The 132352-nt window shown below is 46.7% G+C and overlaps 7 protein-coding genes across 15 annotated transcripts; all 7 read left to right on the top strand.

The window, feature by feature from the left end:
• Window positions 1–2293: 2293 nt before the first annotated feature.
• LOC122749612 (60S ribosomal protein L39-like) lies at window positions 2294–2449 on the top strand. The gene has a single exon (XM_043996057.1). It carries the CDS (start codon window positions 2294–2296, stop codon window positions 2447–2449), a length of 156 nt encoding a protein of 51 aa, XP_043851992.1.
• A 27897-nt stretch (window positions 2450–30346) lies between these two features.
• LOC122749604 (zinc finger protein 606-like) lies at window positions 30347–46617 on the top strand. Of its 3 annotated transcripts, XM_043996049.1 has the most exons (5): window positions 30347–30912; window positions 32874–33043; window positions 33763–33851; window positions 44998–45124; window positions 46188–46617. In XM_043996049.1, exons 2-5 carry the CDS (start codon window positions 32908–32910, stop codon window positions 46466–46468), a joined length of 633 nt encoding a protein of 210 aa, XP_043851984.1. In that variant the 5' UTR covers window positions 30347–30912; window positions 32874–32907; the 3' UTR covers window positions 46469–46617. The 3 variants fall into 3 exon arrangements, with proteins under 3 accessions (XP_043851984.1, XP_043851983.1, XP_043851985.1); XM_043996048.1 differs by lacking the exons at window positions 30347–30912; window positions 32874–33043 and having other exon boundaries at window positions 33107–33851; XM_043996050.1 differs by lacking the exons at window positions 30347–30912; window positions 32874–33043 and having other exon boundaries at window positions 33107–33851; window positions 44998–45260; window positions 46188–46370.
• LOC122748466 (zinc finger protein 79-like) lies at window positions 46503–47218 on the top strand. The gene is made up of 2 exons (XM_043994096.1): window positions 46503–46506; window positions 46612–47218. Exons 1-2 carry the CDS (start codon window positions 46503–46505, stop codon window positions 47211–47213), a joined length of 606 nt encoding a protein of 201 aa, XP_043850031.1. The 3' UTR covers window positions 47214–47218.
• Window positions 47219–47467: 249 nt separating this feature from the next.
• Window positions 47468–48622, top strand: LOC122749606 (zinc finger protein 286A-like). The gene has a single exon (XM_043996052.1). The coding sequence runs from the start codon at window positions 47468–47470 to the stop codon at window positions 48050–48052; it is 585 nt and encodes a 194-aa protein (XP_043851987.1). The 3' UTR covers window positions 48053–48622.
• Window positions 48623–64276: 15654 nt separating this feature from the next.
• On the top strand, window positions 64277–75246 carry LOC122749587 (zinc finger protein 883-like). The gene is made up of 4 exons (XM_043996022.1): window positions 64277–65242; window positions 67036–67162; window positions 67810–67887; window positions 69094–75246. The coding sequence occupies exons 1-4, from the start codon at window positions 65210–65212 to the stop codon at window positions 70791–70793; spliced, it is 1938 nt and encodes a 645-aa protein (XP_043851957.1). The 5' UTR covers window positions 64277–65209; the 3' UTR covers window positions 70794–75246.
• Window positions 75247–78656: 3410 nt separating this feature from the next.
• Window positions 78657–98915, top strand: LOC122749600 (zinc finger CCCH domain-containing protein 8-like). 7 transcript variants are annotated; one of them, XR_006355688.1, is made up of 3 exons: window positions 79787–81346; window positions 85770–85810; window positions 98675–98915. XR_006355688.1 is itself a non-coding variant. In XM_043996039.1 (2 exons), the coding sequence occupies exon 2, from the start codon at window positions 79931–79933 to the stop codon at window positions 81041–81043; it is 1113 nt and encodes a 370-aa protein (XP_043851974.1). In that variant the 5' UTR covers window positions 78657–78715; window positions 79881–79930; the 3' UTR covers window positions 81044–84740. The 7 variants fall into 7 exon arrangements, 5 of the variants coding, with proteins under 5 accessions (XP_043851974.1, XP_043851977.1, XP_043851978.1 ...); XM_043996039.1 differs by lacking the exons at window positions 85770–85810; window positions 98675–98915 and adding an exon at window positions 78657–78715 and having other exon boundaries at window positions 79881–84740; XM_043996042.1 differs by lacking the exons at window positions 85770–85810; window positions 98675–98915 and adding an exon at window positions 78735–78888 and having other exon boundaries at window positions 79881–84740.
• A 1986-nt stretch (window positions 98916–100901) lies between these two features.
• LOC122749592 (zinc finger protein 420-like) lies at window positions 100902–119240 on the top strand. The gene is made up of 5 exons (XM_043996029.1): window positions 100902–100940; window positions 101876–101953; window positions 114147–114235; window positions 117362–117488; window positions 117607–119240. Exons 3-5 carry the CDS (start codon window positions 114203–114205, stop codon window positions 119130–119132), a joined length of 1686 nt encoding a protein of 561 aa, XP_043851964.1. The 5' UTR covers window positions 100902–100940; window positions 101876–101953; window positions 114147–114202; the 3' UTR covers window positions 119133–119240.
• Window positions 119241–132352: the final 13112 nt, after the last annotated feature.

Genomic DNA, 132352 nt, shown 5'->3' with positions numbered 1-132352 from the left:
TCTTAGAGAATTTTAAATTGCCAAGAAGAAATAGCTGTGGCGCATGTAGCCGGACACCAGGGTATGGATGCGTTCACGGTAGGGGAAATAGACTTGCCAATGAGGAAGCAAAAAAAGCTGGTCTCTGTGAAGAGAACCCAAGCCAATTAATGGTCTTGATAACATCTTACCAACTGTGGTAAGGGTCCCAATCTTCTCGGAGAAGAGAAGAAAAAACTCAGGGAGGTGGGGGCTCAATGTATGGATGAAGGGCGATAGGTACTACCTGATGGGAGGGAATGGTTAACAGAGCCATCATGAGAGAACTCATGGGCACTCTGCATCAGGGGAGCCATTGGGGAGCACAGACTATGTGTGATATCGTATTAAGAAGGTATGGGGGGGGCAGCTAGATGGCGCAGTGGTTAAAGCACCAGCCCTGGATTCAGCAGTACCTGAGTTCAAATCCGGCCTCAGACACTTGACACTTACTAGCTGTGTGAACCGTGGGCAAGTCACTTAAACCACCCATTGCCTAAAAAAAAAAAAAAAAAAAAAAGTATGGGGGCAGCTAGATGGCGCAGTAGATAGAGCACCGGCTCTGGAATCAGGAGTACCTGAGTTCAAATCCGGTCTCAGACACTTAACACTTACAAGCTGTGTGACCCTAGGCAAGTCACTTAACCCTAATTGCCTCACTAAAAAAAAAAAAAAAAAAGATGGTATGAATGGGGCAGCTAGGTGGCACAGTGGATAAAGCACCTGCCCTGGATTCAGGAGGACCTGAGTTCAAATTTGACCTCGGACACTTGACACTTACTAGCTGTGTGACCCTGGGTAAGTCACTTAACCCCAATTGCCTCCCAAAAAAAAAGGTATGGATGCATTGGGATCTATACTATTGCAAAGCAGATTAGTGAGGGCTATATAATTTGCCGAAAATAAGAAAGTAAAAAGTCAATGAATTTGGGGGGTTGGGCCCTGGGACTGAGACCATTCTAGAGTATGCAGGCAGATTTTACAGGGAAATTTAAATAGCTATTAGTCTTGGTGGATCACCTGACAGGATGGGTCGAGGCTTTCCCTACAGGAAAGGCTACTTCCCATGTGGTAGCTAAACTGAAATTAGAACAGATCATTCCTAGTTATGGACTGGTGGAGAATATAGACTCAGATACTGGGACCCACTTTACTGCTCAAACCCTGTAATCAATAATGAGGGCTTTAGAAATAAGATGGGATTTTCACACTCCTTGGCATCCTCCCTCCTCAGGGAAGGTAGAAAAAGTGAACCAAACATTTAAAAAGCAAATATCTAGCTTTTTCGCCCATCCAGCCATCGTGGTGGAAGCTCGGCTGTCATCTCATCATCATGTTGTATGATATGATTATGGATTGAGTCAGATTAAACTCTAAGGATGGGGTCTGGAAGGTACCCAGCCCTGCCCAGTATAGTTCGTTTAGGAAGTTTATTGCTTGTCAAATTCTCACTGTCTCCTTTAAGCTTATTGCCAATTAACAGTATTTTTACTTCTGCTCAGTCTCCCCACTTGTCAGCTACATATTAGTTTTGTCTGCAATCCATCATGTGTCAGAACCCCAGTCAGTGGGTCAGGGAGTTAGCCCACCAATTCAATACTGGGGACTCAAGAAGAAAGGACGGGGCTCAGCACAGGATGCAGCAATTAAGTTGAGACCAGATGTTAAGTGACATGTCTCTTTTTCTCAAAGCAGAATCCCCTTGACCCTAGGGTCCCAACAATGTGTTATTCTTTTATTCTTTATTCTATTTCTTTGACTTCCCAACATAGCCGAAGATAAATTTTAACCCTGTCATCCTTCTAGAATTAACACGACTACAGAACAATGCTGAAGCACCTGAGTGACTCTTCCTGTTATTCAAGTTGAATATCTTTAGAGATAGGGGCCGGGAGAGGGGAGTCAGTGGGAACTGTGAGATCTGAAACATCTGACTGTCACTCCCCTGTTTCCTCTTCCTTTGGTTTGACCTTGTTCCCCCTCCCCTTTTCCCCCTTGCTCCTGGAACACGTATGCATGTCTCCATACATTGATCGCGAGCTGAACACGCACCCTGGGTGAGACAGGATTGGATGTTAGATTGTGAGCTCGACCTAGTGTGCGTGGGGACTTCCCCTCTGACCAACATTCCTATATAAGGTCAAGGCATGTATTAGCTGGCGCAGCTCAGGTATTGAGCTTGCCCATTCCCATGGGAATGTAATAAATCTGTCTCTGCTTGACTTGGTGGTCTCCTCGAGTTATTTGGGTAAACTGAGGCAGTTTGCTCCATACAATGTCCTCTCATAAAACATTCAGAATCAAGAGGTTCCTGGTCAAGAAACAGAAGCAGAATCATCCCATTCCTCAATGGATTCAAATGAAAACTGGTAATAAGATCAGGTACAATTCAAAGAGGAGACACTGGAGGAGGACCGAACTCAGACTGTAAAGAATGGCCAGTACAGGGGCAGCTAGGTGGCGCAGTGGATAGAGAACCGGCCCTGGATTCAGGAGGACCTGAGTTCAAATCCGACCTCAGACACATGACACTTACTAGCTGTGTGACCCTGGGCAAGTCACTTAACCCTCATTGCCCTGCCGGGGAAAAAAAAAAATGAAAAAAAAAAAAAGAATGGCCAGTACAACGAAAGTCATTCCACATATTCACCATTCTACCACCCACCCCCTTTACCATGTCATCTATCCAGTCATTGATCCATCAGTCACCAGATCCATCAATAGCCTCATTGCACTAGATAAGAAGGAAATCCTATGACTGCCCTCCCCATAAGAAGGAAATAATAGAAAGCCTGCCCTCCCCATTTCGGACACTGTCTGCTAAGATGCAGACATCCAAAAGAAAAGACAACAAAATGTTAGGTTTGTCTTGCCCTTAATGTGTTTCATGGATTGCATTCATGCGTTCGGGTAATGTGTGTGTTGTGATATAGTTTAAATCACTGTTACCAGCATCTCTGTGTAGCATTTGTATGTTTGAGGTTATGCTTAAAAGGTAGAGATCATAATGAAACAAGTTAATCCTGTCAAGAAGAAGCAAGCTCAAGGCCTGCCTCAAAAAAGCCGTCACAATAACCTCTCTGTTGTGAGAATAAAATTGGATATTAGATCATAAATCTCCCCTACTTACCCTTTCCCTTAATTTATCTCCCAGACTAGTAAATGGAAGAAGCTTTTGGTTTTCTAGATAGAGCTTTTATTGTATGGTAGTCACAAGGTGATGTTGATTAGAAGGATAGGAAAGTAGAAACACAATACAAATCATCTTAAGTCTAAGCTTAGTCTATATTCCTTATAAAAACTCACCAAACCGAAAAGCCACCTTTGGAGAGAGACCATCTGTGCCGCGCCGTCAGGAGACCAGCCGAGCAGGAAAAGCCCCACTTCCGTTCTCTCCACCCCGGAAGTCGAGTGCGCCGCAGGGCAGTCTGACGTGCGCAGCAGGCGGACTGTTTGTCTCCTCCCCAAAAGGGTGGTCCTTCAAAAAACTGGCGTCTTTCAGTTATCCTAACCGACTGTTAAAAACTTTCATATTTTTTACCACACTGTGTTTTGTTTTGTTTTCTAAGGAGTTTTAAGAGAGCACCTACCTCACAGGGTTGTTGTGGGGATCTAAGATTTGCACACCTTCAGTGTAAGCCTCCAGTGCTGCTAATCCTGAGCTGTCTCAGCCAGATTATGCGGAGCTGACTGTGCTCATTTATCAAACTCACAGTCAGAGAAGTAGCCTGTTGACCCCTGCTTATTCACACAATAAGCTGTCTTAGTTCCTTGTTGGGAGGTAGTAATTAAGTGCTGGCAACCTAAAAGTAGTTGGTTCTTTGTGTGTTCCGGGAAGGCCCAACCTTTGTTAGGCACTAGACCTGGTCCAGGTGAATGGTTTCACATTTTTCTGAAGATGCAATTCTGCTAATAAAGGGCTTCTACCAAAAAAAAAAAAAAGCAAATATCTAAACTAATGCTTGAAACCAAGCTTCCCTGGACTAAATGTCTCCATTAGCCCTAATTGGGATAAGAACCACCCCTAGGAAGGATGTAAAAATATCCCCATATGAGATGTTATATTGGGTATCCTTACTTGGGAAGGGAAACAGAGTTCCCAAGAATAGAATTGAAAGACATGTTTCTCAGAGAATATATTTCTGGCCTCTCTGCCTCTGTTTCTTCACTCTGACAGAAGGGACTTCTGGCCCAGACTCCTCCTCTTGAGTTTTCAGCTCACCATTGAAGCCTGGAGACTGGGTATTGATAAGAGCCTGGAAGAGCAACAAGTTGACCTGATTGGGAAGGGCCGTTTCCTGTGTTACTTTCACCAACACTGCAGTGAGGACTGAGGAGCTAAATTGGACTCACTATTCTCAAGTAAAAGGGGCACCTTTCCAGACAAACCAGAGCCAAAGCATGAGCAGTGGACTGTGAATAAAGAATCTTATGGACCAAGGGTGAAGTTTAAAAAGACTGTAATGTACAATAAACCAAGCCTCATACAAAAAGGGGGAAGGGAGGTAACATTTTGGGGGTTGTGGGAGGTGCTCAGGCAAACAAGTAATGGAGGAGCAAAGAGGATGGGTATTATGGGGGTGGGGGGAGAGAAGGAGGAATGAAGACTCATTCCTGGCCTGCTGGAAGGCACATGCACTCCTTTTTATATTAACTATGGGACCAGAATGGTGAACGGGTACTATTATGCCCTTGAATCCATTCCAGTGCACTGCATCACTACAAAAAGGAATGTGTCAGTCTAGTCAGTAGAATTTGATACTTGTAAGGTTGCCCTGTGTAACCATGATCTTGGGGTACAGCAGAGGATTAGAGATTATGAGAGATACATGTGCCCAGAACCAACTTATAACACTAAAGGAAGTATCCAGGGAGATGAGTATAAAAAAGAACAATGCAGGGGGCAGCTAGGTGTCGCAGTGGATAAAGCACCGACGCTTCAGTCTACCTAGATGGCATAGGAGTCCCATGGGGCATGCCAGAATCTTTCCTATGGTGGGGTAACCATAACTAAAACTGTGTATTGGAACCAGCAGAGGTTCATCAATTACAGTAGGGATGCGGTACAGGGTATTTCTGAACAACTGGCTACAACACGCAAAATGGCTTGGGAGAACAGAATAGCCCTTGATATGATGTTAGCAGAAAAAGGGGGAGCATGTGTCATGCTGGGCGGCCAATGCTGCACCTTTATCCCAAATAATACTGCCTCTGATGGTTCAATAACTAGAGCCTTGAAAGCTTAAGTACACTGGTTGAAGAATTAGCAGAAAATTCAGGGGTTGACACTGCCTGGACAGGATGGATGGAATCCTGGTTTGGGAAATGGAAAAGTTTCACTGCCTCAATCCTCCCCACTCTCATTATAGTGGCAGGAGTTTTATGCTGTCTCCTTCCCTTCCTTGGAGGGTTAAATCAGAGGCTAATAGAGACTTCTCTCACAAAGGTTACTCCATTTGGGAAAGGAAAGGCAAATACTCATGCTAATATTCACAGATTTAGACCAGGAAACAGAGGAGATATTCAATACATGGAATGAGAGGAGCCCAATAGTCAAAAATAAAGAGGAGGGATTGTGAGAAATGGATAGTTGTCTCCTCTCAATGGGGATATAAGTCAGTCACACTCCTCCTGGCCTGTTTGTAGGACAAAGGTCTCAGATCCCCTCCTCCCACTCTGGCTAACAAAATCACATGGTTCAAAGAGCCGTGGTCTCAATAAGGTCCACTCCAGAATTGTGTTCATATAAGGAAGAATAAGGTCCACTCCTGAGTTATGCCCATATAAGGAAGAACTGATTAGGGATGGGAATTCTGTGTTCAAGTTAGCTAGTTTTTACCTGTAGATTGTAACCCTTGAGTAATCAGACCAATGATGTAAAAGGGGAGGGTCCATTCGTGTTAAGGACTAGGGTTTAAAACAGGGCCTGCGAGCCCCCTTTCTTTGCACCCACTAGCTGCACACTAGGGTGCCTCCTCATGAGAAGGAAATAAAAGAGCCTTTGTCACATTGCTGCTGAGTTCCTGAGAATTATTGAGTTTTCCCTCACACATGATTACTATTGTCAAATTTTTCCCTCCATCCTATTCCCTTCCCCATGATATTTACTCTATTATCTATCTTCTTTCATCCTATCCCTCTTCAAAAAGGGATTTGCCTTCTGTCTGTCCCCTCCCCCAATCTGCCCTCCCTTCTTTTTTTTTTCTTTTTCCAATTTTTTTTTTTTTTTAGTGAGGCAATTGGGGTTAAGTGACTTGCCCAGGGTCACACAGCTAGTAAGTGTTAAGTGTCTGAGGCCGGATTTGAACTCAGGTATTCCTGACTCCAGGGCCGGTGCTCTATCCACTGTGCCATCTAGCTGCCCCTCCTTCTTTTGCTCCTCTCTCTTTATCCCCTTCCCCTCCTATTTTCGTGCAGGGTTAGAGAGATTACTCCACCCAATTGAGTGTGTGTTATTCCCTCCTTGAGCCAATTCTAATGAGATTGAGGTCTTCGAGCCAATTCTGATGAGTGTAAAATTCATTTACTGGCCTGCTCCTTCCCCATCTCTTCCCCCACTCCATAAGTCCTTTCCTTTCCTGTTTCTTTCATGTGGGATTTTACCCCATGCTACTTCTGCCCTTCCCCCTCACCCAGTGCATTCCCCTCACCTCTCAATTTAACCCTAAAGATGTCATCATCGGGCAGCTAGGTGACACAGTGGACCCAGGATCCACCCTGGACCCAGGGGGATCCCAGACAAAACCCGGCCTCAGACACAAGACAGTCATCCACCGCACAACCCCAGGTATGTTCCCAAATCCAATTTTTTATAGTTCTCTAGGGTCTTGTATTTGAAAGTCAAACTTGCCATTTAGTTCAGGTCTTTTCATCATGAATCCCTGAAAGTCCTCTTTTCTTTGATGTCCCATTTTTTTCCTCTGAAAGATTATATGCAGTTTTGCTGGGTAGGTGATTCTTGGTTGTAATCCCATTTCCTTTGCCCTTTGGAATATCATATTCCATGTCCTCTGGTCCTTTAATGTAGAAGCTGCTAGATCTTGTGCTATCCTGACTGGGGCTCCACAGTACTTGAATTCTTTCTTTTTGGCAGCTTGCAATATTTTCTCCTTGACCTGAGAGCTCTGGAATTTGGCTATAATATTCATAGGAGTTTTCTTTTCGGGATCTTTCTGGAGGTGATCAGTGGATTCTTTCAATTTCTATTTTAGCTTCTTCTAGAATTTCAGGGCAATTTTCCCTGAGAATATCTTGGAAGATGATGTCTAAGCTCTTTATTGAACATGGTTTTCAGGTAGACCAATAATTTTCAAATGATCTCTCCTGGACCTATTTTCCAGGTCAGCAGTTTTTCTAAGATATTTCACATTGCCCTCTATGTTTTTTATTCATTTGGATTTGCTTTATTGTGTCTTGGTTTCTCATAAAGTCACTAGCTTCCATTTGTTCAATCCTAATACTTAGGCAATTATTTTCATCAGAGAGCTTTTGTACCTCCTTTTCCATGTGGCCAATTTGGCTTTTCAATATGTTGAATTTTTTCTCATGTCTTTCCTGCATCACCCTCATTTCTCTTTCCATTTTTTCCTCTACCTCTCTAACTTATTTTTCTTATTTTTCTTGGAAGCTTTAGATATAGGGGCCCTGACGCTGACATCTTCCTCTGAGGGTACACCTCAAAGATTGTCACTAAAGAAACTTTCTATGATCCTCACCTTTCTTTGTCTGCTCATCTTGCCTTTCTTTTACTTGACTTTTAGCTCCTTAAAGTGGGGCAGGCTGCAGTATCCCAAGCTTCAGAAGTTCCCAGGTGGTATGATTTAAGGAGGATCAGGTTCTTCACTCACCCGGCCTGTTTCCTGGTCCTAGATGACCCCAGACCAACTTGCTAATCAACCAGCTTTGTGTGTTGTGGTTGTTAGCTCCGACAAGCCTGTGCCCTTCCCCCACCTGGGCCACTGCTCCTCGAGCCTACCTCCTGGTTCTCAGCAGGGGTGTAAAACCCAAGTTCTTCCTCAGCACCAGCAGAGACCCCTGTAGTCTTGCCCCTGCCCAGGGCTCAGCCCTCTCACCAGGCTGTGAGCTTCAGCTGATTCAGAGGCTCTGGGGGTCTCCTTCTCTGGTGAGGCCTTCCTGGGACTGGATCTGTGTCAGGGTGACTGTGGGGGTGGGCCGACTCCTGCCTCAGCACAGCAGCTCCTCCTCCTGACCTTCCAAGCCGTCCTTGGTTAGAAGATGATTCAGCACATTCTTCTGGGAGTTCTGCTGCTCCAGGCCTTGTCCTGTGGCCTTATTTCAATATCTATATAGTTCTTGCCATGTACCAAGCATTTGTTGAGTGCTTTGTCATCATTATGATCATTTTTATAATCCTTTCAACTGACCCTCATTACAATCTTTGGAGGTAGGTGCTATTGTTACCCCACATTTTACAGATGAGGAAACTGAGGCTAACACCCATTGAATAACTTTTCTAGGGTCATACAGCTAATGAGTGTCTGAAGCCAGATTTGAACTCAGGATTCGCACACTCTCCACAGGTAAAGAAATGTGCTCTTAAAAGGAAAAAAACCTTTAGATGCTGTGAGAATAAAATTGGATATTAGATCATAAATCTACCCTACTTAACCTTTCCCTTAATTTATCTCCCAGACTAGTAAATGGAAGAAGCTTCTGGTTTTCTAGATAGACCTTTTATTGTATGGTAGTCACAAGGTGATGTTGATTAGAAGGATAGGAAAGTAGAAATACAATACAAATCGTCTTAAGTCTAGGCTTAGTCTATATTCTGTATAAAACTCACCAAAACCCAAGGCCACCTTTGGGGAGAGAGACCAAGTCAAGTGCGTGCTGCTAACCGAGAGCCGGGCCGAGTCAAACTCCAGTCCGCGTCTGTCTGTGCAGCGCAGCCAGGAGACCAGCAGAGCAGGAAAAAAGGCCCCACTTCCGTTCTCTCCTTGCCTTTTAAGCTCGCACCCCAGAAGTCGAGTGCTCAGCAGGCAATCTGGCGTGCGTCCCAGGCGGACTGGTGTGCATAGCTCATGCTGTTGGTCTCCTCCCCAATAGGGTGGTCCTAAAAAAACCTGGCATCTCTCCATTATCTAACCAACTGTTAAAACTTTTTACCACATTCCCCCCTTTTGTTCCTCAAGAAACAAAATATTTCCTTGACGGAACAGTAAAAAGAATATAATAACTATTGCTAACTAATAATATGTGAACAACAATATAGAAAAGGAAGAGAGGAAAGTTCTGTCCAGAGGGGCGATTTTTTTTTGTCCTCATGAACCGACACTTTGACATTAGTCTTGCAAAGGGAGAGCCTCTGCAGAGAGTACATGTTACAGATAGTGTATATTATAACAGAAAGGAGATAGTAAAAACTAACAAAACATATAAAGTCTCTGAGTTCTCTTGTCTTCTTGAAGTAGTAAGATGTTATCAGGAGGAAACTGGATTCTGGACTCTGGTCTGGATTCCGGTCTGGAAAAACTGGATTCTCTTCTTTAACTGTTTGAATTGCTGTATTTTTACTAAACCTTAGCATAGCATTGTCAATGATCAAATTAATAAATTCCATTATATATCCTTTATATCCTTAGACTTCTAATAGAGGGTTGAGGTAGTTATGCAATCTGTAACACTTTTTACTGCCATGTGTCTGGATCAAAGCCAAATTTAGTATGTGTTCATGACACCTGAAAATGTTATGGAAAGGTTATCATACCATATCTCATGGTTCCGAGACAGCCAGTGATTGTGCTAGTCCACAGGTGAGTTCAACTGAGTGAGATAAAAAGATAAATAAGTTCAGTTAAATTAGGAGGGAGAGAGGATGAATACTGGACTGTGCCTAGTAATTGTGCTCTACATAGTCACCATCATAAACAAACCATGGACTTATGTATACCTGTCTCTCCTTTTGTTGCACATATATTCTCTCCAAGGCCTGCATCAGAGTTCACAGCATGTTAGTCTCTGAAATGATAAGTTTCCATACTTCCAAAATCTCATATTAATTTCACCAAAGACAGTATGATGGTAAAAATGCATGCTATGCTGCATAACTGAGAACATATTAGTGATATATACAATAATTCCAAACCATACCCAGAGTATAATGACATATAAATAATAAATGAATATAAATAGCTGATTATATTAGACATTGTTACATAATCTTCTTTTAGACATTATTACATAATCTTCTTTTAGCAAGTAGACCACATCATCTTATACATGAATTCTCTAGTATAACAGTAGCAGATACTTAAAGTGGTGATTAATTCATCGAAAAGAAATAAGACTTCAATTAGCAAGATTCAATATTCAATCTTGTCTATGTCTGAGATGATTTCTACAGTGACCTTCTAGCTGGTCTGCTAAAGCCCTAAAAAGGCAATTTCCATCTCCTGATACTTTATGAAGACTGATTCCCAAAGCATTTAACTGATCAGTGGGGTTATCAAATGGGAACTGCCTATTTCCTCTGGACTCTCTTTGCTCTTTAACAGTTGCTATCGTTAGGGTTTTTAGCTCTTTAGCGTCTACCTCAGGTATATCTGAAATCTCTTCACCTATGAATGGTGCAGGCTTTACATGAGAGCAATGAATCCATGAGTCTTTTTCACCAATTTTAATGGCAGTAGGAGTTGTCAATAATACCTGAAAAGGTCCTTCCCAGGCAGGTTGGGTTCCACTGGTTCTCTGAAAATTCTTTACATATATTTTATCTCCTGGGTTGAAGTTATGCAATGAAAAGTCTAATGGGCCTGCCTGGACCACAGCTCCTGCCTCATGGAGTTCACGTAGCCTGGTTTGTAATTCCTGTATATAGGAGGCAACAGAAGTATCACCTCCCACCAGTGATGTATAAACTGGGGGGAAAGTTTTAGCTTGGATAGGAGGGTGACCAAAAAGCATTTCATAAGGAGATATCTGAAGTTCTCCTCTTGGTCTACTGCATAGATAGAATAATGCCAATGGTCGAACATCAGGCCATTTCAAATGGGTTTCAGTATATAATTTGCCAATCATACTCTTAAGCTCTTTATTCATACGTTCAACTTGGCCTGAACTTTGTGGATGGTAGGGTGTGTGGAATTTTGGAGTCACTCCCAAGAAAGAGTAGATTTGGGATAAAATCGAATCAGTGAAATGTGTGCCTTTGTCAGAATCGATGCGGGCTGGTGGGTCAAAATGAGGTACTATCTCTTTAAGAAGAATTTTGGCAACAAAAGCAGCTGTGGCTCGGGGCCTGGGAAAGGCCTCCACCCACCGAGTGAGCTGATCAACTATAACAAGACAAAATTTATAATGTCCTGCTTTTGGCATAGTAATATAATCAATTTGTAAGTGCTCAAAAGGTATCTATGCTAGGGGACGCCCTCCATAAGCTTTGGCTTTAAAAGCATACTGATTGGGCGGCTAGGTGGCGCAGTGGATAAAGCACCAGCCCTGGATTCAGGAGTACCTGAGTTCAAATCTGGCCTCAGACACTTGACACTTACCAGCTGTGTGACCCTGGGCAAGTCAGTTAACCCCCATTGCCCCGTAAAAAAAAAAAAAAAAGCATACTGATTATAAGATTGGCATGTGGAGCAACCCGAGCAGATTTGAGAGGCTGTATTAGTCACACCTGGTGCTATCCAGGTTCTCTTAATAGAGTCTACAATGCTTTGTGTACCAAAATGGCCTTTTCTGTGAACAGAGAGGCATACCTGGTGGTAGAATTTCCGGGGAAGAAGTGGCTTACCTTCCGGAGACACCCAGATGCCATTGATCTGTTTCGCCTTGAATTTCTTTTTCCACTTTTCTACTTCAGAATCGTCATAGGTTAGGTTGGAAGGAATATCCTCAGAAGGTGAAAGGTTAAATACATGTTCAGGAGCTTCTAATGCAGCAAACTTGGCTGCAGAATCGGCTCGTGCATTTCCCTTTGAAACAGGATCACTATTCCCTGTGTGGGCAGGGCAATGTACAACAGCTAGGGAAGAAGGCAGTTTCAGGGCATCTAAGAGGTCCTTGATAAGGTCCCCATTGGCAATAGCCTTGCCCAAGGATGTTAGGAAGCCTTGTTGACGCCAAATCATACCAATAAAGTGGCATATGCCAAAGCCATATTTCGAGTCAGTAAAAATAGTGGCACTCTTACCTTTGGCTATATTACAGGCCTGTGTAAGAGCCACAAGTTCAGCAGCCTGTGCACTAAAATGGGAAGGCAGAGAAGCTGCCCAGAGGGTGTCATAATCAGGAACTACAGCAGCTCCAGTAAAACGGGTTCCCTCTCTCATAAATGAGGAACCATCTGTATAGAGGACGATCAGGGTTTTCTAAAGGTGTATCAAAAAGATCATCACGGGGTTTTTCAGCTATATCAACTAAAGAAGCACAGTCGTGCAATGGTTCCCCCGAGAATGGTAAGTTAGGGAGTAGCGTTGCTGGATTGAGAACTGTGCAGCGTTTTAAAGTGATATTCTCATTACCTAACAGGGTTATTTCATACTTAGCCAGCCTTTGATCTGAAAAGGCTTGTGTCCTGTGACGTAGTAAGAGAGCCCCTACTTCGTGAGGGCATTGCACCGTTAGAGGGTTACCTAGGACCAAATCAAAGGCTTTTTCTACCAAAAGGGCTGTGGCCACCACTGCCCTAAGACAAGGTGGCGCTCCAGCTGCTACAGGGTCCAGCTGAGTTGAATAGTAGGCTATAGGGCATTGGTTAGGCCCCAGTGATTGAGTCAGAACTCCAGAAGCCACCCCCCTTTGTTCATGCACAAAGAGAGTGAAAGGCTTACTATAATCTGGTAGTCCTAGGGCAGGTGCTGATAACAAGGCCTGTTTTAATTCCTTTATGGCTGAGAAATGCTGAGGATCCAATTGTAAAATGTCTGGGACAGAACTTTTTTTAGAGCTATGAGAGGTTTAGTAATTTCACCAAAAGAGGGTATCCATTGTCTACAGTACCCAGCTGCTCTCAGAATGTCTCTCAACTGCCTCTTAGTAGTGGGGGCAGAGAGTTGTTGAATGGCCTGGACTCACTTAGAAGAGACAGAGCGAGATCCAGCAGCCAAAATAAATCCTAAATATTCTACCTGGGGCAAACACCATTGTACCTTTGACTTGGAAACCTTGTGTCCTCTCTTGTGCAGCTCCAGCAGTAAGTGACGGCTATCTTCCTGACAAATTTCAGCATTAGGAGAGGCCAAAAGTAAGTCATCAACATATTGTACTAGTATGGAGCCCTTAAAGGTAATAGAGGCCAGATCCTGCTGTAAATTTTGGGAAAATAATGTGGGACTGTCTACAAATCCCTGTGGGAGTCTAGGCCAGGTCCACTGTCTATTCTTCCAGGTAAAAGCAAATAAATATTGGAAGTCCTCATGTACTGGTATGGAGAAAAAGGCAGAGCAGAGGTCTACCACTGTGAAACATGTAGATTCATAGGGAATGGAAGTTATTATGGTAGAAGGGGAAGCCACTATAGAATGTCTAGGAATAACATAATTATTAATCGCTCTAAGATCTTGCACAAAATGATAAACAGGTTTACCATCTGGCCCAGGCTTGGGTTTTTTAACTGGCAAAATGGGAGTATTGCATGGAGAGTGATGACATGGAATAATAATACCCTGGCTTTTCAAAGCCTCAATTATAGGGGTGATCCCTTCTATTGCTTCCCTAGACAATGGATACTGTGGAATGGAGGGGGGTGGTCCCCCCTTAACTTTAAAGGTAACAGGCATGGCAGACTTAAGGAGCCCCACCTCATTAGGGGATGAGGCCCATAAAGACTCAGGAATGTCAGAGGGGATTTTGGATACCTCCCCTGCTATTCCTTGAGCTTCTGTAAGTAAAATTGGTAATAAATGAACAGTATCCTCTGGCAATTGTAGGGAGACAGCCCCATCTGGAGCACAAGATATGGTTGCTCTAAGCTTGCAAAGGAGATCACGACCTAATAAATTTATAGGGGCATCAGGCATGAGTAAAAATGAATGTTCTACTGTTAAGGGCCCCATAGATACCATGCGAGGATTCAATTTTGCCACTCTCTGGCTCTTTCCTGAGACTCCCACTAAATTAAAAAATCCTACAGGTCTACACCCAGCATCTGGTTTGCTTACTAATACTGATTTAGAGGCTCCTGTGTCTAGCAGACAATCGTAATAAGTCTCCCCCACTTTTAGGGTGACATGTGGTTCTTTACTCTGGGGAGGTGAATGGACTGGTACAAGGGCATTCAAAAAATCCAGATCTGGGAATATATGGCTTTCATTATCTATGTTCCATTATTCCCCAAGACACCGTCATTCCTGTGTCCTCCTCTGAGGGGGACCTTGGTTACCATTATTCTGGTACTGCCTTTCTGTATTCCTCCGAAAAGATCTATTTCTATTTTGATTTAGCCTGTAATTAGAATTAGAATTTCTTCTCCAAGTCCTACATTCTCTCAATTCATGCCCCTCCTTACAACAGTAACAACACACCTTAGTGTCCTTGTTCCGGTGTTCACATGGCTGACTAGGAATCACCGGTGCCAGAATGCTCTGTTTAGGGTGATCTGAACCTTCCTCACGTGAGTCAAAGACATAATTTGCAAGTTCCTTAATCCTATCTACTGTGAGAATTCTCCAGTCTGGACATTGTTTCAGAAAGTATCTGTGTATTTCTGTCAGTGAATTATAAACAAATGTGTTGAGAACGATATAGGAATCTCTTAAATCTACTGGATCCAATCTGGTGTACTGTCTAGGGGCCTCACAAAGTCTATCATAAAATCTGTTTGGTCTTTCATTAGCCTCCTGAGGTAGGCTTAAAAATTTCTGCCAGTTTTCCGGTTTTCTAGAGCAAGATTCCATTCCCTTCAGAAGTGTTTCTCTAGCATCTTTTAATCTTTGGAAATCCCTATCATTATTATAATTCCACTCTGGATCCTTTAGAGGCCATTCCACATCGGCCTTACCCTTCGAAACAAGGGCATTTCCTGCTGAGATAATATCTGTAATCTCAGTTGGGGACAATAAAGTTTCCATAAGGCAAGTAACATCAGCCCAAGTGGGTTGATATATATTAAATATAGTCCTTAACTGTGAAATTACAGTGTTTGGATTTTTCTCAAAACTAGGGATGATTGATTTCCATGCGCTCAAGTCACTTGGTTTAAAGGGGCTATATTTTCTGTCTTGAATTGGTGCTCCTTTTTTGGTATGTTCTATAGTTTCCTGCAGGGGGAGCAGTTTCTGCTGATCTGATTCAAAACTTGGATCATCTCTAGTAGAAAGAGCCATCTTGACGACTCTCTCCATATGTGACAATTTCCCCCATATTATAACAATGATAATAGCAAAAATAAAATCCTTAGTTGTATGAACTATGGATGTGGTATTAAAAGGTATTTCAATTGCAGGCATAAAATTTCTACTTATATTAAACATATTTTCCCGAAGATTCACACTTAGACTATTATACAAAAAACTTTTTGCTGCCTGAATGAGGAAAAAACCAATAATGTTATGAAGGACCATTGAGAAAACTATTCCTCTAAGTCGGGACGTTATGCTGTCCCAATACATTCTGATGAGAAAAATCAAAGGGATAGTAGAATATTCGAGCATCTTGCCCTTTAAACTGGGCTGGCTTTTCTGAGATTAGGCAAATGAGGCAAAGTCAGTGGGGGTATTTAAGAGAAAGTCCACTAAATTAGGTGGCTCATGGCCAAACTAGGGAGGGTGGGAGGGTCCTTAAGATCCCTTCAGGGGTCGCCAAACTGTGAGAATAAAATTGGATATTAGATCATAAATCTACCCTACTTAACCTTTCCCTTAATTTATCTCCCAGACTAGTAAATGGAAGAAGCTTCTGGTTTTCTAGATAGACCTTTTATTGTATGGTAGTCACAAGGTGATGTTGATTAGAAGGATAGGAAAGTAGAAATACAATACAAATCGTCTTAAGTCTAGGCTTAGTCTATATTCTGTATAAAACTCACCAAAACCCAAGGCCACCTTTGGGGAGAGAGACCGAGTCAAGCACGTGCTGTTAACTGAGAGCCGGGCCGAGTCAAACTCCAGTCCGCGTCTGTCTGTGCAGCGCAGCCAGGAGACCAGCAGAGCAGGAAAAAAGCTCCCACTTCCGTTCTCTCCTTGCCTTTTAAGCTTGCACCCCGGAAGTCGAGTGCTCAGCAGGCAATCTGGCGTGCGTCCCAGGCGGACTGGTGTGCGTAGCTCATGCTGTTGGTCTCCTCCCCAAAAGGGTGGTCCTAAAAAAAACTGGCATCTCTCCATTATCTAACCGACTGTTAAAACTTTTTACCACAATGCTCCTCAAACTTTGATTTTTAAACAGCAGGAATATTGAATGAGCAGGTTTTCACCTGAACTGGGACAATGCACAGCCTCAGCAATCCGTATCTTTTTAGCAGGCCCAAAGGAAAGCCCAAGACTTGGTAAACTACAGAAGGAAGTGGAAGGATGTTTTAGACCTAACTGAGAGAAAAAGCAAATGAGAAAATGGCCAAGCCTAAAACATTGTGGGCTCGCTCCCTTTGGAGAGAAACATTTGTTTCTTCCTCTGGAAGTTAAAGATTGTTTTGACATTTCTCATGATTTCTAAGCTAAATTTGATAGATTTTGGTATTCTTGTGGCAATGGAAAAGTAGCTGGAGTCATGTAATACAAATTCAAATTGAGCAGTTAAGTGTGGCCTTGTAGTGGGTTTGATAAAATAACTGGGGAAAGTATTATTCAAGTATAGTTAAACTGAGCTTTGAATAATAACTGGAAAGACTTTGTATGTATATAGTAAGGAGGCTAAGGATAAATGCTTTTACTAGCAGTTATTTATGACTAGTTTTGCTGTTAATATGAGAACCAACCATAACCTGCTCTCAGGTATATGCTGTGGAACTTCGTATGAGAAGCAAAACCTATTGGGACTTTAACTTGATTTGTCCTGAGTATTGACTCCCATTTGAATTATTGTTAGCCAGTACTCTACCACTCAAGGGAAAGTGCCAAGAGCTGCCAACAGGGAATGCCATCTCCAAGTGCTGCAGGTAGATGAAGATGGCTGGAGAGGTTGGGAAGATGGTAAGAGATAATTGCAAGAGCCTCTTGACTCAATTTCCCCATTCTGCTAGTTATTTTCAAAATTGAAAATTTCCCTCCCTGGTAGATCATGAGCCTGACTAGAAGACTCTTTGCTAATGTGGAACTCTGTGGCGTGGTTGGCAGTTCCAAAAAGAGTTTATAACTTTTTCCTAAAATCAGAGTCGAGTTGTCCTTTTATACCTATGATAGGTCAGTCAAACCTTCAGGCTTGATAAAATGCTCCAGATACTGTCAGAGCCTTGTCATTCCTCCTCCTTTCATAGGTAGTTTCTCTGGCTGTGACAGGTGAACCTTAAAGATTTTATGCTGAGCCTCACTGTTACAATCATTTGGCAACAATCAGCCTCCTATGATGAATGTGCAGGGATAACAGAGCCTACTGCTGGTGTTTCTACTCTTCTGAATCGGTGGCCATGACTTTCCCCTTACGATTCCTTCTCAGATGTATTGGAGTGCAATTGATTGATTGGTGTTTGCTACTTAGTCTTTAAGAGAATGATTTGGTTTTGTATTATTTGTTACATATATACATACATATATATATATATGTATACACACACATTTGGGGGGGGGCAGGGCAGTAAGGGTTAAGTGACTTGCCCAGAGTCACACAGCTAGTAAGTGTCAAGTGTCTGAGGCCGGATTTGAACTCAGGTCTTCCTGAATCCAGGGCCGGTGCTCTATCCACTGTGCCACCTAGCTGCCCCCTACCCATATATTTTTGTTTCTATTTTCAGTGACCTATTTCTCTCCCTTAGATTGTGAGCTCCTTAAGGGGAGGTATTTTACCTTTTTACATTTCTTTGTATTCCTAGGTCTTAGAACAGTGCTTGGCACATTGTGGGTACTTAATAAATGCTTATTGACTGCTTTGCTGCTTTAATACGGTTATGGAGGAGGTGGATAAGTGTGTGTGCTGTGAGTTTGGGGAAAATAACTGCCCCTTAGAAAAGTAACCCCACCCCAGACCAGGGAAACAGGTCTCCAGGGCTGTGCAAATAGAGACAGATCTTGGAGCTGTATTTATTCCACAACAAGATCAGCGTGCCTGCCTGTCACTTAAAGAAGACCTCCACTACCTTAGGTATTTCATGCCAGTACAGAGAATTTGGATAAGATTAATTACAAATATGGTGTCACTGGAACTAATCTGATCTTTGGAAACTCCTAAGACCCCAAAGTCAACGTGTTCTTGCTCCAAGGTTAACATCTCCTCCCTATTTCTATTCTTCTGTGTATTCCAAGGAACCTAAAAAGGTCTAAAAACCCAGCCGCAGCCAGAGAATTTGAGGCAGTCTTCCTTCTTTTCTTTTCAGCGTGGCCTGCCATCTTGGATCTACAATTATTAGCACCTCAGTTTATGAACATGCCTCTCCCAAGAAGTTGAAAAAGTTTATTCCCCAACAGGGTCCAAAGTGGTAAAGATGGGGGAAGGCAGGGAAGGGAAGGAGGGAGGAGCTATTATTGGGCCCGCTTTATGGTTTTGTTTTGGTTTTGGTTTTTTTTGCTGGGCAATGGGGGGTTAAGTGACTTGCCCAAGGTCACACAGCTAGTAAGTCAAGTGTCTGAGGCCGGATTTGAACTCGGGTACTCCTGAATCCAAGGCCGGTGCTTTATCCACTGCGCCACCTAGCCGCCCCCCCCCCACTTTATGGTTAAGGAAACTAAAGCCAACTGAGATCATTTAAGGCAGCTCTTGTGCCAAAGTTTCCATCCTATCCATCAATTGATAATCCTCTATAAACATTCATGGGTGCTGGGCTCCAACTTGTTCTGAGAGACCACTACTGTGCCTAGCCCCTGTCAGGTAGCTGGGAGGCTTCTCAGGTTCAGGTACCCTTTAGTCTGGGCTCCCTGCCCCGGTCACTCAGCTGCAGGTCCCACCCTAGGTCCAGGGGCTGAATCTGATTCAAGGGTCCAAGCTACTCAGATGGAGTTCCTGCTCCTTGCCAAGCACATAGACCCAGGACTGTTCTGCACTGAATCTATATGCACCTGTTCCCTGTTCTGGGATCCTGCGGCAGGGCCCAGCCCAGGCCCCATTCTTGAAGGCTCTGCACTGGCCTTTCTGGCTGCATACTTCCTCTAGTGCCTACAGGTCTCTGGTTGTCTCCCTCTGCTAACCTGGGTGGCAAAAACAGCCCTTTGTGTTTCCTCCTGGGATTTCCCACTTACTCTTCAGTCTGATGCTCTTCCTTATGAGAAAGAATGGGCTGTCCTGCCTCTGTTATATTTACTGGGGTTCAGCTGAGGGTTTTTCAAGGAGGGGGGGAGGAAAGGGCATGTTTGTTGGTGGAAGGGGTGAAGTCGTCAAATGATAAGAGGAGAGTGGGTGGGATAGAGGGGGAAGTTTGCTGAAGGAGATCAAGGGAAAGTATAGAAGGGGCCCCCTCTTCATCTGAGACTCCATTGAAGGAGATGTTTTGGGAAGATGTGAGTGTTGTGAGATAAAAAAAGATAAAAGGAGAAACACCTCTTAGCAAATCAGCGATGTGGTGACGGTCTCAGCCATGAGATGCGTGAAGAAAGACGAGAATGTTTTCTGCAGCCCCTCTGAAAGGTGGGACTGGTATTCAATTTGGAACAGAATGTTTGCTTGGTGCAATTGCAGACTGGCTGAGATGATACAACATGAATTTGTAAAGGGCTCAGGCAGTGTTGTTTCATGGACTCCTGTCATTCTATTGAGCAGCACAAGGACAGGAGTGAAGAAGGTAGATGGTGGGGAGAAAAGGGGGGGTCATCAGGCTTGATTGAGATGGGGCTCAAATAGGGAGGGGAGAAAAGGGGGGGGGCAGGCCAAGAGTAAGAGCTGGAGAAGTTTCAAGGGAAAGGTCACACATTTTGCCTTCATTAGTCTTCTATAGGGCCAACCCTTCTGGGGAGGGTCCCTTTAATCCAGAGGCTCACGATGACCACATAATCAGCTAAAGGATCCCTTTGATCTCTGAGTAATTCCTATTCCCCATAACTGTCAAAAGACAATTTTTTTTTTTTTTGCGGGGCAACGGGGGTTAAGTGACTTGCCCAGGGTCATGCAGCTAGTAAGTGTCAAGTGTCTGAGGCCGGATTTGAACTCAGGTCCTCCTGAATCCAGGGCCGGTGCTCTATCCACTGTGCCATCTAGCTGCCCCACCTCGATCTTGAAGAAGACCAAAATGGCCTCACTGTGTTGGAGTCCAGGTAGAGTGTGTCCGACTGTGGCTGATCAGACGAATAGGAACGTTTGGAGGGGAGATGGCTCGCAGTTTGTGTACCCCATGTTTCTTTTGTACTACTACAATTCTGCTTTGCTCCTAAAGCATAGCACATCCTTGGATGCAGGCATGCCATGCTGGCCTGTCCTTTGCCAGTGTCTCCCATGTCTCCCCATCAATCCCAAAGTTCTTCAGAGAGACCTTGAGGGTGTCACGTCTAATCTCCACGTGAGTGCTTGTCCTAGGTGAGTTCTCAATAAAATTGTCTTTTAGGTTAATTTTAGGTACATTTAGCATTTGAACAACATGTCCAGCCCATTGGAGTTGTAACAGAGTCTGAATGCTTGCCAGTCTAGCTTGAGAAAGGACCTCAGTGTCCAGTACCCTGTATTGCCAGGGGATCTTCAGAATCTTCCTAAGACAATTCCAATGGAAGCAATTCCACTTCCTGGCACAGCGCTGCTAGACTGTCCAGGTTTCACAGGCAGACAATAGTGAGAAACCTCTCTGGGCAATCACATTTCGCCATGATCTTCCATAAGCCTTCATGACTGACAGTATCAAAGGTTGGTTAGATTGATGAACATTATACAGACCTCTGTTTGGTCCTGGCTTTTCCCCTGGAGTTATTGGGCAGCAAAAACCATTCCACACTGGCTTTCAGGTAGACAACCATCTTCTAGGTAAAGAATCAGCCTATTAAGGAGGACTCATCAAGAATCTTGCCAACAATGCCTAGTTGTGGTATATGAATACAATAGAATACTATTGTGCTGTAAGAAACGATGAGCAGGAGTTCAGAGAAACCTGGAGGGTCTTGCATGGGCTGATGATGAGTGAGATGAGCAGAACCAGAAGAACATTGTACATCATTGTATCATCAACATTGAGTGTTGATCTACTGTGATGGACTATATTCTTCTCACCCATGCAATGGCACAGAAGAGTTCCAGGGAACTCATGATAGAAGAGGATCTCCAAATCCAAAAAAAAAAAAGAACTGTGGAGTATAGAAGCTGAATGAAACATACTATTTCTTTTGGTTTTGGTGCTGTTGTTTTTTCTATTTTGAGGTTTTTCATCATTGCTCTGATTTTTTTCTCTTATAACATGACTAATGCAGAAATAGGATTAATGTTATTATATATATATATATAAAACCTATATCAGATTACCTGCTGTCTAGGGGAGGGGGGAGGGAGAAAAATCTGAAATTGGAAAGCTTGTATAAACAAAAGTTGAGAACTATCTTTACATGTAACGGAAAAATTAATTAATTAAATTTTTTAAAAAATCTTGCCAACAATGCCTAAGAGAAACTTCTCTGTGAGTGTCACAGGAGAATATAATTCTTTTTTACTTTTATAGAGATGGACAATGGAGGCATCCTTGAATTCCTGGAGAATAGCCTCCTCTTACCATAGAATCCACAAGATTTCAGTCAGCTTTTGTATGAGTGGTGGATTTGTGCTTAATCTTTGCCACACCCGCAATTTTCTTAGCGTCTCAGTACCACCAACCTTCTTCTAGCATTCCTCTCACTGTCTCGCTAGCTCTTTCTCCATCTCTGTCAGCCCCTCTCTTTACCGTCACAATGAACACCTCAAAAGCCTCTAACTCCATACTCCTGCGAACCCCCAGCGTCTCTCTCCTCCCTCTCTCTCTCTCTCTCTCTTAGCTCTTTACTGTCTTCTTAATCTTCCAACCTCTGCACGTCTGCCCCCCTCAGCATCTCCAGGGTCCCTTTTTATTAACCCTCTCTGCTGCCTCCAGGGCCGGCTGAGCCTGTGCTCCCGGGCCAAGCTGGGGAGTGGGTGAAACAAACCCTAGTGTCTCTGAGGGTTCTTGTGTGCCTCCCTGCTGTGCGCACCGGCAGCGCTGTGGCCTGGGGTTTTTCATCGGCACAGCCTGGCTCAGAGCCCCCCCCCCCCCCCCCCCCCCCCCCCCCCCCCCCCCGCAAGCTGAAGCGGAGCGGGAGGGGCCCTAGCTCCTCTTTCACAGAAAAAAACTCTGGGGGCCTAAGACTTTTTAATCTCAGCCCAAAGGCAGGGGCCCCAAATCAAAATAAATTTCCACAAAGGATGCACACTGATGTTTCCTGCAAGTGGCGATCTCATTGTCAGGAGCCTGTCCTTCACTCCTGTTGGGGAGGCACACAAGGCCTCAATCTGATTGGGAAACCTAACCCAACTTTGGGGTACTCCCCTTCACTGAGGTCACTCCAGAAAAACCTGGCCTTGTTTCACTCACGCTGCCGTTTAGTGGTGATATCCACTAGTTGTCTTACAGCAAGAGCTCTTTGTCTTTCAGGTCTCCTTGATGTCACATTGTCCCTAAGCATGCACACAGGAGTGGAGTATTTGCAAAAGATTTTGGACGTGTTTTTTTGTTTTGACCACAAGGCGGGATGCCTGCCTGCTACAGTAAGGAGGCCAGGGTTGGGTGAAGCAGATCATTTTCAGGGTACCTTGTCTAGCCCCTTCCTCACACCAGAAGGTGAGCAGTGCAGTCCTTAAAAAAGGCTGCTCAGTTACCCAGGGCTGTGACTGCAGCTCCCAGCATGTCTGCACCTGCTGCTTTGTTACTTGCCTGTCACCACAGAACTTTGAGATAGGTAAAAATGGTAACATGGTATAGGTGATGTCTTTGGACCCTTGAATAAATCGGATTTCAGTGAGGCAAAGTTGTTCAAATTATCTGCCTTACTCTCTTCCAGAATGATCAGTGTCCAGTGGCAAGACAAAAGTCAGGACAACTGTCAGTGGCTTGGGATGTGGTGGACGATCTTGGTGTCTTCAAAGAAGCTCTAAGCCCTCCACGGAGCCTGCTTTTGCCAGTCATGGCCGTTGGAACAAATTCTTCTCATCTGCCCATTCCACTAGGGAGAATTCGCACATACTTACAATTCACCAATGGATTTGCAGCTGGTCAGCTACCCTCACCCTGGTTTAAGCCATGTGCCAAAATAGTTTACCAGGGTGTGGTCACTGCACAAGCTGCAGCTTCTTAGAGCCATAGGTTCGAGCGCTAAGTGAATCAGGGGGACACCAAAGGAGGAAAGCCGTCCCCAAAGGGCTCTAAAGCCCTCACCCAGAGGTGCTGATCTTCTCCAATGACCCCTTCATCCCAAAGGGAGGAAAATGGAGAACCACTTGGGGTCACATTGTGCTGAGACTTCAGAGGTAGTAGAGGCTGCTCAGGCTGGGGAGCATTCCAGCTAAGGGGATTCCATGGTCCCTAACCAGGGCATCACCGTGTCATGAGCCCCATGTCCAGATTAACAATGGACAGTCCTCAGTCTCTGCTGTTTTCATGAGACCTTCGAGCTGCTTATTCAGTTCATCTGGGCTTGCGTGTTGTTTCTTTTCTTTTCTTTTCTTTTCTTTTTGGTGAGGACAATTGGGTTAAGTGACTTGCCCAGGGTCACACAGCTAGTAAGTGTCAAGTGTCTGAGGCTGGATTTGAACTCAGGTCCTCCCGACTCCAGGGTCAGTGCTCTATCCACTGCGCCACCTAGCTGCCCCCTTGCATGTTGTTTTCTATGGGACCTAACATGATCTACAGGCATGTGGTGGCAGGAATCAGCAGATGTCCTCCATTGGTTCTGAGCCAGGAGAGTTTGCAGTTTTCCATCATTGTTAAATCCAGCTCCCAAGACCACTCAGTAAAAAATCTTGTCTGCCCCATCTCTCCAAGCTTTCTCCTCTGCCAGTCATGTAGCTCTTAGCTCAAATCTCTGGGAGATTCTGCCATGCTCCCATCCCTCACGGTGCTCCCCCATTATTGGATTAATGGCTGCTGAGGTCCAGTTGAGTATATCTCGTAATGAGCCAACCCATCAGTGACCAACCAAAGCATCATTCCTTGTCATTCCATCATTACCGAGTCCTTATAGGGAGGATCCATTGAGTAACAAAGCGACCCAGCCCTTGGCAACATCACAAGCTGTTTGTGAAGGGCACTAACAATAAAGGAGGACACAAGCTCCAGATAAACCCGTCCATTCACGCCCAAATAATGCGGTAAAAATCAAAACCCAGAACAGCCTAATGCACATAAGAACAGAGTGAGACTGTTTCTCTGCAAAAGAGGGCGATTCTGATCACCTACTGATCAGGCTGAACAGCTTAGTGTGCGGTCCGGACCCAGCCAGGGACACTGCTTCCAGCGCATGTCAGTCTTCAGCACCAGCAGCTTCTGAGGCTCCGATCACGGACTGGTGAGGGGGTTCGGAGGTAGGCCGGGGTGAAGTGGAGGCAGTATCTGCTGGAGTTGGGGCAAAGCGCCCTGGGTCTGAACCAGTGGGCTGAATCGAGTGGTGGTGGCCCAGTGGGGGAGGGGTAAAAGCACGCCAAGCTTCCGACCATAGAGAATCAGAATTCAATCAGACTTCTGTTTCCGGGTCAAAGAGAAAGCGGCTGTGATTACTCACAAGCCAGGCAGGCTGAGAAGAAGCCCAATCGCCCCCTGGGCCACGCTGTAGCACGAACAGTGTGTCCGGGGAAGCAGCACTACACTTTAAGGAGTAAAAAGCCAAGAAACAGTAAGCCAGGATGAGTAGGCAGAGAAAGCAGAAGACCATCGAAAACTTCTCTGGGGGAAAGGTAGACCACAATACATACTCAGAAGATGAAGATAATAATAGGGTCAAAGCTCCCAACATCCAAAGCTTCCAAGAAAAATATGAACTGGTCTCAGGCCATGGAAGCTCTCAAAAGGGACTTTGAAGAGAAAGTAGGAGAGATAGAACGAAGATGTAGAGAAAGAGAGGAAGGAATGGAAAGAGAAATGAGAGCAATGCAGGAGAGTCATGAGAAAAAAGTCAACAGTTTGAAAAGCCAAATGGAAAAGGAGATTAAAAAACTGTCTGCTGAAAATAATTGCCTAAGAATTAAGGATTGAACAAATGGAAGCTAGTGAGCTTATGAGAAACCAAGACACAGTAAAGCAAATCCAATTGAATGAAAAAATAGAAGGCAATGTGAAATATCTCCTTGGAAAAACAGCTGACCTAGAAAATAAAATCTAGGAGAGATAATTTGAAAATCATTGGACTACCTGAAAACCATGACCAAACAAGAGTTTAGACACCATCCTCCAAGAGATTGTGAGGGAAAATTGCCCTGATATTCTTGAAGCAGGAGCTAAAATAGAAATTGAAAGAATCCACCGATCACCTCCTGAAAGAAATCCCCAAAGGAAAACCTCCAGGAATATTATAGCCAAATTCCAGAACTCCCAGGTCAAGGAGAAAATATTGCAAGCAGCTAGAAAAAAGGAATTTAAATACTATAGAGCTCCAATAAGGATAAAGCAAGATCTAGCAGCTTCTACATTAAAGGACCGGAGGGCATGGAATATGATATTCCAGAGGGCAAAGGAACTGGGACTACAGCCAAAAATCACGTGCCCAGCAAAACTAAGCATCCTCTTCAGAGGCAAACATGGAACTTCAAGGAGAAAGAAGACTTTCAGGCATTTGTTATGAAAAGACCTGAACTGAATAGAAAATTTGACTTTCAAATACAAGACCCTGGAGAAGCATAAAAAGATAAACAGGAAAAAGACTTCATGAGGATATTAAAAGATCAAACTGTTAACATTCCTATATGGGAAGATAATACAGAGGACACAGGTCTGAACTGAATACGAAGGGAAGTTATGTTTTGTTCTTTGTGGGGTCTCTTATGTATGGGGCCGGATTTGGGCTTGGGGCCTCCTGGGTCCAGGGCTGTGCATTGTCCACTGTGCCACCTAACTAACCCATAATGACGTCCTTAAAATAGGGGTTGAGGTGTAGGAGAAATAGACTGGGGGAGGGGGAAGGGAGAGATGGTCTGGGGAGAAGGTTGTTCATATGAAGGAAACAAGAAAAAAGCTTATGGAGGGGATGGGAAGAGGGGGAAGGAATTGGGGAGTGATTTGAACCTTAATATCATCAGAATTGACTCAAAGAAGGACTAACATACATACTCAAGTGGGGTATAATAATATATTTTGCCCCTGAGGGAGGGGAGGGAGATGAGGGGGGGAGGGGAAGGAGGGAAGGCAGATTCGGGGAGAGAGTAGTAAAAAGCAAAATACTTTCAAGGAAGGTGAAGACGTTCTGCATAACGGCACAAGTATGACATATTGAATTGCTTGATTTCATAGGGAGGGTTGAGGAGGAGAGGGAGGAAGAAAATTTGGAACATAGAATTAGCTCAAAGACCTTAAACTCATCAGAGTTGGCTCATGGAGGGAATAGATTCACACCCAGTTGGGAGGAGTAATCTATTTAACCCTACAGGAAGTATGAGGGGAAGAGGATAAGGAAGGAAGGGTGGGAAAAAAAAGGGAGTGCAGAGTAGGGGTAGGGGACAGTCAGAAGTAAAACACTTTTGAGGAGGAATAGTTTAAAAGAAGATGGAAAATAGAGGTAAATATCATGGTAAGGGAATAGGATGGAGGGAAATAGTTATGATGACTTTGCTGGGCTAATATGAGAAAAATTCTTTGTCAAGTTTAAGATACTTTATTTAGGTTATGATGACAGGATACTATTAAAAAACCTGGAAAGAACCTACATGAACTGAAGCAGAGTGAAATGCACTGTATACAAAATAACAGCAATATGTAAAATGATCTGCTGGGAAACATGTGGGTTAGTTTCAGCAAGGCAATGGTCCAAATATAACCCTGAAGGACTTATGAAAAGGCAACCCATCGACAGAGAAAGAAGTGATAGTATCTGAAATAGTTGGAGAACATTTTTTTTTCTTTTCTCTTTTTTTTTCTTTTTGGTGAGGCAATTGGGGTTGGGTGACTTGCCCGGGGTCATGTGGCTGGTGGGTGTTGGGTGTGTGGGGCTGGATTTGGGCTCGGGTGCTCCTGGTTCCAGGGCCGGTGCTCTGTCCGCTGCACCACCTAGCTGCCCCTGGAAACACATTTTTTAAAAAAATGTTTTTTCTCTTTGACAATTCCTCAGTCTGAAGTTTTGGGAGTTTTTTGACTGTTTTTTCCTCACAACCTAGCTAATGTGGGAATGTTTCCCATGACTACTCATGTATAATTTATTTTGAAATGCTTGAGTTCTAGTGGGTGGGGGTGGCAATAGAGGAGGAAGAGAAGTTGGAACAATTTTTTTTTTAATTGATGTTAAAATTTGTTTTTACATATATTTTGGAAAATAAAATTCTATTCTAAAAAAAAAACACAATCAAGGAGGTGGGAAAGTGGGTCAAGTGAGCGTGATTTTGGATGGACCATTTCCATCACAAGATGCAAGTCTCTTAGGCCCCATTCATCTCGATTTTATATCAACCAACTCATAAGGAACAACCTGATCGAGGCTTATGATCCCTGCCTCATCCACTCAGTAGCAACTAGAACTCACAATAGGAAGCAACTGTTCCCAAATGTATGGTCAGTGTCACTTTAAGAGGAGCTTATCAGTTAAGAAGCCTAATGGCCATTTATTCTGACCAATCTTTGTGCCTGCCAAAGGCCCTACTGAGTCCTGGTCCTTATGGGCAGAGACCTCCAGAGAATCCTAGAAACCCAAGGGGGAGCTTGCTGGGCAGCTTGCTTGAGATCTTCCAAGGCATAGCTGCCAGAGGACCCCTGCGCTCTCCACCCCTTGTCTGCAGGCCTCTGAGCTGAGGCTGAGGGTGCATCCTGGGAGGTGTGGGTTGGTTGGAATCTATAGGATCTCTCTTTCTGAGCCTGGACTGGAAGGGCAGGCTATGAGTGAGCTTGTGGGCATGGGGAGAGGAAAAAATATAGGCAGGGGTGGCCACCAAAGGAAGTGACTGTGGCAGTGATGCCCATAGCTAGCCAGTAGTTGGGACAGACGCTGTGTCCCTGACACAGTTATCAACGGTGTAATTCCCATTCTTTCTCTCCTTGGGCTCTCTAAGGAGTTTGAAGCCTCTGTCCTGGGCAAGGGGAAACTGTTTACCTTTCTTTGTTTTCTGGGCATGTTTCCTGGGCATGCATTCAGGTGGAGGAGATCGAGGGGGACCATCTCCAGAGCAGCCAGATGGCACAGTGGATTGAGCACTGGAGTCAGGAAGACCTGAGTTCAAACCTGGACTCAGACAAACACCCTGGGCAAGTCGCTTCACCCTGTTTGTTTCCTCATCTGGAAAATGAGCTGGCAAAGGAAATGGCCAAGCACTCCCAGATCTCTGCCAAGATAAACCCCAAATGGGGTCACAAAGAGGAGGTGCGACTGAAAAATGACTAAATAATAAACAACAACATGGGGAGAAGAGGGAAGGTTTTATGTTGTAGTGTTTAGCCAGGCATCTTTTCTTGGTGGGGGCTCAGACCTAAGATCAGTGGAGAGAAATATTGCTCTTTTACCTTGTCAAAGCAAAAGGCTGAGCATTTGATCTGCAAAACCCATCTAAGCAAAGTCACTATTAGGGTGGGGGGGTGGGAGGAATGAACAAATTAGCTCACCACGACCTCCCCCAATAAACCTCACAGGGCTCCTGCAGTCAGTCAGTCAGTCAGTCAAAAAGGCAGGTAAACTTCTCTGTTTGGCGTTTACAGCCTCCCCTACCTGGCTCTGACTGATCTCATACTCCTCTCCCTCAGGCAATCATCATTCAGAACAAGCATTTATGCCAATTATTAGGGAAAGACCCTGTCCTCTGAGCTGCAGCCAGTGATCCCATCCCGGGCCCCTCACTCCAGGCAACACCTCCTCCAAGATGTCTTTCCTGATTCCTCCAGTGCCCCCGCCCCCCAAGCCTGTTAATTCCAGTGCCACATGTCATGGGGAAAATGGGGTAGGGGGTTTGGGGGTCCTTAGGAATTCCTCTTTAAAGAATTACACCCGGGGCAGCTAGGTGGCGCAGTGGATAGAGCACCAGGCCTGGATTCAGGAGGACCTGAGTTCAAATCCACTTTAACTAGCTGTGTGACTTTGGGCAAGTCACTTAACCCCAATTGCCTCACTAAAAAAAAAAATATAATAATAATTACAACCCTTTTGCACACAAAAGCTTAGAATAAGGTGTGATTTATTTAGGGGCAAGGGAAGGGGAAGGGGAAGGGAAACCATGAAAGAAGTCCTTGGACTTCTCATGGCTCTGAGATACCAATCTCCTTGAGCAGGAGACAGGCAGGTACTTTTATTTTTTTATTTTTAGTGAGGCAATTGGGGTTAAGTGACTTTCCCAGGGTCACACAGCTAGTAAGTGTTAAGTGTCTGAGGCCGGATTTGAACTCAGGTCCTCCTGAATCCAGGGCCGGTGCTCTATCCACTGCGCCACCTAGCTGCCCCAGGCAGGTACTTTTATAGAGGACTGATAGGGGTGACCATCTGCCTGTGGAAAGTTCCTTTAGTGAGGGAGGACCATCCCCCACTGGTGGTGGCTGAAGAACTGGTGAGGGGTGGCTGCAGATCTCCCAACCCTCTCCTCAGGACACAAAGGAAGACAGCCACACCTAATCTTATCCTCCCCAGGGGTTTGAGGGAGACTAGAATTGAAGGGTGGGGGGCCCGGGGCTGGGCTCATCAGATCTGGTGCCACTTATCTCTTGAGGTGTGTCTGTCCTTTGTTTCTCAAGAGAAGGTTCTTTGATGTGCCCCAGAGAACTTCTGGGGTCCCTGGGCCTATAACACACAAATCCAGAGTTAGAAGGGACCCTGCCGTCACTAAAGAAGCTGCTATTGCCCAGAGGGGGAACCTGAGGCAGTCCAGAGTGACCCAGCACTGCCGGGCTCAGAGGCTGTTCTGCATGGACACCGAACCGAGGTGTCCAAGCATGGGACCCCACGGGAGCACACACAGAGGTGTTGGGGGTGGGGGGGAGGGGTCCATAGCCAAGCAAGGGGTGCCCAGGGGCACGGACCAAGCGGGTCCGAGGCATCTGGGTGTCTTCAGGGTTTGGTCCCGAGGCGGCATCCCAGGGAGCTCCTTCACTTGAGCACGAAGCAGCTCTTCAAAGCGCTTCATCAGAGCAGCGGGGGGCTTGGGGGGGTGGGGGGGGGGGGAGGGGGGGAGGCAGCCCTACAGGATCTCTCAGCACCTTCCCTGACTCCTCCTCTTCTTCCTTCTTCCCTCGTTGTCATGGAAACTTGAGTGCGACTTCCTGCTTCTGTCTCGCCCCCAGGCTGGTGCCCTTGGGATCCAGGTCCTTCTTCCCTATAGTTGCCATGGGGACCTAGGGCTCACCCTTCCCCAGTCGTTGTCATGGAAACCTCAAGCTAAGCCTAAGTCCCGACGCTTCCAGGGAGCAGAAAGGGGACTGTAGTCAACCCCCTTGATTCGCGGACTCCATTTCCCCAGAAAAACCCTGCGAGAGGGTTAAAGGCAGGCCAGAAGTTCCCGCCGCTAGACAGCGACAGCATGAGGCCCTGGACGCGGAGTTTCCGCTCTCTTCCTCTCGGGGCCCTGCCGCTGAGACAACTATGCGGAGCGTCACCCCCAAGCTCAAGGGCTCTAAGGCCTGGTCCTCCTTTTGATCAAAGAGGCTGGTGGGTGTGGTAGTCCACCTCAGAGATTCTGGGATTCGTAGTCTGGTGGCATCTCGAGGCACAGGCGCAGTACATCATCGCAAGGCTTGGCCCCAAGTGCTTTTGCCCCGCTCTGCCGGTGAGTCTGGCACCTAGGTGCGAGAGGGCGGAAGGACGTGGGGGGTAGAGGGTGATGGGGTGGGGGCCTTGGGCCTGGTCTCCATGGTAACGGTCTGGACTGGAAAACGGTTCCGTGTTTCCATGGAGATGGCCTGTTGGGCGGGGCTGCGATCCCTGTGGTGGGCGGGGCCTGGGAGGGGGAAGCTGTTAGAAATTCTCCCCCAAACCCCGCAGTTCCTGCACATAACAGGAGCCTACTACGTGCTGGTTGATTGAGAAGGGGCGGGGGATCCACATCCTCACGGTACTTAGAGATGCCCTCTAGCGCCTGCGCACAGTAGGCTCCTCAATGCTCCTTAACTGACTGGGGAGAAGCCAATCCTGGAAGGGGCTTAAAAGGGTCCCCACCCCTCCTTCTGTAAACAGCTGCGCCTGCTAAGTGCTGGCTTGACTTACAAGGTGGAGGAACAGTCAGAAGGTGTCCCAACATACAGGGTATTATTATTATTAATAGACTGCATGAGAATCCAGCTTTGTAAAGTGCTTAGAGATTCCCAGCCATAGGACTCGTTGCTGCCCCCCCCCGGGGGCCATGGCGGCGCTTTTGGCCGGAGTGGAGGGAGGTCTGGGCCAGGCAGACCCCCAGCAGACTATGGCAACAGGGCCAGCCATGAAGTGATGAGACTATGGTACCAGGGTGGGTGCCACGGGGCATATCTGGGAGATGCTGCACAGGGTGAAATTGAGCAGAGGTGCCCAAGGTGAAATCAACACTGAGATGACGCCTAGGTTGGGAGCCTGAGGGGACTGGGGCAGGGGGAGGGAGGGAAGGGTGTAGGGGAAAGAGAGAGTTTCTGGCGTTTAAGATGTCTACCAGACATCCAGCCGAGATGTCTGAAAGGCACAGTTTAGAAATGTGAGCCTGAAGGTTGGGGCAGGAAGAGAGCCCCTTCACAGAGAGCGGAGGAAGCTGACAGATCCCCAAGTAAAGTACCCTGGGGGGAGAAGAGGAGAGGGCCTAGGACAGAGCCCTGGGGAGGAGCTCCTGGGTGAAGAGTCCGTCTGATGGGTCCAGGAAGATCACAGAGGGGTCTTCCAAAGGCCTGCAGAGAGGAGAGTATCAGGGAGGAGTGGGCCATCTCAGCTGTACAGGGCTGCAAAGGCCCGGGCGACTGGTCCCTGAGAAGGGGCCCACGATGAGAAGCCCGATTGCAAGGGGCCAAGGGGAGAGTGAGAGGAGAGAAGGTGGACGCTGCACCGAGGCATCCAAGCATGATGGCAGACAGCCTTTTGCAGGAGTTTAGCCAGAACAGGGAGGAGAGACGGGATGAGAGCTGGTGAGAAGGGATGATGGGTCACATGAGTTTTTTCAGGATAGGGTTGGTAGAGTTAAATGGTAGAGACCTGGGCTGGGAGACTTGATACCTTGTAGTGCTCAGCCGGCATGTCCAGAAGCTTCCTTGTGTCACAGGACAATGGAATCCCCGCCCCCCCCCCCAATCTCATAGATGGGAAGCCAGGCCCAAAGAGGAACAGGGGGCTTAGTCAGAGACTCAGGAATTCAGCCTTTAGGGTGGGTCACAGGATTTAAATCTAGAAGATGCTTAGAGATATTTGAGGCCATTCTGCTCTTATTTTGGAGATGGGGAAACTGAGGCCTGTGAGATAAATGGTCTGAGGGCCCGCCGATCAGGTGCTTCCATGGGCACTCACCAGATCAGTGATGCAGACTCATCTGTAGAATCATCAGAGGGCCCGACGGGTCGGCTCCAGCAAGTTCCTGTGAACTACACAAACAGCATGGAAAAGTGGGATTTCCATAGAGCGGGAGGGAAAGGGGAGGGGGTAGTGTCCAAAGGAGGAACAGCCTCGATTCTGCAGGTGTTTGGAGGCCTGTGACCCCAGACAGGCCTGCCTGGAGCTGGGCCATACCTTGTACCAGGTGCTTGGGGAGGGGCCTGACAGCTGCCTTCTCCACAGGTACCGCCCTGTTTGCACACAGTCATTGCAGGAAATGTTGGGGGAAGGGGTCCTGGAGGCCCAGCTCCCCAAGGCCAAGGCTGGAGAGGCCAAGGAAGGCTACTGCCTTTGGGGGAGGCCACCTCAAGGAGAGGCTTTCGGCGACTGGCTACCCATGGAAGGCCTGCTGGGTGAGAGGGGCCCCAGGGAGGGAGGGAGGCAAGGGCTTCTGGGGCCTGGGCTAAGTGCCCTGCTCTCGGGGCATCCCTGCTCTGGGGATGGGGGGCGGTCAGTGGCCAGGATGGCAGGAGCTGTGGCCCCGCCTCATTGACAGAAAGGAAAGCGGAGGGAGCGGTCAGCCTGGCGTCCAGAGGAAGCGGGGTCAGTGGTGCCCAGAGGATCCCACAGGCTCACACTGCCTCCCCTTTTGCTGAGGAGGAAGGTGAAGGCCAGAGGGGTGATGGAGTCATGTCCTGGGAGACAGGCTGAAGGGGTGTTCAGCCCCCTCTGCAGAGGAGGGAGTGAGCCCAGGGCAGAGCCATCCTGCTGAGCCCCAGGGCACGAAGGAGGCAAGGGGGGCCAGGGCTGGGGCGTTCTACCCTGGAGCCCAGTCAGGTAGAGAAAGGAGAGGCCGGCCTTCACAACTTCTCTCTGGGCTGTAAAATGGGCCTCCCATCAGCTCAGAACCCCCCAAGCTTTGGGAGCAAGACAGGCGTGACCTCCAATTCTTGGAGCCACAGAGAGGTTGTTGTGTGCCAGAGCTCACACAGAGTGTCTAGAGGACACAGGCCAGAGCCTGGGGAGCAGTGTTGGAGTTCCGGTTTCTCCTGGGTCCCTGGTCCCTACCCTGGGTGGGGAGGGGGGTCCGCCCTGGCAGGCCTCTGCCTCACAACTTCTTTCTTTTCTGCAGCTCTGCCTTCTCAGGACTTGGCCTTGCCTGAAGCAGGCATCCCACAGGAGGTGGGAGAGGCCCTGGGGCGGCTGACAGCCACACCCCAGGTCAGTGGTCTTCCTCCCCTGGCCCTCTTGTGCCTCCCCATGAGCCTTGGCCAGTAGCCCAAGTTTATGCTGCTTTGCCCCCTTGGAGAGGATGGTCCCGTGTCTCCCAGGCCCCCCAGGCCGGGGGCAGGGCTGAGGTTTGGAGCCCTGCGAGATCCCCGGGTTTGAGCCCCTCATTCACAGAGTGACAAGAGGAGGCAGAGCAGCAGCCAGGCAGGAGAGGTGGGGGCTCAATGAGCTAGCTGAGGCCTGGCCCACAGTGTCGTCCTTGGGCTTTGAAGGGCACTCGTGTAGTGGAGACCAGGGCGCTGGGTGAAGCTGAGCCCCTGCCCAGCCAAGGTCTCTGAGGCAGGTGCTCTCCAGTTCAGGAGTGGGTGAGCGGTACCACTGGGCTCTCTCATTCTGAGGCGAGGGACGGCTCGCAGGGGCAGGGAGCGACCTCTTGGGAGGGAAGGTGAGGCAAGAAGGAAAGATGTCCAAGATGGCTCTTTTAAGAGTGCGAGCAGGGGCAGCTAGATGGCGCAGTGGATAGAGCACCGGCCCTGGATTCAGGAATACCTGAGTTCGAATCCGGCCTCAGACATTTAACACTAGCTGTGTGACCCTGGGCAAGTCACTTAACCCCAATTGCCTCACAAAAAAAAAAAAAAAAGAGTGCGAGCAGAGCCCAGGCAGTATGGGGGGGGGGGGCACTGCACGGAGGAGGAAGCAAGGCCCAAACACCAGCTGGATGGTGGGACTCTAAGGCTCATTCCCTGTAAAGCTTTGACCTGATCTTGTGTCCGTGTCTTATTCTGCACTCGCCCCGAGTCCTCCTCTCCTCAATCCTCCTCCTCTCCCCGAGTCCTCCTCCCCTCCCCAGTCCTCTTCCTCCTCTCCCTGAGTCCTCCTCCTCTCCTCAGTCCTCCTCCTCTCCCCGAGTCCTCCTCCCCTCCCCAGTCCTCCTCCTCTCCCCCGTCCTCCTCCTCTCCCTGAGTCCTCCTTCCCTCCCCAGTCCTCCTCCTCTCCTCAGTCCTCCTCCTCTCCTCAGTCCTCCTTCCCTCCTCAGTCCTCCTCCCCTCCCCAGTCCTCCTCCTCTCCCTGAGTCCTCCTTCTCCTCTCCCCCAGTCCTCCTCCTTTCCCTGAGTCCTCCTCCTCCTCTCCCCGAGTCCTCCTCCTCCTCTCCCCGAGTCCTCCTCCTCTCCCTGAGTCCTCCTTCCCTCCTCAGTCCTCCTCCCCTCCCCGAGTCCTCCTTCCCTCCCCAATCCTCCTCCTCTCCATGGGAGGGGGGGTGGGGTTCATCATGGCTCCTGCTCCGTCCTTCTGCGGCTCAGAGCTCCTGAGTCTTTCTGCACGTGGTCACCACACACCTTGTTTTCCTGGTCCTGCTCCCTCCATATCAGTCCAGGCCCGTCTTCCCAGGTTTCTCAGAAGCCATCCCCTTCATCCCTTCCCACCAGCCCAGTCGTCTTCCCTTCCATTTCTGTCCCGGAATGTGCTTAGCCAGTCCCCAGCTGATGGGAATCCTCTCGCTCCTATTCTGTCACCTCCAAAGGAACTATAAATATTTTTGTACATCCTTAGTTAGAGTTGTTTTTCCTTAACACAGACCCCTCAATTACCTTCCTCTTATCCCCCTTTCCCTTTTCCCTCCTCTTTTCCTGTTGAGGGAAATGTATTTTCATACCCAACTCTGTGTGCAAGCGTGTGTGTGTGTGTGTTTTCATGTATTCTTCCCTCCTTTGCCTGCTTCAGGTGAGACTGAGGTTCAGGGGTCAGCCTCCGCCCCCCAACTTCTGCTTGAACACCCCTATTCTGTGAGAATTTTCCCTAACCTTTCTTCAGGCCCCCCCCTTGCCCCCTCCCCAGCCCAGGGCATTGCTCTTCCCTCCCGTTCCATTCTTCTAAGGGGGAATGAAGGTGACCGAGATCTAACAGAAGCACTCCCGGCTTCCTGTCTAAATGGGGCGTCCCCTCTGACCCCTGGTGGTGGACATGGATCGCCTCCCGGTACCGGGTCCTTGTGCCACCCCCTACGAGTGTCCTTTGAGTGACCCTTTTTTTTCTCCAGTGCTTGCCTGTGCAGCTCTGTCTCTTCATCAGGAATGTTGGAGAGGCTTTATCTCTCATGAAGGTCCATTTCCCCTGTAGGGTGGTCCTCAGAGGTGCTGGGGGAACTTACCCTTGGTGTCATTCCCAGCTCCTCTGCAGACTGGCTGCATGCAGGGCTTGTCCTTTAGCCTGGAAGCTCTGGGTTTTGAGCTGCTGCTTCTGGTGTTTTCTGTAGGACTTTCTTTCCTAAAGTGGCTGGTGGGTTTCTTTCTGTTTCTCCTTTGCTCCCTGGTTCTAGAGGTTCTCAAAATGTGCGTCTAGGCTCTCTTTTGGTCATGGCTTGCAGGGAGGGCCAGATTCTTACATTTTTTCTCCTTACTTGTTTTCTTAGGGCAGTTTTTTTGTTTGTTTCTTATGAGATACTTTACATTTTCTTCTGGTTTTTCCCCCATCCTTTTGCCTCAGTTTTAATATTCCTTGTTGTCTCATAGAGTCCATAGTCTTCTGTTTGGTCCTTTCTCATCTCAGAGAGTCGGTTGCTTTGGTAAGGTTTGTATTTTTTGTGCTAAGGCTGTTCATTTCCTTTCTGATTCCTTTTCCCCATAGTTTTCATTTCTTTTCCAATTTTCTTCTCTAACATTCTCAATTCATTTATTTTTTAAAATTCTATTTAAAAAACAACACTTAAAGACTCTTGTTTTGTCTTTTTAAGTCTGTGCCCAGGCTTCACTTATCTTTGTGGCTTTGCTTGTAGATGTTGGGGAGTCCTTTATCTCCTCTGGCTTGAGCATCCTCGTCCCCATAGCTGCTCTTTAGAGTGAGGGGCTTTTTGCGTTGGCCCATTCTTCCAGCCTCTGTCCTGGGCCAAGCCCTTGGGAAGAGGGGGTCTGGGCTGACCCTATTGGTGTGTTGAGCCGTTCTATTCTGGTAACTCAGGGACAGCTCAGGCTTCAGCCTGTAAGCTTAAATCATCATCACCTCCACTTCATATCCATGAGGAATGTTATTGAGGTGGTTTTCCCTACTTTCTTCACATGACTTTGCCTTTTTGGTATATGGCAGAGAGCAGGTGGCTGGGCCCATGATCAGCCTTCTGCTACAAAGACCCAGAATTGCATCCTGAAGGAAGCCAGGGCTTCTGAGAGGCAGAGGAGGGGAGACACAATGCTCCAGGTCTCAGGAGGTGCCCAGTGCAAAGGCGTGAAGATGGCCCAACCATCGAGTTTGGGGAGGGGCGTGACAGGCAGCTTGGGACCCCATTGGGAATGACTTCAAATGCCAAAGAGAAGACTTCAGATCTGAGCCTCCAGGGAACAGGAGGCGGTGGAGGTCACTGAGCAGGGGGTGGCACAGTCAGAGCTGTGCTTCAGCTACCATAGGAGAGGAGTGGAGAGGGGGTCCAAGGAGGAGAGCTTCGCTGTGGTCCCTGGATGCCGTCCTCACACCCTCCATGCTCACCCCTTGCCTTCTCTCCCTAGCCGTCACGACTGCCTCTATTCTCTTTCCTTCCCTATGCCCTCACTCACCCCCGACCTGGTGAACCAGCCTAACTCCACGATATTTGATATGTTGTCTTCCCCACGACCCACCCCTCCGTGAGGGTAGGGACTGTATTTTTTGCCCCAGAACTGAGCACAGTGACTGGAACAGAGAAGGAGCTTAGCAAATGCTTCTTGAGCTTGACTTGACACTGTCGTCTACTCTCAATACCCTTCTCTTCTTATTTTGTGGTACTGATCATGCCTTACAAGACCCCAATTTTGTTTTGTTCCCACCACCCTCCTCCAGATCTCAGAAAAAGGGCAGGGACTTGCCTGATCTCTCCCAAATTCCCCTCCAAGGCCTTTGTGGCAACTGAACTGGTCTCAGCAGCTTCTGAAGCTCTGCCAACATATGGTAGGGGTGACTCAACTGGTCAGAAGGAGATTATGGGGTTCCTTTGCTGCCATTGGGTGCAGGACTCAGTTGCTTTGTCTCTACTTGATTTTGGGTCTCAGTCCCAAGTTGAGGAGAAGCACTAGCAAGAGTAAGAACCCTAGTCATGGTTCCAGGGCAGAAAAGAGTGCTTGTCTCCACTCACATACCAGGCTAGGAGAGCAGTGACCACAACTCTCTTAAGCTCAAACTCCTTGGAAGAACTGAAAACTTACAACTCCCCCCCCCCCCCAGCCCCCGAACTAACTCTGAAAAAGCCTGAAGTTTGGTACAGTGTCCCCCTCCATCCTGGGAGCAAAGCCCAACTTTAAAGTAAACCTAAAAATAAAAAAAAAACAGGCTGGAAACAGAGCAAACAACAAAAAAAGAACTTGACCATATAAAGTTACTGTAGTGATAAGAAAGATCAAAACACAAACTGAGAAGGAGACATCAAAGTAAAAACTGCTACATGTAAAGCCTCAAAGACAAGTGTGAATTGGTCTCAGGCCCAAAAAGAATTCCTGGAAAAAACCTCAAAAAAGGATTTGAAAATTCAAATAAGAAAGGTACAGGAAAAATTGGGGGGGGGGGAATGAAAATTATATAAGAAAATTTGTGAATAGCTTGAAAAAGACACAAAAAATAGTGAAGAAAATAACACCTTAAAAGACAGAATAGGCCCCATAGTAAAAGAGGCACAAAAATCCACTAAAGAGAAGAATTCCTTAAAAAGCAAAATTGTCCAAATGGAAAAGGGGTTACAAAAGATCACTGAATAAAATAATTCCTTAAAAATTAGAATTGGACAAGTGGAACCTAATAATTTCATGAGTCATCAAGAAACAATAAAACAGAATTAAAAGAATTAAAAAGAAGAAAATGTGAAATATTTCATAGGAAAAACAACTGACCTGGAAAATAGATCGAGGAGAGATAATTTAAGAATTACTGGACTACCTGAAAGCCATAAAAAAAAGTGTGGATATCATCTTTCAAGAAATTATCAAGGACAGGCACCAAGGTTCCCTGGCCATATTTCTATCTCCTAATAAATCTCTTTTTATTAAAAAAAATTATCAAGGAAAACTGCCTTGATAGTTTAGAACCAGAGAGCAAAATGGAAATTGAAAGAATTCACTCATCACCTCTTAAAAGATCCCAAAATGAAAATTCTCAGGAATATTCTAACCAAATTCCAGAGCTCCTAGTCAAGGAGAAAATATTTTAAGCAGTTAGAAACAGCCATGATTACACAAGATTTAGCAGCTTTTACATTAAAGAACTGGAGTGCTTGGAATGTGATATTCTAGAGGGCAAATGAGCTAGGATTACAAACAAGAATAATCTTGTAGCTAGGTGGTACAGTAGATAAAGCACTGGCCCTGGATTCAGTAGGACCTGAGTTCAAATTCAGCCTCAGGCACTTGAAACTTACTAGCTGTGTGACCCTGGCAAGTCACTTAATCCTCAGTGCCCCACCAAGATAAAAAAAAATAATCTACCCACCAAAACTGGAAATAATCCTTTGGTGGGGGGGGGGGCTGCTTTTAATGCAATAGAAGACTTTCAAATACAAGACTCAAGAGAAGCATAAAAAGGTAAACAAGAAAGAAAAATCATAAGGGATTCAATAAGGTTAAACTGTTTACATTCCTACATGGGAAGATGATGCTTGCAACTCCTTTTTTTTTCTTTTTCTTTTTTGTAACTTCTGAAAACTTTATCAGGCCCCTTAGAAGGAGTATACTTAGACAGAGGGCATGGGGTTGAGTTGACTATGATGGGATGATATTGGGGTGAGGAAGAGGGATGCACCAGGAAAAGGAGAAAGAGAAGTAGAATGAGTTGAATTATCTCACATGAAAGAGCCATGAAAGAACTTTCACAGTAGAGGGGAAGATGGTGGGGGTGGAAGAAGCACATGAATCTTACCCTCCTTGGAATTGGCTCAGAGAGGGAATAAGATACACACTCAGTTGGACATAAGAAATTTATCTTGTCCTACAGGAAAATAAGAGGGGAAGGGAACTAGAGAAGGGGGGTGGCTGATAGAAAGAAGGGTGGACAGACTGGAGGTAGTAGTCAGAAGCAAAACACTTTCGATGATGGACAGGGTGAATAGAGAATAGGATAAATGGGGAAATAGGATGGGGGAACATGCAATAGTAACAACATAATTTTAAAGTAAGTTTCTCTGATAAACTTATTTATCAAATATATAGAGAAGTGAATCATTTATAAAAATACAAGTCATTCCCTAATTGATAAATGGTCAAAGGATATGAATAGGCAGTTTTCAGAAGAAAAAAATGAAAGGTATCTATAGTCATGTGAAAAAAGTGCTCTAAATTCCTATTGGTTACAGAAATGCAAATTAAAACAATTCTATGGTACCACCCTATACCTATTAAATTGGATAATATGAGAGAAAAGGAAAATTGATAAATGTTGGACGGGATGTAGGAAAATTGAGACACTAATGCACTGTTGATAGAATTGTGAACTTATCTAACCATTCTGGAGAACAATTTGGAACTATGCCCATAGGGCTATAAAACTGTGCGTATCCTTTGACCCAATAATACCACTACAAGGTCTGTATCCCAAAGACATAAAAAAACAAAAAAGGAAAAGGACCTACATGTACAAAAATATAGCATCTCTTTTTTGTGGTGGCTAAGAATTGGAAATTATGGGGATATTCATCAATTGGGGAATGGATGAACAAATGGTATATTATTGTAAAGGCACACTATTGTACTGTAAGAAATGATGAGGAAGCTCTCATAAAAACCTGGAAAGACTGACATGAACTGGTGCAAAGTGAAATGAGGAGAATCAGGAGAACATTGTACACAGTAACAGCAACATTGTTTGATGAAGAACTGTGAATGACAGCTATTCTCAACACTACAATGATCCAGTAAGCCCAAAGATTTTCCAAAGAATTTATGGAGATAATTCCAAAGGATTTATGATAGAAAACGCTATCCATCTCCAGAGAAAGAACTGATGGAGTCTGAATGACTTTTAAAACCTTTTTCTTTTTTGGGGGGTGGAGTGGTGGTGTCTGTGTTTAGGAGGGAAAGGAGGGAGGGAGAAAATTTGGGATCCAAAAATTTTTTAAATGAATGTTAAGATTTGTTTTTACATGTAATTGGGGAAAATATTAAATAAAAAAGAACATCAACTTAAAATGTTTATTATTTTTAACATTTAAAAAAATGAGTTCCAAATTCTATCCCCTTTATCCTACCCATCCATTGAGAAGGTAAGCAATATATCAATTATACTAATGAAATCATGCAAAATATTTCCATATTAGGTTGTGAGGGGGAAGGCAAGAAAAAGAAAAAAATGTTTCAATCTGCACATAGAGTTCAACAGTACTCTCTCTCTCTCAAGGTAAATAGCTTTTTTCATCACAGGTCCTTTGGATTATTATCTCATTTTATTGGTCAGAAGTGCTGTCTTTCACAGTTGATCATCATTACAGCATTGCTCTTACTATTTACAATGTTCTCCTGGTTCTGCTCACTTCACTTTGCATCAGTTCATATAAGTCTTTTTAAAAATGTTTTTTCTGAAACCATCCTGCATGTTCATCATTTCTTACAATACAATAGTACTGGCAGCTAGGTGGCGCAGTGGATAGAGCACCTGCCCTGGAGTCAGGAGGACCTGAGTTCAAATCCTGTCTCAGACACTTAACACTTAATAGCTGTGTGACCCTGGGCAAATCATTTAACCCCAATTGCCTCACTAAAAAAAATACAATAGTACTCCATCACAATCATAGTCCACAACTTGTTCAGCCATTCCCCAATTGATGGGCATGCCCTCAATTTCTGATTCTTTGCCATCACAAAAATAACTAATAAGAATATTTTTGTACAAATATGTCCTTTACTTTTTCTTAGCTCTCTTTGGGATACAGATCTTGTAGTGGTATTTCTTTTGGTCAAATTGTTCTCCAGAATGGTTGGATCAATTCACAACTCCATCAATAATGCATTAGTGTATCTATTTTTCTACATCTCTTCCAGCATTTATAATTTTTCTTTTCTGTCATATTAGCTTATCTGATATATGTGAGGTGGTACTTTAGAGGTTTTTAAAAAAAATTTCATAATAAACATTTTTATTTAAAGTATGGAGTTCCAAATTCTATTCCCCCTTCCCTGAGGTAGTAACCAATTCAATGTAGCTCATACATGTGCAATTATGTAAAGTACCACAAGTGTTCTTTTGATTTGCATTTCTCTAATCCATAGTGAGGTAGAGCATTTTTTCATGATTATTGATAGTGTTAATTTCTTCTTTTGAAAACTTCTTGTTCCTTTTCCTTTATGTTGTTTCTCCTTTCACAACATGACTAATGTGGAAATATGTTTACTCGATTGCAAATGCATAACCTGTATCAGACTACTTGCCACTGTGGGGAGGGGAAACAAGAGGGAGAAAAAAATATGAAACCCAAAATCTTATTAAAAATGAATGTTGGGCAGCTAGGTGGTGCAGTGGATAGAGCACTGACCCTGGAGTCAGGAGTACCTGAGTTCAAATCTGGCCTCAGACACTTAACACTTACTAGCTGTGTGACCCTGGGCAAGTCACTTAACCCTAATTGCCTCACTAAAAAAAAAAAAAAAAAAAGAATGTTGAGGGCAGCTAGGTGGCACAGTGGATAAAGCACCAGCCTTGGATTCAGGAGGACCTGAATTCAAATCCAGCCTCAGACACTTGACACTTACTAGCTGTGTCACCCTGGGCAAGTCACTTAACCTCAATTGCCTCACACACACACACACACACACACACACACACACACCAATAAATAAATAAATAAAATGTTGAAAACTATTTTTTGAATGTAATTGGGAAAAATGCCATTTACAAAAAACAAACAAACAAAAACCCTGCCTGTTTGTATCCTTTGACCACTTAGCAATTGAGGAATGGCTCTTATTTTTATAAATTTGGCTCAGTTTTCTATGTATATTAAAAATGAGACCTTTATCAGAGAAACTTGAAAAATTTTTCACAAGTTTTCTGCTTTCCTTAGAATTTTGACTACATTAGTTTGGTTTGTGCAACCCCTTTTTAATATTATGAAATCACAATTATCCATTTTACTTCCTATAATCCTTTGATAGGTAAAACATTTCCATGCTCCTTTAATTTACTTATTATATCATGCTTTATATCCAAATCATGTCCCCCTTGTAACCTTATTATGGTATATGTTGTGAGATGACGGTCTACAACTTGTTGTTATTTAATTATTTCAGTCATGTCTGACTCTCTGTGACCCCATTTGGGGTTTTCTTGGTGAAAATACTTGAGTGGTTTAACCATTTCCTTCTCCAGCTCATTTTACAGATGAGGAAACTAAGACAAACAGGGTTAAGTGACTCGCCCAGGGTCACACAGCTAGGGCGTGGCCTATACGTACTTTCAACCAAACTGCTTTCCAGTTTTCCCAGCAATTTTTGTCAAATGGAAACTCCACTAGCTGAAAGGCCTTGGCCAGAGTTAGCATCTGTCTAAGGCAGGTTTTGAACACATGCAGATCTTTACATCCAGGTGCAAGGCTACAAGGTCCACAAGATCTGAGGATCTGGGTTGGGCTAGGATCTAATGGTGCCAGGTGATTGGAAGGTGTGCCCGATGTGCAGAATCTCCGATTCTCCATCATTGCTACTGCAGCATGGCCTGGGGCATCCCTTCCTTTTCTCTGTCTCTAGGGCTAATGACTGTCTCTGCACAGATGACTAACAGATCTGCATCACCAGGCTCCATAGAATTCAAACTGAGCATCTCCTAAGCATTTTAAACTCAACCCTGAAGCAGAATTCACTGTCTTCCCTGTCCCCACAGCCCCTGTGGGTTCCAAACTTTCCTATTTCTGTTGTGGGCACTTCCATCCTTCCCATCCCTGACTCTCGATCTTAATGTCATCCTGGACCCCCCCCCCTTTTCTGTCTCTCTCTCTCTCCCTCCCTCCCCTGGTCTTCCTCTCTCTGTCTCTCTCTTCCTCCTCCTCCTTTGTCTGTCTCTCCCTCCCCCCTTTTCTGTCTCTCCCTCCCTCCTCCTGTCTCTCTCTCCCTCCCTCTCTCTCTCTCTCCCTCCCTCCTCCTCTCTCTGTCTCTCCCTCCCTCCTCCTCCTCCTCTCCCTCCCTCCCTCCTCCTCCTCCTTTCTGTCTGTCTCTCCCCCTCCTCCTCCTCTTACCCCCCTCCTCCTCCTCTCCCTCCCTCCTCCTCTCTCTGTCTGTCTCTTCCTCCCTCCTCCTGTCTCTCTCTCCCTCCCTCCTCCTGTCTCTCTCTCCCTCCCTCCTCTCTCTCTCCCTCCTCCTCCTTTCTGTCTGTCTCTCCCTCCACCCTCTTCTGTCTCTCCCTCCATCCTCCTGTCTCTCTCTCTCTCCCTCCCTCCTCCTCTCTCTGTCTGTCTGTCTCTCCCTCCCTCCCTCCTCCTCCTCCTGTCTGTCTCTCCCCCTCCTCCTCCTCTTACCCCCCTCCTCCTCCTCTCCTTCCCTCCTCCTCTCTCTGTCTCTCCCCCCTCCTCCTCTCTCCCTCCCTCCTCCTCCTTTCTGTCTCTCCCCCCTCCTCCTCTCTCCCTCCCTCCCTCCTCCTCCTCTCACCCCCCTCCTCCTCTCTCCCTCCCTCCCTCCTCCTCCTCCTATCTCTCCCTCCCTCCCTCCTCCTCCTTTCTCTCTCTCTCTCCCTCCCTCCCTCCCTCCTCCTCCTTTCTCTCTCTCTCCCTCCCTCCTCCTCCTCCTCTCTCCTTCCTCCTCTCTCCCTCCCTCCTCCTCCTCCTTTCTGTCTCTCCCTCCCTCCCTCTTCCTCCTCTCACCCCCTCCTCCTCTCTCCCTCCCTCCCTCCTCCTCCTCTCACCCCCCCTCCTCCTCTCTCCCTCCCTCCCTCCTCCTCCTCTCCAGAGAAAGCTTGGGGCATGACCAAAGTCATAAAGAAGCTTTGAGCTGGGAGGGCCAGAGAGGGCAGCCCAGCCCACCCACGTCCCACCTGCTGGCACCAGACTGAATCTTCATTGGGAGGCTCAGGCCCTAACTTCCCCCACCGGCCCTGCTGTGGTCAGGCCCTCATTGTACAACTCCCCCCAGCCCCAGAGTGGGGTTTCACCGCTGGCAGACTGTCTGTCCCTGGTCAGGTCATACTTTCTGTGGATCCTTTATTTCAGGAGCCCGTGACCTTCAGGGACGTGGCCGTGGACTTCACCCCCGAGGAGTGGGGGCAGCTGGGCCTTGCTCAGAGGCAGCTGTACCGGGATGTGATGCTGGAGACCTACTGGAACCTGGTCTCCCTGGGTAAGACGGCCTCTGGGCCTCTCATCCTGTCTACCCTGCTGTTTGGGATCGTCCTGCTTCCTTTATTCTGTGTGGCTTCTGAGGTTGGCTCTGCCAGGCCTTTCCCCGCAGCATGTTGCCGGTTCAGCCCTGTGAGGTGTGTCTCCTCGTCATTGCTAGGAGCATAATGGGCTCCTGGCAGAGGCCTCGTTCCCCACCCTCTGGACTTCCACACAGGTCTTCTCTTTCCACCAGAATTAAGGGCAGGCTGAGAACGCAGCCAGGTCCCATTTCTTCCTCCAAATTCCAGGCTTCCTCTTTCCACACCGAAGGTGGTTTCCCAGCTGGAGTACAGTGACGAGCCCTCCCAGTCATCTCTTCATCCTCGGTTATCTTCCCGGCCAGGGCTGAGTTGTCCTGCTTTTGCCCTGGTTTTTTTAACCCTTTGTGGCAATCACACTACATAGGCACTCTCCTTTAATTTCCCTTCTTTCTCAGATTATTTTGAGAAAGTGACCTGCCGGTCATCCTTAGCACTCCTCGCCCTTCTTAGATTTAGTCTCTGGTGAGCTTCTGGGTATCTGTAGGGCCAACCTCCCTGCTGCCCCTTCCACACCTAGCTGGTGGATATGCAATGGCTGCTCTCTTCTTTCCCCATTGGATCTTTTCCATTTAATGCTCATGGCTCAAGGCAGTGCATTCTTACCTAGCCTTTGCACATCTCCCCTGCAGCAAGTCCTTGCCCTTGATCAGCAGTAGTGATGAAAATGCCACCTGTGTCCTCAAGGGCAAGTCTCTGAGATTCCTTGGGCATGATCATTGGCACCTTCACGAATCACTTGAAGAACACAGTGGGCTTGCTTTCTGCTGAGTCTTGGGAGGTTATGCCACCCTGCTTTTGCCTCCCTTCCAGCACCAAACGAAGAAGTCCAATTTCTCCTCCCCCTCCCTGGGCTCTGAAAGGCCGCCTCTCCTCTCCCATCTTTACCTTGCTGTCTGAGGGCTTTCAGACTTCCATCCCATTGTCAGTACTGTCATCTTCTTTCTTCTAACACAAGAAATGTGAAGTTTTCATTTCTTTCAGATCAGGAGTCAACTCCAAAGCAAGGCTTTGCTGAGGAAGAGGATGAGCAGGGGATAATCACGGATGGACCTTGGGTCCAAGCTGGGAAAACCTGGGAGGAATGTGAAGACATGTTGGAGAAGCATCATAAGAAACAAGGGAGAGACTTTCTGAGGAAAAGACTGTTGCCCTATGAAGGGAATGACCAAGAAGTTAAAAACTGGGGAGGAGCCTCAGTTTGGGATTACTTCTCATATGCAACCAAAAATTCTAAGGGGAAAGACTTCTCAAATATGGAATGAACGTGGGAAGAGATGCAAACAAAATACAGACCTAATGAGTCACTGAAATCTATTCAGGAAAGAAGTGTCATAAATGTCATTACTGTGGGAAAAACTTTGCCCGGATTTCACACTTTACTGAACATCAGAGAAATCATACTGAGAGAAACCCTATAAATGTAATGGCTGTGGGAAAGCCTTTGCCTGGATTTCTTGCCTTAACAGACATCAGAGAATTCATAATGGGGAGAAACCCTATAAATGTAATGACTGTGGGAAAGCCTTTTTCTATATATCACAACTCACTGGGCATCAGCGAATTCATACTGGAGAGAAACCCTACAGATGCAATGAATGTGGAAAAATGTTTGGCCATAGCAAATCCCTTACTGTACACCAGAGGATTCATACTGGAAAGAAACCCTATAAATGTAATGAATGTGGGAAAGCCTTCAGCCAGGGATCAACTCTTTCTTTACATCAGAGAACTCACAGTGGGGAGAAGCCCTATAAATGTAATAAATGTGGGAAAGTTTTCAGTCATCGATCATACCTTATTCGGCATCATGTAGTTCACACTGGAGAAAAACCCTATGAATGTAAAGAATGTTGGAAATCCTTCCGCCTCAGCTCATCCCTTTCACTTCATCAACGAATTCACACTAGAGAAAAACCTTATGAGTGTAATGCATGTGGGAAAACTTTCAGTCTGGGATCTTACTTTTGTTGCATCAGAAAACACTCATATTACAGAGAAGTCCTATAATGTGATGAATGTGGAAAAGCCTTCAGCAATACCTCTTCTCTTACTAAGCATAGAGGATTCATACTGGAGGAGAAAACCCTATAAGTGTCATGAATGTGAAAAGGCTTTCAGCGGAAAGTCCTCCTGCCTAAGCATCAGAGACTTCATCACAGTGGGGAGTTACCCTTTAAATGTGATGAATGTGGAAAGGCTTTATCTGGGTTTCACAACTTACTGAAACACCGGAGAGTTCATACAGGAGAGAAACCCTATAAATGCATGAATGTGGGAAGGCCTTCAACATTAGCACATCCCTGATTAAGCATAAGAAATGCCACACTGGAGAGAAGCCTTATATATGTAATGAATGTGAAAGAGCCTTTTTTGATAGCTCCACTCTTATTGTACATCAGAGGACCCACACTGGAGAAAAACCCTATAAGTGTGATGAATGTGGCAAAGCCTTCAGCCACAGCTCATCCCTTGGTCAACACCAGAGAATTCACAGGAGAGAAAAATTTTATCACTGTCGTGAGTGTGGGAAGGCCTTTACTCGCCTTTCAGGACTCAATATACATCAAAGAATTCATACTGGAGAAAAGCCATACAAATGTGAGGAATGTGGCAAAGCCTTCACTAATGGCTCCTCACTTAATCAACATAAGAAAATTCATACGGGAGAGAATTCCTATAAATGTAATGAATGTGGGAAGGCCTTCAGACAGAGTTCACGCCTTATACAGCACCAGAGAGTTCACACTGGAGAAAAACCCTACATGTGTACCAAATGTGGCAAAGCCTTCACCAGTGGTTCATCTCTTGCAAGACATCAGAGAATTCATATAGGAGCAAACCCTTGAAAATAGAGTGGAAGTGGGAGAAAGCATCCATCAGACTTGGCATCTTGTAACTTGGCATCATGGTGCGCCACTAGATGGGACATTCAGGACTAGCGCTCTTTTCTCTGTTTTCCTATGTCATTAAATAGTCCATAAACACTCATTAAGCACCTACTATGTTGGAGAAAGGGAAAAGATAGTTCCTGTCCTCAAGGAGCAAGGAAGTTGAAAGGAGAGGCTGAGAGGGATGTTCCTAACAGTCCAGAGCAGTCTAGCAGGGTAGGGAATTAAGAGATGGCTGACCTAGGCTCATTCCTCAAATGGGGGTTCTGGAAGAGATCTCTCCCTCACCCCCACCCCCAGTGCAGGATACTGGTAATGTGTGCATGTGCGAGTTCAGGGACTGAAGTGACCTTTCAGGATGAGGTTTCTAGGGTGTGATGGAAAAGTCCCCATAGGGCAAGCTTCTGCATTGAATACATGCAGGGATCCACTAAATGGGAATGGACTTGCTTGATTCTGAGGAGGAGGGGTGAGGTGGTGGGTCTACAAACTAAAAGAGCAGCTGTCTAATACTGCCCTTTCCAAAAACTGGTTATTAAATTTTTCATAAAAGTGAAACTTTAGTCATGACAAAAACAGTGAAATAAGTTTTCTTTTTCCAGCAAATAAGAGAATGCACCAGTGACATTTTTTCAACATTATATACTTATCACAATTACACTCTCTAACCCTGTGCTTGGATTTAGTCGAATAAGAACAAAACCAAAACCAAACCTTAAGTTCATCTCTCATTTCACAAACATTCAGAAGGTGGAAAGGGAACCTGTGAGATCAGGTAGTTCAATCCAGTTTTGGTTTCAAAACCTGAGCAATCCTTTCCGTGTCTTGTGTCCTCCCCTCCCCCACCATACACACACATTTCTCCCCCCATTCCATGGCCTCTTGAGGTAGAGAAGTGACAGACTAAATGAGGATTTATCTAAGTATCAGTGTCGTTGATCCTACATGGCTAAAATGTCCATAGACTTGGGTGCCAAACTCCTCTTTGCACCTGGACAGGACATTATAAAACATATCTAGATAAATTAATGATTCAATATTTGTAAATAATCCCATCCCCCTCTCCTTCCATCCCCCTTCCAAAGGTGGTTTTTTTTTGGTTTTTTTGGTTGGTTGGTTTTTTTGTTTGTTTGTTTTTTGGTGGGGGCAATGGGGGTTAAGTGACTTGCCCAGGGTCACACAGCTAATAAGTGTCAAGTGTCTGAGGCCAGATTTGAACTCAGGTCCTCCTGAATCCAGGGCCAGTGCTCTATCCACTGTGCACCTAGCTGCCCCCCAAAGGTGTTAAAGGCAGTAAGAGCCATCACCTACCTATCACCTACCACTCAGGGATAAGAAGTCCAAAATTACAGGACTGGGTAACCGAAGGATAGTGGTGCCCCCAAAAGAAATGGGGAAGTTGGGAGAGGGGTGGGTAGATAACAAACCCTGTTCTGGACTAGAGGGATTTAGGATTTTATCTGGGGAACAGAGTTGAAGATGTCCAGCAGGCTGTTGGTGTTACAGGCTGGACCTCAAGAAAAACACACAGACTTGGGAATCCTCTATACAGAGGTGTTCATTAAAACTACGTTGGGCTCATGAAGGCAACAAGTAAGAGGGTGGATAGAAAGAGAAGAGGAACCAAGTAAGAAATTCTGAACATCAAAGGATAGGAAAACTGTTGAATTAAAAAGTAAAACTAAGAGCTGGTTTTATGGGGGAAACAATAAAATAGATAAAGCTTTGGTTACTTTGACTTAAAAGCAAGAAGAAAACCAAATTACCAGGATCAAAATGAAAAGCGTTGGGCAGCTAGGTGGTACAGTGGATAGAAAACCAGCCCTAGATTCATGAGGACCTAAGTTCAAATCTGGCCTCAGGACACTTGACACTTACTAGCTGTGTGATTCCTGGGCAAGTCACTTAATCCTCATTGCCCAACCTAAAAAAAAAAATTCTAGAGATTTAACAAAAAATAAAGAAAATTATTTCACTAAAGTAAAAATGGAAAGGGTTGAATTCACCACCAGTGAAGAGGAAATTAGAGCAATAATTAGGAGCTATTTTGCCAACTGTATGACAATAAATTGGTAATTTAATGTAAATGGATGAATACTTACAGAAATATAAATTGTCCAGATCAAAAGAAGAGGAAACAAAATACTTGAATAAGCCCATTTTAGAAAAAAAAAATTGAATAAGCCATCAATGAACTAAGAAAAAAATCTCAAGGGCCAGATGGATTCACAAGTGGATTCTACAAATATTTAAAGAACAATTCCAATACTATGTAAATTATTTGGAAAAAAACAGGTGAAGGGTGAGTCCTACCAAATTCTTTTTATGAGACAAATATGGTGCTGAAACCTAACACGATAGAGCTAAAACATAGAAAGAAACTATAGACTAATTTCCCTAATGAATATTGATGCAAAAACTAAATAAAATATCAGCAAAGAGATTATAGTAATTATCACTATGATCAGGTGGGATTTATACCAGGAATGCAGGGCTGGTTCAATATTAGGAAAACTAACAAACATAGTTAGCTATATCAATAATAAAACTAACCAAAATCATATAATATCTCAATAGATGAAGAAAAAGCTTTTGACAAAATACAGCATCCATTCCTATTAAAAACACTAGAGGGGCAGCTAGGTGGCGCAGTGGATAGAGCACTGGCCTGGGATTCAGGAGGACCTGAGTTCAAATCTGGCCTCAGACACTTGACACTTACTAGCTGTGTGATCCTGGCAAGTCACTTAACCCCCATTGCCTCAAAAAATAAAAATAAAACACTAGAGAAACATAGGAATAAATGGAGTTTTCTTTAAAATGATAAGCAGTATCTATGTAAAACATTAGCAAGCACTATAGATAATGGGGATAAGTTCAAAGCATTCCAAATAGATTGGGATGAAACAAGGATGCCAACTATCAACCACTGTTATTCAATATTGTACTAGAAATGTCAGCTTGAACAATTAAGAAAAGAAACAAAAACTGCTGTGAAAATAGTACAGCAGAAACTAGGCAGAAATCAACAACACCTCACACCATACACCAAAATAAGGTCAAATGGGTATGTGATTTAGACATAAAGGCTGATGCCATAGGCAAATTAGGAAAGGAATAATTTACTTGTCGGAATTATGGAGAGGGGGAGAATTTATGACCAAACATGAGATAAAGACATTATGAAATGCAAAATGGATAATTTTGATTCCATTAAATTGAATCATTTATCTATCAGATTTATGGGAAGGGAAGAATTTAGGACAAAAGAAGATATAGAGAATAAAATTAAATGTAAAATAGATCATTTTGATTATGTAAAATTAAAAGCTTTTGCACAAATAAAACAAATGTAACCAGGATAGAAGGGAAGTAGAAAACCAGGAAAGAATTTTTGAAACAAATCAAGGCCTCATTTCTTAAATATATAGAGAACTGAGTCAAATTAAAAAAAATACAAGTCATTCCCCAATTGAGAAAATGGTCAAAGAATATGAACGGTAGTTGTCAAACAAAGAAATCAAAGCTATCTATAATCATATGGGAAAAAATGCTCTAGATCATTATTGATCAGAGAAATGCAAATTCAAACAACTCTGAAGGTAATACCTCACACCTATCAGAGTGGTAAATATAACAATAACAGAAAATATTGGATGTTGGAGGGGATGTGGGAAAGCTGGGACACTAATCCACTGTTGGTGGAGTTGTGAAAGATCCAACTCATTCTGGAGAACAATTTGGAACTATGCCTAAAGGGCTATAGAACTGTGATTTTGATCCAGCAATTCCATGCTAGGTTTATGTCCCAAAGACATCCCCAAAAAGATGAAAAGAACTATTTGTACAAAATATTTATAGAGCTCTTTTTGTGGTGGCTAAGAATTGGAAATCAAAGGAATGCCCATCGAGGAATGGCTAAACAAAATGGTATATAATGGTGATAGAATATTACTGTGTTATAAGAAATGAAAAGCAGGATGATTTCAGAAAGGCCTGGAAAGACATGTATGAAATGATGTATAGTGAAGTGAGCAGAACCAAAAGAACATTGTGCACAGAGGACAGGAGTATTGTTTGATGAAGAACTGTGAATGACAACTATTCTCAACAATACAATGATCCAAGATAATCCCAAAAAGACTACTGATGAAAATACTATCCACCTCCAAAGAAAAACTGATATGATGGAGCAGACTGAAGCATTCTATTTTTCATTTTTTCTTTTAATCAAGCTTTCTTGTACAAAATGAAAAATATGGTAACGTTTTACATAATCTTACATGTATAGCCATATCTGATTGTTTGCCACCTCAGGGTGGGGGAGTAAGGGGAGGAAAGGACAAAATTGGAATGCAAAACTATAAAAAATTTGAAGAAAAGCAAAAAGCTTAGAAACAATTTTTACTACCAGTGTTTCTGATAAAGGCCTCATTTCTCAAATATTTAGAGAGAATGAATCAAATTTATAGAATACCAAGTCATTCTCCAAATGATAAATGGTCAAAGGATGAACAGGCAGTTTTCAAATAAGAAATTAAAACATTATAGTCATATGAAACAATGTTCTCAATCACTATTAGAGAAATGCAAATTAAAACAACTCTGAGGTACCACCTCACACCTATCAGATTGGCATTAGCCAATGACAAAAAAGGAAAATGACAAATGTTGGAGATGTGGGAAAATTGAAACACTAGTGCATTTTTGGTGGAGCTGTGAACTGATCCAACCATTCCGGAGAGCAATTTGGAATTATGCCCAAAGGGCTATGGGATCGTGCATACCCTTGGACCCAGTAATACCACTACCAGGTTTGTATCCCAAAGAGACGATACAAACGGAAAAGGATCCACATGTACAAAAATATTTATAGGGGCAGCTAGATGGCGCAGTGGATAGAGCACCGGGCCTGGAGTCAGGAGTACCTGAGTTCAAATCCGGCCTCAGACACTTAACACTTACTAGCTGTGTGACCCTGGGCAAGTCACTTAACCCCCATTGCCCCGCAAAAAAAAAAAAAAAAAAAAAGGAAGAGAAGAAGGCCCAGAAGAGAGCCTTGGGGAACCAAAGGACATAACATTTCTTGGGGGCAGCTAGGTGCTCAATGGATAAGTGCCAGCCCTGGATTCAGGAGGACCTGAGTTCAAAAACAGCCTCAGACACTTGACACTTACTAGCTGTGTGGCCCTGGCAAGTCACTTAACCCTCACTGCCCCACCCAAAAAAAAAAATGTTTCCTGAAAGGAGACTGTGAGTCGTCACAGGTGTAAAGAGGAGCCTCAAAAAGACATGTCCTAGAAAGAAAGTGTTACGGTGAAGGAGAAATCTGTCTGTCAGTAAACATTTATTCAGCACCACTTTGTTCCAGGATTGTGTGAAGCATTGGTTAACTACTAATCAATGGCTGACTTTTTTTTTTTTTAGGAGAGAGTTTAAGTACAATGAGAAGTGGGGAAAGGACCTGGATTGGCAATAAAGAAATCACTGATGGGGCAGCTAGGTGGCACAGTGGATAGAGCACTGGCCCTGGAGTCAGGAGTACCTGAGTTCTAATCCAGCCTCAGACCTTAACACTTACTAGCTGTGTGATCCTGGGCAAGTCACTTAACCCCAATTGTCTCACTGAAAAAAAAAAAAGAAAGAAAGAAACCACTGATGGGGGCAGCTAGGTGGCACAGTGGATAAAGCACCAGCCCTGGATTCAGGAGAACCTGAGGTTCAAATCCAGCCTCAGACACTTGGAAGCATACTAGGTGTGTGACTTTGGGCAAGTCACTTAACCCTCATTGCCCTGCTAAACAAACAAACAAATAGTAAATAAATAAATAAATTTTAATATATTTAAAAGAAAAAAAGAAAATCACTGGTAACCTAGGAGGGAGCAGTTTCAGTCAAATGATGGGGTTGGAAGCTGCATTGCAAAAGGAGAAAAAGTGAGTAAGGAGAGAAATGAGACAATAGGCTATGGCGAGTAAAACTATATGTGGGTCACCTTATTTCTGTCCCAAGTTTAGGGAAAATTAGCTGGGGTTTCTAGTATAGTTGTTTCTTATAAATTAGAAACTTTAGCACCAGTTTGGGGGCATTAAGCATTTATTAAAACATATTAAATATTAGTAAAGAGGGCGCACATGTCTCTGAAAGTTCAGAAGGCCTATCTAGCCTAGAGGAGAGAGTAGAGCTCAGCCTGGCCCTGCTTCTTCCTCCAAATCCTCTGCCAACCGCGAGCACCTCAGAGAGCCTAATTTAGGAGTAACTCGTGTGGAAGCTTTTTCTGGGTCTGCAGGAGAAGCAGTCCTTCCACAGTTTCCAGCTAATTGGCTAGCACCAACCTAATCCATTGGTTCACTGAACTTGAGGGTGGTCCCGTGTTGAGGTCAGAGTTCACACTCTCTGAGAACACACCCCACCCCCCCTTAAGGGCCAGGCAGGTGTGGTTTAATTGAATTAACTTTAAGTGAGTTAATCAGTGAAGTCAGTCAATCCAATCAATGATCTTAATCCAATCAATCCCCTTGAGGGGGCCTTTGAGCATTCACAAAACCCTATGATGACTTTTTCTAGACTATGAAAGGGAGAAGAGGTTTTGGACTGAGTGATCAAGGAGGTGGTATGGTCATAGTGAGTGTGATGAAGGCCGGGCCTATTTGTGGGAGGCTCAGAAAACAACTGAGGATAAAAAAGAGGGGGAATGATGGAGGGAGCAAGCTCCCAGGAGTCGAGAAGATGGAGTACCCAAAGAGGGTTTGTATTTGACAAAAAGGAAGAGCACCTCATCGTTGGAGACTGGACCAAAGGACAGGAGAATGAGAGACTCCTAAAGAGGAGTTTTAGGAAGTCCTCAGTGCGGGGAGAACAGGGAGCTCCCCGCTGGATGGCCTCTCTTCCTTTAGTAAAGTGGGAGATGAGATTCTCTTGGGAGAGAAGGAAATGGTAGAGGTGCCCTGAGGAGAGAGGGAACATTTGAAATAGTCACTCCAGGAACTGTGGCAGAAAGACAAGATGAGAAGAACTTCTGCATAGCAACAAGGTCCTGGCTAAGATTAGCTATGTACTTTTGTGCTGGACCACTCTCCATCAGGGCCAGCAGCCGCAGTAGGTGTGGGAGAAGGCTGATGGTGGCCCAGGGCTGGGGGTCTGGCAGGTATGAACAATAAACATAGATGTTTGCTTGGGTTAGGGCTGTTGAAGTGAGAAAAGTAAGATTATGTAGGAGTAAGAAGTGAGGCCAGAGGTGGAAGGATAGGAGAAAGAGGATTACCTTTTTTTTTTTTTTTTTTTGGTGAGACAATTGGGGTTAAGTGACTTGCCCAGGGTCACACAGATATTTAAGTGTCAAGTGGCTGAGGCCAGATTTGAATTCAGGTCCGCCCAACTCCAGGACTGGTGCTCTATCCACTGCGCCAGCTAGCTGCCCCCTTTTTTTGTTTGTTTTGGTTTTTTGGGAGGGAAGAAGTACTTTCAAGGATGATGAGATTGAACACCTCACCTATCTGTGGGCAGAACCCAAGGAAGGAGGGAAGAAGCTGTCATGAGAGGTAAGGAGGCTCAAGAATGGTTGGTGTTTGAGAGGAGGCTAATGCATGTCTTGATTTCTCCAAGGATTGAGGTGGAGAGGAAGCTATGGGTCAGGCTCTGAACTCCTTAATGACCCAGACTTCAAGATCTGAAGCTGGTGATAAATGGATGGAATGAATAGTAAAGGAGAGTTTGGAGGTGACTGGAAAGAACAAGTCATCCTCCTCTGACTCCGGGGCAGGATGTCCCACTTCCAAAGGTGGCAGGTGAAATCTAGGATGCAGGTGCTGAATTTCAGGTAGAAAGGGAAAAGAGGAGGATCTGGGAGTTTGGGTCACCATAACCTATGTGTTTAGAGGGCCTGCCTTCCAGGGTCCTGTGATCAATAGACTAGAATGAGGAGAGACCTGAGGCAGGCAGATGCACCAGCTGCTACTGCAACAGTCCAGGTGTGAGGTGATGAGGGCCTGCACCAGGATGGAGGCAACATCAGAGGAGAGAAAGGGGCTTGAGACCAGCTGCAGAGGTGAAAGGGACCAGAGATGCTGCAGAGGTGAAATGGACCAGAGATGCTGCAGAGGTGAAATGGACCAAGAGATGCTCCAGAGGTGATATGAACAGGCCTTAGCAACATATTGGATATGGGGGGGGGAGGGGAGTGGGACGAGAAAGTGAGGAGCCTAGCATATTCCTAGGTTGGGAGTCTGAAGGACTAGGAAGATATTGTTGCCCTCCACAGTGGGTAGGGTGGGCTTAGGGGGCAAGATAAAGGAATCACTCTGTGAAAGCTCTCTGAGTGGGGCCGCCTTGGGGCAGGGTGGTGAGTCGCCCACTCAAGCTTTTTGTCAAAAGGTCTGAGCAGTCCTTCTTTTGGTGCCTGAGACTGGGGTCCCTTCCTGCCTTTGCATTTGGTGATTGTGATTTCTGATTTTATTGCTTCCCCCTACGCTTCCTGGTGGGTCATCCCTTCTTTTTAAGGGAAGAATAAAAGCAGAGCACAGAGACAATTCAGCAAAACCAGCACTATTCCATCCCCACAGGCCACCTCTGCAATGCCTGGAGCCAGTGCTTTTTCTCAGGGAGTTCAGACTGCAGAGCCTGTGGTTCAAGGCCTCTGCAGCCTGGTTCCATCCACAGGATGGTACTTCAGGGTTCAAATTCTGGTTCTGCTCAGTTTTCACTCTAACCTTCAGCAAGTTGAGCTTACTCAGTTTCCCCTTCCTTAAAAAGAGGGCAAGAGGGGTGGGGAAGTCTGATTCTCCATGGCTGACATGGCCGCTGGAGGCAGAATTTCTGATTTAACTCTTCCCTTTCCCGGGCCTGCTCTAGCCTCTACACATGCACAGGGGCAGGGACCTCTGTTAACATTTGCCCCCAGGCTTCTGCTGAGTATTCTTTATTCAGGACATGTGTCTGCAGACAATACAGGGAGCAAGCCCATTGCAAAGGGCCCTGATTGCCACCAACTAACAAGTATGCATGAAGTGTCTACTCCATGCTGGGCACTGTTACTAAGCAGTGGGGACACAAAGGAAAGCCTGTTCCCACTTATAGAGTCCAAGGGAAGCTGCGGCCATCCCAATCCCAAGCCTGGCCCATGCTCCTCCCACCCCGCTGCAGCTGTATAGCCAAGGCCCAGCCCCGCACCAAAGGTCTCCCGAAGGGATGCATGACTGGGGAGAGGCCCAAGGAGGGAGAAATGGAGAAACTCCTAAGGGATGAGAAGAGCATGCAGAGAAGTACACAGGCCATTCCCTGAGCCAGCGTCCCCCAGGACAATCTCCACCTGAGCTCAGGGCCCTGGGGAGGCCTTGGCCAAGGCCACTGAGTGCCCAGAGATGACCCCAGTGGGGCTCCCTGGCGAAGATCAGAGGGCGCGTGGGCATGTGCTAGCCTTGACATAGAGGACCTAGTGCCAGTCCTACATTCTCCACTGACTTTATCTTACCTTAAGTAAGCCCCTTCCCCAATCTGGCCTGTTTCCTCACCTGAAGAACCCTGATAGACTAGACTCGGGATCATCTCAAGGGTCTTGGAGAATTGGATAGACACTAGTGGGAGGTTAGGGCTCAAGGAAGGAAAAGCTGGGAACTGCTGAGGTGGGGCCCCGAGGCCACAATTCAGAACAAGGCCACAGCCAGAAAGCCAAGGCCACCCCAGGCTGCTGGACCTTTGGGAGTCTCACCTTGGGAGAACACTCCCAGAAATCAGAGCAGCATGCACAGAGAGGGAAGCAAGATGCCCCAAGTTGGCCTAACTCTCCTTCTCTATTCCCGCCCCCAAGGAAGGACTGGCCTACTGCATTTACAGGGTTTTCTTGTGCAAAGCTCACCAGATCACAGAAGCAACCTGACATCTGACAGTGATCCAATCCTTTCGAATTTCATCAACAGTCAAGTGGTCTGAAATCAAGGGACTGACCCAATGAGCTCCTGCCCACACTCCCTGGTGGTGTGAGCCCACTGACATGGCCAGACTCTAAGGTCAGGTTCTTTCCTACCCCAGGCCTCTTGCCTAAATCTGGGGCGCCAGTGCCCATCTTCCCCCATGTGGCCCCTCCTGGCCTGAGGGAGAACAGCGCCTCTGCTGTCTCTAGCTAGTGGAGGACTCTTCCTGGGTCACTCAGCAAGTGACAGAGAGGACACAAGGGGATGCCTCCAGGACACTGGGGGCTACAGAGGGCAGGACTAGGGCACTGAATCACACGGCCTTGATGCTGACATGGATTTGAGAGTCAAGAACTTTTACGTTACAAGGTCTTGGGACGGCCAGGGGGAAGATTAAAAACAAGGGTTTGGGGACAGCTAGGTGGCACAGTAGATAAAGCACCAGTCCTGGATTCAGGAGCACCTGAGTTCAAATCTGGCTTCAGACACTTGATACTAACTAGCTGTGTGACCCTGGGCAAATCATTTAATCCTCATTGCCCTGAAAAAACCAAACTAAAAACAAGGAGCCTCTCCTGTTTTCTCTGCTAACCCTCCAGAGAAGGAAGGAAAGGCCCTGGGATGGAGGGCCTGTGAGTTTGGCCACAGTCCTTCAAGGACTGCCGTGTCACTCCCTTTTCTTCAGGCTAAATGACATGCCCAGCTGCTGGCATCGTCCCTCCCAGGGCACAGTTCATGCCAGGACCTGAGGGAGCTCTCACTGTCCCTCCCAGCTCCATGACTGGGGCCTCCAGCTCTATGGGGAAGCTGCTCTGGCCCTCCACTGGCTGCCCATTCTGGGCCTGGCTTACAATGGACCCTAGATACACAGTGGGCCCCGCACCCTTCATTTCAGTAGGACCTCTCTAGCTCTCCACCCTCAGGGCTTCTATTTACCTTGCACTTTACCATTTGTAGAATATTTCCTCACAACAGCTCTGTGAGGTAGACAGGGCAAGTGTTACTACCATTTCAGGAGGACACTGAGGGTCGAAATGGCCACACAAACTAACGTCCCCAGCTGGGACCTGAGCCCAAACCCAGTACTTTCCAGTGCACAAAAACCATTGTCCCCCAACTTGATTTTGAGACTGGCAAGAATATCTCTCCTTCCTCCTTTGTGGCCACAGTAAATTCGATTACTCAGCCTTCCATGTCTTACCAGTGTTTTAATAAAGAAATGTAATTATTTATGGAAAGAAAAGTCCTCACTTAAATAGAAAAGCGGGACCTGCCAGGGCCCAGCTGAGCCTCCCCAGGGCCTCTTCCTTAGTCCAAGCTGTTTCTTTCCCATCAGACCAGTTCAGCTCCGGTACTTTGCATTCCCTGTTTTGGCTTGTAGCCCTCTACACAAATGTAATTCTACCAATTACAAGATTCAATTATCGGCAGCCACCTCCTCCCAGAAGAGTTTCTAAGATGCCCCATGGAGCCACACCACCTCCAGTGGGCCTGCACTCAAGCCCATTTACTCAGGGTGATGTCCCAGCCAATTCAATACTGCTCTAAGCGAAGGTGAATCAGACAATGTGGCTACACCAAAGACAAAGCATTTTTCCTAGCCCCTTCCAGTGCCTACTGAGGTGCCTGGCCCTTAATAAATGTCTGCTAGGTGCATGAATCACATTGCTATTTTCTCTCCACTTGGAACTGATTGAGGTTTCAACAGGGATTGAATTGTGGCTGAAGGTTTTGCCACAGTCATTAAGTGACATGGATTTTCCTCACTATGAATGCTCTGATGATGAGTAAGGAGAACAATCTGACTGTAGGCTTTCCACATTCATTACATATATAGGGTTTCTCTTCAGTGTGTGTTCTCTGGTGTCGAATAAGTGCTGAGGAGAAACTAAAGGCCTTCCACATTCATTACATTCATAGGGTTTTTCTCCGGTGTGAATTATATGATGTTGAATAAGGTATGAACGGTTACTAAATGACTTCCCACATCATTACATCTATATGGTTTCTCCCAGTGTGAGGTCCTCTGATGTAGAGTCAGGGATGAGCCCTGGCTGAAGGCATTCCCACATTCACTACATTATAGGGTTTTTCTCCAGTATGAATTTTCTGATGTTCAATAAGGGATGAGCCATGACTGAAAGTTGTCCCCACATTCAACACATTTATAAGGTTTCTCTCCAGTATGAATTAAATGATGTTGAATAAGGTGTGAACGATACTGAAGGCCTTCCCACATCATTACATTTATAAGGTTTCTCTCCAGTATGAATTCCTTTGATGCTGAATAAGGTGGGAAATCTGAGTGAAAGCCTTTCCACATTCATTGCATTTATAGGGTTTCTCTCCTGTATGAATTCTCTGATGTTCAATAAGGGATGAACTTTGACTGAAGGTTGTGCCACACCTTTACATTTATAGGGTTTCTCTCCTGTATGAATTCTTTGGTGTTGAGTAAGGTGTGAAATCTGGGTAAAGGCTTTCCCACATTCACCACATTTGTAGGGTTTCTCTTCTGTATGAATTCGCTGGTGTCTAATTAGTGCTGAAGAGAAACGAAAGGACTTCTCACATTCAGTACATTCATAGGGTTTCTCTCCAGTGTGAATTCTCTGATGTTCTATTAGAGATGAGCGATTCCTAAAGGACTTCCCACATTCATTGCATTATAGGGCTTCTCCCCAGTATGGGTCCTTTGATGCTGAGTAAGGTGTGAAAGTCTGATGAAGGCTTTCCCACATTCATTACATTTATAGGGTTTCTCTCCAGTGTGTGTTTTCCAATGTGAAATCAGATAGGAGCCCTGGCTGAAGGCTTTTCCACACTCATTACATTTATAGGGCTTCTCTCCGGTGTGGAATTCTCTGGTGTAGGGTAAGGTGTATGCTCTGGCTGAAGGCCTTCCCACATTCTTTACATGCATAGGGCTTCTCCCCAGTATGAACCCTCTGTGAAGAATGAAGGCTGAGCAGTAGCTTGAAGGCTTTCCCACATTCGTTACACTTCCAAGGCTTGTTCTCTTCGCACATTCCCTCTGGTCTGACTGAGTTTGGATTCTGTTTTAAACTTTTCCATGTGGATCAGGCTTCAGGGACCTCAGCTCCATAGGCTCTTTGACTCTTGGAACCCAGACTGACTTTGTCCTTATGAGGTTCTTGCTCTCATTGTGTTTGTGGCCACTGTCCTCAGCTGTGGTGTCAGGGGGCTTACATGGGTCTCTTGTTCTCTCTTTTCACTCCTGGCTTCTCCTCCTTTGGAGTCCAAGAAGACGTCCCTTGGAAGTCTTTCCATTATTGCTGTCTGAGAAGCTCCTTCTTCAGCAATGCCTTGCTTTCCAGCTTACTCTTTGGTTGCCCAGTCTGAAAGAAACCAAAAAAGCCATCTCTAGAAACGGCCAATTGAACATCATCGCCTTGCAGGAGAAGCCTGTTTTTCTAAAATTATTGCCACTACTGTACTTTATAAATTAATTGATTGCTATTTATAGATTAATGGCTAGTAAACCAGTTTCGGTAGTAAGCATTTATTATTAATTAATACCATACGTCAGTAAATTATCGATTGCATGTTTCCCTAACTTCTCATGGGCTCAGGCCTTCATATCTACATTGTCCTAAGAGGAAGAGTGCCCTTTTGATAGAGGCAGGTCATAATACATTGATCAAAGCTAATTGGTTACCACCATTTAATTCCATTGGTTGACATGACTTGAGGGTGGTCTAAATTAAAAGGAAATCTAAGAGTATACCAAAGTCCAGTACTTAAGTGTGGTTTGATCCCTTCAGTTCACTGAGCTAGACATTTCTTTGTTCCTTTGGGTTTGTCCAAGGCAACCATATGCTGAAGTTCCTTAAGAACTGGACTTTGGGGGGGAGGGGGCAGGAGAAGGGACCTGAAAACTGATCTCTTTCCCCCCCCCCCAAAGAAATCCATTATTAATAAGTATTTTCTCCAGCTCCATGAAGAAAGTCATCCCTATGCAGAGGCCTCCCAGGTCCTTCTGTGTGGCCTCAGTCCTCTCCCAAGCTTCCCAACCTCATCATCAAGTGTGGGGTGGCTAGAGACATTTCTTGCTGAGGCTCATTCTCTGCCTCCCCAGCCCCTTTCACACTCCCCTCTTCCTCTGACTTTCCCTCAGCTCCCTCCTCTCTAGACTACCTCCCTGCAGGTTTCTTCCTGAGTCTGTCAGGTCTTTGCATCATGCAGATTGGCCCGGGCTCTCCCCTACTGCACCCAGCTGTCCACAGGCCTCTGCCCTGACTGTGCCCCATAAAGTCTCTGCTGAGCCTGCAGGGCCGCCCCTCCCAGGACCCTCTTCCTAGGCTGGCCACTGAGCAGCTCGACAACCCGCCTGGCACTGCCCCTCCTGCTGAGAGGCAGCTGCTCTGCCAAGGTCACCCCTCCTTGGAAGCCCTGCCTTGTCGCTGCCCTACTCCACGGGTGACTGGTGCCCAGGGGAGCTCTTAGGCCTCCAGGAGTCACCCAGCCCGGGTGGGCCTCTGAGCAGGGGTGGGGAAGGGTGCCAGGAACAAAGGGGGGGGAGCTCGGGCCATGCCCCCCATCCCCACCCCCAGGCTGCCCCTGTGCTTGGCTCCTAAAGGCAGTGCCTGGCAGGCCCATACCCTCTGCTGGGTCACTGCCAGCCCCCCCCACCCCCCAGGGCCCAGGGCCCTTCCCTGCAGAACGGCAGGACGGGGTCCCTGGCCCAAAGATGCTCAGCAGTGGGTCACGGGCCCCAGAGAAAGCAGGGATCAAGCTGGGCCCCCTTCGCACCCCCACAGCTTAGAGGTGCCTAGGGATGACGCCGCCTGAGACTGGCATTCAAGGCCCTCCCCCGCCCGCCAGTCCTAGCCAGGATCCAGCCTCTCCCCCTCCTCTGCTCAGACGCCTCCCACGTCTCCCCAGAAGAGGGCCTTGAAGGCCAACGCTACAAGCATTTATCATGTGCCTACTGTATACGGGTCTGCATTCAGGAGCACTGGGCTCCAATCAGGTCTCAGGCCTCCTCCTTGGGCTTGGGCCCACTGCCTCGCCTCTCCCTGTGCCTCAGTTTCCCCACTAAGAACCTCCCCAAGTGGAGGCCTACGCCTCCACTTCAAAAGACGGAGGCTCCGCCTGCCCGCCCCCACCGTTACCATGGAAAACGCGAGCTTCGGCAACTGGCCCTCAGGTAAAGAGAGTCAGGGCCCGCCTCCTCCCTCTTCACTACAGGCCAGACCCCCGACCCCTCACCTCTCCCCGCCCAGTTTTTTGCCCAAGCGGCCGCCCCCAAACCCAACCCCCACCTCCACCACCTCCCCACCTGGACGAGGGGAGCGCGGAGCCAGACAAAGGCAGGACACGCAAGAGGCGGATTGCGCCTGCGTACACGGGAGGCGGCAGACAGTGGCAGACTACAGTTCCCACCAGCCCCCGGGCCTACGCCTACGCCTAGCAGCCTTTGGGCAGTCTTTTACTCACCCGCGGGTGCGCGTGCGCACTTGGGAACCGCGGAGGCCGCCACTTGTCGGGACTCAATTTCCCAGCGGCCCCTAGCGGCAGGGGCTCGACCTCCCGCAGGCTCCGCAGGAATCGAGGCTGGGTCCGGGCTGAGGCTTGAGAAGCGATTCCAGTTCGACCTGGACCTACCTGCCGTCTCTCTCGGATCGGAAGCAACGGACCCGCAGCGCTCCAGGCTCGACGCGGACCCCTTTGACCTTGGGCGAAGCCCTGCCTACAGTGCCCTGGGCCTCAGCGGCTGCAGTGCAACTAAAGCCGTCTACGGAGGTGCTGTGGAATTGTATGCTGTTGTTTTTGATGCGCAGGCGTTGTTCCGGTGCATTGTGGGAATCGTAGTCCTAGACCCACGGAGGGTGACCTTGCGCAGACGCAGTTTGGTGCAGGTCCGAGCGCGTCCTCGGCTTTGTCTGGCTCCGCGCACGCTGGTGGGGGGGTGGGGGGGTGGTGAGTGTGGCTCCACAGCGGCCCCTGCTGGGCGGGGAAGGGGGTGGGTCATGGGCTGCAGAGCTGCAAAGCGATTAGAGATCCTTCGGGTGTAATAACAGCTGAGATTATTTGGAGCCTTTACCAGTATTGTTCATTTTTACCCAGGAGCCCAAGAGCGGGGTTGCTATGGTCTCCATTTTACAGGGAGCAGAGGCGATGTGACTCGCCCAGGATCCTACAGATAGGAAGTCTCTGAGGCTACATTTGAACTCAGGTCTTCCTGACGCCTCGCCGGAGGCATATCTACAGCACCATCAGCTGCCCCTTGCGCTCAAGCGTAGAGATCCTGGAGTCGTGATGGCATAGACTAGAACTGAGGGCTTTCAGAGATCCTACAGTCATAAGATCTAGCATGAGCTCTAGAACCGGGGGTGCTTGAAATCCTTGAGACCCCTTGGCAGCACAAGCCTCTAGAGCGGAAGGAGAGTCCGCTGAGGTTGGGCAAAGAGGGTGTTTCAGGCCTCGTGAACAGTCTGAGCCAAAACTCAGAGGTGATAAATTGGGAAAGATGGGTGGCATCTGAGTTAGGGAGACCTTGAATGCCAAGTAAAGGAGTTTGCTGCTAAGGATGGGTGAATCAGTGCCCAGATTTGGTTTTGTACAACATTGCTCTAAATCAAAGGGAGCGGCATGTGTTTCTGAACTGCTGCAGAGCCCGGTGCTGGAGGCTGGTAAGGGCTCGGGTGAGGGCTCATCCATCCCCTGCCACGCCTCGCGTGGTGTCTGCCCTACGTTGAGTGGAGACCTTAAGGACAGTGTTTCCCTTCTCACCCTGTCTTCATCAACTTCCTTTGTGCAGAAGCGCTGATCTGTTGGCGCTTGTTTGGCTAAGAACCCTTCTGATCTCACTCTCCTCATCTTTCTGGTGTGAGCTTAGTGCTCTGGTCATTTCTACAGGGGCCCCAATGTGGTGGGAAATGCTTCTCTCAATGAATTTCTGCTCAGTTTCCCCGGGCAGTTCTGGTCAAAAAGGGAACCCCCTCCCTCAGAGATGACTTCATGTTCTGGTGACTCAAGTGCAGGGGGCAGGGGGAGGAGAAGAGACAAGGAAGAAGAGGTGGAGCCTGAGGGATGTGCGCCCCCTCCTCCCTCTCCCCCCTCCGCATAATGTGTGGGCACAGGCACGGCAGTGGGGCAGGACAGACTTGGATTTCCTCTCTGCTCTCCCACTTAGCACTCTCAGGATTCAGTCTGGCTCAGAAGGGAACTCGGCACAGGAGGGATGGCTTCAGGATTGCTGACCAACTGGTCCAAGGTGAGTCTGGGTTTCCTCTTGGCTTCTGGGCGCCCTGGCTCTTTCTCAGGGGGCAGTTGTGTTGACTTCTCTGTAGCCAGAGCTTCCCTGTCATTCCCAAGTTTACTCCCTGTCTCCCCTTCTGCCCCTGCCCCTCTCACCTCCTGCCTGCTGCCTAAGCCACAGGATTTGGTCTGGCCAGTCTCCGCAGCCATTACCCTGAGGGAGCTCAGCTTTCCCATGGGGATGGAGTGGGGTTGGGCTGTGGAGCTGGGTCACTAATTTGGGGGGGATGGCCCCACTCCCCAGGCAGAGTAGCTGTCTGCTGGCACCGTGGGCCCCTCCAAGAAGGTCCTCCCTATGAGGGGGAAGGTTGGGCTGCGGAGCAAGGTTACTAGCCTTGGACCCCCAGGCCCGGTGATTCTATCACCCCCCCCTTCCCCGCTCCCTGCAGGCGCTGATTCCTCTCTCTGTGTGAGGTTAGGGTCAAGGCACTTCCTCATAGCCACCACCCCCCCTGAATATAGGAAGAAGAGGTAGCCTAGAAGTGTCATGGCCATTTCACAGTGGAGGAAGCCGAGCTGGGAGGTGACCCCAGAGTCCAGCTGTGTGGGCAGTCCTCCTCACCTCCCCTGAGCCCATGAGTAACTCTGCAGTCTGGCCCCCAGTGGTCAGCACCACCCTCCCCTGCCTGTTACTTTGTATCTCTTGTATTTGCTTCTCTGTGGCCCTCTTCCCACCCCCCACCCCCAGAAGAGAAGCTCAGGGAAGGCAGGGACTGATCCAGGAGGTCACTTGACCTCTCTCTGTTCACTTGATCTGTTTGTTTGTTTGTTTTAACGGGGCAATGGGGGTTAAGTGACTTGCCCAGGGTCACACAGCTAGTAAGTGCCAAGTGTCTGAGGCCAGATTTGAACTCAGGTACTCCTGACTCCAGGGCCGGTGCTCCATCCACTGCACCACCTAGCCGCCCCTGTTCACTTGATCTGGTCTGTGATGATCCCTGAGTGTGCAGTTTGTCACCTCTGACACTCCCGCTGCTAGGAAGAATGAGGCCTTAGAGAAGGATTGGATCAAGGAGCCAAGAGATGGACCCTGCTTGGGAGGGAGGAAGATGCTGGAGGGGATCAGGCCCTGGGGGAGTGTGGGGGGGGGTGGGGGGGGACTTTAGAGGTCAGTGAGGTAGGTAGCCACCTCCTCCATCATTAGGAGATGTTGCAAGGAGCTTGGCATATATTATCTCATTGGGAAGTGGATCCTTTTATGATCTTCACTTTACAGTTGAGGAAACTGAAGTAGGCAGAGGTGAAATGACTCGCCCAGGGCCACCCATGTGTCTGAAGCTGGATTTGAACTCAGTTCTTCCTGATTTCAGGCCCACTGCTCCCCCCAAAAGAGGTCCAGGGTCATATAGAAAGTAATTGTCATGGTGGCATCGAACCCAAGGCTTCCAACTGTGCAGCCAAGACTTGGCAATCTGAACTTTCAGTCTTCGGGAAACATTTGTCAAAGGCCTCACTCCAGGAGTGGGCCTCAGAGTGGGCACGGGCAAGACCCCTGGGGCCCTCCAGAAGGGAGGGCCTGGTAGGAACTAAGGGCACAGAGCAAAAGGTACACGGCTTGGGAAGGTTCGAGGGAGAGAGGGAGCCCCAGAAGAGTCAGGACCCTCGCACCCAAGGCCCTGGCTCTCCCCTTTGCTCTCCCAATTCACACCAGCTGGGCCAGCTGTGGCCCCTGATGCACATGGTCCAAGCTGCCTGGCTCCTCTCCTGTTTGCACAATCCTTCCTGCCCCTGGGGCCCTCTGTGTTTTAGGAGTCCGTGACCTTCAGGGACGTAGCTGTGAACTTCACCCCTGAGGAGTGGGGGCGGCTGGGCCCCACCCAGAGGCAGCTGTACTGGGACGTGATGCTGGAGACCTACCAGAACCTGGTCTCCCTGGGTAAGGCAGAGCCACGAATCATCTTGATAGCAATGCCCTGCTGCATTGATTGCTAAGACCTCTGATACTACAGGATACTGGGGGATAGAGCTCAGAGGCCAGGGAACCCAGGCTTTGGAGAAGAAAACATGGCTGCCTTCTGCCATCGCCCAGGAGTTTCCTTGTTCCTCCATTATCCCTGTTGGCTAGGAGTGCTCACCCAGCCCCAAAGTGTCCCTACCAGGGCCAGGGGTGTTCCCACCTTGACCAGAGGTGTTCCCACCAGGAACGCGATGTTCCCACCTTGACCAGAGTTGTTCCCACCAGGGCCGGGGCTGGTTCTGCCTTGACTAGAGGTGTTCCCACTAGGGCTGTGGTGTTTCTCGCCCTGGCTGTGGGGTGTTCCCACTCTGGCTAGGGGTGTTCCTACATTGTCAGGGGTGAACAACAACTCCATGAACTAGTGATTAGACCAGGGACTGTGCAGGGCCCCAGGAGGAAGCTTTTCCTGATGGGAGGGGGCCTCTCGGGAAGGCAGTGGCTGTTTCCTCCTGGGGGGGGGGGGGGTTGGGGGAGGGGTGCTGCCCATTGTCCAGGGCCAGGCCTGAACTCAGGGAGGATTCAGCTTCCCAGCACAAGAGGCCATGGCCTGCCTTTCTCTCCCCAAGCAGGGATTCCAGTTCCTGACTATGATGCTCTCTGCCATTTGGAACAAGTGGACAGGCTATGGGTTGTGGAGGGAGCAGGTGAGTGAGGGCCACCACAGCAGGGTCCCTGGGAGGAGCCGGGGGGCCAGGGATATTTGAGGTCCATCCCCTCCAGCTCTGGCTGAGGATCCACCACCCCAGAGCTTTGGAGAGGTGTCTGGGGGAGCCTGGAGTCCCATCCACTCACTCTGAGCCTCCATTTCCTCCTCCTTCCCTCCTTCCCTCCCCTCTTCTCGCTGCTCCTCCCCTCCTGTCCTCATATTCCCCCCTCCTCCTCTTTCCCCTCCTCTCCTCCCCACTCTTCCTCTTCCCTCTTCTGTCCTTCCCCCCCACCCTCCCCTCTTCCTGTATTCTCATCCTGGTGCTCCCTGCTCTTCTCTATGGTCCCATTCCTCAGGGCTTGAGCCCTCCTGTTAGGCTGATAATGCTCCATGCTTGACCTCTGACCTCTGGCCTCCATCCCCTGCCCCCATTCCCACCCCCTGGCCAGTTCCTCTTGGACCTTTCACTTTCCCCTGCAGCTCATTGCTTACAGAACCTCCCCCTACCCTGGACCAAACCAAGTCCTCTCCAAGCCACCCTTCTCCTTCAGCCTGTGTCCCATGTCCCAACCTCTGCCCGTTTGTCCTTGGCAAGGTCTCCTAGAAACAGCCTGTTTCTCCCCAGTCCTGACCATCACCCCAGCCAGACCCTCCTAACTGCAGGCCTGGTATTTGCTGTAGTCTTTTAGATCTAGGCTCCCCTCCTGCTTACCCAGGGTCCGCTGCCAGGTGCACCATCCGAAAGCCAGGCTTTCCTCATGAGGAGCTGCCCTGTGCAGAAACATGGCCCTGTGACTGCTGCTGGGGATACAAAGGTGAAAACTCGGGGCCTTACCCATGTGTGCCTGGGCTAAAACACTGTCCACAATAAACATACCAGGTAGTGTGTGTGAGGGGTGAAGGAAGAGAGTCAGGGAGGTGTCCTGAGGGAGCTGGGGCCGGGCCTTCCAAGGGGAGATAGCTCAGGACCCCATACGGGTCTCCTCACCCTTCCACTGCCTGGTTGCACCCTCTCCACCCTGTAAACCCTATGACCTTTCTTCTTGCTCCTCTGCCCCGCCTCCTGATCCCAGCCTGGGCCATCTAACTTCCCCGTCCCATCCCTCCCTTTCCGGCCTGCCCTTTAAGCCAAGTTTCCAATTGGCAGTTTTCCTTCCATGATACAACAATCAGTACCTTTGAGGGTTTCATCCATTTCTTTCAGATGGGAAGACTAGTCCAGAGGCTTTAAGACCAAAGCAAGACACTGCCCAAAAAGCCTTCTTTCAGCGAGCAAGGATGGAGAAACCCTCAGGGGACACCAGGTTGAGAGAAGCCTGGGCCTGCATGGGCAGATCTGAGAGCAATCAGGAGAGGCAGGACAGACAGATGATGGAAGGGATCCTCTCCAAGAACACACCCACGAAGGATGGAGACAGTATGAACACCATACTCCCTGCCAGGGAAAGTCTTTCTGAGTGGGATGCTCATGGGAAAAGCTTCCCTCAAAGCGACATGGGGAAAGCCTTCACATATTACTCGGGTCTTCTTGGCTCACAAAACAGGATGGTCTTTGAACAGAAACTTTATCCGTGGAATAATGAATTTGAGAAACCTTTGGGAGACCACATAAGCCATATTCCACATGTGAAAACCTATGCTGAAGAGAAAGTTCATTCATGTAGTGTATGTGGGAAAGTTTTCCATCAGAACTCACATTTGGTTCAACACCAAAGAGTTCACACTAGAGCAAAACCGAGAGAAAACAGAAAATCTCTAAGTCACCACTCAGCCTGTGTTCAGTACCATATGAGTCCTGGAGAGAAACCCTATGAATGCAGTGAATGTGGAAAGACTTTTGGCCGGAGCATATACCTTACTGAACACCAGAGAATACACACAGGAGAAAAACCCTATGAATGCAATCAGTGTGGCAAGGCCTTCAGCCAGAGTGCACCCCTTGCCAAACATCAGAGGATTCACACTGGAGAAAAACCCTATGAGTGTGAAGAATGTGGGAGAGGGTTCAGTTGTCGTTCCACCCTTGTTCAACACCAGAGAATTCACACTGGAGAGAAACCTTATCCGTGTGATGAATGTGGGAAAGCCTTCAGCCAAAGGACACACCTTATTCAGCATAGAAGAATCCACACAGGAGAAAAGCCCTATGAGTGTATTGAATGTGGAAAAGCATTCACTGAAAGCTCAGCCCTTATTCAACACCAGAGAATTCACACTGGTGAGAAACCCTATGAGTGCAGTGAATGTGGGAAGGCCTTCAGACGGAGGACTCACTTCACTCAACACCAGAGAATTCACACTGGAGAGAAAATCTATGAGTGTAAGGAATGTGGAAAAGCCTTCAACCAGATTGCACAGCTCACTCGACACCAGAGAATTCACACTGGTGAGAAACCTTATGAATGCAGTGACTGTGGGAAAGCCTTTAGCCAGAGTTCATCCCTTACCAAACATCAAAGAATTCATACAGGAGAAAAACCCTATGAATGTCATGAATGTGGGAAAGCATTCAGTGACTCCTCAGTCCTTATTGTGCATCAGAGAATCCACACTGGAGAGAAACCCTACAAATGTCATGAATGTGGGAAGGCCTTCACTCAGAGCATATACCTGAATAAACATCAGATAATTCACTCTGGAGAGAAACCCTATGAATGCAGTGATTGTGGGAAAACTTTCAGCCAGAGCAAATACCTTTCTCAACATCAGAGAATTCACACTGGAGAAAAACCGTATGAATGCAATGCGTGTGGTAAAACCTTTAGTTACTGCTCAGCCCTCAGTCGACACCAGAGAATTCATGTTGGAAATAAACCCTATGGGTGTAATGAGTGTGGGAAAGGCTTCCAGGGATTGTCAGCCTTCCTCAGACATCGAGGACTTCACACTGTTGCCCAGCTCTGAGGTGGTGGAGGTGGTGAAAAGTCACTGTGTCACACATGGGAACACTAGGGTGAGCTCTGCATCTGTTGACCCTGTCCAGTATCTAGGACCCCAGGCAGAGAGAGTATTCCTAAATATGCATTGATGCAGTGATCCAGGAAAGGGATTAATGGAGGGCTGCTGTCTGTCACACCTATGTCCCTACCCTCAGACCGTCCTGACTAGTACTCTCTGGGAGGCCATGTTCCCGTAATGCCGTCATTGCACCCCCTGTGGAGTACCTAGGGTGTTACCCTCACCAGGGACCTTCTCCGAGAAGCTGGGTTGAGAGATTCCTGCCAAAGGCTGAGCTGAGACACATGGGACACAGGGGTAGGACCCCTTTCATCATTTTCTTTCCCCTGTATAAAAAATATCTGACCTGGGAAGAGATGCAGAGAAAGAGAGAGATGCTGGGGACTCTTCCCTGACTTAGCTTTTCTCATATGATTGGACAGGTTGCCTTGGATTGGGAGCCCGGAGATGTGGGCTACAGCCCCTGCTCTGCCAGGAACTTGTTGTACGGGACTCCAGACTCCACAGCTGCTGTACTCCCAGCCAGCCCCTCTCTGCCATCCTGTGAGTTCAATGCTTGGGCCACAGCCTCCTCTTCCTCTTCAATCCCTTCTGCTGCTTTAGGGTTCACATAGGTAGCTGTTCCTCAGACATCTTAGGGAGCAAGGAGTGCTTCTGGGATTACAGTCGCCATTTTACAGATGAAGAAACTGAGGCCCTGGGACGTGACTGTGGAAGCCCCTGGAAAATGGCACCACATTTTGATCCTTGGGTGCCTGAATGTACCTGAGAGCCCCTCAGTTGGGGGGACTCTCTCCAGGGCTACAGATGTGATGTGTCCATGCTTGCTTGCATCTCCTGTGCAGTCCTCCAGGGGGGCCTTCAGGAGACCACTCAGTCAGTTCTCTCTCACTTTCTTTCATTGTAAGAACAACCATTATTTCTGTCAAGGTCAGGGAGTGTTCTGGCCTCTTCTCCCTGAACAAGGCCAGCTCCATCTTCCCCTCCAGGCTACAGGGCTAACCCCGAGGGGCCGAGGGCAGCACTTTCTAATGCCATTACCACAAACCCTCATTCTGGCCCTGGTTAGCCACCAGTGACTGGTACCCAAACTTCATTGAACTGGGAAACATCAATTAGCTCTTTCCCTCAAAGATACAGCCAAGGCAGGAGTGTTCCTCCCCAGGACCTTGGGGGCAAACTCTCCAGGACCCCCTCAGTCTTTGGGGAGAGTGTTCCCAGCAAGTGCCCATCCAAATGTGGCATCTGTGCCAGGTGAGTTGGCTGCAGATCCTGTCCTTTCCCCACCCCTGCCAAGGCTGAGATTGAAGGCTTGTATTCACAGGCCACATGTCAGCCTTGGCTGGGGAGGACTACTTCCCCACATACACACACAGACTCAGCATTGCCTCTCTTCTCTCCCCAGAATGCCAAGAGGCAGGAGGAATTCAGGCCAAATGAGGGAACCCACCAAGAAGGGACTGGGCTGGTTGGCTTGCTGAGGCCTTTGGAATTGTCCAGCCGGGGCCTGACTCTTCAGCCAGTCAGGGAGCCCCCATCCCCACCCCCAGATGACCTAACCCACACGGCCCATCTGCATGTGCTCCAAGCTTCTCCACTGCACATGTTCTCAGAGTTCTCCCCCAAACCTCCCAGAGGCTCCCTAGCCAGTACCTTGCTCTCTGCTGGGCGCCCCCATTGGGAGGCCAAAGTGCTTTGGGAAGGGAAATAGGTGAGTTGGGGTCTTTCATAAAGGCCTCTCTGCTTCTGGCCACCACCCTCCCCACCAAGGGAGAGGCCGGCATGAGACCCAGGGCTAAAGGGGGCAGAGGGGCTTCCCAGGGCACTGAGCACCTGTGAGAGTCCGGCTCATACCACCACCATACTTTGCTCACAGCTATGCGGAGGTGGTAGGCTGGAGGATTCCTGTCCCCACCTTATAGGTTAGGGGTGCCCGAGGCTTAGAGACATTCTGCTACTTGCCTGAAGCTACATCACCAGGAAGCACCCAAAGGCCTCGGGTTCCTGTACTTTGAAGGCACAGGCTAGAGCTATCATTTATTATACCCAGCCAGGCAGTAGGCCAAAGCTAGTCGATGCCTCCGAGGCAGAAGTCACTGTTGTTTGGGCTGACTTTGCTTCTCTGAACCTCCTCTGACTTCTCCAGCTGGACGCTCCTCTCGATTTTGGCCTATACCTTGCACCAGAAAGCAGCTGAACCTAGCCAGATCCTCCGCTCTTCGGGGGCTGCCCCTGTGGCCTAGGCAGGGGAAGGCCCAGCGTTTCAGGGGCAGAAGAGGCCTGTGGCTCTTCCAGCCTAGCCCCAAGAAAGGATTCCTTCTCCAGCACACCCACCAAGCAGCTCCCACAGACCCCCAGGGAGGAAGGCTTCCTGACAGCCCTTCAGTTTCTCCCTTCCTGCTCCTGTCCTCCAGGCCAAACATTCCCAACTCCTTCTGTCAGTCCTTAGGCGAGGGGGTCGTGACCCTTCCCCATCCTGGCTCCCCATCTCTGCCCGTTCTCACGCTCATCCATGTCCTTGCTGAGCTGGCTCGCCAAGACTGTGCTGACTTCTCCAGATGTGTCTGGTGAGGAGAGAGCTCGGTGGGGCAGGTGGGTCCCAAGGCCGACTCCCCTTCACCTTGCAGCTCACTAAAGCCCCTGGCCTTTTGGAAAAGAACTTGTCTACCCCCACCCCAGCTCCTCGGTCTGGATACTTTGCAGGTCCAGGGGACTCTGCCAGCCCCCAGGGACAGCCTCACATTCATCCCACACACCCTGCTTCTTGTCCTAACATCTTAGGATTCTGTCCCACGTGAGAACTCTGGGGCTGGGCCTCCTCCAACAGCCCCAGCTGCTTTCTTGAGTGACCTAACAGCCCAGGACAGACCCTATGACTTCCTGCCTCTGAGAGCCAGTAGCCCGATTGCCTCCAAGATCAAATAGAGACTCCCCAGGCATTCAGAGCACCCCCCCCCCTCCACCATCCAGCTCCATTGGCCAGGCCCAGACTGCTTTCCTACCTCACAGTGTCTTCCCTTGGACTTCCCCCAAGCTGCCCAGGCTCCCGACCTTTCAGAATACTGGGCAGCAGGCTTTTGGCCTTGAGCGAGGCCTCAGTTTCCACTAAGTGCTCTTCAAAGTCCCTCAGAGTCTGTGAGCCTGTGATTGCCCGAGACTCCTGAGTTTCCTTAACCCTCTGTTTTCCCCCTCTGTAACAAGGGGAAAAAGAATGCACTCCCTAATGGATATTCTAAAGAGCACTGAATAGGAGGGTGTGGCTGTGCTGGGGGTGGGGCCTCAATGGCTGCAGATCACACAGCAGCAATAACCTAAGCCTCCTTTAAACCTTTAGTTTAAAGTTTAGTGCAGCAGCAGGAAGACCCTAACCCTCTCAGTGCTAATTCTCTAACTTTCTCATTCATGCTAGGGTTGGACCACAATCTTCCCTGTGACCCCTCTGGGCTTGTTTCCTCATCTGTCCAATGGAGAGAACAGTTGTGAGGATCAAGTTGGACATGGGACACAGAACCCAAAGTGCTAGAGAAGTAGAGGCAGAGGAACTGGGGGGGGGGGTGGGGGCCTGAGTTCAAATCCTGCCTCAGACCCTTCACCCCTGCCTGCTTCAACTTTCCCAGCTGCAAAACAGGGATAACAGCACCTAGTTCTCCCAGTGTTCTGAGGATTAAGTGACATTTATCAAAAGCAACTTATGCAGTGACCAGCACATAGTGGGTACTCACCTATGTGTAGTGACCGGCACATAGTGGGTGCTCACCTATGCATAGTGACCGGCACATAGTGGGTGCTCACCTATGTGTAGTGACTGGCACATAGTGGGTGCTCACATATTCCATTTTGGAAAAAGTCCCAATCCCATTTCAGACACCAAGTTCTATACCTGGGCAAATCCTGTTTCCCACATGGGAGCTTCAGTTCCTCAATTGTAAGATGAAGAATGGGACCAGGCAGCCTCTGCCGCCTCTTCCTCCTTCCCCTCCAGGATCCCAGACTTCCTCCTTCCCACAGGAAGTCTCTCCCCCTCCCTCCCAGGAAATGTCTTTGTGTAGGTTTTGTATTGAGTGTGCCCTGTATGGCAGGGGCCATATTGTAGTTTGTCACCTCACAGTACCTGGGACTGTTGGGTGCTTAATGGATGCCTACTAGGTGCCTGGCACTAGGTTAATCATTACAGACACAAAGAAAAACAAAAACAGCCCCTTGCCTTCAAGAAGCTTACAATCTAATAGTGAAATGACTGAAGTACAGTCTCTCTGTCTCGTATTCTGATTTTATGGAAATACTGTTCTATCTGTATATGTACAGGCACATACACACAGAGTAGATGAGAGGTAGTCTGGAAGGGGAAGCATTAGCAGCTCAAAAGACTGGGAAGCACCAAAAAAAAAAAAAAAGAAAGAAAAAAGGGGCAGCTAGATGGCGCAGTGGATAAAGCACCGGCCCTGGATTCAGGAGTGCCTGAGTTCAAATCCGGCCTCAGACACTTAACACTTACTAGCTGTGTGACCCTGTGCAAGTCACTTAACCCCAATTGCCTCACCCCCCCCCCAAAAAAAAAAAAGAGACTGGGAAAGACCTTTTGCAGAGGGTAGGATTTAAATTGAGTCTGAAAAAATGAAAAAAAAAAAAGAGTCTGAAAGAAGCAAAGAGGCCAAGAAGGGAAAGTGGCTAAATGGAATGACTAAAGAAGAGCAGTTCTTCACTTGAACCCCTTCCCTCTTTTCCCTCTGTCCATGGCCCAGTCGCCCAATTTATCTTCCTCTTACTGATGAAAGGGTACCTACTGCCCTCCACCTAAGGATCAACTCATAGTCTCTTTGGGTCCCCAGACCCAAACTGCCCACGAGGGGGTCAGCCTCCTCTAGTAGAATGTGAACTCCTTTGGTACATCTGATATTCCAGAGCTGAGGACAGAGCCAGGAACATATTTCCCTCCTCTTTTTCTTCCTCCCCCTTTTCTCCCTTTCTTCTTTCCTTCCTTCCTCCCATATTTCTTCCCTTCCCTCTCTCCCTCCCTCCTTCCTTCCCTCCCTCCCTGCTTTATTCCTTCCTTTCCTCAATTCTTCCCAATCAGTGGCCCTGCTGCCAGCTCACTCCTTAGTGCAAACTCTTTCCTAGCCTACTTGCCAGCTACTTAATCATTTTAAGTGATCCCTTACAAAATCAAACCCTTGTGGTCACATCAGCTTGTTTTATTTTTTTTTTAAGTGAGGCAATTGGGGTTAAATGACTTTCCCAGGGTCACACAGCTAGTAAGTGTTAAGTGTCTGAGGCCGGATTTGAACTCAGGTACTCCTGACTCCAGGGCCGGTGCTCCATCCACTGCACCACCTAGCTGCCCCTATATCAGCTTGTTTTACAGGGCCTTGGAGATACAAACCCAAGCTATGGTGGTATCTAATCAGTAAATGCACATTTACCCAGAACACAACAAGGCTTTTAAACAAAGACATCATCATATGCTTTCCTCTCTTGCCTCCTTGGCATTGGAGATTTCACTTTATCACTGTTGCAATTACTCTCTAGTGTGAAGCTTCTGTTGTTGGATGAAGTCTGAACCATACTTGAAGGCACTCTGATACATTTATAGGGCTTCTCTCCAGTGAGCAATATGAGTTCTGTGAGAAGGCTTTCCCACATTCACAGGAGGTTTCTCCAGTGTGAATTCTCTGGTATTGAATAAAGGCTGATTGAAGACTAAATGCATTACCACAACTCCCACACGTGTGGGGTCTTTCTCCATTATGGACTTTTTGATGCTGGGCTAAGTGTGCACACTCGCTGAAAGATTTGCCACATTGATCATATTCAAAGGCATTCTCTCCAGAGTGAATTCTGTTGTTCTGAGTCAGGTATAAGGGCTCAGTGAAGGCCTTCCCACATTCATGACATTGAGAGGGTCTCTCCCCTGTGTGAATCCTCTGGTGCTGAAGAAGACCAGAATGGCAACCAAAGGCTTTCCCACATTCATGACACTCATAGGGTTTCCCTCTGACATGGCTCCTCTGAAGTCTTGTAAGGCGAGCATTCTGGCTGAGGCTTTCCCACAGGAATGGCATTCATGGAATCTTTCTGCAGTGGGGCTCCTTTGGTGTTTGACAAGGGAGGAATTCTGTATTGTTATGCCAAATTTAACCATCTAGATACAAGTGAGATGGTTAATGAGTATCTAAAAATCACCTGGATTTGATGGAGCTGCTGAATTATCCAAGTGGATTCTATGAGACCCTGGATTAATAGGAGAAAAATGCCTTTTGACAAAGACTTCAAACCGAAGCCTGACAGTTTTTATTTACTTTCCTCAAGAGAAGAAACAAACTTAAATGCCACATTCACTATTTTCTTTTCCAAGAAAGTAAATAGATCTTATCATTCTCCTAATCTACTATCCAGACCTCCTGGTCTTTGATAAAAACCCTTCCGGTTTCCACATAATCTAATAATAGCGTCTACTTTAAGTTGAGCTGCTAAACTGATTTGTATTGTTTGATTTACAGTTGTGGTATTTGCTTTGAGTTGATTTGTAGCATGCATGCTAATGAAAGATGTTACCCTGTATCCAGTGAAAGAAAAAAAAGGGGGGGGTTTAAATACTGTCACAAAAAGGGAAAATCTTTGAGACCTTTCCTTTGAAAGATTCTCCATATGTCATACTTGCTTGTTATTGGGATGAAATAAATCGGTGCTTAGTTTTCCTACCAATTCTCTGATTTGGTTTCCTGTGAGGTTCTTACTTCTAGTAGGAGAGACAGAATTGACCTTCTCTGATCTATGTGAGTTCCTGGTTTTGTTTATCTTGTAGGAGGACAGGTATGAAAACTCTATGTAATTTTTGATAGTGCCAAGGCCTTTCCATAGTCCTTACATTCGTAGGGTTTTTCTCCAGTGTGAACTGTCTTGCGAAGGATAAGGGATGAACTTTTCCCACCATCACTGCGTGCGGGCTTCTCACCAGTATGAGTCCTCCCCGTAGGGTGCAGACTGACCTGTGTCTGAAAGCTTTGACCTCTGTCTAGCGTGTGTCCTGACGGACTACCAGGGCAGAAGGGACGCTGAAGGGTTTCTTCCCGGTGTATATTCCGGGGGTTGGTCAGGTCCCAGATCTACTTAAAGCCCTTCCCTCAGACTGGGCAGCTTCTGGTTCCCAGGACTCAGCCATTCCCGTGCTCCCTCCTCCGGGGGCTTTCCTTAGGGGTCCCTTTGGGACTCCCAACGAGGTGAAGAGAGGGCAGCGGTCACTCGCCCTGGGCGCCCAGCCCCAGGTTCATTCATCCAAGCCTAGTTAAGCGCCTGCTGTGTACCTGCAGGCCACAAAGTTTTCAGGCCCCCTCCTTAGGGAGCTTGCGGGCTGGGCTTGGGCGCTGAGCGGTGTCTGACATACAGCGGGCGCCCTATTAATGGTTCTTCCAGGCCCTTCTCCCCTTACCCCCGGCGGCCAGAGAGGAGGGGACGGACTCAGAGATTTGCAAGCTCCCCCCCACCCCTGGAGGTCAGGGATGGAGAAACAAGCCCCACAGCGGGCTCAAGGTTACCCAGCACCTCTATCTGGGTAGGAGAACTTTCAAAAGGACGTTTAAAGATCCCCGTTCCAGCGCCCGGCTCCAGAGCAAGGCTTGGGCGCCTATGGGCAGAAGCAGCAGGTGGGCGGGACGCCTAGTTTCTCCCCTCTTCGGATTGGCTACTATGCCTGTCTCTCTCTAGGTCCCGGGTCCTGGCGTGCCCGCGGTTGCCATAGAGACAGGACGGGGGGGGGGTTAGGCACACTCTAGTTCCTGATTGGTGGGAGGCTCTGCCTTTCTTCCGTACATGCGCAATAGAGCTAAGCGACGCCCGAATCGTGGCTGAGCGCGAGAGCGTGACGGAGCTAGGTGAGCGAGCGCAGGCCTTTCTCCCGCGCATCCCGAAAGGAGCTAGCTCGGTGGAGCCTGGCTTTCCTGGGAGGGAGGGGGCAGTTAGTGCTCTGACCCGAGAATTGGTTAGCGTCCGGGCGCGGAGCCTTCTGGGAACGCGGATTCGCGGCGCTGGCAGGCCACGAGCGTCTGTGTGTGCGGGTGAACGCTGAGGGTGCGGGAGGAGGGGGGGAGGGCCGTTCTGCGCACGCGCCTAGCCTCGGTCTGGTCTCGGATCCCGGACTGCGGCGGCCGGGCAGGGTGGGGGTGGGGGGGAAATCTGCGCTTCACGGCGACTCGGCGCGTCACGTCGCCCGGAGCTTGCGATGGGGGGGGGGGGAGGTCGGAGAGTCAGAGCGCGCCTTATGGCCACGTGACCTCGCGAGGCGCTCGGCTGAGGTCACGGCCAGGGTCAGGGGCATTCTCCCCCCCCCCCACCGTGGTGCTGGCGCGCCTCCTGCTGCCGGGGAGACTCAGCTGCTGAGCGGGAGGTCGGCGAAGGCGGGGCCGGACCGGTGCGGGGGATGCTGGGAAGGGTGGGCCAGTGGGGGCGGGGAGGAGGCTCCGCTCCCCCAGGCTGATGGTCCCCTGGAGAGAGGGGGGGAGAGGGGGCGGCACGGTGGGGGGGGGGGGTGGAGCTGCCTCTGAATCTTTCTGTAGCTCCAAAGCACCTACTGTGTACCATGCAGTACACCAGAGGAAGCTGGGGGGGGAACCCCTTCTCCAGCCCCGCCTTTTAGGAAGAGGGGGGACCTCAGAGGGAGGCCTGGGGGGGGGAAGGGGGATGTACAGGGCCCCCCCAGCCCGTGCCTAGCCCTTCTTTTCAGGCAGAGGGGGGGTGCCCAAAGAGGCCTGGGGGGGGAGGGGGGATGTACAGGGCCCCCCAGCCCGTGCCTAGCCCCTCCTTTCAGGCAGAGGGGAGGGGGGCTCTCAGAGGGAGGCCTGGGGGGGGAGGGGGATGTACAGGGCCCCCCCAGTCCCACCCTTCAGGAGGGGGGTCTCAGGGAGGCCTGGGGGAGGGGTTTGGGGGGATGTACAGGGCCCCCCAGCCCGTGCCTAGCCCCTATTTCAGGCAGAGAGAGGGGGGCCCCAGAGAGGCCTGCAGCAGGCTTTGGAGTTAGACCCACTGGGTGCTTTCTTGCAGGGCACCTCCCCTCGGACCCCAGAAAAAGTCTTGCCAGGAGCCCTTGAAGCATGTCCTCCACACTGTGCCCAGCCGGCCTGGTGCCCTTTGAAGATCTCTTCTCCAGACCCCCGAATCCCATGCTGGGTGCCTCGGACCAGGAGGGCTGGGGGAGGCTAAGCTGCCCACGGCCGAGCCCTGGGCCGGCCCCCCCAGGCTCTCCCCCCAGCCCCTGTGGCATGGGGGGTGCACTCTGTGAGCCTCCTAGCCCCCTGGAGCCCGCCCTCCCTGGCAACCTGGAGGTCACAGAGAGACTGCACTTGGGGGGCTCCCCCTGCTGTGATTTTGGGGACCTGTTTTGCAAACCACCTAATCCCATGCTCTCCCCCAATGTGGCCTGCCAGCCTCCCATCCCGGCGCCGACTCCAGCCTCACCGATGACCTCCAGGCCTGCTCCCATGCCAAGGCCCAGGGCCACAAGCCCTGGTGGGGTCTCCTGTGGTCCCGGGCCCGGTGAAGCCAGGCCTAGGAAGCGTGGCGGCCAGGGCAAGAGGAAGAGCACAGAGGCTGGCGGCTCGGCGGCCAAGGGGAAGCAGCCCCAGGAGGAGGACTTTGCCCAGCTCTTGGAGCAGTACAGACGTGAGCGGGAGGCCCCCACGGCAGCCCCGGAGCCCCCAGCGCCCCCTTCCTCTGAGGGCAAGGCCAAGAAAGGAGCCAAGCGTGGCGCAAGGGCTGCCAAGAAAAAGAAGCGGGCAGGGCCTGCGAGGGCCACGGGTCCTGGGCACCCGGCAGTCCCTCCCGCGGCCCAGGAGCGGCCACCTGTGAGCCAGGAGTTCATCGAGAAGAACACTGTGACCCTGGGCTCCCAGCGGGTGTGCAAGTACTTCCTGGCTGGGCGCTGTGTCCGTGGAGAGCAGTGCCGGCTGGACCACGCGGCCCAGGGCCTCAAGTTCCAGCAGCTCTGCAAGTTCTATGTGCAGGGCTACTGCACGCGGGGCGAGCTCTGCCGCTTCCTGCACCAGGAATTCCCCTGCAAGTTCTTCCACACCGGGGCCAAGTGCTACCAGGGGGACCACTGCGGCTTCTCTCACGCACCCCTGACGCCCGAGACGGAGGGTCTCCTGCAGGCTGCCCTGGCCGGCCCAGCTCCGGCGGAGGCAGCTCCGGCCCCGACTCCCTCCTGACCAGGCAGTTCTAGCACTTACTGGGCAGCTCCAGCACCAACTGGGCAGCTCCAGCCCCAGCTTCTTCCTGACCAGGCAGTTCTAGCACCCACTGGGCAGCTCCAGCACCGACCGGGCAGCTCCGGCCCCAGCTCCTTCCTGACTGGGCAGTTCTAGCACCGACCGGGCAGCTCCAGCACCATCCGGGCAGCTCCAGCCTCGGCTCCCTCCTGACCAGGCAGTTCTAGCACCCACTGGGCAGCTCCAGCACCAACCAGGCAGCTCCGGCCCTGGCTCCCTCCTGACTGGGCAGCTACTGACCAGGTACCTCCAGCACTAGCTCCCTCCTGACTGGGCAGCTCCAGCACCAGCCGGGCAGCTCCGGCCCCAGCTCCCTCCTGACCGGGCAGCTCCGGCCCTGGCTCCCTCCTGGCTGGGCCCAGGGCACCCTGAAGACCAGCCCCTCCTGGTTTCTGTGACAAGGCCTCAAACCTGGCCCTTGAGTTTTGTAGAAACTGTCCAGCCAGGTAGGGATTGTGGGCATTTCCAGGTGACCTCTGGCTCGCGTTATTGCTGAGTCACATTAAAAAGTCCCGAGGTTCGGGTCTGTTTGTGTTTATTCACACTCCAACCCCCCAGGGCCAAAGGGCAGCTTTGCAGCCAGTGCAGACTTGGGGGGGGTGGGGCCTCCATCTAACATGTGCATGGAAGGTGGTCTCTGGCCCTCCCACTGTCTACCTCAGACCTTCCCTTTTGGGGCCCACATTCGGGACACTGTCCTGCTGACCACTAAGAAGGGCTGGGGTCTCCAGGGTGGAGGCCACAGGCCTCGGGCCTTCCTTTCTGATAAGAGGCAGCCTGATCGAGTTGCCCCGGACGCGTCTCCTGCCCTTGTATGGGCTCAATGTCCCCTCGTGAAGTGAAGGCAGTGCTGGCTCCCTCCCAAGGAGTGGACGTGGGGCTAAATAGGAGCGAATGGCCTCAGTGGGCTTAGCTAACATTTCAGCAGTAGGTGCAGGTCAGCCGTCCTTGGGCTGCGTCCCTCGTGTTGGGGGCAGGAAGGGCGGTGGGTGGGTCCAGAGGACGGATGGAGCAGGAACAGCTGGGTCCTGTGCTCCTTGGATCCCTGGCCTCCGGTACTCCTTAGTTTACAAAATGATTTGGGGGAATGTCCTTCCGGCTCGGGGCAGCCACGGGCATGTGGCTAGGAGGGGTGAGGTCCTCTGCAGGACCACCCCAAGCCCCCAGGCACTGGAGACAGACATCGAACATATTAGGGAGAGAAGCCGTGATCTAGAGAAAGCTGTCAGGATGTCCTCCATTGCAGAGAGGGAGAGGGAGAGGGACGGACCTTCCCGTCCTGGAGCCTGCTGGGGAAGCAGCCACGGTCACCCCGCAGGGAGGGCACACGGGCCTGCACCAGCTTAGAACCTTCGTGCCGGCTGCAGAGCCCTGAGCCTGGGGGCAGATGATGGGGGGCCGTGAGCAAGCGCTAGTAGGTCTGAGGGACCTAGCTCTGTCGAGCCGCCTTCACACCTCTGGCCCTTCAGTGCTCTAGGGTGGACACAGTCCAGAAGATGTCCGCTGGCCTTCGGCTAGGAGGGCAGGTAGCCCCTCCTGATCTCAGACCTTGGAGCCTCTGGTCCTGTAGAAGTGACCGAGCCCAGTGCCCCATCTTTATGGTTGGGGAAACTGAGGCCCAGAGAGGGAAAGATCACAGGGAGGTCTCAGAAAGAGGGAAGCCCCCCAGGCCACTGGTGCTAGAGCCAGGCCCATGGAGACTGAGGCTGTGGTTGTCCCTCCCCTCTGAGGGGTGCTCTGACCGGTCATCTTTATGTGAGGCCATTGGGAAGAAGAAGGAGGAAGAGCAAGACGCTTGACAAAGATTAGCCGTTATGACAGCCTTGTGAGAGAGGCAGGCGCTATTCAGACCCCCGGCTTACAGTTGGGGAAACTGAGGCAGGCAGGCAGTGGTGGAGGGACTTTCCCTGAGTCACCCAGCTGGGACACACCTGAGGCCAGATTTGAACTTGGGTCTTGTGACCCCAGGCCCTAAAGGGAGCCCCCAGTGGGCTCACTTGTCCTGGGAACCATTTCTGACTCTAGCCAGAGGTGAGGATGGTCCTCCCTGGGCGTCCCCACACTGAGGACCCCCAGATGGAGAGCAGGAGAAGTGGGAGAGGGAAGAATGCCCCGGGGGGGGGGGTAGCCTGGCCCCACCCCCTCCTCCACCCCCCATGCCCACTGGGACTGCTGTCCAATTGCTCCCAGCCCAGTCCGGCAGTCCAGACCCGGGCTCCCTTCTCGGGGAGATGGCTGCTGGCTCATTTGCCCTTCTAGTGGGGGCGCGTCCGCAGGGCCTACAGAAGGCAGTGGAGGGGGGCCGACAGCTGGAGCCGAGGGAAGTGATGAGGAGGTACCGGAGGAGCTGTGGGCCCTCTGGGCCAGGCTGGGGAGCCTGGCCTGTGGGGCTGACTGGCTGCCTAGACCAGGCCCGGCCCTCTTCTCTGCTCAGGCTCCGCCCTTAGAGGAGGAGGAACCAGGGCCTTGCCTTGCCGGAGGTCACCAGCCCCCAGAAAGCTCTCCCCTCCAGGCTGCACAGCCTCCCCGGAACCCGTGTTGGCAGAGCCCTGGGTTCAGGTCCAAGTGCCCAGAGCTGATCGTGGGCGAGCATTCTGTCAGGAGAGATCCCCAGAGGGCCCCGTGAGCCCCGCAGACCCACTGCCCTCTCATACACGTGGGGAAAGTGAGAAGGGGGCAGGGGGCCCTGCTTCTGGCCTCCAAACCCGTGACCTTTGGTGCCCAGCGGCCGGATTTGCCTGTGCTGCCTTGCACAGATCCTGGGCCCAGAGAGGCAGAGGGGGCCGGAGTGACCACAGGGGAGGGAGGGAGCTCAGGTGAAGGGCCTCCAGTTTCTCCAGGGTCTTGGCTGGGGGGGCAGAGAAGAGCCATGGGCCTGCCTGAGGGGTCCGAACGCCTTCCGCCCGCTCAGTGGTCAGCGTCTGCTTCCTTCCTTCTACTTCTGAACTCCTCGGTCTGGCTTCCGACCCTGGCGTGCCACCCACACTGCCCCCTCCAAAGTCCTCGAGGTGTCTCCTGGGACCCTGCCGATCATCCCTTCTCCCCGTCCTGTCCTCGCACCCGTCTGAGCACTTTCTCTCCCCCCTCCCCTGCCATTTCATTACCATCTCCATGCGGAGGATTGGCCTGGTCCCCTCCTGTCCAGTGGCCTGCAGACTGGATGTCCGGGAGAGGTCTCAGGCTCACTGTCTCCCCCCAGATGTGGCCTGGGCAGTGCCTCTACCTCTGCAGCCTCTCTCCTGATGCTGCCCCTCCCTGGTGCGCACCCTCATTGCTTCATGCCTGGATTATAGTGATGGCTGGGGGGGGGGGGGTCTTCCTTCCTCCAGCCCCCACCCTCCTTTCAGCTACTGACCATGTGCTCTCTCCTCCTGCCCCTCCCACTAGGCTGCAGTGCCTCCCTATGGCTTGGGAATTCACCATTCAAAGCCCTTCCTAACCAGCCCTTCCCGGCTCCTTACACTTTACTATCCACACCTCCTTTTGGATCCAGTGACACCGACCCTCCCTCTGCCAACGCTGCGGCTTTGTAGCGATTGGAATGACGCCACCTGCTGGAGACTTACTGTAGAAAAGCTCCACCGCGAGGTGAAGGTCTCAGAGCAAGACCAGGAGTCTTCTCTTTGGCGTCAGGAAGTGACGTTTGCTTGTGGGAGGAAGAAGGGGGGAGCCTGGCGTTCTGACTGGGGCTCTTTCCTGAGGACTCTGGTGGAGAGCGGAGCTAGAAATGCGCTCTCCCTTTAATAGATAGGAATCTAGGCCTTTTCTTCTCTCTTTACCAAATTCTTATTCTCCTTAATAAATGCTTAAAAGCCTAACTCTTGCTTATTGGCGACCACTCGTTAGATATTTTAGACAGACGAGCTAGAATTTTAGCCCTTAACAGAAATTTACCCTCCCTGTCCCTTCGTGGTCACCATCTGTTCCAGACCTTAGCACTGGAAAGGACTCGAGAAAGCCTTGAATTCCCCCCTCCAGAGGGCAGGCCCAGGGCCTGGATGGTGATTTCTCACTCTCTCCCACCCATCCCAGCAGAGCTGGAGCTGGATCTCCAGAGGGGTCTCTGAGGCGCTAGGGTTCCTCAGAGCTTTCCTGCTGCAAGAACAGGAGGAAGTCTGTCTGTCTGTCCTGACCACACTGTCCTGCCTTCCTCTGGGGACTGCTGTGCGCAAACCTGATTACTGGCTATGCCTTTTGGGTGAAATCCAGCCCTGGTTTGCTGCCAAACCCACCCTGGCCATGGTCAGCTTCTGGCTGGAGGGAAGAGCCACCTTTCTACTCCACCCAGGTGCTCTGAGGCTTGCTTCCTGTGACCCAAAAATCTTATTAAAGCCACTCATAGAATACAGAGCTGGATGGGATCTTAGTGTTCTCAAGGTCGTCTCTGTCTTTTTACAGATCGGGAAACTGAGGCTCAGAGAGGGAAATGGCCTTCAGTCCTTCCTGGTCTGAAGGCCATGGCTTTTTGGGCATCGGAAGCCTGGTTGAAATACTGGGGGATGCTTAATCTAGAGAAGCTGTGGAGGGGGAAGGGTGGAGGGGGGACAGTGTGAGAGAAGTCTTCAGGTATTTGGGAGGCATGTTTGGGGGAGCAAAGCCAAGACTTCAGAACTGTTAGCATTTGTGCTGAACTCTCCCAACGTTCCTTTCTTCTTTTTTTTTGCAGGGCAATGGGGGTTAAGTGATTTGCCCAGGATTACACAGCTAGTAAGTGTCAAGTGTCTGAGGCCGGATTTGAATTCAGGTCCTCCTGACTCCAGGGCCGGTGCTTTATCCACTGCACCCCCAGCTGCCCCCAACATTCCCTTCTAAGCAACTTTAAAAAAGGAAGTTAATCATTTTAATGAATAAATCCTAGAAAGCCAGCTAACTCCAAAGCAATAACTTTTTTCTCTCCTTTGACCATGACTACTTTCTTTGCACCTACATTATTTTCACTTTCTATCTATCTCTCAGTCTCCATCTCTCTCTCTCCACTTTCCCAAATACTCCTCCTTGACCAGTTTACGACGTCCAGCTACTATTCCCAAAGCTCTCCTCTTATGCAATTAAATACCTTGAAAAAGTTTTCTACACATGATGATTCTACATCCTCACCAGCTGCTCAATTCTTAAGCCTTACTGTCTTCCATCCCCACCACTCTCTTGAAATGGTTTTGTTAGAGGTAGTCAATAACCTTTTTGTTTGGTTGGTTGTTTTTTTTTTAGTGAGGCAATTTGGGGTTAAGTGACTTGCCCAGGGTCACACAGCTAGGAAGTGTTAAGTGTCTGAGGCCGGATTTGAACTCAGGTACTCCTGACTCCAGGACCGGTGCTCTATTCACTGTGCCACCTAGCTGCCCCGTTTGTTTGGTTTTTGCAGGGCAATGGGGGTTAAGTGACTTTCCCAGGGTCACACAACTAGTAAGTGTCAAGTGTCTGAGGTCGGATTTGAACTCAGGTCCTTCTGAATCCAGAACCGGTACTTTATCCACTGCACCACCTAGCTGCCCCCAGTCAATAACCTTTTAATCACCAAGTCCAAGTCTTTTTTTTTCATTTCTCATCTTCCTTGACTAGCATTAAGCTATAGATGCTGTAAGAAATGATGAGCAGAAGGGTTTCAGAAAAACCTGAACTCACATGATCATCCCCTTCTTCTAAATAGTCTTCCCTACCTTCTAAAAAGCAACTCTCCTGATGCTCCATCTACCTCTTTTTTTTTTTAAGGATTTAATTTTATTTTAAAATTTTATTTATTTTCATTATTTTTCCAATTACATATAAAGATAAGTATATTTTTTAGTTCCAGATCTTGCTCCCCCCCCTCCCTTCCCTCTCCCCTCCTGAGGACAGCAAGTAATTTGATTTAGGTTATCCATTACAATCGTGTTAAACAAATGTCCACATTAGTTATGTTGTAAAAGAACAATCAGAACAAAAGGGGGAAAAAACAAGAAAAATAAACAAGAACAATAACAAAAACGGAACAACAAAAGTGAAAACAGTCTGCTTAGATCTGTACTCAAATCCCACAGTTCTTACTCTGAGTGCGGAGAGCATTTTCCACCGCGAGTTTTTTGGCATTGGCTTGGGTCACTGTTGCCGAGAAGAGCTAAGTCTATCAGGGCTGATCCTCACACAATGTTGTTGATACTTTCTACAATATCCTCTTGGTTCTCCTCATTGTCCTTAGCACAAGTTCATGTGAGTTCAGGTTTTTCTGAAACCCTTCTGCTCATCATTTCTTACAGCACAGTAGTATTACATTACATTCATATACCACGACTTGTTTAGCCATTCCCCAATGGATGGGCAACCCCTCAGTTTCCAGTTCTTTGCTACTAAGCAACCTTTAAAAGCTTGTCAAATTAAATTCTAAGAACCATAGCCAAGAAAATGCCACAGTGAGTCATTTTTCCAGCCCAGGACAGCTATGGGTAGGATAGGTCTGTTGTCCTGGGGCAGGGGTTGGCCAGGAGAACAGCTTGGTGGAGGTGACACCAGCTGTGGGCCTTGAAGGTGGAGTCAGCAGGAATGGTGGTAAAAGCAATTCCAAGAGTGCTCAGCATCCATGGATGGTTAAGGGGATCAAACACTTGGCTTAGAAAGAGAATATAGGGAATCCCTGTGCTCACACTGGGTGTAGGATCGGGCACCATTTGGCAAATCCACTGCTCATTACCCAGTTCCAGGGTGGAAAGGAGTTAATGCTAGGAGGGCATTAACTAGACCTGAATACACCACCTAGGGAACACTGAAAACTTATAGGCCCTGGACCTAGGTGTGAAAACAGTAGGACTTATAAGCCTAAAGCTCAGAAAACACACACACTACACCAGAGGTAAACAAAATCCAAATCTAACATAAAGCCAAAGGTCCAGAAATAGGTTGCAAAAATGAGCAGACAGGAAAAAAAAAAAGAAAGAACCTGACCATAAGAATCTACTTAGGTGTTGTGGAAGCTAAGGACACAAAATTCAGAAGGCAGCGATATGAAAACAGCTTCAAGCAAAACCTCAAAGAAAAATGTGACTTGGACTTAAGCCCCCCAAAAAAGAATTCCTAAAAAAGCTAAAGAAAGTTTTTTTTAATTAAAATTTTATTTTCCCCTATTATATGTGAAAATAAATTTTAACATCTTTTTAAAGTTTTGAGTTTCAAATCCTATCCCTCTCCCAACCCTCCAAGACAGTAAGCAATCCAATATAGACTGTACATGTGTGATCATGGAAAACCTCTTTATATTAGTCATTTTGTACAAGGAGACTCAGAAAGAAAGAAAGTGAAAATTAGTATGCTTCAGTATGTATTCAGACAAGATCAATTCTTTCTCTGGAGGCAGATAGTGTGTTTTCATCATGAGTCCCTTGGGATTGTCTTGGATCATTTTGTATGGCTAAGAATAGCTAAGTTATGCACAGTTCTTCATTGTTTAGTATTGTTGTTACTGTGCACAACATTGTCCTGGTTCTGCTCATTTTCCTTTCCATCAGTTCATGTAAATCTTTACAGATTTTTCTGAAATCCTGCTTGTCATTTCTTATAGCACAATAATATTCCATCACAATCTCATAGGATCAAACCACGCCCAGATAATGGATTTTGCCTTTGCCCTTCAGGGAGTGTCTTCTACATTCTTCTCCCTGATGTCATCTGTAAAGTTGATTTTTTTTTTTTAAGTGAGGCGATTGGGGTTAAGTGACTTGCCCAGGGTCACACAGCTAGTAAGTGTTAAATGTCTGAGGCTGGATTTGAACTCAGGTACTCCTGACTCCAGGGCCGGTGCTCCATCCACTGCGCCACCTAGCTGCCCCTCAGTAAAGTTGATTTTAATGTAGGCCATCCTCAAGCAATGTCAATCAATGCAATTGAATGATGCTAATTAGCTTTGATCAATATAATGACCGGCCTCTATTGAAAGAGGACAAAAACTCTTAGAAAAGGCTGTGCACTCTCTCTCTGGTGCATGCTCAGCTCTCTGACTTACAGGTCTTCTAAACTCTCTCTGATCTCCTCTAGACCATGTGCTGTCTCTGGGGGACCACGTGGGGCTTTGGGGGCTTTTCTTTGGCTGGAGCTCTGCCATGCTGAAGCCCTCACTGCCAAAACTGGTAAAGCAAGAGTAATTAATTTTTAAAACACACACTTATGAAGTGGTATTTCAGGGTTATTTTAATTTTTATTTCTCTGGTTATTAGTGATTTAGAACATTTGGTTATAGCTTGTATTTCTTCCTCTGAAACTACCATTTAATATCCTTTGACCATTTGTCAATTGGAGAATGGTTCTTATTCTTATAAATTTATCTTAAATAGAATTCCTCCCTCCCTCCCTTTCCCTCCCTCCATCCTTCCCTCCCTCTCCCTTCCTTCCTTCTTCCTTCTCATAGTAGGTGCTTAATAAGTACTAGTTGCCTGCCTTTCTCTGTCTTTCCCTCATCTCCCTCTGGCTGCTTCTGTCCCTCTGTCCCTCTGTCCCTCTCCCACTCCCCACCCCTGCCTGCCTGTGTCTTCTCATAGAACTGGGAGCCAGAAAAGACCATTGGAATCCTTGACTCTCCCAGCCTCATTTTCCAGGGGAGGAGCCAGAGGCCCAGGGAGGGAGGGAGGCTTGCCGTCCCCAAGCTTAGCAGACACCCCAGAAGGAGCAGCACTGCCCCAGCCTCGGCTCTCGCCCCGCCTCTGCCTGCCTGCACAGGGGCTGGTGCTTAAGTGTGTGGATGGAGAGTGGCTGAGGAGGTTTGCTCCAGCCAGGCCTTTGCTTCCTGCTGATGCCCTCCCCTGGAGCACCATCTCTCAGCCTACCTCCCAGTCCAATGCTCCAGCCCAGCTTCAGGGGTGGGGTGGGGGAGGCTTTGGATTCACCCTTCTGAGCCCCTCTTCTCAAGCTCTGTCTCCCCAGTAGGCCCAGAGAGGCTGGCCCATCCTGCTTGGCCCCTCAGCTTAGTGGGGCAGGGTACCCGGGCCTCATTCCTCTGGCCAGCCTGGGAACTCAGGGGTGGCAAGGGGAGGGCTTCCCTGGATCAGAGGCTTTCTAGAGGAAGGGACTTGGGGGCTGCAGGGCCTGGATTGGCCCGTGTGGGCATAGCTGAGCTGGGCCCTGAAGCTGAGAAGCAGCCTCCTCCCTCCAGCCCCTGCCTCTCAGCTCACCAAGGGGGACCCAGGGGCTAAGCCAGGGTTGGGCTGGTCCCAGAGGCCTGAGATGAGCAGCTAGAGAAGGCCCGACCTCCAAGCTGCCCCTCCCCTCCCTTTTCTCTCTCCCCCCCCAAGGGCACAGGAAGGGTAAGTGAGGGAGAAGCCACAGTCCTGGGGGGTGGGGATCCCTTCCAGGTCTGAAAGGCTCAATTTCAAGGCCAGGAACAGACACAGCTGGTCCCAGTAGGGGTCACTGGATCCTTCCAGGAGCAGGTCAGCAGGCAAGGGAGCGCTCCCCAGTGTGGGGACCAATTTTTAATTGGGGAGTGCTAGCTAAGCAGCTCACCGCAATATTGGGGCGAGGAAGGAGACTGGCAGCCTCCCTCAAAACAGAATAGGATTTATTTTAAGAACGAAAGGAAATAAAATGGGGAAAGGGAAATTATAATACCTGAAAAAATGCCACCACCCAGGAATCAGCTGAAAATACGCAGCAGAACGCCTGTCGCTCTCCAGCTTCCACCTCAAACCTAGAAACACCCCACACAGCCCCAGCCAATGGGATGGCCGCTCTGACAGTCACATGGCTGCCCTCACTAGGCTTCCAATCATAATTTTGCCAAGCCCATGTAGGCATTGAGGAGTGGTGATGATGTGAGGTGCCAGCGCCATGGCAACGGCTACAACCAGTGGGTGGAGCACCGTGAGGTTTGCAGAGCCCCAGGCCAGTGCGTGCTGAGGCATAAAAACCTCAAAGAACAATTCTTTACACCAGGGATGGCAAGGGGAATATCCTCTGGGGGACGGGATGGACCAAGGGACAGCTGAGGCTCATTGCCGCTCAGGCATGCTGGGGTTCTTTGGGCACCTGGGGGACTGCTGAGCCCAGCAGCCAGCACAGGCAGGAGGGAGGAAGGGCCTCCCAGGGGTCCTGGCTCTGGGCTAAGCAGCACACAGACCAGAAGGTGGGGGGTGGTCTCTAGGGAGGGGACATTCTGGGCCCTTGGGTTGTTGAAGTGAATTCCTTCCGGCTGACCCTCCTCCCTGAGGGTGGATCTAGGAACACAGACCTGGAACTGTTCTACAGAGAAGGAAACTGAGGCACAGAGAGCTTAAGTGACTTGCCGAGGCTCAGAGGTGGAACTTGAAAACTGCTCCTCTGGCTCCAGAGCGAAGGTGTACCCACTGTGGGAGCAGATCCGCCTGAGGGAAGGCTTCCTTGGGGATAAGCAATTCACAGGTCAAGGCTTGATCAGATGCCTTGGTAAGTTCTCTCAAAAAAGAGCAAACAGGATCATTCTGAGAGCCCCATAACCAGTTACGGGAGTCGCTGAAGATGAGGTTGCCTCCCCAAACAACCATAAGCAGGAGACATCCGTGATCCCATAACCTGCAGTCGGGGAAGCCTTTGAAGGCCGGAAGGTCCATAAGGCTCCACCACCAAATGGCTCAGGATCTGCTTCAGAGCTGATAGGAGCTTAATTGGCTTCAGACTTACTCTTCTGCGTGTCTCAGTCACTGCAAAGGGTTGTTGAGAATCATGGCAGCCCCTAGTTAATCCAGCCAGGCCTCATACAGCTCTTCTTGGTTACCTGGACCATTAGGGAGCCCAAGCAAGTCAAGGTAGTTGGTGTCCTCATTTACAAGTGCACTCACACAGTCTCATAGGAAAGTCAGTTGGCTGAAACACGTGGATAGCTCAACTGAGACAGAGATAGGGAGAGACAGAATGACAGAGGGAGACACAGTCAGAGCCAGAGAGACAGAGTCCCGGGTCTTACCTAAAGGGAGGTTTGCTTCCATTTCATGTCATGGGCCTGGGGCACCTCAGAAGTTTTCTGGGGGAAATCAAGGAACCTTTTTCCTTGAGAAGCTAAACCGAAGGGCAGACACAACTAAAGAGATAAGTAGCACCCGGTCAGGACTGAGTGAACTCTAGGACCATCACCCCTCAATTCCGAGATCCCCCACTCCTCCTGAAGATAAGCCTAGGCATGGCTGCTGCCTGGCTGGAGCCAGGGAGATGGAGACTAGAGCCCCCTCTGGCCTAACTTCCCCCAGCCCCCCACTAGTAGAGGATGCCACACCCTCGGGTGATCACCCCCAATGAGGAAACTTTGCCTCCACCATCCATCCTCCATAAAAGTATTGGCCTTTCTCCTCCTCGAAGAGATGGATATCTCAGAGTGCTGGATCTATCTCCCCTTGAGACTGTTCTCCAGGTTTCTCTTCTCTATTGCTCAAGTACAATATAATTTTATGCTAATTGGATTTGTGTGTGAGAGGGTGTCATTCTTTAAAGAGGAATCCCTAAGGACCCCAATGCCCCACCGCCCTCCCCCCATAACAAGGATACATGGAGGAAACCCCTTTTCTTCAAGCAATTGCATTGAATTTTGTCAAGCATGGTTTTGCTTTAGATTTCTTGATTTTTAGAAAAAATAAAAGGAAAATGATTAGCGTGTATCTGTCTGGCTAGGTGATTAGTGAGGCCCCAGCTATTCAAAGGGGTGACCCCAGTTTATCAGATGTTTCCACATCCCAGGGGACAGGAGAATGATCATCAAACCAAGAAGCCATAGGAAGCTCTGGCAAATGTTCCCCAGGAATGTCAGGCAGGACTGAACAACTGAGCAACCGCCATGGGCCAGGCCCTGTGCATAGAAGAAGAGGCAAAAGGAAGTCTTTGTCCTCAGGGAGCTTACTGTCTAAGGGAGGCAACATTCAAATCTGTACAACACAAGCTATAGGAGGGTAAATAGGACCTAACAAGCAGAGCGGAGGCCCTTTTACTAAGGGCTGGGAGAAGGCTGGCCCAAAGGGGCAGAAGGAGAGACCAGCGGCAGGAAGCGGTTCTTTCTACAATGCAGCAGGCTCTACTCTGCGACTGCTGCTTTATTTCCCAGCTAGCAGTTCTCTTATTGTAAAGCAAAGCAGGAGCTCATGAGAACATTCTTTGAATAACAAAACCATTCATCAAATTATCATGGACAGTTACAGCATATTCCCAGGTAGTGAGACCACCTGGCTTCTTGTTTAATGAGAGCTTTTCCTCCTAGCATTTTGTTATTCTGTCTTCCTCACTCCCTGTCCTTGATTCTCTGATCCTTGACATGGCTAAAGGTAATAACACCGGGGAGGGGAACTTCAGAAAAGGCCTCTGGCCCTCTGAGCTCTTGACACACTCCAGAAGGGGGGGGGGTTGTCAAGATATGATTAGGAGACACCCTGATTTCCAGAGGTAAGGCAGCAAGCAGGCAGTGCCCTGAGCTTGGCATTACCACAATCCCTTGGGCTCACCCTCTGGAAAAATCACAAACTATTGTATTGCTTTGGCCTGTACCAGGTGTTCTCTGAGCTCAGACGCTCATTGAACAAGGCCCTGTTGTCAAGGGTGAAAGGTGGAGGACCTTAGGTATTCCTCAATAAAGAATTACACTCTCGGGGGCAGCTAGGTGGCACAGTGGATAGAGCACCGGCCTTGGAGTCAGGAGTACCTGAGTTCAAATCCGGCCTCAGACACATAACACTTACTAGCTGTGTGACCCTGGGCAAGTCACTTAACCCCAATTGCCTCACTAAAAGAAAAAAAATTAAAAAAAAAATAATTATACTCTCTCACACAGTCCAGTTAGAATTAAAGTGGTCTTTTATTTGGCACTAGAGAAAGTCACTGAGTGGGATATCAAAGACTTTGCCCGTCAGGGAGGTGAGCTTAGAAACATTCCCCTTCTCCATCAGAGGGAAGGCAGAAGCTTTTATAGAGCATAGATGGGATGTCCACGTGAAAGCTGGAAACTTCCCTTTTGGGGTGGGGTGGGGAAAGCTTGGATGCTTGCCATATTCCTGAGCGTCTAGGGGAATTTTTTTGAAATGATGGTCCTGACCTTTGGGGTTATCTCTGCCACCTAGCTCTGGTCAGGTACTAACCGCATCTAACTGATTTTTCTGCTATAGAATTTTATCTCTGCTTACTTCTGTGAGGGCCAAAATTGGATATACGGAGCATTGATCTCCCCTTCAAACTTTCCGTTTTATATATACCTCCAAGGCCAATAAGAGAAGGAGCCTCTGAGCTTTCGTTCATAAAGGATCAGGCTTTAATGCTTGGGAACTAATTGGACCACAAAGATGAAACCAATTAGGGAAATAAGGAAGTAGAATTACAGATAGATAGTCTTAACTCTAAGCTTAGCCCATGGAATTTAGGCTTAAACTCACCAACCCTGAACTGCCACCGGGAGCCGAGCACCGCCAGAGACTGCTCTCTAGGCCAAAAGAGTGTGACCTTTTGAACGCGCCCCCCCCCCCCAGGTTGCCTTGCCTTCTGGTGGAGTTTTCCTCCCAAAAAAGGGGAGGTCCTTCAAAAGCTGCTTAGTAGCATGCGCAGTCTCAGAGTGGGCCAGCTGTGAGCCCTCCCAAATGATTCAGCTAAAATTTTCAGTATTAATCTTTACCACAAATAAATTTTACCACATTCCCCCCTTTGTTTCATTGGAAAAATGAATGAGTTTGCTCAGTGAAACAGCCAAAAATAATATCCTATGCTAAAACTTTTTGTGTTTGTCCTGATATCTGGTTGGTTAATCTAAACTTTAACAGTCTTTTGATTACTGGATATATCTGTGCTGTTATCTAGTCATCTTTGGTTTTCCTTCTCATAAGAGAAAAGTCTTCTGATTTATTCCAAAGCCATGTCAAGGTCATGAAGCCTTGCTATGAATCAAACATGTCTCACTGTTGCTGTTACTCCTCATTGTCAGAGATTTGCCCTGAGGGATGTCCCTTTGATCAAGCAATTGGTTAAGGGATGTCTCAACAAAACTCAGATGTCTGGGGGATGCCCTGGACTGATTTTTCGCTGGTAATTGACATGCATGTGGACGTAGGTGTGTTGTAGGTAACCTCTAGGAGATTACAAATGGATCAGGAAGTTAGGGTAGTTTGGGGTATATTTTGACAAATTGGGATAAGTCCAATCTCACCGACTTTAAAAATGGTGGTGTTTTATTGCAACACTGGCCACAGAAATCCCCTTGTTTGGCTCTTGGGTTCCCCGGGATGCAGTATACACTGTTTTTTTCTCCTCTGTTGCCTTAGAAACCACATTTTCATTGGTTGGGGCCCCCAATATCTGAGGTAGGATTTTTCTCAGGTGAGAGGGAAGGACAGGTGTGGTCTTAGCCCAACCCACCTTAAAGGGACCAGGAGAGAAAACATTCTTCATAACCAACCCCTTGGGTGTATCCTTACAAATTTGGAAAAGGAAAAGGAGAAAAAAATGGACATAGATGAAAAGAAACAAATGACTTATTTGCAAGAGAAAGAAGATTTAAGGGAACAGACCTCCTGATTAGCCCCTACCACTCCTCAGAATGGCTGGTCAGGAAGAAGTACTATCTCATGGCTGCTTGTTTGCTTGTCTATATGCAGCTGTTAGTCTACTTGTTGTCTAGTGCATTTATGTCTGTCACATGTAATTGTGTTGGACAATTTGTGGGGAATTTTTGGTTGTACCCCCATAGCTCGTAGAGTGTTGGCCAGGCTCTGATGGCGGGGGAAGGGCAGTGTCTGACTTCTGGATATCTGTACAAGTGTGTGTCTACTTAAGAGTTTGAATTTGGAGTTGAAATGTTAATTCTCTTTTAGGCATTCATAGCCTTTGATGAACATTGTAAAAGCTAGTTTAAAAAATGCTGCTACTTTGAAATCTTTTGTAGTGGAATGGTTAAAAATCAGGAACTATTTGTAATGTGTAAAAGTTTCCAAGAAAAATGAGCTCAAGGGCAACGTGACTTACGGCTGCTCTTTCTTTCCCTCCCTCTCAGGTGCTGGCTGCCTGCACAGAGCAGGAGTGGTGGCTGACTGAGAATGTTTAGAAATCTTTTAAAAAGGTGTCCAGAGATTTGCATAGGCAAAGGGCATGAATATGAATCCATTATGTTCGATGCTCTCGCCCCTTCACAAAAAATGGAAGAGATGAGAAAGAGGAATTCACTGGGGGAAGGTTCAAGGGAGAGGTAAAATAAGGAAAATTATCTCACATAAAAGAGGTATGCAAGATTTGGAATTATGCCCAAAGGGCTACGAAGCTATGCATACCCTTTGACCTAGCAATAGCACTATTGGGTCTTTTTCCCAAAGAGATCATAAAAAAGGGAAAAGGGAGGGGCAGCAAGGTGGTGCAGTGGATAGAGCACCGGCCCTGGATTCAGGAGGACCTGAGTTCAAATCCGTCCTCAGACACTTAACACTTATTAGCTGTGTGACTCTGGGCAAGTCACTTAACCCCAGTTGCCTCACCAAAAAAAAAAAAAAAAAAAAGGGAAAAGGACCCACATGTATAGCTGCTCTTTTTTGTGGTGGCAAGGAATTGGAAATTATGGGGCTGCCCATCAATTGAGGAATAGCTGAACAAGTTGTAGTATATGAATGTAATGGAATTCTATTGTGCGGTAAGAAATGATGAGCAGGTGGATTTCAGAGAAACCTGGAAGGACTTGCATGAAGTGATGATGAGTGAGAGGAACAGAACCAGGAGAACATTGTACACAGTATCATCAACATCATGTGTTAATCAACTCTGATAGACTTGATTCTTCTCAGCAATACAATGGTCCAAGATAGTTCCAAAGGACTCATGATGGAAAAGGCTCTCCAAATGCAGAAAGAACTGTGGAATATGGATGCTGATTGGACCATACTATTTCTTTTGATTTTGGTGCTGTTGTTTTTCTTTTTTGAGGTTTTTCCTTTTTGCTCTGATTCTTCTCTTATAACATGACTAATGCAGAAATGTGTTTAATGTAATTGTACATATATAAGCTATATCAGATTGCTTGCTATTTGGGGGAGGGGAGGGAGGGAAAAAATTTGAAATTAGAAATCTTATAAAAACAAATGTTGGGGGCAGCTAGGTGGTGCAGTGGATAGAGCACCGGCCCTGGATTCAGGAGGACCTGAGTTCAAATCCGGCCTCAGACACTTGACACTTACTAGCTGTGTGACTCTGGGCAAGTCACTTAACCCCAATTTGCCTCACCAAAAAAAAAAAACAACAAAAAAAACCCCAAATGTTGAAAACTATCTCTACATGTAACTGGAAAATAATAAAATACTTTCATAATTTAAAAAAAGGTGTCCAGAGAATTGTAAATAATTGGTAAAAGCAAGTAGAAAGAAAGTTGTGCCATTTTAAAATTGGCGGAAAAAAGGGGGACGATGTACCGGCACTTTAAGAGCTTATCAGAATTTGAGGTGCGAGGTCACTTTAAGTGCTCTCCTGAAATTTCAAGGTCTGTGGATTCAGGAAAGAAACCAAAGAGTAATTGTGTTTGATTGGAAAACTAAAATCCTGTTGGAATACTGTTAAAGTTTTAAAGTTACTTTTAAATTTGTGCATGTATGTGTGTTAAAAACAGGAACAACTGTAAATTATGGAACTCTTACCTCTTTTTGTTGTTTTGTATCCTTTAAGACACAAAAAAAGCATTGGAACTAAGGGTATTAAGCTGGTAAATCATTACGTAGAAAAAGACCTTCTAGACTTCTTTTAGTTTGTAAACTTGCCAGAAAAGAGCTTGTTACAAGGAATGGTTTTACTGAGGATTTATAAGGTTACTTATTATATAGAAGTAATTTCTTGTTTTGTTTTGGTTTTTGTGGGGCAATAAGGGTTAAGTGACTTGCCCAGGGTCACATAGCTAGTGTCAAGTGTCCAAGGCCGGATTTGAACTCAGGTACTCCTAAATCCAGGGCCCATGCTTTATCCACTGCACCACCTAGTTGCCCCCTAGAGGTGATTTTTTTTTTAGGCAGGGCAATAAGGGTTAAGTGACTTGCCCAGGGTCACAGAGCTAGTATGTGTCAAGTGTCAGAGGCTGGATTTGAACTCAGGTCCTCCTGAATCCAGGGCTGGTGCTTTATCCACGGCGCTACCTAGCTCCCCCAGAGTTGATTTCTACTGATTGATCTTCACACCAGGAAAAGTTTAAATTAGAGAAGAAAAACTAAGCAACACGTGTGTTTCTAATGGTAAACTTTTTTTGTTCGTTGAAACTACATGAGAGTAGAGGTTTGCTATTTAAGATAACATATTTTGGGACAGTAATTTATATTGTTTTGAGTTTTGAATGCAGGTATAATTGTTTGGCTCATTAAGCCAGTAATCCAGCCCTGGAGAGAATGCCACAAATCAGTGCCCCAAGAGGGGATGTGCTGTTTACAGGTGGAGGCATCTGGGAAAAAGCTAAAAGGATGATGTGGATCATATCTGAGGTGGGCTCCTTCTGGCATGTGTTCCTCCTGAACAGGAAAAGTTGCCCCACCTGCCTATCCCTGAGTTTGGCTATTACTGCATGACTGGTGGTCACTTGTAACTTTTACCTGAAGTCAAACAGAGCTAAGGATGTTCTATCCTGGCCTTATAATCATGTCCCTGATTTTTCTTTTATAGCAGATTTCCATAATCAGAGCAAGTAGTCAGGAGAAGATATGAGCACAATGCAAGTACGTAAGATCTTATTGTTTTAAGGTTAAATGTATGGTCACTTGATATGTCAAACAACAAGGTATTTCCCATCTGCCTGCTATGTTTATAACATTAAATTAACTGGATATCTTTTTTGGTTTAGAAGAAAGTGAAATTCCTCCCCATGGCAAACAAAGGGAGGATGGTACCTAGAAAACTTTTTCTTTTTGGTGAGGCAATTGGGGTTAAGTGACTTGCCCAGGGTCACACAACTAGTAAGTGTTAAGTGTCTGAGGCAGGATTTGAACTCAGGTACTCTTGAATCCAGGGCCAGTGCTTTATCCACTGCGCCACCTAGCTGCCCCTAGAAAACATTTTTATGTATTGCCAAGGGCACCAAACTATCAACTCCTTAGCACAAGGGAATTGCAGAGCAGACCTTGCTGGTAGATTAGTTGCCAGTCCATTCACCTGTCCACTCTAACCCTAGTCCCCTTGCACCCTACTGTGCTCCAAAGTATCTCCCCTTCCTATAACAAGGAGATTATAAATCTTTAGTCTTAGTTACCAATTGCTTAAGCCCATCTGTTCCCTTGGGCTATTTGGATCCCAGAGTAAGAATCCTACTTCAAGGGGGGCAGCTAGGTGGTGCAGTGGATAACGCACTGACCCTGGATTCAGGAGGACCTGAGTTCAAATCTGACCTCAAACACTTGACAATTACTAGCTGTGTGACCCTGGGCAAGTCACTTAACCCTCATTGCCCTGCAAAACGCCCTCCTCCCCAGCCCCCCCCCCCAAAGAAAAAGAATCCTACTTCCTCTTCTCATACTAGAGTTAGAAGAGGAAACTGGGATAATTTTCTTTGATAGGTCTGGAAAACTGCTGCCCTGACTATTCCTTTTGTTGGGTAACTTGAACATGATGCTGTGCTTACAAATTTAACTTTGCTAATAGAACAGATTTCTAATTCTGCTGCATTCGGGTTTCAAGAATTAGAAGAGTGCTGGAACTCTCTGGCAAATGTGGTCCTGGACTGAGGCAGAGTCTGTATGGTACAGAACACCTCCTGAAGGTCGAGCTCTTCATACAGAGGTTACCTGGATGGCTGAGACTGTTAACCACCATTTACTTTGACCGACTGTTGTTGTTTTTCATGGACCTCTTAGATTTTTGCTTTATTAGGGTCCCTATTGCCCCTTGGTCTGTTTGCTAATAATTTGTGGGTTTTGTTGTGCTCCTTGCATTTGTAATTCAAGCTCCCAGACCTCTCTCCATTCATAAACCCCTGTGGGCCCTTACCTCACCTCCACTCAGCAGGAAGCAGTTACAGAAAAAATGATCTTCATCCCTTTTCCCTGGGGTATATGAAAAGGCGGGAGTGATGTAGGAGGTAAAGAAACGGTTAACAGAAAAACCTAAGACCCAAGCTATGATTTAGATCTGACCTCCAAGAGGGATTCAGACCCCAGTTCTGAAAGGGATTAATGGATAACAAACTTGACCCTCATCCAAGTCAGGGCTTCAGTTCTTGTTAACTGGTACCTGGAGGTCTGGTTCCTGTTAATTATCCCCATTAATCACCACTCATAACAAAACCATAAAGAGGCAGGTCTTAGAGACCTTAACTACAACAAAAACCATAGAAACAAGGTAAAGAAATTCTAATTGATAAATGTTAATACCCAGAAACTAGGCCTGGGAGTGAAAAAGACAGGGACACTCTGACCTTGGCAAGTTGAGATAACGTGCAGAAAAGGTCAAATTTGTCCACAATCACCTTATGACATGTAAACCCCCAAAACACTTCTCCACAGAAAAAGGCACCCGCCTCAGGGGTTGGCTCAAGCCCCCAGGAACTCCAAATTAGGATAGACCCTCCCCATGTATCTCCCTAAAATGGAGATTATTATAATGAGACTGATAATCAATTTATCCAGACTATAAATAGAACTGTCTTCTCTTTCCCTATTCGATAGACACCTCCAAGATGCTCTCCCTGTGGCCACCCACAGTATTGCAATACAACTTGGGAAACTGAGTTACTGAGTCATGTAATTCTTTTGGGATGACTCGCAATCAATCTGATCACCCTAATTCCATCACATCAAGAGTGTCCCTGTGTTTTTCATTCTTAGGCTTAGCTTCTGGCTATTAACATTCATCAGTCAGGGTTCCTACAACCTGCCTCTTTATGTTTTTGTTGTAGATGGTGATTAATGGGAGCAATTAATAGGAGCCAGACCTCCAGGTACCAAGAACCTAGGCCCTGAATTTGATGAGGGACCAAATCCTATGTTATCTATTAATCCCTTTCAGAACTGAGGTCTGCAAGTTATAGCCCCTCTTATAGCTCAGATCTAAATTAGAGTTTGGGACTTAGGATCGCCTGTTCACCCCTTTTTGCCTCCTCCATCACTCTTCCCCCTAGAACCTGGATTTTTGGAGGGTGAAGAGGGAAAGAGGGGACCCTCCCAGGGGATGGATTCCAGTGGCTGAATCAGGTAACAGCCACACCCCTGGACTTAGAGGGAGATGTGAAGGTTTGTATAAGTAGATAGAGAAAGGTTATAACATGAGCTGTAACGTATGCCCTGAAACCCAGGTGTCCTGGCCTCAGCTCCCCCTTAGGATCCAGCTGTCTTCCTTTGAGAGAACTTCTCTGAGGGAAGAAAAACAAGACAGAAGGAAACGCTCCCTCAGTGTGAGGACTGGGGTATGGAAGGTCAGGAGTGGGGATGGGCCAAGGGGGTGAATGTTTTCAGTTTGGAGGAGAGTTAAGGAGGCCTGACTGGGAGACTCAGGAAGAAGAAAGGATGGGCAGATCCTTGTGAGGAAGAAGAGGGGTGTAGCAGGGGGAGGGTCAGGAGCTTCTGCTGAGGAGGGGTGGAGTCCCAGAGCAGGTAAGGGGGTGGGGGAGGAGCAGTGGGGGAGGAGAGGCCTCAGAACTGAACACCCAGGCAGGGGGAGGCCTTGGGGGAATTCTGTCCCTGGGGTGAAGTTTAGAAGCCTGGGAGGTGGGAAGGGGAGGAGAGAGGTCACTCTAGGAGCTGGAGAGCTGGTCAGGGGGTTCTCTTGGGATTAGGAGACCTTACCCATTGCAGCCTGGCTGGGGGCAGAAGCCCTTTGACCTGGGATCTCTCTGCCTTCATTTTAAGCTGAGATGTCTCTGCCTTCTTCCCTCAGAGGGGAGATCTCTCTGCCTTCCCTGGACCTGAGATCTCTCTGCGTTCTGGGAGCCAGGTCTGCATGTGCAGGCGCCAGGTAGGTCTGACCAAGGGTCCCCCCCACTTCCTGCTGCTGCTGCCCTTTCCATTGGCCAAATCTTCCCCCTCTGTTGTTGTCTGTTGTTTGTCCTTCCCTGTCAAAGAGGATCATGACAGATGTCATGACTTGCAGTGAATTGAATTTAAGTGTGTGAGAATACTGTCAGGGGGCCCCTGCCGAGTTAGCATGAGGGACCCCCTGCTGAGTGATCATGTGACCACCCTCAACCAATCATCTTGAAGCAGTGGGCAAGGCAGTTGGTTTGGTCAGTTGGTGGTGGGAACCTCGTGAGAGGTGGAGCTCTGATCGCTCCTGGAGGGTAAGTCAGGGTTTCCCTCTTCTTTCAGAGACACTTCTTCTCTCTTTGTTGGTGTGGAAAAACATGCCTCCCCCCCCCAAAAGCTGATTGAAGTTGTCTGGGGAACACTTCATGTCTGGGAGGTGGATTTCAGCTGGGAGAAGGGTCACCTGGGGGAGGAGTTTGGAGGGCTGTCCCTTTGACTATACTGCATTCCGATTGGCTGGCTTTGGCACGAAGACCGTAACTGAAGAAAAAGGGAGGGGCCAGCAGATTGTGACAAAAGGCTCCCAAGTCCTTTTCCATTTCCATTAGGGAGTTGGCCCATTGGCACACGAATGTATAAATAAAGACCTTTGACGCTTCTCCAACACTGAGCCCCAGACATTCTAAATGGGGTTTCTCACAACTGTGGTGCCCAACGTGGGGCTAGTTTTATGAAATTATGATTTGAAAGGAATCCTTTGCCAGGTCTCCAAGTCCAATTCTCCCCAACAAGGACATCGGGCTGAGCTCTTATCAGGCAGTGGCCGAGAACTGGGCATGGAAGCGTAGATGGTTCCCATTAAGGGAAGTGACTCGCACAGTTACTGGAAAAGTCTCAAATGCAGATGGATTAAGTGAGCTCACACACACACACACACACACACACAAATGGGAGAGGGTGGCTGAATAAGGATGGTAATGCTGGGCCATTTGAGTCAGTGGGCAAAGGGTATTGAAGGACCATGTAAGTCTATGTGCATAGAACTCCATGGAAAGAAAGGGGCTATTGAGTGAATTCTTTTTGGGGGTGGTCTTGGCAGTTTGGGGAAACTGAGACAAACCCCAGATGTCTATAATGCTGGGCCATTTGAATCGGTGGGTGACGGAGGGGAAAGGGGATTATAGAGAATCCCTGAACCCCATGTGGCCTCGTGGGACCTCTGGGAGATGAGCCCCTCCCAGTGGGTGGTAAGGAAAAGGAGTGGAACCCTGTTGGTGCTGACAGTGAAAAAGGAAGGAGGTAAAGTATTTTGGGGTGAAGGAGTTTGAGTTGGGGGGGAAATGCTGTGTGTTCTGCCCTCCCCCCCTCTTTTGAATGGCAGTTTCTGCTATGGGGGAGGGGAAGGACTTCGAGAATGTCTGCATCTTGTCTTGTGTGCATGAATGTGTGGAATTGTGTTATGTGTTCAAGTCTTTGTAAAATATGTACTAAATGGGTAGGAAGTCAGGCTCACTGACTTAGAGCCCAGGTGTGGAATGTGAGTGACTAGTGGGATACTTTTTTTTGTTTCGTTTGTTTGTTTGTTTGTTTTTTTTAGTGAGGCAATTGGGGTTAAGTGACTTGCCCAGGGCCACACAGCTAGTAAGTGTTAAGTGTCTGAGGCCAGATTTGAACCCAGGTACTCCTGACTCCAGGGCCAGTGCTCTATCCACTGTGCCACCTAGCTGCCCCTTGGGATACTTTTGATATATGTATTTTGTGGTGGAATGGCTTAGGAACAGAAGGGAAAATATGGGATGCTTGGGGTGGCTGGTTCTTGGGGGAATTGGTACTAGAATGAAATTGAGGTTCTATGGGATGTCAGGTGTAGTTAAAATTTATCATTGGAATGTTCCATGAGAATCAATTTAATTAATTGTGGTAGTAGTTTTCCATGAAAGAGACAGGGACAGAGAAGGCAAGACAGGGAAAGAAAAGAAAGGGACAGAGAGAGCAGGAAAAACACACAGTGAGATGGATTGTAGGGAAAGGAAATTTGTGTATGGAGCAATGTAGTTAAAAAGGAAGAGTCTGGGAAAGAAAAGTCTTGTTGGCGAATGGAGGGCATGATCCAGGTGAACAAGTAGAGTGGGGAGACCTTGGACTCAAAGAGGGGAGGCTGGGGCTGCTGCTGCTGAGGCTGGAGCAGGCTGTGAGTGAGAAATGGCTCGCTGGCTGGAGAAAAGTGTGGAAAGGCCCCAAAGGGAAAAGGCAGTAGACTGAGGGTGAGGTAGGCTGAAGACCACCCAAAGGAGAGGCAGACAGCTGACCTTTTCAAGGAAGGAAAGGCTGAATGTGGGAAGATTAACTGGAGTCTGCTGAGAAGTGCCAAGGGAAACCCAGCTGTTTGTTGGTAAATCCGGTGTAGGGCAAAAGCAATTTGTGGCTGGAGAAAAGTTAGCCTGACATAAATGGGTACGAAGGGGAAATAGGTTAGAGTTTAGCAGTTCCTCCTTCCCTTTTCTTCATAGACAGAGTTTAAGGGAATCGGTATGGAGGCAGATTTTAGGATGTGGGGTCTGAAGTGTATCGTTAGTACTGTTCCTGCTGTCCAGCATTCAGCTGGAGTCTTCGCCTTTGGGCTGCAAGCCTTGGGATTGAGGGACTGCCATGGGGAGGAAGGAAAAACCATGAGCTTGTTAGGCTATGTGTCTTTTGCAGGGGTATTGTGTGAATTTATGAATGAAAACTTACCTCCCAGGGTTGTGAGGATAGAGCAAAATGTTATGGAGGTTTAGTATAGGGGTTCTTTAAAGAATTACACCCTCTTGCATACACATCCAGTTGAAGTGAAATAATGTTTTGTTTGGAGGGAAAGCCAGGAGAGAGGTCCTTGAATTTCTTCTCATGAGGAGAGAGCATGGTGCAGAGGCATGGCTCTCTGGGATGCCTTTCTCCCTGAGTAGGAGATGAGCAAGCATTTTTTTTTTTTGTGGGTGGTGGTGGTCTGGTGGGGTCATCATCTGACTGTGAAGGGTTCCCTTGTTGGGGGAGGGCTATCCCCTACTCCCTCTCCACCTCACACCACAGGGACAGCAGTCACACCTGATCTTGTCTTCCCCTGGGAGTGGGGGAGACTAGAGTGAAGGGTGGTGGTCCTGGAGTTATTCAGTGTCTCCTTCTGTGTGTCTGTCCTTTGGTTTGGTTTCTTGGGGAGGGGGTTCTTCTGATTTGCCCTAGGGAACTTCTGGAGTAAGCTAGGCCCATTAAAACAAAAGGTTTTACTTGATCCTTTTAAACCTTGGGAGGGGAGAGTTTGCTTGGGGAAGGTGGGGGACAGGTCCATGGGTCCATCAAGAGTCTGGCATTAACAAAGATTGGTTAGCCCCAGGCAATTCATTTGCCTGGGAAAGGGGAGTGGGGATCAGTGTCTTTTCTTAGAGAAGAGAAAGGTATGTGTATATAACACTTGTGGGACTTAGGAGGCTCATTCTATTTGAGAGTTAATTTGTTGCAAAGAAATTAATGCTAGGGCATCCAAACTGCTACACTAAGCTGTGAAAGGGGATCTTGCTGTTTTAATCTGAACTTATTGGTATATTAAGAAAACTTTGTTGTTTGGTTTGCAACTTTTGTGAGAAATCATTTTTTAAAAATGTTTGCGAATTCCATTTTAAATCCTGAGAACCTGTACAGCATATTTGGTTTCTAGATACAGCAGGTTAATATTTTAGTTAGGGCTTTTCCTATTAGTCTTAGTTCCTTTGATATTTCTGCCCTGGAGATAAAGACATCTTTTAGACTGCCCCAAGGAAAGTGGTTCCAGAGACCTGACAGCTACATCTGAGATCCATGATGAAATTGCGAACTGAATGGACGCTGGGGTGTGATGTGTGTTACTAAAACCACCAATAGGATGTTAGCAGAGGAATGAGGCGGGGCCCAATGGTCAAAAACAAAGAGGAGGGGTTGTGAGAAAAATATGGGCCCCCCTCAAAAGCTGATTGAAGTTGTCTGGGGAATGTCTGGGAGGTGAATTTCAGCTGGAAGAAGGGTGATGTGGGGGAGTTTAGAGGGCTGCCCCTTTGACTATACTGCATTTCAATTGGGAAGTGTTTGGCACCAGTGTCTTGGTGAGAAGAGTTTTCTGCTAATTACTCAGCCAGTGTACTTAAGCCCTTCAGGTCTCTAGTTATTGAACCACCAGGGGCAGTATTTTGGGGGATAAAGGTATGACATTGGGATCCCAGCATGACACACACTCCCCCTTTTTCTTGGATCTCAGATGTCCCATATAACTGTCTGGTTTCTGGAACTACTCTTCTTGGGGCACTCTGGAAGATGTCTTGTCTCCAGGGTACCTCTTCGGTAGATTTACTTCTCAGGTTTCAAATTGCATGTAGAGACTCCTCAGATGTCCCTATTAAAATCTCAATACAATACAGAGCTCAATACAAATTGGTACAGTCTCTCAAATTCTATGCTACCAATAACTATTCAATTTCATAAAAGCTACCTCAAATCTTGTGGTTCTGATTTTACTAACAGTAAGAGGAATATCAAAATCAAGTTCTCATAGCTTACCTGAACCTTAAAGAATTTATTGTTTACAGCTTTATCTAATTCTTTCTTTAACAAACATTATTAACAACAGGATTGTTACACACTTCCTTGACACCTGCAGGCTATAACTTAAATGTTTCAAAATACCACAGAAAGTAGAACTCTTAAGTCTTTCCAAATTACATACACACACACACACACACACACACACACACACACACACACACACACACATTCGACATTATTTCTTTAAAAATTCTTTCTCAATTGTTTAAGATCAAATCCTCACATAAAACATAGGTTACAGAATACCTTTATAAGAAGATGACCACAAATGAACTTACATAAAAGTTACCAAGTTAACTTCCATTGTAGTAAAAGACTTAGGATGACACTTAAGCAATTAATTCCAAAACAGTGCATGTCAAATAAATGGTCCATAATAAACCATGTTTGTATTATAGGACATGCTCTACAGACAGATGCCCTCCTCTAAGAAAACTGGTTGCATTAAAATTCTTTTCTTAAGATGTTACTGATTCAGTATTAAAATGCATAACTAATAACAGACAGATGACAATGCTAAATGCTTATACATTCTAGTTGTTTAGAATCTGAGAGGGACTAGAATTTCTAAGCCAGATAGCTTGAATCTTATACATGCATCTCACCCAGATATTACAGTATTAACCTAGGGATGAAGAGTCATTATTGTGTTCATGCTAATCAAGTGACATGATTATAAGAATTTGCCATAAAAGAAGAGAAGCAATACTCTCAGGGAATAACATTTCCCCAAACTCCATATGTCCACTCCAGGCAGAAGTTCTGTAGGAAGTCAATGTAGTGTGCCAGACTTAACATCAGCCAGGTGGGAGAGTTTATATTCTTTATGTAATATTTGGGGAAACTGAGTCAGGAGATGCCTACCTCAGCCTTTGCCAAAAGGTCAGTCTCCCAGCCTTTCCCAAGAGAACTCCACCTGCAGTGCACACATGTAGAAACCCCACAGGGTTGCTGGCATCATGGGTTCTTGATGGTCATAACTGGAGTCAGCCTCAGAATAAGAGTCCCATAATGTCTTAAATAGAAAGTTCCAATAATCAGCACTAAAAGTGAACTCACTTCTCAAGGATAACATACCCTCTGTAGCAAGCATTAACTATGCTTGTACCCATGTTAAATTTATGCTTTTCATCCCTGAGTTAACACTACACAAATGAATCTGCCTTGAGATGCTCAATAAGTGGTTGGAATGAGTGTAAACAACCCCAAATTGCAGACTAGGAGGTGTCCCACTCAACCGTAGAGGGCAGGGCCCTCAGAATTCCTTTAAATCTTTGAGATGGCTCAGCTACTCTACATGTGTTCCTACACATGTTCTAATTCCAAATATCAATCATAGGTAGGTAGACTCCTATTTCCTATTAAGGTGATATAATTCATAAGTTATTTATACATATCAAATTGAGGCACTAATTTAACTATTGCTTAATACCAATAAATTCAGATCAAAACAGTAAGATCTTTCTCATAGTTCAGTGCAGTAATTTAGTTGCTCTAGTATTAATTTAATAACCAATTGATTCAATATTGCAATAACAAACTTCCACTTTATCCTGATAGAAATTGCTTTTTCACCACAGCATATACAATTGTTTACCATATTATACACTATAAGAAAATCTAGAAACATAAAACCTTAAAGGATTAGGAATTTTTAAAACTTGAAACAAAACCCATCAATTACCAATCAGGTGTTCTCAATTCAGTTGCATGTTTGTTTGGTTTTTTGTTTTTGTTTTTTGGGGGTTTTTTATGGGCCTAGCATACCCCAGAAGTTCCCTGGGGCAAATCAAAAGAACCTCCCCTTGAGAAACCAAACCAAAGGACCAGACACACCCAAAGAGACAAGCAGCACCTTATCTGACTGAGTTAACTGCAGGACCACTACCCTGCACTCCAGCCTCCCCCACCCCTTGGGGAGACAAGACCAGGTGTGGCTGTCGCCCCAGTGGCAAGAGGGGGAGAGAGATGGCTTGAGAGATCTAGAGCCATCCCTCACCCAACCTCCCCCAGCCACCACCAGTGGGAGATGGTCCTCCCCCAACAAGGGAACTCTTCACAATCAGATGATGACCCCACCACCACCATCTGTCCTCCACAAAAGTATCTGCCTGTCTCCTGCTCAGGGAGAAAGGTGTCCCAGAGAGTCACACCTCTGTGCCACGCTCTCTCCCCATGAGAAGTCCAAGGACTTCTCTCCTGGCTTCCCCTCCCCAGCCCCCAAATAAACCATTATTTCACTCCAATTGGATTTATGTGCAAGAGGGTGTGATTCTTCAAAGAGAAATTCCTAAGAACCCCTATACTAAACCCCCACCAATTTTCCCCATAACATTGTTGCTCTATACTTCACATAGAAAATCACTTTACAATCAGGTGATCCTCACAACCCTGGGAGGTAAGCTCTATTACAGAATAGTATACTGAGACAGAACTTTTCTTTGGGTCTCATGGTTTTATAACACCAAATCTTTTTATTGTTAAGTTCTAATTTACCATAATTATCCTTATAGAAGAGCATGAATTCAGACCATGTTATTTCTTTTAGGGCAGATTTTGGTTTAAATAAAATTAACTGTGGATTTATCATTTATAAATTCATATAATACCTTTGTGAAAGATACATAGTGGCGATTGATTCCCCTGCTATGTAAAAAAAAAAATTTGTTTCCTCCTTTTTCTAAAGAGCTAAGACCTCTATCCCATACATTTGAAATTTATCAGGTAACAAGTTAAAGTTAAAGAATGTGGGTGAAAACTGAGAGGGTATAGCTTCTTTTCAATTTGGATAGCACAAGGAGATATTTCAGGTTCCATATAATAAGCACATTAACCAATAACCAATCTTTGCCATAGCCAATACTTATATAACATTAGATTTAAAAGATGGCTAGACATGATTAAGTAGGTGGTTATTTAACCTTACTATCTGAAAACTGAAGACAGAGTTTGAAGGCTGGCTTAAGATAGTATGGACCAATGGGTAGGGGCTGATTTTTTTTCTTTTTCTAACTTTTAAATATTTTCCTTGTAATTTCTAGCTCTTAACAAGAAGCAAATAACTGTACTTTACTGAGCATCTGGTTAGACCTTAAAGTCACTACACAGAAAACCTTTATTACACTCAATTAAATTAAAAACCCACAAAGAATTTAAAGAATCCTCATTCTGGGGCAGCAGGGTGGTACAGTGGATAGAGCACTGGCCCTGGATTCAGGAGGACCTGAGTTCAAATCTGGCCTCAGACACTTGACATTTACTAGCTGTGTGACCCTAGGCAAATCACTTAACCCCAATTGCCTCACCCCCTCCCCCCCAAAAAAAGAAAAAAAGAATCCTCATTTGAACAATATCTCTAATACAATGAACTATTAACTGTTAGGCCCTTTTCTTTTACATGTTACAAGTACAAATTTCCTGATAGAGTATCATAATAATAAAAAATTTCACTTAAAATGAGACCAGAATTGATTCAATTACTCCTGAATCCATTTTCCAAATGATATCCTATAGAACCTCAATTGATAATTTCATCTCAGTATTAATTCACCCAAGAACCATTTATTTCAAGCCTTTCATATTTTAACAGATTTTACTTGACTTTAGTTTGTATGAATCCCCAAATTTCTTAACTAGATGGCCCAATTGAATTCTCTGACCATTTTGGATGATGTCCTTTCTTGCTAACACAAACTCTTCCTTTGTTGGTGAGCCTGTCAGCTTAAAAAAAATAGCAAAACTACCTTTCTGTAGTCACTGAAATGACCCTTTTCTTTTTTTTTCTCTTTCCTTTCTTTCTAGTTGAAAAAATTTTAAATCAGTATTTCAATGCCACATTCAGCTTTCTAAGTAGTTTTCAAGATAATTCTAGAGTGGCAAATTCTTTCTGCCGCTCCCCTACTTCCTTAACCTAACCACAACATGGGCTTCTAAATTCCAAGCACGTTTTCTTTTTTTGTTTCTTTTGTTGTTGTTGTTGTTGTTTTCATTTTATTATTTTCCAGTTACATATTACATATAAGGATAGTTTTCAACATTTGTTTACACTGGATTTTTAATTCCAAATTTTTCTTTTCTCCACCCCACTTCCCTCCCTCCAAACTTACATTTTCACCAGAAACTTGAGACAATCTCACACATTTACACAAAGACAAGACAATATAGATGTATGTGAAACAGTCCCATATAATTTTTTTTTCAACCCAATTTAGACTGGTCAAAGGAGCTCCAATAGGCTAATTAGGTTTGTCATTATATTTAGTCAATTCTAATAATTTTTTTTTGTGGGGCAATGAGGGTTAAGTGACTTGTCCAAGGTCACACAGCTAGTAAGTGTCAAGTGTCTGAGGCCGGATTTGAACTCAGGTCCTCCTGAATCCAGGGCCAGTGCTTTATCTACTGAACCACCTAACTGCCCCCAATTCTAATAATTTTTAAACAATTTTGTGCACATCCAAAAATATGTTTAAAAAATCAAAATCTGAGGCACTAGATGCCCACCAGATCCCTCCCCTCCCCCCCATAGCAGATACTTCCACACAAAAAGAGGTGGGGGGGAGGCTTTAGAACACATGGCATCCTCCATTTTGATTTTAGCCCCCTGTAACTATTTTGGAAATTAAAAAGAATCCACCAGAACCAAATTCAAAACTTATTCATCCCAAAATATTTTATCCCATTTTAATCACTTTTGGATTCTTCCCAGATAATTGCAGGTAAGCACTTAAAGGACAGAACACATTTTTTTTTCCTTTCAGTTTTCTCACTGTCAGTGCAAACAGGGTTCAATTTCTTTCTGCTTGCTTAATTTGTTCCTTAAAAGGGCTATCTTTTTAGGGATTTTTGAGAGGCCACATTTACTCAGTTCCTTCAACACCACCGTCCTTGGTGACTTTTCTAAATTGGGAGAATTCCATATAATCTAGATATCCCAGCCTACAGACTCGAACTGCTTGGCTATAATAAAAGACTTCAGAAATATAACTGTTTAGATTCTGCCCTCTGTACCTCTCTGAGAGGATCTATAACTGCCCCCTGAAGGGGTTTCTAAATTCACCAGTCATCATCTAAGGTCCCTTTGCCTAATCCTACCATCCTGCCTTGTGTGTCCCCATCTATTGCACCAATAGCAAAATCTAGGGAGTTGATGGCGATTCTCAACTGCCTGACATGGCTACTTCATGGTTTCCTGTAATGAAGCTAAAATACTCTGTCCCTGTCTTCCCTCTCCTTTCTTTCCTAAATATCTGTTGCTACTTCTTTAATTCTGTCTCTACTCAGGGCATTCCTGAAATCTGATTTTCTCTACAAACAAGCGGGGGAAGAAAGTCTATGTTTGCACGTTTCTCTTATTTTCATGGAGTTTATGTTCCTGAGTCTCTAGATCGCCAAAGGCCTCTACTTCCTGCTTCTCCTGTGGGTTTTTCCTTCCCCAGCCGCCTTCTCACAGGAGGAAAAGGTTTTGAGACAATTTGAGGCTGTAATTTCATAAGATTGTGTTAATGCTTCATTTTGTGCATTTTCTGTTTCTACTTTGTTTTAGTGAGGCCAATTTTGAGTTACAATACGGGGACTAAAATACCAAACTCCACTGTATGATACAGGGGTCTCTCCTACAAAGGATACTCACAGCATGGGATTCATATCAGCTACCAATTCAGCTAGGCATCAGAAAAAGAAAGCTTATCAAACTGTGTTTTAGGTGGCAGAAAGAGTATTTTAATTTATTAGAGGACCAGTGGCCAAAGTCTGGATCTTTCCCCAAACATTGAGAGATTTGAAATTCATCCTGTACCTTAAGTGCCCCAAAGAGTTAACTTCTTGGGCACTCTGGAGTGGAGCCAGCAAGAAGCTCACACAGGAGGAGATGCCAGCTTCTCCCTCCATTTCCTCTACTCAAATCACAGAAGAAAATTTGCTTTTAAAGGAGACAGAAAAGCCCCAAAACCCAGATGACATCCCAAGAATCATCAGAGAAAAGACTTCCAAAGACCTTAATGGGCATTTTCCTGTTTTCCTTTTCCTATTGCATAAACTATGTGTAATATCCACCTCCTAAAGGGGTGCCACCTAGTTGTCCCCAGAAACCCATGTTTTCTTAATGAAGCACAGGGGGGTTTGTGAGAAAATATTGGGTTTTGGGGGCAGCTAGGTGGCACAGTGGATAAAGCACCAGCCCTGGATTCAGGAGGACCTGAGTTCAAATCCAGCCTCAGACACTTGACACTAGCTGTGTGACCCTGGGCAAGTCACTTAACCCTCATTGCCCTGCAAAAAAAAAGAAAAAGAAAATAATGGGTTTTGGGACACCCAGAGGCCCCCACTTGAGGGAATAATATTAAGATTGATTGGATTGACTTTGATTAAGTCACTTAAAGTTAACTCAGTTAAAACCACACCTGCCGGGGGGCAGCTAGATGGCACAGTGGTTAAAGCACCGGCCCTGGATTCAGGAGTACCTGAGTTCAAATCCGGCCTCAGACACTTAACACTTACTAGCTGTGTGACCTTGGGCAAGTCACTTAACCCCCATTGCCCCGCAAAAACAAAACAAAACAAAACAAAAAAAAAAACACCTATCTGAAAGCCTTGCCCTCAGAGTGTGTGTTCTCTAAACTCTGACCTCAGCACAGTCTGCTCATGGAACACCCTCAAGTCCAGTAAACCAGTAGATCTGAAGGATGCTAGCCCATTAGCTTGGAGTTGGATGGAAGGGCCGGCTCTCCTTCAGAGCAGGGGGTGGGTAGTGAGGCTGTCAGATGGGCTCATGGTGGGGGACTTGGAGGAAGAAGGAGGCCGGGCTGAGCCCTGTCTCTCCTCTAGGCTAGATAGGCCTTCTTAACTATCTGAGCCAAGTGATCTCTCTTGTCTAATATCTAATATGCTCTAATAAATGCTTAATGCCCCAAACTGGTGCTAAAGCTTCTAATTTATAAGTAGCAAAATATTAGAAACCCCACCTAATTTTCCCTAAATTTGGGACAGAAATAAGGCAACCACATATTTTTTTTTTTATTTTGGGGGCAATGAGGGTTAAGTGACTTGCCCAGGGTCACACAGCTAGTAAGTATTAAGTGTCTGAGGCTGGATTTGAACTCAGGTCCTCCTGAATCCAGGGCCGGTGTTTTATCCACTGCACCACCTAACTGCCCAACTACATATATCTTTAAATGCCACATGTCACAGCTGCCTGACATACATATCTCACCCCTAATATCAGATGAAGGTATAGCTCTGGGTCTGGGGTCAATGAGGCTCTGCCAGGTCTCTTCCCATCTGGGATCCCAAGCGCCTTCTTCCTCCTGGGTCACTGCAGGAGGAGGGGGGAGGGGCATGAGGGCACAAGGAAGGAATTAGAGAGGGGGGCAAGTCCCCTTCCTGTTCAGACCAAGTTCACTTCCAAGCCTGACCCTCTCTGCTGCCCTCTTGTTATGGTTAGAGTCTCTCCCCAGCAGGCAGGACCTTTGTAAGTGCTCAGAGACTTCAAGCTCTGCAATTCTGGGTTGGCCAGGGTCCACCCTAGGAAGAAAAGGCAAAGACAATGTCTCCTTCACTCTGAGATCCTTCTCCCTCCATAGGTAAGCTTGCAGACAACTAAAGCCTATTCCAAGGAGAGAGCCTGGAGCCAGAGGGAATGGCCCTGGGGACCCAGAGACCCCCATCCCAGGTGAGTGCAGTCCATCCACAGAGCTGACCAGCCTCAGCTAACGTGGAATCCAGCAGAGCCCAGGAAGCTTTATCCTGTTAGACACAGGTTGTCCTGTGCCGTGCTGTCAGCAGAGCAGACATGGTCCCCCTGGATCTGCTCATTTCCTTCTGCCTCGGACCACCCCTGTCTTCCCTGGTCTCTCTGAATCATCCCTCTCTTTTGTTATTCTGAGGTCAAGTCAACAAGCATTTAGACAGCAGCTCCTGTGCCAAGCACTGTGCCAACAACTGGGGATGCAAAGGAAGGTTTAAACAGTAACAGGCCCTGCCCTCAAGGGGCTCACTGTCTGCTTGGGAGATAACATGGCAGCAGCTGGGTGCACACAAGGTGTCTCTACTGTGAGAAAATAATGGGGGTTGGGGACTCAGACCCCCCCCACACACACCCAGGAACTTCTAACTAAAGGAAGTTAAGTTACTAAAGACCACCTTCAAGTCATGTTAATCAATGGACTTGAATGCTACCAGTCAATTAGCTTGGAGTGGGGTGTAGGGACCTCCTCTCTTCCCAACCCACAAGGAGCTCCACATACTGGGACATGGGGAAGCCAGTCATTGGTCCCAAAGTAGCGCACCCAGGGAAGAAATGGGGAGATGTGTGAGCTGACCCTCTCCTTCTGTGGAGGTTTGGAGTACGTGATCTCCCCCCATGGTGAGGAAGTGAGAATGAGGGAGGATGGAGAATGAGAAAGATGGGGAAGAGCGTCTGATAAGAACAAGTTAGGGATTTAATTGATTTAAGGAGGGGTTGGATAGAGTAATGGGTTTAATAGATTAATTATCAATCTATATAATGGTGGCCTTCCTACAAGATTGTTCATAATTTTTGTGAAGAATCATGGCACTGGATTCCCCCTGAAAAGGGAAATTGGTAATTTTGTGGGCAAGCTAAAAAAAATGGTAAAAGACTCTTCCTTAATTGGTCCAATTTTCAATAATAGCAATAAAGGAAACGATGTGAAATATAGGTTACAAATAGGACATAAATGACTAATTTTTGGCGGGGTTTTTTGTGGGTCAAGGAGGGTTACGTGATTTGCCTAGGATCACACAACTAGTAAGTGTCAAGTGTCTGAGGCCGGATTTGAACTCGGGTCCTCCTGAATCCAGGGCTGGTGCTTTATCCATTGTGCCACAGTTACATATTTTGAGGAAAAAATTAAAATGGCAAAAAAGTGAATATATGTTTATCTGTGTGAAAAAGAATTGCTGCACACAATGATCCCAGGACAATCCCAAAGGACTAAGGATAAAGCATGCTCTCCACCTCCCAAGAAACTGACTGAATCCTATTGATTGAGCACAGACTGAAGCATGCTGTTTTTCACTTGCATTTTCTTTCTATTCATGTTTTCTTATACAAAATGACTAATACTTTAATGGTTTGCATGATTGCACATGTAGAAACTCTATCTGATGGCTTGCTGCCTCAGGGAGGGAGGGAGGGAGGCAAGGGGTGGGGGCGAAGAATTTGGAACTCAGGACTTTAAATAAAGATGCTAACCAGCATGAAACAATTAAATAACTAGACATACAGAAATTGAAAATTTTAGGTTGAATAAATAAATATATTATTTTAATAAGGATTATTTAACAAGAAATAAAAAGAACTGCTCCAAAATAACAGAACCTCAAAGAGTAGATCATACCATTCTGATTGAAATGGAAGAGCAGCAAAAACCAGGTGCATTGGCCAAATTCAGGTTCTCCAAGTAGCCCGCTGGAGAGATAGATGACCCCTCCCAAGTATCAGAGGATTTGCAGATGGAGCTGCTCTCTTGTGTGTTACTCATCAGTCTGCTTCTCAGCTGTCTGTCTTGACTCTTCATCCCAAATGTTCTAAAGCTTTAAGGGTATGTTGAGATAATTTGTTTTTCCTAAATAAATTTCTGTGTCTTATGGATTAGCTCCATCTCCAAATCCAGTCAATAAAAAATTATTTTTAATGGATGAATGAATTCTCCTTTCCCCATCATAATTATTCTTATTTCTATATAAATAAATAAATGAAAGAATAGATTCCATTGCCTTCTGAAAGCAATCATAAAGCAAAGATGTTTTTGGCTATGACTGATCATACTCTGTGTTACCCCACACCCTCAATATTGCAATAGATAACTTTTCTTCACCATTTTGGAAACAGTCCCATAACTCTCTCTTCAGCACAGATTGCAAGATATGTGTATGTGATATATATAGATAGATAGATAGATAGATGGATATATAGATATAGATATAGATATAGATATAGATATAGATATATATGGGCAATGAAGGTTAAGTGACTTATTCAAGGTCACACAGCTAGTAAGTGGCAAGTTCTGAGGCCAGATTTGAACCCAGGTACTCCTGAATTCTGGGCCAGTGCTCTATCCACTGTGCCACCTAGCTGCCCCGTAAACAATATTTCTTGAGAATCCCCTTCATAAGGACCTGAGTTCAAATCCAGCCTCAGACACTTGAAACTTACTAGCTGTGTGATCCTGGGCAAGTCACTTAACCTTCATTGCCCTGTAAAAAAAAAGCGGGGGGGGGGGGAATCCCCTTCATAATTAGGTAGAACTTTATTTCAGCCTTTTAGGAAATTAACTAGGGTTTTTTTCTTTGCTCTCTTCTCAGTGATGACTAGTAATGTTTTTCACCCCAAAGTACACAGTACTTGATAATTTCTCACAAACATTTTAGAAAATTTCTTAACATGCCCCATCTGACATGTAACATCCCTTCCAGTGAGGAGGAATTTCACATCACCTTGCTTTCTTCTCCATAGACTCTCATACCTCACTCATAGAGCACATACCTTCTCTCTGAGTCTATGGGGAGAAGCATTTCACAGTAAGACATTTCTCCAACTTTAATTATTCCAAAATGATTCTCACTTCAATACAAACTGTTTTTCTCAATATTTCATTGGGCTCTTCTTGGATATGGTCTCAAGTGCTGTCTCTGACCCTCCCCAAGATTAGAGGAGTTGGGGGAAAATCCCTTCTGGGCTGCAGTTTCTTCCTCTCAGTTGATGAGGGTTGGACTGGATGAATTCTGCAGTCTTTTTCAGCTCTAAATCATGTGACCTTTGGTGGTTTAGGAGTTGGTGACATTCAAGGATGTGGCTGTGGATTTCACCCCAGAGGAGTGGGGCCTCTTGGACCATTCTCAGAAAGAGCTGCACAAGGAGGTCATGCTGGAGAATGCCCAGAACCTGCTTTCTGTAGGTAAGGACCTTTTCCTCTGGTGACCCTCAGCTACTAGCATGGTAGCTCATTGCTCCTGATCCTGCCATAAATAGTGAGTTTATCCTGATTCTTCCTTCTTTGTTCCCTCAAATTCCAGTCCAGATGTTGGGAAAGGAAGACAATGGAATAAGCATTCATAATGGAATAAGCAGTCTTGCTGCACATCAGAGAATCCACACAAGAGTGAAACCTTATGGATGTAATCATTGTGGAAAGACTTTCACATTGCGTTCCAATCTTGCTAAGCATAGGAGAATCCACACTGGAGAGAAACCTTATGAATGTAGTCAGTGTGGAAAGGCTTTTGCACATAAGTCCAGTCTTGTTTCACATCAGAGAATCCACACTGGAGAGAAACCTTATGAATGTAAACAGTGTGGAAAGGCTTTCACACAGAATTCCAATCTTGCTGTACATCAGAGAATCCACACTGGAGAGAAACTTTATGAATGTAATCTGTGTGGAAAGACTTTCACACAGAGCTCCCATCTTGCTGCACATCAGAGAATCCACACTGGAGAGAAACTTTATGAATGTAATCAGTGTGGAAAGGCTTTCACAAGGAGCTCTAGTCTTGCTGCACATCAGAGAATCCACACTGGAGAGAAACCTTATGCATGTTATCTGTGTGGAAAGGCTTTCACACAGAGCTTTAATCTTGCTGCACATCAGAGAATCCACACTGGAGAGAAACTTTATGAATGTAATCAGTGTGGAAAAACTTTCACACAGAGCTCCCATCTTGCTGCACATCAGAGAATACACACTGGAGAGAAACCTTATGGATGTAATCAGTGTGGAAAGGCTTTCACAAGGAGCTCCAGTCTTGCTGCACATCAGAGAATCCACACTGGAGAGAAACCTTATGGATGTAATCACTGTGGAAAGACTTTCACATTGAGTTCTGGTCTTGCTAAGCATAAGAGAATCCACACTGGAGAGAATCCTTATGAATGTAATCAGTGTGCAAAGGCTTTCACTCACAGCTCCAGTCTTGTTTCACATCAGAGAATCCACACTGGAGAGAAACCTTATGAATGTAAACAGTGTGGAAAGGCTTTCACACAGGGCTCTAATCTTGCTGCACATCAGAGAATCCACACTGGAGAGAAACTGTATGAATGTAATCAGTGTGGAAAGACTTTCATACAGAACTGCAGTCTTGTTTCACATCAGAGAACTCACACTGGAGAGAAACCTTATGAATGTAAACAGTGTGGAAAGGCTTTCACACAGAGGTCCAGTCTTGGTTCACATCAGAGAATCCACACTGGAGAGAAACCTTATGAATGTAAACAGTGTGGAAAGGCTTTCACACAGAGGTCCAGTCTTACTGTACATCAGAGAATCCACACTGGAGAGAAACTTTATGAATGTATTCAGTGTGGAAAGACTTTCACACAGAGCTCCCATCTTGCTGCACATCAGAGAATCCACACTGGAGAGAAAACTTATGTATGTAATCAGTGTGGAAAGGCTTTTACAAGGGGCTCCAGTATTGCTACACATCAGAGAATCCACACTGGAGAGAAACCTTATGGATGTAATCAGTGTGGAAAGAAGTTTAGATACAGCTCCAGACTTGCTGCACATCAGGGAATCCACACTGCAAAGAAACATTAGGAGTATAATCAATGTGATAAGACCTTCAGGCCAGAATCTTCTCTTATTTCTCATCTGAGAATTATAAAGAATTAATTGTTATTTGAGGTTTTTATGACCCCATCTTTTGCCTAGAATTAAAAAAAAAATCCTCGGCGCACGCACTGGCCTCTGGGGCTCTGCAAACCATACGATGCTCCACCCACTGGTTGTAGCCATTGCCATGGTGCTGGCACCTCACGTCATCACCACTTGCCAACACCTACATGGACCTGGCAAAATTATAATGATTGGAAGCCTAATGAGGGCAGTCATGTGACTGTCAGAGTGGCCAGCCAATTGGCTGGGGGCTGTGTGTGGTCAGCCTGGGGTCTGCTGGGAGGAAGGGAGTTTTTCTGCCATTCTAGCATGAATCTGAAAGGCGACAGGATGCTGCTGTGTGTTCTCAGCTGATTCCTGGGTGGTGGTGGTGTTCAGGTTGTATAATTTCACTTTTCCCCATTTTATTTCCTTTCCCTTGATCCTACTGATCCTGTTTGCATTTTTTAAAGTTCGTTCTTGTTAAATAAATCCTGCTCTGTTTTGAGGGAGGCTGTCTGTCTCCTTCCTTGCCCCAATATTGTAGTGAGCCACCTCGCTAACACTCCCCAATTAAAAATTGGTCCCCACAGTTTTGACAAGCCAACCAGGAGTTGATTAACCTAGTGAATTTCTTTAACCCACCCACTCTCCCCCTTATTTAGCTATGAGCCAACTAACCTGGGGGACCTCCTTGCCCCTCCCCCACTGCCCCCTTAGGCAAGCTCCCTTGCTCTTAAAAAACCTTAGCATTTATCTTGCTGGTCAGAGAAAAGCTGGTCCATTTTGAACTACACCATGATTGAATATTTGGCTCCCCCCTTGTACGTTCTAATTGGCATATTTTGGGACAGCATATTGTCCTGATTTAAACTATTGGCCTGCTCAATACTTATTCATGGCATTGCTGGTTTCCTCCTCACAATCACAGTAAAAAATCTTTGGAACAATGGTATGGGAGAGTTTATCCTTCCCACTGAGCACATATCCAATATTACTGGAAGCATTACAACTCAATTCAAACTTTACTATACTACTATAATCATAGCTCAAATGGCTATATTTTTTATTCTTGTTATTGTCATTATTGCAATGTGGTGTTTTTTCCAAAAAAGCTGTAAAGAGAGGAAGGGATGTGACTATAGTAGACCATGTGTCTAGGATTATAACAATCCACAGCAATTCCAAGAATTGAAAAATGCTAGGGAAACACTACTGAAAGGAATGGAATCCTGTTCTAAGAAATCTGACAACTTGCAAAAGTTTTTAAAACTCGCTCAGGAGCCTAATGAACAACCTAATAGATTTTATGATAGACTTTGTTAAGCTGCTAGGCAATTTACAAGACTAGACCCACTAGACTCAAAAGACTCCTATATTGTATGTAATACATTTGTATATCAATCATTGCCAGAAATCAATAAATTTTTTATGACACGGTGTCCAGGCTGGAAAGATATGGCTATAGAAAGGCTTAAAGAAATTGCCACCTGTATCTTTGAGGTGAATGAAGACAATACAGCTAAGCAATGCATTCTGGCACCAGCACTTTCAGGTCAGGCATTTAAAGGTCAGGACAAAACCCCTAAGGTGTGTCAGTACTGTGAAAAACAAGGATACTCATTGAGAGAATGTAGAATTAGAAAGCAAGAACTCAGGCAGGCAGTAACTGAGGGTCTGGAATATTTTTTCAGGAGAAACCAGAATAATTATGGAAATTTTTTACCAGAAAGGAAACAACCAAGATAATTACAGACCTTATTACAACCAGAATCAGTATAATCGTAGACACTATCAGGGAGGTACAGAAGGACAGAATCAGAATTGGGGAAACTCTAGAAACCCTCAGAGGAAGACACAGGACTGATGGTATCCAGGGGAGGAGTGGAAAATAAATACAGAAAGCTTTACTTTTCCAGATCCTGAATTTTTGAACCCTCTTGTACCAATCCATTCACCTCCCCAGAGTAACGAACCCCATGTGACCCTCAAAGTTGGGGACACATATTATGATTGTTTGTTAGATACAGGAGCCTCTAAATCAGTCTTAGTGCATAAACCAGACCCTGGATGCAATGCTATTGGCTCTTTAAATGTGGTAGGAGTCTCCAGTAAGGCCCAAAGAGTGGAAGAATTAACCCCTTGCATGGTATCTATGGGGCCTTTAACTGTAGAACATTCATTTTTACTTATGCCCGATGCCCCTGTGAATTTATTAGGTCATGATCTCTGTAAACTTAGAGCAACTATATCTTGTGCTCCAGATGGGGCTGTCTTTCTTCAGTTGCCAGAGGATACTGTTCATTTATTACCAATTTTGATTGCAGATGCTCAAGGAGCAGTAGGGGATATATCCAAAATCCCCTCTGACATTCCTGAGTCCCTATGGGCCTCATCCTCTACTGAAGTGGGGCTCCTTAAATCTGCTATGCCTGTTACTATTAAAGTTAAAGGGGAACACCTCCATTCCACAGTATCCATTGTCTAAAGAAGCCATAGAAGGGATCACTCCTATAATTGAGGCTCTGAAAAGTCAGGGTATTATTGTCCCATGCCATCATTCTCCATGTAATACTCCCATTTTGCCAGTTAAAAAACCCAAGCCTGGCGCAGATGGCAAACCTGTTTATTGTTTTGTACAAGATCTTAGAGTGATTAACAATTATGTTTTTCCTAGACATGCTATAGTCCCTAATCCTGACACCATAGTTCCTTCAATCCCATGTGAGGCTGCATGCTTCACAGTGGTAGACCTCTGCTCTGCCTTTTTCTCTATACCAGTGCATGAAAACTTCCAGTATTTATTTGCCTTTACCTGGAAAAATATAGAGTGGACCTGGACTAGACTCCCACAGGGATTTGTAGACAGTCCTACATTATTTTCTCAAATTTTACAACAGGACCTGGCCTCTATTACTTTTAAAGGTTCCAATTTAGCGCAGTATGTTGATGATTTACTTTTAGCCTCCCTTGATGCTGACACCTGTCAGGAAGACAGACACCACTTATTATTAGAATTATACAAGAGGGGCAGCTAGATGGTGCAGCAGATAGAGGGCAAGTCACTTAACCCCAAGGTCACACAGCTAATAAGTGTTAATTAAGTGTCTGAGGCCGGATTTGAACTCAGGTACTCCTGACTCCAGGGCTGGTGTTCTAGCCACTGCACCACCTAGCTGCCCCTCCCAATTGCCTTGCAAAAAAAAAGGTTTAAAAAAAGCCAGAATTATACAAGAGAGGCCACAAGGTCTCTGAGTCTGGAGCTTACCTCAGGTAAAATATTTGGGCTTCATCCTGGCTGCTGGAACTTGCTCTGTCTCTCCTAAGCGAGTCCAAGCTATTCAACAACTTGCTGCTCCCTCTACTAAGAAGCAGTTAAGGGCCATTCTGGGAGCAGCTGGATATTGCAGACAATGGATACCCTCTTTTGGTGACATTACTAAGCCTCTTATAGCTCTAAACAAAAATTCTGTCCCAGAACCTTTACAGCTGGATTCCCAGCATCTCTCAACTATAACAGAATTGAAGCAGGCATTGTTATCAGTACCTGCACTAGGACTCCCAGACTACAGTAAATCTTTTACTCTTTTTGTATATGAACAGAAGGGAGTGGCTTCTTGGGTCCTGACTAAATCATTAGGACCTGTCCAGTGTCCAATAGCTTATTATTCCAGCCACCTAGATTCTGTGACCTCTGGGGCACCACCCCACCTCAGGACAGTGGCAGCTACAGCCCTTTTGGTAGAAAAAGCCTCTGATTTGGTCCTAGGTGATCCTCTTACAATACAATGTCCCCACGAAGTAGAGGCCCTCTTACTATGCCATAGAACACAAGCCTTTTCAGATCAAAGGTTGGCTAAGTATGAAGTAACCCTGCTAAGTCATGAGAATATCACTTTAAAATGCTGTACAGTCCTTAACCCAGCAACACTGCTCCCTAACTTACCATTTTCGGGTGAGCCATTGCATGATTGTTCCTCTTTAGTTGATATGGCTGAGAAACCCCATGATGATCTTTTGGATACACCTTTAGAGAACCCTGATATTGTCCTGTATACAGATGGTTCTTCATTTATGAAATATGGGACCCATTTCATTGGGGCTGCTGTAGTTTCTGATTATGATATTATCTGGGTAGCTTCTCTGCCTTCACATTTTAGTGCACAAACTGCTGAACTTGTGGCTCTTGCACAAGCCTGTAACATAGCCAAAGGGAAGAGTGCTACCATTTATACTGACTCCAGATATGCCTTCGGTGTATGCCATGCTGTAGGCATGCTTTGGCTACAGAGGGGCTTTCTTTTTTTTTTTTTTTTTTTTAGTGAGGCAATTGGGGTTAAGTGACTTGCCCAGGGTCACACAGCTAGTTAAGTATTAAGTGTCTGAGGCCGGATTTGAACTCAGGTACTCCTGACTCCAGGGCCGGTGCTCTATCCACTACAGAGGGGCTTTCTAACATCCTCTCACAGTATCAAGGACCTCCTATCTGCCCTGAAACTTCCCTCTGCTCTAGCAATTGTGCTTTGCCCTGCCCACACAGGGAATAATGATCCTGTTTCAAAGGGGAATGCACGAGCAGATTCAGCAGCTAAGCTCGCTGCTATAGAAGCCCCTGAACATGTATTTAACCTCTCACCTTCTGAGGATGTTTCTCTCCACCTAACTTATGATGATTCTGAAGTAGAGAGGTGGAAAAAGAGATTCAAGGCTAAACAGAACAATGGAGTCTGGATGTCTTCAGAGGGAAAACCACTTCTCCCCCGGAAATTCTATCACCAGGTATGCCTCTCTATTCACAAGAAAGGCCATTTTGGCACACGAGGCCAAAGGACCTGGTTAGCACCAGGTATAACTAACAGCATTTCCAATATGCTCGGGCTGCTCCACTTGTCAATCTTACAATCAACATGCCTTCCATGCTAAAGCATATGGAGGATGCCCTTTGGCATATACACCTTTTTAACATCTGCAAATTAACTTTATTTCTATGCCCAAAGCAGGATTATACAAATTTTCCCTTGTTATTGTTGACCAGTTCACTCGATGGGTGGAGGTTTTTCCTGCCCCATGAGCAACTGCTGGCTTTGGGGCCAAAGCTCTCCTTAAAGAGATTGTTCCCTGCTTTGGGCCACCAGCATGAATTGACTCTGATAGAGGTACACATTTTACAGATTCAATTCTCTCCCAGATTTCATACTCCTTACCACCCTCAAAGCTCAGGCCAAGTTGAACGTATGAATAAAGAGCTTAAGAGCATAATTGGCAAATTATGTACTGAAACCCATTTAAAATGGCCTGATATTCTACCCTTGGCATTATTCTATCTGTGCAGTAGACCAAGAGGAGAACTCCACATATCTCCTTATGAGATGCTTTTTGGTCACCCTCCTATCCAAGCTAAAACTTTTTCCCCAGTCCATACATCATTGGTGGGAAGTGATACTTCTGTTGCTTCCCTTATACAGGAACTACAAACTAGGCTATGTGAACTCCATGAAGCAGAAGTTGCTGTACAAGCTAGTCCTTTAGACTTTTCTTTGCATAATTTAAGTACTGGAGACAATGTATATATTAAGAATTTGGGGGGGCGGAGCCAAGATGGCAGAGGAGAGGCTGTGACTCCCACAAGCTCCAGATAAACCCATCCATTCCCGCCCAAATAACACGGTAAAAATCAAAACCCAGAACAGCCTAATGCATGTAAGAACAGAGTGAGACTGTTTCTCTGCAAAAGAGGGCAATTCTGATCACCTACTGATTAGGCCGAACAGCTCAGCGTGCAGTCCGGACCCAGCCAGGGACAGTGCTTCCAGTGCATGTCAGAGTCTTCAGCACCAGCAGCTTCTGAGGCTCCGATCACAGACTGGTGAGGGGGTTCGGTGGTAGGCTGGGGTGAAGTGGAGGCAGTATCTACTGGAGTTGGAGCAAAGCGCCCTGGGTCAGAACCAGTGGGCTGAATCAAGTGAGTGGTGGTGGCCCAGTGGGGGAGGGGTAAAAGCACGCCAAGCTTCCGACCATAGAGAATCAGAGTTCAATCAGACTTCTGTTTCTGGGTCAAAGAGAAAGCGGCTGTGATTACTCACAAGCCAGGCAGGCTGAGAAGAAGCCCAATCACCCCCTGGGCCACACTGTAGCATGAACAGTGTGTCCTGGAAGCAGCACTACACTTTAAGGAGTAAAAATCCAAGAAACAGTAAGCCAGGATGAGTAGGCAGAGAAAGCAGAAGACCATCGAAAACTTCTTTGGGGGAAAGGTAGACCACAATACATCCTCAGAAGAAGAAGATAATATTAGGGTCAAAGCTCCAACATCCAAAGCTTCTAAGAAAAATATGAACTGATCTCAGGCTATGGAAGCTCTCAAAAGGGACTTTGAAGAGAAAGTAGGAGAGTAGAACGAAGATGTAGAGAAAGAGAGGAAGGAATGGAAAGGGAAATGAGAGCAATGCAGGAGAGTCATGAGAAAAAAGTCAACAGTTTGAAAAGCCAAATGGAAAAGGAGATTAAAAAATTGTCTGCTGAAAATAATTGCCTAAGAATTAGGATTGAACAAATGGAAGCTAGTGACCTTATGAGAAACCAAGACACAGTAAAGCAAATCCAACTGAATGAAAAAATAGAGGGCAATGTGAAATATCTCCTTGGAAAAACAGCTGACCTAGAAAATAAATCTAGGAGAGATAATTTGAAAATCATTGGACTACCTGAAAACCATGACCAAAACAAGAGCTTAGACACCATCCTCCAAGAGATTGTGAGGGAAAATTGCCCTGATATTCTAGAAGCAGAAGCTAAAATAGAAATTGAAAGAATCCACCGATCACCTCCCGAAAGAGATCCCAAAAGGAAAACCTCCAGGAATATTATAGCCAAATTCCAGAACTCCCAGGTCAAGGAGAAAATATTGCAAGCAGCTAGAAAAAAGGAATTTAAATACTGTGGAGCTCCAATAAGGATAAAGCAAGATTTAGCAGCTTCTACATTAAAGGACCGGAGGGCATGGAATATGATATTCCAGAGGGCAAAGGAACTGGGACTACAGCCAAAAATCACGTACCCAGCAAAACTAAGCATTATCTTTCAGAGGCAAACATGGAATTTCAAGGAGAAAGAAGACTTTCAGGCATTTGTGATGAAAAGACCTGAACTGAATAGAAAATTTGACTTTCAAATACAAGACCCTGGAGAAGCATAAAAAGATAAACAGGAAAAAGACTTCACGAGGGATATTAAAAGATCAAACTATTTATATTCCTACATGGGAAGATAATACTTCAAACTCATAAGAACTATCTCAGTAACAGAGGACACAGGTCTGAACTGAATACGAAGGGATGTTAGGTTTTGTTCTTTGTGGGGGGTCTTATGTCTGGGGCCGGATTTGGGCTTGGGGCCTCCTGGGTCCAGGTCTGGTGCATTGTCCACTGTGCCACCTAACTAACCCATAATGACATCCTTAAAATAGGGTTGAGGTGTAGGAGAAATAGACTGGGGAAGGGGGAAGGGGGAAGGGGGAAGGGGAGAGATGGTCTGGGGAGAGGTTGTTCACATGAAGGAAACAAGAAAAAAGCTTATGGGGAAGAGGGGGAAGGAATTGGGGAGTGAGTGAACCTTAATATCATCAGAATTGACTCAAAGAAGAACTAACATACATACCCAAGTGGGTATAGTAATATATTTTTGCCCTGAGGGAGGGGAGGGAGATAAGGGGGGGAGGGAAGGGCAGATTCTGGGAGAGAGTAGTAAAAAGCAAAATACTTTCGAGGAAGGTAAAGATGTTCTGCATAACAGCACAAGTATGACATATTGAATTGCTTGATTTCATAGGGAGGGTTGAGGAGAGAGGGAGGAAGAAAATTTGTAACATAGAATTAGCTTAAAGACCTTAAACTCATCAGAGTTGGCTCATGGAGGGAATAACATTCACACCCAGTTGGGAGGAGTAATCTATTTAACCCTACAGGAAAGTATGAGGGGAAGAGGATAAAGAAGGAAGGGTGGGAAAAAAAGGGAGTGCAGAGTAGGGGAGGGGACAGTCAGAAGTAAAACACTTTTGAGGAGGAATAGTTTAAAAGAAGATAGAAAATAGAGTAAATATCATGGGAAGGGAATAGGATGGAGGGAAATAGTTATGATGACTTTGCTGGGCTAATATGAAGAAAAGTCTTTGTCAAGTTTAAGGTACTTTATTTAGGATATGATGAACAGGATACTATTAGAAAAACCTGGAAAGATCTACATGAACTGAAGCAGAGTGAAATGCACTGTATACAAAATAACAGCAATAGTGTAAGATGATCTGCTGGGAAGCATGTGGTTATTTTCAGCAAGGCAATGGTCCAATATAACCCTGAAGGACTTATGAAAATGGCAACCCTTCTACAGAGAAAGAAGTGATAGTATCTGAAAATAGATGGAAACACATTTTTTTTCTTTTTCTTTTTTTTTTTTTTGGTGAGGCAATTGGGGTTGGGTAGCTTGCCCGGGGTCACGCGGCTGGTGGGTGTTGGGTGTCTGGGCCGGATTTGGGCTCGGTTGCTCCTGGTTCCAGGGCTGATGCTCTGTCCACTGTGCCACCCAGCTGCCCCTGGAAACAAATTTAAAAAAATTTTTTTTTCTCTTTGACAATTCCTCAGTCTGAAGTTTTGGGAGTTTTTTGACTGTTTTCTCTCACAACCTAGCTAATGTGGGAATGTTTCCCATGACTACTCATGTATAACTTATTTTGAAATGCTTGAGTTCTAGTGGGTGGGGGGTGGGAATGGAGGAGGAAGAGAAGTTGGAAAAAATTTTTTTTAAATTGATGTTAAAATTTGTTTTTACATATATTTTGAAAAATAAAATTCTATTTAAAAAAAAAAAAAGAATTTTTCAGCAGACCAGTGGGACCCAGCCCGCTGGGGAGAGACCTTTTCAGGTATTATTGACAACTCCTACTGCTATTAAAATTGGAGAAAAAGAATCTTGGATTCATTGTTCCTACATGAAGCCCGCACCATTTGTGGGTAAAGTAATTTCAGATAAAGCTCAACCAGCTGCTAAAGAGCAAAGAAACCAAACGGAGCCCAGGGGTAATAGACAGTTCCAATTTGCAAGCATTATCAAACCCTGGGACTCAAACTCTGTAAGGTATCAGGAGATGGAAATTGCCTTTTCAGAACCCTTGGAGACCAGTTAGAAGGTCATTCGACAAACCATCTCAAACACAGACAAGAAATTGCTAATTATATGCTCAGTCATAAAGAAGACTTTGGGTCTTTTATAGAAACAGATATTCCCTTTGAAGAATATGTTGCTGATTTGAAAAAAACTGGTACTTGTGCTGGGAATGACTCTATTGTAGCCTTTGCAAACATAACCAACTGAATGTAATCATTCACCAGTTGAATGAACCTCTATGGCAAATTTGTGGCACAGCCAAAGCCAATGCTAAAGAACTCCATATTTTGTACCATAATGGTCATTATGACAGCATTAGAAGAATCAATGATGATTCAGAAACCCCTGCCACTTTGGCATGCAGGGAGTTGGGGAACCAGTTTTAAAAATGTGGTATACCCCAAATTGTAGCATTATAAGCTCTTACCTTAAATAAGCTTTTCCTCCTACAGGTGAAGAACAACTCCACCAAGAGCACATGGCTCTGTCTTCTAGAAAGGGTTATTGAACCTTATTGCTTGATTTATAAGACAATTAATGAACATATTGAGTCTCACTGATGTTTTATTTCCTTTAGATAAATTATTTATCATTTCAAGTATCTGTTATTGTCATTGTACTAGATAGAGAATTCATGGACAAGATGATGTGGTTTACTTGCCCAATGAAGATCCTGTAATAATGTTTAATAATATCAGCCATTTACATTCATTTATCATTTGTATGTCATTGTGACTATGTATACTCTGGGTATGGTTTGGGATTTTATATATATATATATATATATATATATATATATATATATATATATATATAAGTTATGCAGTGTAGCACGCATTTTTACCATCATATTGTCTGGTGAAATTAATACAAGATTTATGATTTATGGAAACTTACTATTTCAGAGACTAATTGTTCTTACAATGAGCTTGATGGAGATGGTTCAACTCCATGATGCAGGCCCTGGTGAGAATATATGTACAACAGGAGAGAGACATGTACATGTAAGATACCCTCATGGAGGCTGAGAGAACAGCCAAATGCATTCTGGAAGTCCATAGTTTGCTTATGAGAGCAGCTATGTAAAGCACAATTGCTGGACATATTCCAATTTCTTCCTCTCTCACTCCAAAAATGGTCTGGTGTCATGTTAGCCTTAACACATGCACCTGGTTTAACTTAACTTGGATTTTTCACTCAATTTAGTGGCATGGTCAGAATCCATCCACCTGAGGCCTAGTACAATTATTAGATCTCTATGCACCATGAGATGTGGTATGGTAACCTTTCTATAACCTTTTCAGGTGTCATCATGAACACATAACTAAATTTGGCTTTGATCCAGACATATAGTGGTAAAAAGTGTTAGTAATGTCATAACTGTCTCAATTTTGTATTGTATATGGATATGAGTATCCTCCAAAGGGGGGACCCCAATATGCTGTATATATCAAGTTTAAATTTGTTTTGTATATTTTGAAGAACTTTCATTGTTTAATTTGAACATTTTTGGACGATGCTATGATAAAAATTAATGAAAACCCAGCAATTCCAGAGACAACCAGAATCCAGACCAGAGTCCAGTGCCCCTGATGACATCTCAACCCTCTTTTGAAGACAAGATTTTAAGGCCTTTAAATAGACATTTTTGGGGTTTTTTCCTTCTGTTACTATATACATCATCTGTAATATGTATTTTCCCTTTCCTATATTGTTATTAGTATATTGTCTGTTAGCATTGGTTATGATATTCTGGTTTTTTAATTTATTGTTTATTATTTATTGTTCTATCAAGGAAAAACCCATGTTTCTTGATAGAACAAAGGGGGGAATGTAAAGAATTAATTGTTATTTGAGGTTTTTATGACCCCATCTTTTGGCTAGAATTTAAAAAACAGACCTTGGCATGCACACCAGCCTGGGGCTCCGTAAACCACACGGTGCTCCACCCACTGGTTGTCACTGTTGTCAAGGCACTGGCACCTCATGTCATCACTACTCGCCGACACCTACATGGGCATGGCAAAATTATAATGATTGGAAGCCTAATGAGGGCAGTCATGTGACTGTCAGAGTGGCCAGCCAATTGGCTAGGGGTTGTGTGTGGTCAGCCTGGGGTCTGCTGGGAAGAAGGGAGTTTTTCTGCCATTCTAGCTTGAAGCTAGAAGGCAACAGGATGTTGCTGTGTGTTCTCAGCTGATTCCTGGGTGGTGGTGGTATTCAGGTTATATAATTTCCCTTTTCCCCATTTTATTTTGTTTTGTTTTGTTTTTGTTTTTTGTGGGGCAATTGGGGTTAAGTGACTTTCCCAGGGTCACACAGCTAGTAAGTGACAAGTGTCTGAGACTGGATTTGAACTCAGGTCCTCCTGAATCTAGGGCCGGTGCTTTATCCACTGAGCCACCTACCTGCCCCATGTTTGTGGTTTTTTGTTTGTTCTTGTTAAATAAATCCTGCTCTGTTTTGAGGGAGGCTCCTTCCTTGCCCCAATATTGCGGTGAGCCCCCTAGGTAACACTCCCCAATTAAAAATTGGTCCCTACAGAATTCATAGTATATAGAAATCTTATCCCTGTGACAAATGAGGAAATGCCGGCAGTTGTTGTTTAGAGCTTGTTCAAAATTAGAGAATTCATTTTGATGAGCAGCTGTATATGAACTCAGTGTGGGAAGGATTTCAGGCAGACATCATGTTTTTATCTCAGAGGATTCACTCTGGAGAAAAGACTCAGCTAATGTGCTCAGGGGCATTTGTCTGGAAGAGGGTGATGAGTAGACAACATTGATCCTGGAATGTAGGGGTCTAAAAGCAGTGTTTGTGGAAGGAGCTTCACCTAGAGCTCATACTTGACTGTACTTTGGGACAATCATGCTGGAGATAAAACTTAGGGATCTGCTTAACAAGGGAAGCCCTCCTGTTCCAGCACAGACTTTGTTGGATCTCCCAGCAAGAGACCTCAGTAAACAGGCCAATTTTCATCCTTTTTATAAAATTCTATAAATGTAATGAATTTTCTGGAATCCTGCTGTGTATTATTACTCTTTGAGAGAAATGGTGTGTCTGTCTCAGTTGGCAGGATACATTATGGGCCTTCTGCTCCATCTCCACCATTCTTTCCTTTTTACTGCTGAGTCAGCAGAGGTTTTCTAAAGTTAGATAATAAAGAATCATAAATTTTCAGGGTCTGGTTGTCCCAGGGGTGGGGGCAGCCACTGTGGCACCACATCTGGGGTGGGGAAAAGGAGGGTTGTCTATATGTTTAGAAGTGTCAGTGAAGAATGTGAACTCAGATGGGGGAGGGACCCTGCATTAGATCTAGGATAAAAGAAGGGGACTTCACTAGAACAAACAGCAGTACCTAAAGGGAGGTACTTGCCCATCCTTGCAAGGTCGAGAATAAATGGTCTTCCTGCTTTGCATCAGACTGGGGGTCCTGTCTCAGTTTATCTGTTTCTTACACTCCTCAATATTTTAAGGCATTCATGTACTTATCATTTCTTCAGTCATTCCCCAATTAATTAGCAATCACTTTGTTTCCTGCTTCTTGCTGCTACAAAAATTCCTGGTAAGAGGGTGGGATGATAGAGGGTCCATCTGCTGGAGAAGACAGGCTGGAATGGGCTCAGGAAATTGACTTACTGTTGTGAGAATATTATTACCAAGGTCCTCTCCTCCCTGCTGAGAGAGCATGGGTTGACTTTTCTAAGGTCACTGCAGCTTCCGGGAAGTTACCTCACAAAACCTTGTTCCTGCCAGAGCATCTGAACTCTGACCTCAGCACATTCTGTTTATGGACCACCTTCAAGTCACTTAACCCTCATTTGCCCTGCAAAAAATAAAATAAAAATAAATAACAGTAACATGTGCCAGGAATCGTGAAAAGGTTGAGACAACAAACAGACGCAGAAAGAAAGACAGTGCTTGCCCTCACAGGGCTTCTACTCTAATGGGAGAAGCCAGCACACAAAAGGAAGCTGGAAAGGGAGGGAGGGAAGAAGGGACCG

This window comes from Dromiciops gliroides, chromosome 3 (genome assembly GCF_019393635.1).
Source record: "Dromiciops gliroides isolate mDroGli1 chromosome 3, mDroGli1.pri, whole genome shotgun sequence".
Taxonomy (NCBI): Eukaryota; Metazoa; Chordata; class Mammalia; order Microbiotheria; family Microbiotheriidae; genus Dromiciops; species Dromiciops gliroides.
This window is presented reverse-complemented; position numbering and strand designations above follow the sequence as displayed.

Bases quoted from the DNA above. Each gene is read 5' to 3' on its own strand.
- LOC122749612 (XM_043996057.1), top strand. From the start codon at position 2,294: ATGTCCTCTCATAAAACATTCAGAATCAAGAGGTTCCTGGTCAAGAAA.
- LOC122749604 (XM_043996048.1), top strand. From the start codon at position 33,516: ATGGGCCTCCCATCAGCTCAGAACCCCCCAAGCTTTGGGAGCAAGACA. The intron at 33,852-44,997 runs GTCAGTGGTCTT...CCTTTATTTCAG, and splicing joins GGCTGACAGCCACACCCCAG to GAGCCCGTGACCTTCAGGGA. The intron at 45,125-46,187 runs GTAAGACGGCCT...CATTTCTTTCAG, and splicing joins CTGGAACCTGGTCTCCCTGG to ATCAGGAGTCAACTCCAAAG.
- LOC122749606 (XM_043996052.1), top strand. From the start codon at position 47,468: ATGCATGAATGTGGGAAGGCCTTCAACATTAGCACATCCCTGATTAAG.
- LOC122749587 (XM_043996022.1), top strand. From the start codon at position 65,210: ATGGCTTCAGGATTGCTGACCAACTGGTCCAAG. The intron at 65,243-67,035 runs GTGAGTCTGGGT...TCTGTGTTTTAG, and splicing joins TGCTGACCAACTGGTCCAAG to GAGTCCGTGACCTTCAGGGA. The intron at 67,163-67,809 runs GTAAGGCAGAGC...TCTCTCCCCAAG, and splicing joins CCAGAACCTGGTCTCCCTGG to CAGGGATTCCAGTTCCTGAC.
- LOC122749600 (XM_043996039.1), top strand. From the start codon at position 79,931: ATGTCCTCCACACTGTGCCCAGCCGGCCTGGTGCCCTTTGAAGATCTC.
- LOC122749592 (XM_043996029.1), top strand. From the start codon at position 114,203: ATGGCCCTGGGGACCCAGAGACCCCCATCCCAG. The intron at 114,236-117,361 runs GTGAGTGCAGTC...TTGGTGGTTTAG, and splicing joins CCCAGAGACCCCCATCCCAG to GAGTTGGTGACATTCAAGGA. The intron at 117,489-117,606 runs GTAAGGACCTTT...CTCAAATTCCAG, and splicing joins CCAGAACCTGCTTTCTGTAG to TCCAGATGTTGGGAAAGGAA.